The sequence below is a fragment of the Pseudophryne corroboree genome, unplaced genomic scaffold (genome assembly GCF_028390025.1).
Source record: "Pseudophryne corroboree isolate aPseCor3 unplaced genomic scaffold, aPseCor3.hap2 scaffold_526, whole genome shotgun sequence".
Taxonomy (NCBI): Eukaryota; Metazoa; Chordata; class Amphibia; order Anura; family Myobatrachidae; genus Pseudophryne; species Pseudophryne corroboree.
The window spans coordinates 307,315-451,493 of NW_026970128.1; the positions used below are offsets into that span (position 1 = coordinate 307,315).

At 41.2% G+C, this 144,179-nt stretch overlaps 25 non-coding genes and 4 pseudogenes across 25 annotated transcripts; 18 read left to right on the forward strand and 11 right to left on the reverse strand.

The window, feature by feature from the left end:
- Positions 1 to 10,532: 10,532 nt before the first annotated feature.
- Positions 10,533 to 10,695, forward strand: LOC135031750 (U1 spliceosomal RNA). The gene has a single exon (XR_010227395.1). It is a non-coding gene; the product is annotated as a U1 spliceosomal RNA (small nuclear RNA).
- Positions 10,696 to 13,947: 3,252 nt separating this feature from the next.
- On the reverse strand, positions 13,948 to 14,126 carry LOC135031693 (U1 spliceosomal RNA; annotated as a pseudogene).
- Positions 14,127 to 17,625: 3,499 nt separating this feature from the next.
- Positions 17,626 to 17,789, forward strand: LOC135031720 (U1 spliceosomal RNA). The gene has a single exon (XR_010227364.1). It is a non-coding gene; the product is annotated as a U1 spliceosomal RNA (small nuclear RNA).
- Positions 17,790 to 17,941: 152 nt separating this feature from the next.
- Positions 17,942 to 18,104, forward strand: LOC135031749 (U1 spliceosomal RNA). Its single transcript, XR_010227394.1, has one exon. It is a non-coding gene; the product is annotated as a U1 spliceosomal RNA (small nuclear RNA).
- Positions 18,105 to 38,318: 20,214 nt separating this feature from the next.
- LOC135031694 (U1 spliceosomal RNA) lies at positions 38,319 to 38,497 on the forward strand (annotated as a pseudogene).
- Positions 38,498 to 41,749: 3,252 nt separating this feature from the next.
- Positions 41,750 to 41,912, reverse strand: LOC135031751 (U1 spliceosomal RNA). The gene has a single exon (XR_010227396.1). It is a non-coding gene; the product is annotated as a U1 spliceosomal RNA (small nuclear RNA).
- Positions 41,913 to 66,895: 24,983 nt separating this feature from the next.
- LOC135031737 (U1 spliceosomal RNA) lies at positions 66,896 to 67,059 on the forward strand. The gene has a single exon (XR_010227383.1). It is a non-coding gene; the product is annotated as a U1 spliceosomal RNA (small nuclear RNA).
- A 152-nt stretch (positions 67,060 to 67,211) lies between these two features.
- LOC135031741 (U1 spliceosomal RNA) lies at positions 67,212 to 67,374 on the forward strand. The gene has a single exon (XR_010227387.1). It is a non-coding gene; the product is annotated as a U1 spliceosomal RNA (small nuclear RNA).
- Positions 67,375 to 68,029: 655 nt separating this feature from the next.
- Positions 68,030 to 68,193, forward strand: LOC135031729 (U1 spliceosomal RNA). Its single transcript, XR_010227372.1, has one exon. It is a non-coding gene; the product is annotated as a U1 spliceosomal RNA (small nuclear RNA).
- Positions 68,194 to 74,925: 6,732 nt separating this feature from the next.
- On the forward strand, positions 74,926 to 75,089 carry LOC135031732 (U1 spliceosomal RNA). Its single transcript, XR_010227377.1, has one exon. It is a non-coding gene; the product is annotated as a U1 spliceosomal RNA (small nuclear RNA).
- Positions 75,090 to 75,241: 152 nt separating this feature from the next.
- LOC135031761 (U1 spliceosomal RNA) lies at positions 75,242 to 75,376 on the forward strand (annotated as a pseudogene).
- A 702-nt stretch (positions 75,377 to 76,078) lies between these two features.
- Positions 76,079 to 76,242, forward strand: LOC135031718 (U1 spliceosomal RNA). The gene has a single exon (XR_010227362.1). It is a non-coding gene; the product is annotated as a U1 spliceosomal RNA (small nuclear RNA).
- A 152-nt stretch (positions 76,243 to 76,394) lies between these two features.
- Positions 76,395 to 76,557, forward strand: LOC135031748 (U1 spliceosomal RNA). The gene has a single exon (XR_010227393.1). It is a non-coding gene; the product is annotated as a U1 spliceosomal RNA (small nuclear RNA).
- A 671-nt stretch (positions 76,558 to 77,228) lies between these two features.
- Positions 77,229 to 77,392, forward strand: LOC135031724 (U1 spliceosomal RNA). The gene has a single exon (XR_010227368.1). It is a non-coding gene; the product is annotated as a U1 spliceosomal RNA (small nuclear RNA).
- A 152-nt stretch (positions 77,393 to 77,544) lies between these two features.
- LOC135031689 (U1 spliceosomal RNA) lies at positions 77,545 to 77,707 on the forward strand. Its single transcript, XR_010227337.1, has one exon. It is a non-coding gene; the product is annotated as a U1 spliceosomal RNA (small nuclear RNA).
- A 671-nt stretch (positions 77,708 to 78,378) lies between these two features.
- LOC135031745 (U1 spliceosomal RNA) lies at positions 78,379 to 78,542 on the forward strand. Its single transcript, XR_010227389.1, has one exon. It is a non-coding gene; the product is annotated as a U1 spliceosomal RNA (small nuclear RNA).
- A 6,634-nt stretch (positions 78,543 to 85,176) lies between these two features.
- LOC135031701 (U5 spliceosomal RNA) lies at positions 85,177 to 85,292 on the reverse strand. The gene has a single exon (XR_010227345.1). It is a non-coding gene; the product is annotated as a U5 spliceosomal RNA (small nuclear RNA).
- A 286-nt stretch (positions 85,293 to 85,578) lies between these two features.
- LOC135031709 (U5 spliceosomal RNA) lies at positions 85,579 to 85,695 on the reverse strand. The gene has a single exon (XR_010227353.1). It is a non-coding gene; the product is annotated as a U5 spliceosomal RNA (small nuclear RNA).
- Positions 85,696 to 85,965: 270 nt separating this feature from the next.
- LOC135031698 (U5 spliceosomal RNA) lies at positions 85,966 to 86,081 on the reverse strand. The gene has a single exon (XR_010227342.1). It is a non-coding gene; the product is annotated as a U5 spliceosomal RNA (small nuclear RNA).
- Positions 86,082 to 86,225: 144 nt separating this feature from the next.
- On the forward strand, positions 86,226 to 86,389 carry LOC135031703 (U1 spliceosomal RNA). Its single transcript, XR_010227347.1, has one exon. It is a non-coding gene; the product is annotated as a U1 spliceosomal RNA (small nuclear RNA).
- Positions 86,390 to 90,111: 3,722 nt separating this feature from the next.
- LOC135031712 (U5 spliceosomal RNA) lies at positions 90,112 to 90,224 on the reverse strand. Its single transcript, XR_010227356.1, has one exon. It is a non-coding gene; the product is annotated as a U5 spliceosomal RNA (small nuclear RNA).
- A 275-nt stretch (positions 90,225 to 90,499) lies between these two features.
- LOC135031706 (U5 spliceosomal RNA) lies at positions 90,500 to 90,615 on the reverse strand. The gene has a single exon (XR_010227350.1). It is a non-coding gene; the product is annotated as a U5 spliceosomal RNA (small nuclear RNA).
- Positions 90,616 to 90,890: 275 nt separating this feature from the next.
- Positions 90,891 to 91,006, reverse strand: LOC135031705 (U5 spliceosomal RNA). The gene has a single exon (XR_010227349.1). It is a non-coding gene; the product is annotated as a U5 spliceosomal RNA (small nuclear RNA).
- Positions 91,007 to 93,465: 2,459 nt separating this feature from the next.
- On the reverse strand, positions 93,466 to 93,581 carry LOC135031710 (U5 spliceosomal RNA). Its single transcript, XR_010227354.1, has one exon. It is a non-coding gene; the product is annotated as a U5 spliceosomal RNA (small nuclear RNA).
- Positions 93,582 to 93,851: 270 nt separating this feature from the next.
- Positions 93,852 to 93,967, reverse strand: LOC135031699 (U5 spliceosomal RNA). Its single transcript, XR_010227343.1, has one exon. It is a non-coding gene; the product is annotated as a U5 spliceosomal RNA (small nuclear RNA).
- A 144-nt stretch (positions 93,968 to 94,111) lies between these two features.
- On the forward strand, positions 94,112 to 94,275 carry LOC135031713 (U1 spliceosomal RNA). Its single transcript, XR_010227357.1, has one exon. It is a non-coding gene; the product is annotated as a U1 spliceosomal RNA (small nuclear RNA).
- A 23,624-nt stretch (positions 94,276 to 117,899) lies between these two features.
- Positions 117,900 to 118,062, forward strand: LOC135031743 (U1 spliceosomal RNA). Its single transcript, XR_010227388.1, has one exon. It is a non-coding gene; the product is annotated as a U1 spliceosomal RNA (small nuclear RNA).
- A 3,252-nt stretch (positions 118,063 to 121,314) lies between these two features.
- Positions 121,315 to 121,493, reverse strand: LOC135031691 (U1 spliceosomal RNA; annotated as a pseudogene).
- A 22,094-nt stretch (positions 121,494 to 143,587) lies between these two features.
- TRNAN-AUU (transfer RNA asparagine (anticodon AUU)) lies at positions 143,588 to 143,661 on the forward strand. The gene has a single exon. It is a non-coding gene; the product is annotated as a tRNA-Asn (tRNA).
- Positions 143,662 to 144,179: the final 518 nt, after the last annotated feature.

Below are 144,179 nucleotides of genomic sequence, written 5' to 3' on the forward strand. Positions count from 1 at the left end.
GTTAATCAGATACTTGGCTTTGTGGACACTTTTCAGAGAACAAATTTGTTATCATAAAAATAAAGCCAGAAAATGAAGAGCTGTTTAATCACTCAATTGGATTTTTCTGCCAGCATTTTTCTTTTTCTCTGCAACCCACTGCTAAATTGTGCTTCCTAGCTGTTTTTTTTATAAAATCACTTAATCAAATCTAACTCTGATTACATCAGAGAAGGCCAGGTACCCTACACCATAAGAGGGGTTTTGCAATTTTGACTTGTCTACTTAAATATTACCAAAATCTGATCACAATGTCAATTACGTCCCTGGGTGGGATTGAACCACCAACCTTCTGATTAATAGCTGAACACACTAACCGATTGCGCCACAGAGACACTTTGCAAAAAGTACATACTGACAAAGACTAATAAGCATTCATCTAGAACGTTTCCTAGAAAAACTTTAAAAAGTCAATAATCTGGAGAGTTTTTGTAAGATGTTTCTTCCAGCAACCAATGAAGAAACACATTGGTACTTTCGCATGATGAGTGAGTGCTTCAGGATCTCTTGCACTTACATGTGCAGCAGAGTACTGCACTGGAAGCATGCTGGGCCCATAACCCAGAGGTAGGCAGATTGAAACTATCCTTTGCTATATGCATTTTTTTTTTGTTCATTAAAGTAATCCAAAACTGGGATTGATATTTTAGCTTTTATTTTTACTTAAAGTACAATAACTTTTACCATTTTAATTTGTTTTAATAGTATATTGACAGTATTGTTTTCTTTCAAAAATCCAATTAATTTTCTTTACCCGATTTTTAAAATGGTAATTGACAAAAACAAACTACATTGTCACCAGAAGAGCAATACAAAATGTACAAGTGATATATTAAAATCATCTTTCCAGCTTGAATTTCAATGATGCATTGGGGCAACGATTTTGTGAGAAACATCTTCACCCTTAAATAAAGATTTTCTTAATTCCTTACCTGTGTGCTAATTAGATATCACCTTGTTTTCACATTAAACAGACTTCCACATGAGAAAACAGCAAAGATGCAGTGGCGTTAATGTTTCCTGGTGTCAACCTGTATTATTTCCGTAGATATTGAAATGAGGATGCATCTTGCTGCCTTTCCAATGAAGCAAGTTTAATTTAGTAATAGGTGAAAAACCATCCCTACAAAGATGTTAATCAGATACTTGGCTTTGTGGACACTTTTCAGAGAACAAATTTGTTATCATAAAAATAAAGCCAGAAAATGAAGAGCTGTTTAATCACTCAATTGGATTTTTCTGCCAGCATTTTTCTTTTTCTCTGCAACCCACTGCTAAATTGTGCTTCCTAGCTGTTTTTTTTATAAAATCACTTAATCAAATCTAACTCTGATTACATCAGAGAAGGCCAGGTACCCTACACCATAAGAGGGGGTTTGCAATTTTGACTTGTCTACTTAAATATCACCAAAATCTGATCACAAGGTCAATTACGTCCCTGGGTGGGATTGAACCACCAACCTTTTGATTAATAGCTGAACACACTAACCGATTGCGCCACAGAGACACTTTGCAAAAAGTATATACTGACAAAGACTAATAAGCATTCATCTAGAACGTTTCCTAGAAAAACTTTAAAAAGTCAATAATCTGGAGAGTGTTTGTAAGATGTTTCTTCCAGCAACCAATGAAGAAACACATTGGTACTTTCGCATGATGAGTGAGTGCTTCAGGATCTCTTGCACTTACATGTGCAGCAGAGTACTGCAATGGAAGCATGCTGGGTCCATAACCCAGAGGTAGGCAGATTGAAACTATCCTTTGCTATATGCATTTTTTTTTGTTCATTAAAGTAATCCAAAACTGGGATTGATATTTTAGCTTTTATTTTTACTTAAAGTACAATAACTTTTACCATTTTAATTTGTTTTAATAGTATATTGACAGTATTGTTTTCTTTCAAAAATCCACTTAATTTTCTTTACCCTATTATTAAAATGGTAATTGACAAAAACAAACTACATTGTCACCAGAAGAGCAATACAAAATGTACAAGTGATATATTAAAATCATCTTTCCAGCTTGAATTTCAATGATGCATTGGGGCAACGATTTTGTGAGAAACATCTTCACCCTTAAATAAAGATTTTCTTAATTCCTTACCTGTGTGCTAATTAGATATCACCTTGTTTTCACATTAAACAGACTTCCACATGAGAAAGCAGCAAGGATGCAGTGGCGTTAATGTTTCCTGGTGTCAACCTGTATTATTTCAGTAGATATTGAAATGAGGATGCATCTTGCTGCCTTTCCAATGAAGCAAGTTTAATTTAGTAATAGATGAAAAACCATCCCTACAAATATGTTAATCAGATACTTGGCTTTGTGGACACTTTTCAGAGAACAAATTAGTTAGCATAAAAATAAAGCCAGAAAATGAAGAGCTGTTTAATCACTCAATTGGATTTTTCTGCCAGCATATTTCTTTTTCTCTGCAACCCACTGCTAAATTGTGCTTCCTAGCTGTTTTTATAAAATCACTGAATCAAATCTAACTACATCAGAGAAGGCCAGGTAGCCTACACCATAACAGGGGGTTTGAAATTTTGACTTGTCTACTTAAAGATCACCAAAATCTGATAACAAGGTCAATTAAGTCCCTGGGTGGGATTGAACCACCAACCTTTTGGTTAATAGCCTTACACACTAACTGATTGCGCCACAGCGACACTTTGCAAAAGTACATACTGACAAAGGCTAATAAGCATTCATCTAGAACGATTCCTAGAAACATTTTAAAAAGTCAATAATGTGGAGAGTTTTTGTAAGATGTTTCTTCCATCAACCAATGAAGAAACACATTGGTACTTTCCCATGATGAGTGAGTGCTTCAGGATCTTCTGCACTTACATGTGCAGCAGAGTACTGTAATGGAAGCATGCTGGGTCCATAACCCAGAGGTAGGCAGATTGAAACTATCCTCTGCTATATGCATTTTTTTTTTGTTAATTAACGTAATCCAAAACTGGGATTGATATTTTTGCTCTTTTATTTTTACTTAAAGTACAATAACTTTTACCATTTTAATTTGTTTTAATAGTATATTGACAGTATTGTTTTCTTTCAAAAATCCACTTAATTTTCTTTACCCGATTATTAAAATGGTAATTGACAAAAACAAACTACATTGTCACCAGAAGAGCAATACAAAATGTACAAGTGATATATTAAAATCATCTTTCCAGCTTGAATTTCAATGATGCATTGGGGCAACGATTTTGTGAGAAACATCTTCACCCTTAAATAAAGATTTTCTTAATTCCTTACCTGTGTGCTAATTAGATATCACCTTGTTTTCACATTAAACAGACTTCCACATGAGAAAACAGTAAAGATGCAGTGGCGTTAATGTTTCCTGGTGTCAACCTGTATTATTTCCGTAGATATTGAAATGAGGATGCATCTTGCTGCCTTTCCAATGAAGCAAGTTTAATTTAGTAATAGGTGAAAAACCATCCCTACAAAGATGTTAATCAGATATTTGGCTTTGTGGACACTTTTCAGAGAACAAATTTGTTATCATAAAAATAAAGCCAGAATATGAAGAGCTGTTTAATCACTCAATTGGATTTTTCTGCCAGCATTATTCTTTTTCTCTGCAACCCACTGCTAAATTGTGCTTCCTAGCTGTTTTTTAATAAAATCACTTAATCAAATCTAACCCTGATTACATCAGAGAAGGCCAGGTACCCTACACCATAACAGGGGGTTTGCAATTTTGACTTGTCTACTTAAATATCACCAAAATCTGATCACAAGGTCAATTATGTCCCTGGGAGGGATTGAACCACCAACCTTTTGATTAATAGCTGAACACACTAACCGATTGCGCCACAGAGACACTTTGCAAAAAGTACATACTGACAAAGACTAATAAGCATTCATCTAGAACGTTTCCTAGAAAAACTTTAAAAAATCAATAATCTGGAGAGTTTTTGTAAGATGTTTCTTCCAGCAACCAATGAAGAAACACATTGGTACTTTCGCATGATGAGTGAGTGCTTCAGGATCTCTTGCACTTACATGTGCAGCAGAGTACTGCAATGAAAGCATGCTGGGCCCATAACCCAGAGGTAGGCAGATTGAAACTATCCTCTGCTATATGCATTTTTTATTGTTAATTAAAGTAATCCAAAACTGGGATTGATATTTTTGCTCTTTTATTTTTACTTAAAGTACAATAACTTTTACCATTTTAATTTGTTTTAATAGTATATTGACAGTATTGTTTTCTTTCAAAAATCCACTTAATTTTCTTTACCCTATTATTATAATGGTAATTGACAAAAACAAACTACATTGTCACCAGAAGAGCAATACAAAATGTACAAGTGATATATTAAAATCATCTTTCCAGCTTGAATTTCAATGATGCATTGGGGCAACGATTTTGTGAGAAACACCTTCACCCTTAAATAAAGATTTTCTTAATTCCTTACCTGTGTGCTAATTAGATATCACCTTGTTTTCACATTAAACAGACTTCCACATGCGAAAGCAGCAAGGATGCAGTGGCGTTAATGTTTCCTGGTGTCAACCTGTATTATTTCAGTAGACATTGAAATGAGGATGCATCTTGCTGCCTTTCCAATGAAGCAAGTTTAATTTAGTAATAGGTGAAAAACCATCCCTACAAAGATGTTAATCAGAGACTTGGCTTTGTGGACACTTTTCAGAGAACAAATTTGTTAGCATAAAAATAAAGCCAGAAAATGAAGAGCTGTTTAATCACTCAATTGGATTTTTTTGCCAGCATATTTCTTTTTCTCTGCAACTCACTGCTAAATTGTGCTTCCTAGCTGTTTTTATAAAATCACTAAATCAAATCTAACTCTGATTACATCAGAGAAGGCCAGGTACCCTACACCATAACAGGGGGTTTGAAATTTTGACTTGTCTACTTAAAGATCACCAAAATCTGATAACAAGGTCAATTAAGTCCCTGGGTGGGATTGAACCACCAACCTTTTGGTTAATAGCCTTACACACTAACTGATTGCGCCACAGCGACACTTTGCAAAAGTACATACTGACAAAGACTAATAAGCATTCATCTAGAACGATTCCTAGAAACATTTTAAAAAGTCAATAATGTGGAGAGTTTTTGTAAGATGTTTCTTCCATCAACCAATGAAGAAACACATTGGTACTTTCCCATGATGAGTGAGTGCTTCAGGATCTCTTGCACTTACATGTGCAGCAGAGTACTGTAATGGAAGCATGCTGGGTCCATAACCCAGAGGTAGGCAGATTGAAACTATCCTCTGCTATATGCATTTTTTTTGTTAATTAAAGTAATCCAAAACTGGGATTGATATTTTTGCTCTTTTATTTTTACTTAAAGTACAATAACTTTTACCATTTTAATTTGTTTTAATAGTATATTGACAGTATTGTTTTCTTTCAAAAATCCAATTAATTTTCTTTACCCGATTATTAAAATGGTAATTGACAAAAGCAAACTACATTGTCACCAGAAGAGCAATACAAAATGTACAAGTGATATATTAAAATCATCTTTCCAGCTTGAATTTCAATGATGCATTGGGGCAACGATTTTGTGAGAAAAATCTTCACCCTTAAATAAAGATTTTCTTAATTCCTTACCTGTGTGCTAATTAGATATCACCTTGTTTTCACATTAAACAGACTTCCACATGAGAAAGCAGCAAGGATGCAGTGGCGTTAATGTTTCCTGGTGTCAACCTGTATTATTTCAGTAGATATTGAAATGAGGATGCATCTTGCTGCCTTTCCAATGAAGCAAGTTTAATTTAGTAATAGGTGAAAAACCATCCCTACAAAGATGTTAATCAGATACTTGGCTTTGTGGACACTTTTCAGAGAACAAATTTGTTAGCATAAAAATAAAGCCAGAAAATGAAGAGCTGTTTAATCACTCAATTGGATTTTTTTGCCAGCATATTTCTTTTTCTCTGCAACCCACTGCTAAATTGTGCTTCCTAGCTGTTTTTATAAAATCACCGAATCAAATCTAACTCTGATTACATCAGAGAAGGCCAGGTACCCTACACCAGTGTTTCCCAACCACGGTCCTCAAGGCACACTAACAGTCCTGGTTTTAGTGAAATCCAGGCTTGAACACAGGTGACTTAATTAGTACCTCAGTTATTTTGATTTAACCATCTGTGCTGAAGCCTGGATATCACTAAAACCTGCACTGTTGGTGTGCCTTGAGGACCGCGGTTGGGAATGCCTGCCCTACACCATAACAGGGGTTTTCGAAATTTTGACTTGTCTACTTAAAGATCAACAAAATCTGATAACAAGGTCAATTACGTCCCTGGGTGAGGTTGAACCACCAACCTTTTGGTTAATAGCCATACACACTAACTGATTGCGCCACAGCGACACTTTGCAAAAGTACTTACTGACAAAGGCTAATAAGCATTCATCTAGAACGTTTCCTATAAAAACTTTAAATAGTCAATAATCTGGAGAGTTTTTGTAAGATGTTTCTTCCATCAACCAATGAAGAAACACATTGGTACTTTCCCATGATGAGTGAGTGCTTCAGGATCTCTTGCACTTACATGTGCAGCAGAGTACTGTAATGGAAGCATGCTGGGTCCATAACCCAGAGGTAGGCAGATTGAAACTATCCTCTGCTATATGCATTTTTTTTGTTAATTAAAGTAATCCAAAACTGGGATTGATATTTGTGCTCTTTTATTTTTACTTAAAGTACAATAACTTTTACCATTTTAATTTGTTTTAATAGTATATTGACAGTATTGTTTTCTTTCAAAAATCCAATTAATTTTCTTTACCCGATTATTAAAATGGTAATTGACAAAAACAAACTACATTGTCACCAGAAGAGCAATACAAAATGTACAAGTGATATATTAAAATCATCTTACCAGCTTGAATTTCAATGATGCATTGGGGCAACGATTTTGTGAGAAACATCTTCACCCTTAAATAAAGATTTTCTTAATTCCTTACCTGTGTGCTAATTAGATATCACCTTGTTTTCACATTAAACAGACTTCCACATGAGAAAACAGCAAAGATGCAGTGGCGTTAATGTTTCCTGGTGTCAACCTGTATTATTTCCGTAGATATTGAAATGAGGATGCATCTTGCTGCCTTTCCAATGAAGCAAGTTTAATTTAGTAATAGGTGAAAAACCATCCCTACAAAGATGTTAATCAGACACTTGGCTTTGTGGACACTTTTCAGAGAACAAATTAGTTAGCATAAAAATAAAGCCAGAAAATGAAGAGCAGTTTAATCACTCAATTGGATTTTTCTGCCAGCATATTTCTTTTTCTCTGCAACCCACTGCTAAATTGTGCTTCCTAGCTGTTTTTTTATAAAATCACTTAATCAAATCTAACTCTGATTACATCAGAGAAGGCCAGGTACCCTACACCATAAGAGGGGGTTTGAAATTTTGACTAGTCTACTTAAAGATCACCAAAATCTGATAATAAGGTCAATTACATCCCTGGGTGGGATTGAACCACCAACCCTTTGATTAATAACCAAACACACTAACCGATTGCGCCACAGAGACACTTTGCAAACTTTCATACTGACAAAGGCTAATAAGCATTCATCTAGAACGATTCCTAGAAAAACTTTAAAAAGTCAATAATCTGGAGAGTTTTTGTAAGATGTTTCTTCCATCAACCAACGAAGAAACACATTGGTACTTTCCCATGATGAGTGAGTGCTTCAGGATCTCTTGCACTTACATGTGCAGCAGAGTACTGCATTGGAAACATGCTGGGCCCATAACCCAGAGGTAGGCAGATTGAAACTATCCTCTGCTATATGCATTTTTTATTGTTAATTAAAGTAATCCAAAACTGGGATTGATATTTTTGCTCTTTTATTTTTACTTTAAAGTACAATAACTTTTACCATTTTAATTTGTTTTAATAGTATATTGACAGTATTGTTTTCTTTCAAAAATCCACTTAATTTTCTTTACCCTATTTTTATAATGGTAATTGACAAAAACAAACTACATTGTCACCAGAAGAGCAATACAAAATGTACAAGTGATATATTAAAATCATCTTTCCAGCTTGAATTTCAATGATGCATTGGGGCAACGATTTTGTGAGAAACATCTTCACCCTTAAATAAAGATTTTCTTAATTCCTTACCTGTGTGCTAATTAGATATCACCTTGTTTTCACATTAAACAGACTTCCACATGCGAAAGCAGCAAGGATGCAGTGGCGTTAATGTTTCCTGGTGTCAACCTGTATTATTTCAGTAGACATTGAAATGAGGATGCATCTTGCTGCCTTTCCAATGAAGCAAGTTTAATTTAGTAATAGGTGAAAAACCATCCCTACAAAGGTGTTAATCAGAGACTTGGCTTTGTGGACACTTTTCAGAGAACAAATTTGTTAGCATAAAAATAAAGCCAGAAAATGAAGAGCTGTTTAATCACTCAATTGGATTTTTTTGCCAGCATATTTCTTTTTCTCTGCAACTCACTGCTAAATTGTGCTTCCTAGCTGTTTTTATAAAATCACTGAATCAAATCTAACTCTGATTACATCAGAGAAGGCCAGGTACCCTACACCATAAAAGGGGGTTTGAAATTTTGACTTGTCTACTTAAAGATCACCAAAATCTGATAACAAGGTCAATTACGTCCCTGGGTGGGATTGAACCACCAACCTTTTAGTTAATAACCATACACACAGACTGATTGCGCCACAGCGACACTTTGCAAAAGTACATACTGACAAATGCTAATAAGCATTCATCTAGAACGTTTCCTAGAAACATTTTAAAAAGTCAATAATGTGGAGAGTTTTTGTAAGATGTTTCTTCCATCAACCAATAAAGAAACACATTGGAACTTTCCCATGATAAGTGAGTGCTTCAGGACCTCTTGCACTTACATGTGCAGCAGAGTACTGTAATGGAAGCATGCTGGGTCCATAACCCAGAGGTAGGCAGATTGAAACTATCCTCTGCTATATGCATTTTTTTTTGTTAATTAAAGTAATCCAAAACTGGGATTGATATTTTTGCTCTTTTATTTTTACTTAAAGTACAATAACTTTTACCATTTTAATTTGTTTTAATAGTATATTGACAGTATTGTTTTCTTTCAAAAATCCAATTAATTTTCTTTACCCGATTATTAAAATGGTAATTGACAAAAACAAACTACATTGTCACCAGAAGAGCAATACAAAATGTACAAGTGATATATTAAAATCATCTTTCCAGCTTGAATTTCAATGATGCATTGGGGCAACGATTTTGTGAGAAACATCTTCACCCTTTAATAAAGATTTTCTTAATTCCTTACCTGTGTGCTAATTAGATATCACCTTGTTTTCACATTAAACAGACTTCCACATGAGAAAGCAGCAAGGATGCAGTGGCGTTAATGTTTCCTGGTGTCAACCTGTATTATTTCAGTAGATATTGAAATGAGGATGCATCTTGCTGCCTTTCCAATGAAGCAAGTTTAATTTAGTAATAGGTGAAAAACCATCCAAGAGCTGTTTAATCACTCAATTGGATTTTTTTTGCCAGCATATTTCTTTTTCTTTGCAACCCACTGCTAAATTGTGCTTCCTAGCTGTTTTTATAAAATCACTGAATCAAATCTAACTCTGATTACATCAGAGAAGTCTAAATACCTAACACCATAACAGGGGGTTTGAAATTTTGACTTGTCTACTTAAAGATCACCAAAATCTGATAACAAAGTCAATTACATCCCTGGGTGGGATTGAACCACCAACCTTTTGGTTAATAGCCATACACACTAACTGATTGCGCCACAGCGACACTTTGCAAAATTACATACTGACAAAGGCTAATAAACAATCATCTAGAACGTTTCCTAGAAAAACTTTAAAAAGTCAATAATCTGGAGTGTTTTTGTAAGATGTTTCTGCCATCAACCAATGAAGAAACACATTGGTACTTTCCCATGATGAGTGAGTGCTTCAGGATCTCTTGCACTTACATGTGCAGCAGAGTACTGCAATGGAAGCATGCTGGGCCCATAACCCAGAGGTAGAAAGATTGAAACTATCCTCTGCTATATGCATTTTTTTTGTTAATTAAAGTAATCCAAAACTGGGATTGATATTTTTGCTCTTTTATTTTTACTTAAAGTACAATAACTTTTACCATTTTAATTTGTTTTAATAGTATATTGACAGTATTGTTTTCTTTCAAAAATTCACTTAATTTTCTTTTCTGTGTGCTAATTAGATATCACCTTGTTTTCACATTAAATAGACTTCCACATGAGAAAGCAGCAAGGATGCAGTGGCGTTAATGTTTCCTGGTGGTAGTGGGGTACTGTGTTTGTGCTTTCCTCTGGTCAGCTCTGGTAAAAGTCAGATTTCTTTGTCTCAGATCTTCCTCTAGCCTTGTTCTTCTTTCGAGAGTTCCCTTGTGCTGCCTCAGTTGGATCTCCTTCACTTGACAGGGGGGTACCCGAGCAGCGACCCTCCCCAGCACTAGCCCAACTCCTACTTACCTGCCAGGTGAGATACTATGATCAGGAAGGTGCTTCTCCCAGGGAAAGGCTCACCCATTGCAATCTGGGTGTGCTGCTCCTGCGATTTCCCCAAATGTGGGAAACTTGACTGCATAATTTGTGTTTCCCCTGGTCGGCTCTCGTATAATTCAGATCTCTTTGTCTCAGGTCTCTCTCCAGCCTAGTTTGCTGTCTGTTTCCACTTCTCTTTTCTTAAACCGCTCCCTTCTATGCCCTTGTGCACCTTAATTAAATCTAACTCTGATTACGTCAGAGAAGGCCAGGTACCCTACACCATAAGAGGGGGTTTGAAATTTTGACTTGTCTACTTAAAGATCACCAAAATCTGATCACAAGGTCAATTACATCACTGGGTGGGAACCTTTTGGTTAATAGCCCATGTAAGTGCAAGAGATCCTGAAGCACTCACTCATCATGGGAATGTACCAATGTGTTTCTTACAAAAATTCTCCAGATTATTGACTTTTTAAAGTTTTTCTAGGAAACGTTCTAGATGAATGCTTATTAGCCTTTGTCAGTATGTACTTTTGCGAAGTGTCGCTGTGGCGCAATCAGTTAGTGTGTATGGCTATTAACCTAAAGGTTGGTGATTCAATCCCACCCAGGGACGTAATAGACCTTGTTATCAGATTTTGGTGATCTTTAAGTAGACAAGTCAAAATTTCAAACCCCCTCTTATGGTGTAGGGTACCCGGCCTTCTCTGATGTAATCAGAATTAGATTTGATTAAGTGATTTTATAAAAAACAGCTAGGAAGCACAATTTAGCAGTGGGTTGCAGAGAAAAAAAATTATGCTGGCAGAAAAGTCCAATTGAGTGATTAAACAGCTCTTCATTTTCTGATTTTATGTTTATGCTAACAAATTTGCTCTCTGAAAAGTGTCCACAAAGCCAAGTCTCTGATTAACACCTTTGTAGGAATGGTTTTTCACCTATTACTGAATTAAACTTGCTTCATTGGAAAGGCAGCAAGATGCATCCTCATTTCAATGTCTACTGAAATAATACAGGTTGACACCAGGAAACATAAACGTCACTGCATCCTTGCTGCTTCCTCATGGGGAAGTCTGTTTAATGTGAAAACAAGGTGATATCTAATCAGCACACAGGTAAGGAATTAAGAAAATCTTTCTTTATGGGTGAAGATGTTTCTCACAAAATTGTTGCACCAAGGCATCATTGAAATTCAAGCTGGAAAGATGATTTTAATATATCACTTGTACATTTTGTACTGCTCTTCTGGTGACAATGTAGATTGTTTTTGTCAATTACCATTTTAATAATCGGGTAAAGAAAATTAATTGGATTTTTGAAAGAAAACAATACTGTCAATATACTATTAAAACAAATTAAAATGGTAAAAGTTATTGTACTTTAAGTAAAAATAAAAGAGCAAAAATATCAATCCCAGTTTTGGATTACTTTAATTAATAAAAACAATGCATATAGCAGAGGATAGTTTCAATCTGCCTACCTCTGGGTTATGGACCCAGCATGCTTCCATTACAGTACTCTGCTGCACATGTAAGTGCAAGAGATCCTGAAGCACTCACATATCATAGGAAAGTACCAATGTGTTTCTTCATTGGTTGATGGAAGAAACATCTTACAAAAACTCTCCACATTATTGACTTTTTAAAATGTTTCTAGGAAACGTTCTAGATGAATGCTTATTAGCCTTTGTCAGTATGTACTTTTGAAAAGTGTCGCTGTGGCGCAATCAGTTAGTGTATAAGGCTATTAACCAAAAGGTTGGTGGTTCAATCCCACCCAGGGACGTAATTGACCTTGTTATCAGATTTCGGTGATCTTTAAGTAGACAAGTCAAAATTTCAAACCCCCTCTTATGGTGTAGGGTACCTGGCCTTCTCTGATGTAATCAGAGTTAGATTTGATTAAGTGATTTTATAAAAAAAACAGCTAGGAAGCACAATTTAGCAGTGGGTTGCAGAGAAAAAGAAAAATGCTGGCAGAAAAATCCAATTGAGTGATTAAACAGCTCTTCATTTTCTGGCTTTATTTTTATGCTAACAAATTTGTTCTCTGAAAAGTGTCCACAAAGCCAAGTCTCTGATTAACACCTTTGTAGGGATGGTTTTTAACCTATTACTAAATTAAACTTGCTTCATTGGAAAGGCAGCAAGATGCATCCTCATTTCAATGTCTACTGAAATAATACAGGTTGACACCAGGAAACATTAACGCCACTGCATCCTTGCTGCTTTCTCATGTGAAAGTCTGTTTAATGTGAAAACAAGGTGATATCTAATTAGCACACAGGTAGGGAATTAAGAAAATCTTTATTTAAGGGTGAAGATGTTTCTCACAAAATCGTTACCTCAATGCATCATTGAAATTCAAGCTGAAAAGATGATTTTAATATATCACTTGTACATTTTGTATTGCTCTTCTGGTGACAATGTAGTTTGTTTTTGTCAATTACCATTTTAATAATAGGGTAAAGAAAATTAAGTGGATTTTTGAAAGAAAACAATACTGTCAATATATTATTAAAACAAATTAAAACAGTAAAAGTTATTGTACTTTAAGTAAAAATAAAAGAGCCAAAATATCAATCCCAGTTTTGGATTACTTTAATTAACAAAAAAAATGCATATAGCAGAGGACAGTTGCAATCTGCCTACCTCTGGGTTATAGGCCCAGCATGCTTCCATTGTAGTCCTTTGCTGCACATGTAAGTGCAAGAGATCCTGAAGCACTCACTCATCATGGGAAAGTACCAATGTGTTTCTTCATTGGTTGATGGAAGGAACATCTTACAAAAACTCTCCAGATTATTGACTTTTTAAAGTTTTTCTAGGAAACGTTCTAGATGAATGCTTATTAACCTTTGTCAGTATGTACTTTTGCAAAGTGTCTCTGAGGCGCAAACAGTTAGCGTGTTCAGTTGTTAACCAAAAGGTTGGTGGTTCAATCCCACCTAGGGACGTAATTGACCTCGTTATCAGATTTTGGTGATCTTTAAGTAGACAAGTAAAAATTTCAAACCACCTCTTATGGTGTAGGGTACCTGGCCTTCTCTGATGTAATCAGAGTTAGATTTGATTAAGTGATTTTATAAAAAAAACAGCCACGAAGCACAATTTAGCAGTGGGTTGCAGAGAAAAAGAAATATGCTGGCAGAAAAATCCAATTGAGTGATTAAACAGCTCTTCATTATCTGGCTTTATTTTTATGCTAACAAATTTGTGCTCTGAAAAGTGTCCACAAAGCCAAGTATCTGATTAACACCTTTGTAGGGATGGTTTTTCACCTATTATTAAATTAAACTTGCTTCATTGGAAAGGCAGCAAGTGATGTCATCCAAGCAGTGGGTCAAAGTTGGCTTCAAACCTCGTCTGCTTATGAAAAGAGAAAAGGGGTATGCAGGGCATGGCGGCCTTTTGCGGTGCTTGGATGACCCCTAGTTCGCATTAGATAATGCAGTCGAGTTTCCCACATTTGGGGAAATCACAGGGGTCAGCATACCCAGAATGCAATGAATGAACCGCACCCTGGGAGAACAGTCTTCATGACCATGGTATCTCCTATGCAAAATAAGTATGATTTGGGATAGGGCTGGGGAGGGCCGCTGCTCAGGCACATCTCTGTCAAGTAAAGGAGATTCAACTGAGGCAGCACAAGGGAACTCTCATCTGGGGACAACAACTGCAGGGAGAACACATATTTTCAGATGAACATGGGAGGGCAGAAGGCTGCCTAATACTGAAGCACCCCCAAACAACAAACCAAATGCAACAACTAGTGCAAGCATTCCTGGGGGAAGGCCTGCAGCAGATGGATTTGCATATGGCGATGTCATCCAAGCAGTGGGTCAAAGTTGGCTTCAACCCTCGTCTGCATATGAAAAGAGAAAAGGGGCGTGCAGGGCATGGCGGCCTTTTGCGGCACTTGGATGACCCCTAGTTTGCATTAAACACCTCCACCCTCCGTCGGTGTGGGGCTCATGTTGGCTATGCCCCAGCCCCTGAAGCATTCAAGCTGATTTCTTGCAGCAGCTGGGCACTGTAACAGCTCCAGAGCTGCTCTGTAAGGCAAGTAAAAGGGTGTGGGCCCTGCAGCACTACCTGTAGTTCGCATTGTGCGAGACCCCTAGTTCGCATTAAACACCCCCACCCTCCTTCGGTGTGGGGCTCATGTTGGCCATGCCCCAGCCCCTGAAGCATTCACGCTGATTTCTTGCAGCAGCTGGGCACTGTAACAGCTCAAGAGCTGCTCTGTAAGGCAAGTAAAAGGGTGTGGGCCCTGCAGCACTACCTGTAGTTTGCATTGTGCATTGGAAGGCACAAAGTAAGCAGACGGGAGGAGAAGTCAGGATAGTGCACAAGGGTATAGACGGGAGGGGCTCAAGAAAAAAGAAGTGGAAACAGACAGCAAACTAGGCTTCCAATGCACAATGCAAACTACAGGTAGTGCTGCAGGGCCCACACCCTTTTACTTGCCTTACAGAGCAGCTCTGGAGCTGTTTAATCACTCAATTGGATTTTTCTGCCAGCATAATTTTTCTCTTACGTCCTAGAGGATGCTGGGGACTCCGTAAGGACCATGGGGGATAGACGGGCTCCGCAGGAGACATGGGCACTTAAAGAAAGACTTTAGATCTGGGTGTGCACTGGCTCCTCCCTCTATGCCCCTCCTCCAGACCTCAGTTTACTACTGTGCCCAGAGGAGACTGGGTGCTTTTCAGGGAGCTCTCCTGAGTTTCCTGACAGAAAGTATATTTGTTAGATTTTTTTATTTTCAGGGAGCCTGCTGGCAACAGACTCCCTGCATCGAGGGGCGGAGGGGAGAGATGCACACCTACTTCTGTGAGTTGATAGGCTCTGCTTCTTAGGCTACTGTACAGCATTAGCTCCAGAGGGATCGGTACGCAGGTCTCACCCTCGCCGTCCGTCCCAGAGCCGCGCCGCCGTCCCCCTCGCAGAGCCGGAAGATAGAAGCCGGGTGAGTATGAGAAGAAAAGAAGACTTCAGAGGCGGCGGAAGACTTCATGATCTTCACTGAGGTAACGCACAGCAGTAAAGCTGTGCTCCATTGCTCCCATACACCTCACACACGGCAGTCAGTGTAAGGGTGAAGGGCTCAGGGGGGACGCCCTGGGCAGCAATATAGACCTCTCTTTGGCAAAATAAATATATATGCAGCTAGGCACTGTATATATATATATAAGAGCCCCCGCCATTTTTTTACTATATTTGAGCGGGACAGAAGCCCGTCGCTGAGGGGGTGGTGCTTCTCCCTCAGCACTCACCAGCACCATTTTCTCCACAGCACCGCTGAGGGGAAGCTCCACGGACTCTCCCCTGCTTATACCACGGTAGAAAGAGGGTCTTAAAGAAGAGGGGGGCACATAATTAGGCGCATATATATATGGAAATACAGCGCTACTGGGTAAACATAAAATTATTGTGTTTTTTTCCTGGGTCATATAGCGCTGGGGTGTGTGCTGGCATACTCTCTCTCTCTGTCTCTCCAAAGGGCCTTGTTGGGGAACTGTCCTCAGATAAGAGGATTCCCTGAGTGTATGGTGTGTCGGTACACGTGTGTCGACATGTCTGAGGTAGAAGGCTCTCCTAGAGAGGAGCAGGAGCAAATTAATGTGGTGTCTCCATCGACAACGCCGACACCTGACTGAATGGATATGTGAAATGTTTTAAGTGCTAATGTAAACTTATTACACAAGAGATTAGACAAAGCTGAAGCTAGGGAACAGTCAGGGAGTCAACCCATGCCTGTCCCTATGTCGCAGGGACCTTCGGGGTCTCAAAAGCGCCCACTATCCCAAATACTCTCAAACACTAAAAAATTGACAAAAATGGTCCCCTAAACAAATTGGTTAAATTTTGGGTTTAACCAATTTGTGTAATGACCATTTTTGACCACTTTTCTAGTGTTTGGGAGCAAATGGTTAATTGACATTTGCTCCTATACATTACCAGATTTTCATTCCATCCATCCAGACTGGATAGATAGCCTGACAGATAATTGTGTAGTGTACGCCCAGGATAACTGTTAGTCATGCTTTATTTTATGGCGGCACATAAATGGGTGGACAGATCCAGGGCAAGCACTGCCCACTCATGCATAGTTGTCAACTGATGTGAAGTTCCAGGGGGCAATCTCAGTTATAAAGAGAAGTATCTGGAAATTGTCCCTAGTTAAAAAAAAAATAATAATTTTTATCAACTCCATTTATTTAGTATGATATCCCAGGTGATAGGATGCCGGCAGTCAGAACAACATACTTTATTAAATAACACATCTCAAACTACCATACCCAGGATTCAAACCTATAACCTGTTGAATTCTAATCAAACACCCTACCTATTGAGCTATTTGATCCTGCATAAAAATTGTGAACATTATATGAAGCTATTGGTACTTTGCAAAAAAAAAGAATCAGCATTACAACGCAGCAGATCCATGCAGTTTGCAGCCACACACTACATGTATCTGCTCAGCCACAATGCTGATTATTTCTTCACAAAGTACAAGGTGAGCTCCAAACAGAATTCTCAAGCTTAGAATTATACCTTTCTTTGCCAAACCTTGAAGTCGGGCCCCCCACCCTGGGATCCCCCAGAGGGAGGCCTGCACCGTCATGCGGCAGGCTTGTCCGTTTTGGAAGCAGGCTGATGGGCAGCCCAGGATTGCTTCAGTCTGGGCTTGGCAGGTCTGGAAACATGAGCCTGCTTTGGGTATGCCTGACCTTGGGTACGCTTTACCTGGAGGATGAAAGGGCCAAGAAAAGTACTTTTAGCCTTCAGCGTGGTAGGAGTCATACTAGGTAGGCAAGCTGTTTTAGCAGTAGCCAGATCAGCTACAATCTTATTGAGGTCTTCTCCAAAAGGAGATTCAACTGAGGCAGCACAAGGGAACTCTCATCTGGGGACAACAACTGCAGGGAGAACACATATTTTCAGATGAACATGGTAGGGCAGAAGGCTGCCTAATACTGAAGCACCCCCAAACAACAAATCAAATGCAACTTACTTGACAGAGATGTGCCTGAGCAACGGCCCTCCCCAGCCCTATCCCAAATCATACTTATTTTGCATAGGAGATACCATGGTCATGAAGATTGTTCTCCCAGGGTTAGGTTCATTCATTGCATTCTGGGTATGCTGACCCCTGTGATTTCCCCAAATGTGGGAAACTCGACTGCATTATTTGTGGTAGTGGGGGACTGTGTTTGTGCTTTCCTCTGGTCAGCTCTGGTAAAAGTCAGATTTCTTTGTCTCAGATCTTCCTCTAGCCTTGTTCTTCTTTCGAGAGTTCCCTTGTGCTGCCTCAGTTGGATCTCCTTCACTTGACAGGGGGGTGCCCGAGCAGCGACCCTCCCCAGCTCTAGCCCAACTCCTACTTACCTGCCAGGTGAGATACTATGATCATGAAGTTGCTTCTCCCAGGGCAAGGCTCACCCATTGCACTCTGGGTGTGCTGCCCCTGCGATTTCCCCAAATGTGGGAAACTTGACTGCATAATTTGAGTTTTCCCTGGTCGGCTCTCATGTAATTCAGATCTCTTTGTCTCAGGTCTCTCTCCAGCCTAGTTTGCTGTCTGGTTCCACTTCTTTTTTCTTGAGCCCCTCCCTTCTATACCCTTGTGCACTATCCTGACTTCTCCTCCCGTCTGCTTACTTTGTGCCTCCCAATGCACAATGCAAACTACGGGTAGTGCTGCAGGGCCCACACCCTTTTACTTGCTTTACAGAGCAGCTCTGGAGCTGTTACAGTGCCCAGCTGCTGCAAGAAATCAGCTTGAATGCTTCAGGGGCTGGGGAATGGCCAACATGAGCCCCACACCGAAGGAGGGTGGGGGTGCTTAATGCGAACTAGGGGTCATCCAAGCACCACAAAAGGCTTCCATGCCCTGCACGCTCCTTTTCTCTTTTCATATGCAGACGAGGGTTGAAGCCAACTTTGACCCACTGCTTGGATGACATCACCATATTCAAATCCATCTGCTGCAGGCCATCCCCCAGGAATGCTTGCACTAGTTGTTGCATTTGGTTTGTTGTTTGGGGGTGCTTCAGTATTAGGCAGCCTTCTGCCACCCCATGTTCATCTGAAAATATGTGTTCTCCCTGCAGTTGTTGTCCCCAGATGAGAGTTCCCTTGTGCTGCCTCAGTTGAATCTCCTTTACTTGACAGAGATGTGCCTGAGCAGCGGCCCTCCCCAGCCCTATCCCAAATCATACTTATTTTGCATAGGAGATACTATTGTCATGAAGATTGTTCTCCCAGATTTTATTAAGTGATTTTATAAAAAACAGCTAGGAAGCACAATTTAGCAGTGGGTTGCAGAGAAAAAAATAACATTTTAAACCTACCGGTAAATTTTTTTTCTCGTAGTCCGTAGAGGATGATGGGGACTCCGTAAGGACCATGGGGGATAGACGGGCTCCGCAGCAGACATGGGCACTTTAAGAAAGACTTTAGATCTGGGTGTGCACTGGCTCCTCCCTCTATGCCCCTCCTCCATACCTCAGTTAGAGAAACTGTGCCCAGAGGAGACGGACAGTACGAGGAAAGGATTTTTGTTAATCCAAGGTCAAGATTCATACCAGCCACACCAATCACACCGTATAACTTGTGATATACTACCCAGTTAACAGTATGAAAACAACATAGCATCAGTCCAAGACCGATGAAAACTAACATATAACCCTTATGTAAGCAATAACTATATACAAGTCTTGCAGAAGTAGTCCGCACTTGGGACGGGCACCCAGCATCCTCTACGGACTACGAGAAAAAGATTTACCGGTAGGTTTAAAATCTTATTTTCTCTTACGTCCTAAAAGATGCTGGGGACTCCGTAAGGACCATGGGGATTATACCAAAGCTCCCAAACGGGCTCCTGCGGATGACTCTGCAGCACCGATTGAGCAAACAGGAGGTCCTCCTCAGCCAGGGTATCAAACTTATAGAACTTTGCAAAGGTGTTTGAACCCGACCAAGTAGCAGCTCGGCACAGCTGTAGTGCCGAGACCCCCGGGCAGCTGCCCAAGAAGAGCCCACCTTCCTAGTGGAATGGGCCTTGACTGAATTAGGCAACGGCAATCCCGCCATAGAATGCGCCTGCTGAATCGTGTTACAGATCCAGAGAGCAATAGTCTGATTTGAAGCAGGGGTGCCAATCTTGTTGGCTGCATACAGGACAAACAGTGCTTCTGTTTTTCTGACTCTAGCCGTTCTGGCCACGTAAATTTTCAAAGCCCTGACCACATCAAGGGACTCGGAATCCTCCAAGTCACGCGTAGCCACAGGCACCACAATAGGTTGGTTCATATGAAAGGATGAGTCCACTTTTAGCAGGAATTGAGGACGGGTCTGCAATTCCGCTCTATCCATATGGAAAACCAGATAGGGGATTTTATGTGATAAAGCTGCTAATTCCGACACTCGCCTAGCGGAAGCCAAGGCTAATAACATGACCACCTTCCAAGTGAGATATTTAAACTCCACCATTTTAAGTGGTTCAAACCATAACCTTAACACCACGTTAAGGTCCCAAGGGACCACCAGAGGTACAAAAGGAGGCTGAATATGCAGTACTCCCTTCACAAAAGTTTGTACTTACTTCAGGAAGATAGGCCAATTCCTTTTGAAAGAAAATGGATAAGGCCAAAATCTGAACCCTAATAGAGCCTAATTTTAGGCCCAAATTCACTCCAGTTTGTAGGAAGTGAAGGAAGTGGCCCAGGTGGAATTCTTACGTATGAGCATTCCTGGCCTCACACAAAGAAACATATTTTCGCCATATACAGTGATAATGTTTAGATGTCACGTCCTTCCTAGCCTTTATTAGCGTAGGAATGACCTCATCTGGAATACCCTTTTCCGCTAGGATCCGGCGTTCAACCGCCATGCCGTCAAACGCAGCCGCGGTAAGTCTTGGAACAGACAGGGCCCCTGTTGCAACAGGTCCTGTCTTAGAGGAAGTGGCCACGGATCTTCTGTGAGCATTTCCTGCAGATCTGGATACCAGGTCCTTCGCGGCCAATCTGGAACAATGAGAATTGTTCTTACTCCTCTTTTTCTTACTATTATCAACACCTTGGGTATGAGAGGTAAAGGAGGAAATACATAGACCGACCGGAACACCCACGGTGTCACTAGGGCGTCTACAGCTACTGCCCGAGGGTCTCTTGACCTGTTGCAATACCTCTGTAGCTTTTTGTTGAGGCGGGACGCCATCATGTCTATCTGGAACAGTCCCCACCGACTTGCAATCTGTGCGAAGACTTCCTGATGGAGTCCCCACTCTCCTGGATGTAGGTCGTGTCTGCTGAGGAAGTCTGCATCCCAGTTGTCCACTCCCGGAATGAACACTGCTGACAGTGCGCTTTGATAAAGCTAAATATTTATCTTATTTAAAACCCTTTGTGAGGTCTAAGAACACAGTACGCTATTTGCGTATGGAGTACCGTAAGGGTACGCTCGTTGCGTAACAATCGCTTAGCCGTGGTCGAGACGCTCAAGCGTCACGTTCGCTCACGGCCAAGAGATCACAGGCAGGCACGCTATTGGCTGCTGACTAACGTAATGGTTCGCTATAGCGTAACGGACGCTGTATCGGGAGCGGGCTGCTCGAGCGATACAGACGCTCACGAGAATACGCTGTTGGTATCGGGCACACTTATAGGTGAGCGACTACCGTAATGCTACGCTATCAGCGTAGCGGACGCTCGAGACCACGAGGAGATCACGAGCGGCGCCGACGCTCACAATGTTAAACCTTTATGTCTAAACCACAAACAATGTAATTTGCTGTAAAACCTTAGTGTAGAGATAGGGTGTAAATGCAACACTGTATAACCTTATTAACTCAAAAGCTGTTCGAGCGTCACCGACGCTCTGAGAATACTTAACACTATAAGAAATACACAAATACCGTGCTTAGGGTCCAACGCCTAATATATATATTATGAATGTTATACTTGCAAAAGAATTAATACAATACAAGTCATACACTACAATATAACATAGACTAACTAACCAGGTAACTACACAGTAAATACAATACAAGTACGTTTAAGAGAAAATGAGAGAAAGAGAAGAGAGAGAGAGAAAGATATGGCCCATAATAACAAGAAAAGACAATATGATTACGGAGAAAACTTACGCACAAAGGAAACGATCGCATGCGCCTCTGGACATCCAGCTCCCGATTTTCAGCAATGATAACCGATGAAGAGTGAGTGCTGGATGTGATCGGCCTGTCTATTTATGCCCCACACACAATACAATTCAATGGTCCCTACAATCTCATTGTTCATTGGACACAGGAATTTGTCTTCGCATTATAACAAAAGGTCATAGGTTGATTCATACAGGTGGGCTGTGACTATTTCCAACAGCTCAGGTGGGAGGGAAACTGGGTTTCCCGCCGCATGGATAAGTAAGTGCAAATACAGTAAATGTTCATAAACTTCTTATGTCCATAACTATTCGCACGAGCGATTGATCCGCTTCAAACCAACACCGGAATATTGCTAATTAAATACTCTTCCGATGGATACTAAACACCACTGTATTACTCCTGTCTGACCCTTCGTATCAAACAATGAGGGATCTCTCTGTCCAGGAACATACTACATTAACTAAACTTTCAGAATCTATCAAAGGGACCATAATCTACAAAATGCATTATATGGTGAAAATATGTAACGAAAGAGTCGCCCGCTAGACGCACACAATCTCTACCGTAAATGTGCATACCGTGCGCCTGCGGGTGCCCGCAACAGCGAGTATGCGCACGCACGGTAGAGCGCACGCATGCGCAGCAGGGACACATATGAGGTGCAAATATGGCAGTGTGCATCGTGATATTTTTCTGACTTTGACAGTCCACCCTTTGGCAGTCAACAATAACTGCCACTTCCTAAAACATTTCAAAAAGAGAAAAATATATGTCAGGGGTTAATACATTTACATGGTTGGGTAGGGGAGGAGAGGAGAAGGTAGGAAAAGGGTATGACCTAGTGAGATAGCAGAAGCATGTGTGTATGAATCCATGTTTGGGGGGTCATGTATCATCGTGCCGTACGTGTTTTAAATCAAGCTTTGAGGTATTGCGAAGTATACATTTGAATTCCTTCTTATCCCGTGGTACGGGTCTGTGGATGGGCTGTCAAACTTTACCGAGCTTTTTTCGGATTTTGGTTGTAACAAAAATGGGGAGCACATTTTAGTTGATGATACATGAATGGGGGAATATGTGATTGCTGATATCTGTGCCTGTATTCCCTATACTATGTGTGTAATTACCTGAAGGTTGTAGAGATGAAGAAAATACATAGTTACGGTAAATGCAGTGGTATTCTATGTCAGGTTAATGAACATTCGTCGATTGAGGTCTTGTTTGGTGTCTGTTGAATGCAGTCTTCTTTGTGCTTTTGCCCATAAGGTGCGAGCAAAAAGCTTTGTCAATGTCCATAGATTTACAAAAGTGTTGGGCTAGAGTAATTTTAAAATTTCTAGGGAAACTGGGGATCTATGGCATAGTTCATCAAAAATCTGTGTATAAGGTTGTCAAAACTTCTTCTTTAATCCATCTGTTGTCTGTATATCGGCTCATCAAATTCCTCGTCCAAGTGGGTCTTTTTACCTCAGAGGAAAACGGAAAAACAGGTGAAAGAAACGGACCGTAGAAATCGCATTACAATTTCCTCACTCCTTAAACTCATCACCCTGGTACTTCGTTTGCACTTCGTTAAAGCCTGACCGCATCTAAATATCAAGCCAATCGTTATGATAACACCTAAGATACATAGGAGAAACTTCCCTACATCCATTATAACTCCTTGAGCCCATTCTCCTAAACCGGAGAACCAATTTCGCGGGTTCAACCATGACACCCAACTAGTCAGCTCATTACTCACAGCAGCAAGGGTGAGATTGTGTCTCCTGCGAAATTCCCACTTCAATTGGAGAATATCGTCCATCTTTTGGTCTATGACCTCGACCGGGTCCTCGGTACTATTCGTTATATATGTGCAGCATTTCACGCCGTACTGCGTTGCCAGTGTGACACAATATCCACCTGTTACTGCTGTGAGATAATTGAGATTCATTCTATGCTGAACTAGTTCTGTTTTATAAGCTTGAAGTTCTCTTCCAGTATACCTAAACGTGTCATCATACATTTCTGTGATATTGTCTAACAAATTTGCGAGCGCAGATATGTATTTATAATTCAACACTCCTCTGGCGGTGCGAGTGAGGTCTAACGCAAGTAGAAACTGAATCCCGGTGGATTCATGGATCATGTCAGAGGCCGGGTGCTCTGTTCTTTCTATCAGGTGCCGTTTAACTACGTGCTCGTAATGGGTGTGAGTATAAGGAGTTTGGGCAACACGGTGTATGTCTTTCATTTTGGCATGTGATACAGTCATTACCTCAGGCAATACTTTTCCAATATAACACAATCCTTCAGAGTTTGGGGCAAGCCACTTATACGCCTTCCTCCCGCATATGAAATATGCATCATCGGGGAGAACATATGGGACGGAGTAGGACATAACCATATTACACATTTTCCATGTGAAATCTCCTAACCCTAATTCTCCCATCTGTCTAGTACACGTATCAGCTTGTACGATATGTGCACAGTATCCTGGTGATACCTCTCCAACTCTCGTAATCCTACTTCCTAGGGTATACCTATACCGGAAAGATTTTCCTCTACTGGCTATGTGGCGTATAAGCTCTGTATCTGTCGGCATTCTATCTGCTCTATATGAAAAGGTCATGGTTTGGTTACTCCATGACACTTCCCAATTTCCCGGCTTTCGGGGATTGGAAATGTTAAAACATATGAGGGATCTATCCACATGATATTGGTGGAGCTTCAAACTAGGAGGACTGGAGATATTAAACCTCCTGTCCACCGGTCTCCCACCACTTAGCTCAAGTACCTCCCCTATCGTTAAAGGAAATGGTACTAGTCCTGATTTGCTATGACCTTGAGGTACTTGAGAGCATACCCAACAATCTGTTTGATTTAACACGCTACCCACTAAGGAGTGATAGTCACTCAAGGGATGCCGGTCCATGTGGATATTAAAACTGGATTGGCATTTCTTAATGCACCCATCCTCGACTACGTTGTCACAGAGCCTACAGATACAGTTTTCTTCAGCTAACAATCCTTCACAATTCCTTCTATTGTCAATGCTATCGGATTGTTTTCTGATACTCGCCTTTGCTTGTTGATTATGTTGTTCTCGGAAAACTACGCCTCCATCTCTGTCATCAGAACCCATTCCAGAACCTCTCTCGACCTCCATGGTACTCTCGCCGGAACAGACTGCTCTGGTCAACATCATGGTCAACAGGAAAATCCGGATCACAGTCTCTTGGGGCAAGTCCATCTTATAGGAGGAAACGAAGAAGAATGAGAAGGGGGGGAAAATAATTTGAGGGAGAGGGGATGGGAAGTTGGAGAAAAAGAATAAAAGGGAACAGGGAATCGACAACTGCTTTTGATCTTGTGATTTTCAATGCTCAGGTGCCGCCTCAGTCCTCCTGGAACAGACACTCCAGTGATACAACGTCCTCTACCGTCTGTTCCTTATCACGGGACCTCTCTGGATCAGCAACCTTCTTACAATGGGACGAATGAACCCAAGTCTCTCTCTCGGCAACTTTCAATGCTGTAGTGCTAGTCAATAAGACTTGGTATGGTCCTTCCCATCTGTCAATAAGGCAACCTGAGCGTAGAAAATTTCGTATCATTACATACTCCCCAGGTTCAATGTCATGACAATTACTATCTGGTAAATCAGGAATCACCAACTTCAAATTATTATTTTGATTCCTTAGCTGTTTACTCATATTAACCAGGTACTTTACAGTCACTTCATTGTTACACTTCAAATCATCCTGAGGGTTAATCATAACATGCGGTTGTCGACCAAACAAGATTTCAAAAGGGGACAGATTAAGAGGGGACCTGGGAGTGGTTCTGATGCTGTACAGTACAATGGGTAAAGCTTCTGGCCATGTCAATCCTGTTTCTGCCATAACTTTGCTCAAATTATTTTTAATAGTGCTATTCACTCTTTCCACCTTCGCACTCGCCTGTGGACGGTATGGAGTGTGCAGCTTGCTATCAATTCCCATCAACTTACACATTCCTTGAAAGACATCACCTGTAAAATGGGTACCCCTATCACTTTCGATAATTCTAGGGATACCATATCTACATACAAATTCCTGCACAATTTTCTTAGCAGTAAACATAGCGGTATTTGTGGCCGCCGGGAATGCTTCAACCCAATTTGAGAACACATCTATACAAACAAGTACATATTTCAAATTTCGACAAGGGGGTAATTGAATGAAGTCAATCTGTATTGCCTGGAAAGGACCGCCTGCAGGTGGGATATGAGATGGTTCTGTTGGTATTGCCTTTCCGATATTCTTTCTCAAACAGGTAAGGCATGACATTGCTCTCTTACTTGCATGAGATGAAAATCCTGGGGCGCACCAATATGCTCTTACCAACTTGCACATTCCTTCCTTGCCCAGATGAGTCAGCCCGTGAGCTGCCTCAGCTAAACATGGAAGATATGCTCTGGGGGCCACCGGTTTACCTTGTCCATCCGTCCAGAGTCCTGAGGACTCCTGGCCATATCCCTTCGCCTTCCAGACTGCCTTTTCCTGTGTGGAACACAAATTTTGCATTTCACACAACTTCTGTGTGTTGATGGTATTAAATACCATCAGTTGTGTGGTGTCTGTCTGTCTGGGGGTACCAGCTGCTAACTTAGCTGCTTCGTCTGCTCGGCTGTTACCAAGTGATACTGGGTCCTGGCTATATGTGTGTGCTTTACACTTGATAACAGCCACTCTGTCGGGTTCCTGTATCGCTGTTAGAAGCCTTTTGATGTGAGCTGCATGCGCTACCGGTGTACCAGCTGCCGTCATGAAATTTCTGAGGCGCCATAGGGCTCCGAAATCATGGACTACCCCGAATGCGTATCTAGAGTCGGTGTAGATATTGGCTGATTTGCCCTTAGCCAATTCACATGCTCTGGTTAGGGCGACCAGTTCAGCAACCTGGGCTGAGTGAGGTGGGCCTAGCGGTTCCGCTTCTATGGTGCCTTGGTCATCTACGACTGCGTATCCAGTACACAAGTCTCCCGAGTCTGACTGTCTGTGACAACTACCGTCCGTGTAGAAAGTTAGATCTACATTTTCCAGCGGGTTGTCACTGATGTCAGGCCTTGCGGTAAAATTTTGGGTCAAATATTCCATACAATCATGTGTGTCCTCCTGTGTGTTAAATTCTCCTTCCCCACCACTCTCATCCTCCACCCTTTGTGCCTGTCCAGGCACACCTGGGAGATATGTTGCAGGATTTAATGCACTGCATCTCCTTATGGTGATGTTTACGGGGGCCATTAGTGCCAATTCCCATCTTGTAAACCGCGCTGATGAGACGTGCCTGGTTTGGGCAGAATTTAGCAAGGCTGACACTGCATGTGGTGTATGAATTGTGAGGTTGTGACCTAGCACTACATCTTCGCTTTTCGTTACTAGCAATGCTATCGCAGCGACGCTTCGCAAGCATGTGGGGAGGGATCGCGCTACCGTGTCTAGCTGAGCGCTGTAGTATGCTACTGGCCTGCTGGCATCACCGTGCTTTTGGGTTAAGACGCCTGCCGCGCAACCAGCACTTTCTGTTCCGTACAGCTCAAAGGGTTTCCCATAGTCTGGCATACCTAATGCTGGTGCCTGCGTTAGGCACTGTTTAAGTCTCTCAAATGCCATCTCGGACTCGTCTGTATGCGAAATCCGATCAGGTTTGTTTGAGGAGACCATCTCCTGCAGAGGTAACGCTAGAATGGAAAACCCTGGGATCCAGTTACGGCAATACCCACACATTCCTAAAAATGTTCTGATCTGTTGCTGGGTTTTTGGCAGAGTCATGTCTCTAATTGCTTGAATTCTATCAGTGGTCAGGTGTCTCAGTCCTTGTGTTAGACAGTGTCCCAAATATTTTACCTTAGTTTGGCATAATTGCAACTTGTCTTTGGAAACCTTGTGTCCTGTGTCTGAAAGATGAAACAGGAGCTGTTTCGTATCCTTCAGGGATGCTTCCAATGAATCAGAACACAGTAGTAGATCATCCACGTACTGTATTAATACTGATCCACTCTCTGGTTGGAAAGACTGTAAACAATCATGCAAAGCCTGGGAAAATATACTTGGACTGTCTATGAAACCTTGTGGTAATCGAGTCCATGTGTATTGGACTCCTCTGTATGTGAATGCAAACAAATATTGGCTGTCAGGGTGCAGAGGTACCGAAAAGAAAGCGGAGCAGAGGTCAATAACAGTGAAAAATTTCGCAGTGGGAGGGATTTGCATAAGGATGACAGCTGGATTTGGCACTACGGGGAACTGACTCTCAACTATTTTGTTGATCCCCCTTAGATCCTGCACTAGCCGGTAACCCCTCCCCCCACTCTTTTTCACAGGGAAGATGGGACTATTGGCAGTGCTGGACGTTCTTACCAGAATACCCTGTTGTAGCAAGCGCTCTATTACGGGATACACTCCTAACTCCACCTCTGGCTTCAGAGGGTACTGTGGGATTTTTGGAGCTATCCTACCATCTTTTACTTGTACAACTACAGGAGCTACGTTTGCCATTAATCCAGTGTCCTGTCCATCTTTAGTCCAAAGTGACTCTGGTATCTGGGATGTCATTTCTTCTACTTTGGATGGAGTCCTATTTGTCATAATGGTATGTGACATTAATTTTGATGGGGAGTCTAACATGTCTCGCACTTCCTGAGCGTGATTCTCAGGTATGTCCAAGAATACACCTTCAGGAGTACAATAAATGACGCACCCCATTTTACACAATAAGTCTCTTCCCAGGAGATTAGTCGGTGCCGATGCAGCCAGCAAAAAGGAATGCTTGGTATGTAAAGGCCCTACTGTAATCTCGGCTGGTTTGCTAACAGGGTAGTGCTGGACTACTCCCGTTACCCCTATGGCTGGAATTGTCTTACCAGTGGTTCTCATGCCCACTGTCGAATTTATCACTGATTTGGCCGCCCCTGTGTCTACAAGAAAGTTTAATGATTTACCAGCTACATTGATTGCAATTTCAGGTTCACTCCCAAGGCTTGCAATCAATTTTACTGGCTGCAGATTACAGGTATGGCTACACCCCTATTGGGTATGGTGACCTCCCTGAATCCCGCTGGCAGCAACTACTTGTGAAGGGGTTAAATGGGAACTGCCAGGAGTTTGCCAGTCTCTGTTCGGGGGGTATCTTTTTGTTTCTCCTGCATGTGGCTCATAACTCCGTCTCTGCGGACCTTGCTCCCAATGTCGTGTGTCGTGTCGTTGTCTAGGGGGTTGGTAAGATCTTTGCGAATTTTTCGCTCTACAGTCTCGTGCTATGTGTCCCTGTTTATGACAAAAATAACATGTTACCACATTTGACTTACCCACAGGGTTTGGTGATATAAACACAGGCTGTTTTGTGGTCAGGGCCTGTATACTTACTGACATTAACTTATCACCTTGCGACTCCCTGTGTCTGGTGATATTCCGGTCGTGATCAATAGCAGCCTCTCTCAAAGTAGCCACTGACAGACCTCGCCAACATGGTTGCGTGGTCTGTACCCTTGTCTTTAATGCTTCTTTTAAACCATCCATTAGCACAGATACTGCTACTTCTTGATGGTTTGCATTGGTCCTAATGTCCTCTATGCCAGTGTACTTTGCCATTTCTAATAATGCCCGGTGAAAATAATCAGCAGCTGTTTCTGTCTCTTTTTGTTTAATGGAAAAAATTCTATTCCATTTGGCTACAGCTGGGAAATACTCCTTTAACTGTAAATTTATTCTTTTTACGTTATCTTTGTTGTACACATCTGTAAGAGGTACATCCAGATCCAATCCACAGTCAGCTAAAAATTGAGCTGAGTCGACATTGGAGGGTAAACATGCCCTCAGCAATATCTGCCAGTCTTTGTTATTGGGCTCTAAAGTGTTTCCTAGGTCTCTGATGTATTTTTGGCTAGCAACTAAGTATTTTCTGGGGTCAGGGAATTCAGACACTATGGTCCTTAATTCCATTCTGGAAAATGGGATATACATGGCAATGTTCCTGATAGGAGTGACTCCTGATGTGTCAGTTTTCCCATTTGGAACAGCTATTACCCTAACAGGATTAAGTCTACTAACATCATTCTGTGTAGATTCTACAGCCTGTGGTGAAATGGTTTCAGCATAGTGTAAGGTGCCGTACTTACCCGTTGATACGACCTCACCTGTCCCTCCGCTAGGGGGCTTTGTTACTAATCTTATGGGTTGGGCCGTGCCTACTGTCGTTTCTGATATAGTGGCTGCTAGAGAGAGCGCCGATATTGTTGCCGATTCGTCCTCTTGATCACACTCCTGGGGAAAGTTCAAAACAGGGTACAACTTGCACGGGTTAATGCTTGCATTGGTTAACTTATTAACATTATCCTTAACATTTATACAGTTGCTAAGTGCCTGTTTGTTACCCCCTGATGCGTCATTCTCCGCAACCAATTTCTCTCCTGATATGTATGGTGGCGGCGGGGCCGTGGCTATCAGTTTCCTGATAGGGCCAGATCCCGCCGCCAGAGCCAATCCTCTCTGTATTTCACCCTCCTGTTGCCATAGCTGCAAATAATCATAATGTTGGATTCGTCTCTTTGTTGATTTAATGAGACATATCCTCCTCCTTAAATTCAGTAACACTTCTGGGCTGAAGCTACCTACTCTTGGGAATTTCTCCCCGTCATGTACTGTCATTCTCTCCCATTCATCACATAAAATTTCTGTATGTAAACCATATTTTTCACACATTACATACCTTGCCGACCCGACTGGTCGGTTTACTGAATCAACCCGAACCGAGGTTGATCGCCCCCTTCCTGAACAACTGGCCCCCATAATTTGCAGGTGTTGCTTGCTCTACCTCTGACCTTTATCTCAGGGTCTTCTGCGAACCCTTACAAAAAACCAAAATATTAAAAGATAGGTTGACGGTGAAGTTTACCGAGCACCTCACTCACTCGCCCACGCCGACCAATACGCCCACACACTGATATAGCGCTGGCGTACTCGACCCAGGGCCCCTATGAACCTCTATTTACTGGAACATGCGAGAGATATCCGAAGAACACTTACTCTTTCCAGTAACTATTGGTTGTTGGACAATTCCTGAGTGACCAGCGAACTTCCCTTCAGAAAATAAAAAATTACACAAATAACGTCAGAATGTACAAATAGTTTTATGACCGGGTTTGTACACAAATGGTACTGGTCAGACTAACTTAATGCACACAATTACGTGCGGTACAATCGTTCAGCACATAAGCAACTAATCTTATGTACGGAGCGACCAGTGGAATCGACATTCAGCAGCTGCGAATTCCTTCAGCCTGAGCTTTTTATGGCCTATATGGGTGTCGCACCAACCCTTCTTGGTGTTGTGCCTTGTCTCTATAGCGGACTTCCTTGTCTGCTGTACTTGGACCTCCTGGTCTGTTATGCGACCTCCTGGTCTGACCTCCTGGTCTGTTACAGTATGACCTCCTGGTCTGCTACACTCTAATGCTCAAATTTTATGTTTAACCAGAGATGCCTCCCTAGCCACCACGTATGTCACTTACACGTATGTACTTCACGAGAACTCGATGATTTCTGTGGTTCAATCCCCAAAATTGTAAAAACAAACACTCACTCACCACATACACACTTTTGTTTCTATTTCTATTTCTGCGCAGAAATTTTTCTTTAGACCAGATGTGTTGTAAATTTGGAGAAGGATCTGTTAATTTAAATTTCGGATTTAAAATAGATTTGCGCTATTTATCGCCTGTTGCGCTATTTATCGCTTGTTGCGCTATTTATCGCCTGTTGCGATATTTATCGCTTATTGCGCTATTTATCGCTTATTGTGCTATTTAAAAATCAACACTATCGTGTGATTTATGTTACGAGGGCGTACCCAGACGCTCCGTTGCATAATTTACGCTGCGTGCGTCGGCCTTTGCGTACGCGAGTCTCAGCCTTTTGTTAGAGACACGTGTATACAAAACCAATGTCCACCGTAACACAACTAACACGTTTTATCAATGTAGATGATCCTCAGTCGTCTACCGTGCAACACACCAATCTCTCCTTTTACCTTTAGGTAGAGCTGCGTGTGTGCTTTACACTTTATCCCTTAACGCATTACTTTTACACTTTAACTATGAAATAGCGACAAATCTCTCTTAGCACGTTTTATCAATTATAAAATGGCAAACAGGAGAGTGATATATGAAAATACATGAATGAAAAAGAAATGCAGATATGCGTGTGTGCGTACGCAAGATAGAAATAAACAGTTTTAAAAGACACTAGTGTGTTGTTCTTACCTCCGGTTCCCGGATTCCTTCAGCACCCTTTACTAAGCGAAACAGACGCTTATCCCGTCAGCACTGCGAAGAATATGATCTCCCGCCCTTTGCTGATGGATAATGTCTGCTGAAATTACCTAGCAGAGATATGTGAAGGACAGGACGAGCCGCCAATTGATAAAGCTAAATATTTATCTTATTTAAAACCCTTTGTGAGGTCTAAGAACACTGTACGCTATTTGCGTATGGAGTACCGTAAGGGTACGCTCGTTGCGTAACAATCGCTTAGCCGTGGTCGAGACGCTCAAGCGTCACGTTCGCTCACGGCCAAGAGATCACAGGCAGGCACGCTATTGGCTGCTGACTAACGTAATGGTTCGCTATAGCGTAACGGACGCTGTATCGGGAGCGGGCTGCTCAAGCGATACAGACGCTCACGAGAATACGCTGTTGGTATCGGGCACACTTATAGGTGAGCGACTACCGTAATGCTACGCTATCAGCGTAGCGGACGCTCGAGACCACGAGGAGATCACGAGCGGCGCCGACGCTCACAATGTTAAACCTTTATGTCTAAACCACAAACAATGTAATTTGCTGTAAAACCTTAGTGTAGAGATAGGGTGTAAATGCAACACTGTATAACCTTATTAACTCAAAAGCTGTTCGAGCGTCACCGACGCTCTGAGAATACTTAACACTATAAGAAATACACAAATACCGTGCTTAGGGTCCAACGCCTAATATATATATTATGAATGTTATACTTGCAAAAGAATTAATACAATACAAGTCATACACTACAATATAACATAGACTAACTAACCAGGTAACTACACAGTAAATACAATACAAGTACGTTTAAGAGAAAATGAGAGAAAGAGAAGAGAGAGAGAGAAAGATATGGCCCATAATAACAAGAAAAGACAATATGATTACGGAGAAAACTTACGCACAAAGGAAACGATCGCATGCGCCTCTGGACATCCAGCTCCCGATTTTCAGCAATGATAACCGATGAAGAGTGAGTGCTGGATGTGATCGGCCTGTCTATTTATGCCCCACACACAATACAATTCAATGGTCCCTACAATCTCATTGTTCATTGGACACAGGAATTCGTCTTCGCATTATAACAAAAGGTCATAGGTTGATTCATACAGGTGGGCTGTGACTATTTCCAACAGCTCAGGTGGGAGGGAAACTGGGTTTCCCGCCGCATGGATAAGTAAGTGCAAATACAGTAAATGTTCATAAACTTCTTATGTCCATAACTATTCGCACGAGCGATTGATCCGCTTCAAACCAACACCGGAATATTGCTAATTAAATACTCTTCCGATGGATACTAAACACCACTGTATTACTCCTGTCTGACCCTTCGTATCAAACAATGAGGGATCTCTCTGTCCAGGAACATACTACATTAACTAAACTTTCAGAATCTATCAAAGGGACCATAATCTACAAAATGCATTATATGGTGAAAATATGTAACGAAAGAGTCGCCCGCTAGACGCACACAATCTCTACCGTAAATGCGCATACCGTGCGCCTGCGGGTGCCCGCAACAGCGAGTATGCGCACGCACGGGAGAGCGCACGCATGCGCAGCAGGGACACATATGAGGTGCAAATATGGCAGTGTGCATCGTGATATTTTTCTGACTTTGACAGCTTACATGATTCTCCGCCCAGCGAAGAATTCTGGTGGCTTCCGCCATCGCCACTCTGCTCCTTGTGCCGCCTTGGCGGTTTACATGAACTAGTGCGGTGACGTTGTCTGACTGGATCAGAACTGGTTGGTCGCGAAGTAAGGTCTCCGCTTGACATAGGGCGTTGTATATGGCCCTTAGCTCCAGGATGTTGATGTGAAGACAAGTCTCCTGACTTGACCAAAGACCTTGGAAATTTCTTCCCTGTGTGGCTGCTCCCCAACCTCGGAGGCTCGCGTTCGTGGTCACCAGGATCCAGTCCTGAATGCCGAACCTGCGGCCCTCTAGAAGGTGAGCACTCTGCAGCCACCACAGGAGAGATACCCTGGCCCTGGGGGACAGGGTGATCAACTGATGAATCTGTAGATGTGACCCGGACCACTTGTCCAGTAGGTCCCATTGCAAGATCCTCGCATGGAACCTGCCGAAGGGAATGGCCTCGTATGATGCCACCATCATTCCCAGGACTCGAGTGCAGTGATGCACTGACACCTGTTTTGGTTTCAATAGGTTCCTGACCAGAGTCATGAGTTCCTGGGCCTCTTCTATCGGAAGATAAACCCTTTTCTGGTCCGTATCCAGAATAATGCCCAAGCAAAGTCAGACGAGTCGTAGGAACCAACTGCGACTTCGGGATATTGAGAATCCAGCCGTGTTGCTGTAACACCTTCAGTGAAAGTTATACGCTGTTCAGCAACTGCTCTCTTGATCTCGCTTTTATGAGGAGATCGTTCAAGTACGGGATAATTGTGACACCTTGCTTTCGCAGGAGCACCATAATTTCCGTCATTACCTTGGTGAAAATTCTCGGAGAAAATTCTGGAGAGACCAAACGGCAACGTCTGAAATTGGTAATGACAATACTGTACCGCAAATCTTAGGTACGCCTGATGAGGTGGATAAATGAGTACATGAAGGTATGCATCCTTTATGTCCAGAGATATCATAAAATCCCCCCCTTCTAGGCTGGCGATGACCGCTCTTAGCGATTCCATCTTGAACTTGAACCTTTTCAAGTATAGGTTCAGGGATTTTAAATTTAATATGGGTCTGACCAAACCGTCCGGTTTTGGGACTACAAACAGGGTCGAATAATTTCCATTTCCTTGTTGAAGCAGGGGAACCTTGACCACCACCTGTTGAAGATACAATTTGTGAATTGCATTTAACACTATCTCCCTTTCCTGGGGAGAAGATGGTAGGGCCGATTTGAAAAACCGGCGAGGAGGCACCTCTTCGAATTTCAGCTTGTAACCCTGAGAAACAATTTCTATTGCCTAGGGATCCACCTGCGAATGAACCCAGATGTGGCTGAAAACTCGAAGACGTGCCCCCAACTGGGCGGACTCCTTTAGCGGAGCCCCAGCGTCATGCGGTGGATTTTGTAGAGGCCGGGGAGGACTTCTGTTCCTGGGAACTAGCTGTGTTGTGCAGCTTCTTCCCTCTGCCCTTACCTCTGGCAAGAAAGGACACACCTCGTACTTTCTTGTTTCTCTGTGATCGAAAGGACTGCATTTGATAATGTGGTGCTTTCTTAGGCTGTGAGGGAATATAAGGCAAAAAATTTGATTTACCAGCTGTAGCTGTGGAGACTAGGTCCGAGAGACCTTCCCCAAACAATTCCTCACCCCTGTAAGGTAAAACCTCCATATACCTTTTTGAGTCGGCATCACCTGTCCATTGCCGGGTCCATAGGACTCGTCTAGCAGAAATTGACATAGCGTTTATTCTAGAACCCAGTAGACTAATGTCACTTTGAGCATCTCTTATATATAGGACAGCATCTTTTATATGCCCTATGGTCAATAACATAGCATCCTTATCTAGGGTCTCAATCTCTGCTGATAAGGTATCTGTCCATGCTGCCACCGCGCTACAACCCCGGCCGACGCAATTGCCGGTCTGAGTAAGGTACCAGAATGTGTGTAAATGGACTTTAGGGTAACCTCCTGCTTGCGGTCAGCATGGTCCCTGATGGTAGCCGTATCCTGGGATGGCAGCGCTACCTTTTTGGATAAGCGTGTCAATGCTTTATCCACTCTAGGGGAGGATTCCCACCGTATCCTGTCCATTGGCGGGAAAGGATACGCCATAAGAATCCTTTTGGGAATCTGCAGCTTTTTGTCTGGAGATTCCCAAGCTTTTTCACATAATTCGTTCAACTCATGTGAGGGGGGAAAGGTTATCTCAGGTTTCTTTCCCTTATAGATGTGTACCCTCGTGTCAGGGACAGGGGACTCTGTGATGTGCAAAACATCTTTTATTGCAATAATCATATATCGAATACATTTAGCCAATTTTGGCTGTAACTTTGCATCATCGTAGTCGACACTGGAGTCAGAATCCGTGTCGGTATCTGTGTCAACTATTTGGGATAGTGGGCGCTTTTGAGACCCCGAAGGTCCCTGCGACATAGGGACAGGCATGGGTTGACTCCCTGACTGTTCCCTAGCTTCAGCTTTGTCTAATCTCTTGTGTAATAAGTTTACATTAGCACTTAAAACATTTCACATATCCATTCAGTCAGGTGTCGGCGTTGTCGATGGAGACACCACATTAATTTGCTCCTGCTCCTCTCTAGGAGAGCCTTCTACCTCAGACATGTCGACACACGTGTACCGACACACCATACACTCAGGGAATCCTCTTATCTGAGGACAGTTCCCCAACAAGGCCCTTTGGAGAGACAGAGAGAGAGAGTATGCCAGCACACACCCCAGCGCTATATGACCCAGGAAAAAAACACAATAATTTTATGTTTACCCAGTAGCGCTGTATTTCCATATATATATGCGCCTAATTATGTGCCCCCCTCTTCTTTAAGACCCTCTTTCTACCGTGGTATAAGCAGGGGAGAGTCCGTGGAGCTTCCCCTCAGCGGTGCTGTGGAGAAAATGGTGCTGGTGAGTGCTGAGGGAGAAGCACCACCCCCTCAGCGACGGGCTTCTGTCCCGCTCAAATATAGTAAAAAAATGGCGGGGGCTCTTATATATATATATACAGTGCCTAGCTGCATATATATTTATTTTGCCAAAGAGAGGTCTATATTGCTGCCCAGGGCGTCCCCCCTGAGCCCTTCACCCTTACACTGACTGCCGTGTGTGAGGTGTATGGGAGCAATGGAGCACAGCTTTACTGCTGTGCGTTACCTCAGTGAAGATCATGAAGTCTTCCGCCGCCTCTGAAGTCTTCTTTTCTTCTCATACTCACCCGGCTTCTATCTTCCGGCTCTGCGAGGGGGACGGCGGCGCGGCTCTGGGACGGACGGCGAGGGTGAGACCTGCGTACCGATCCCTCTGGAGCTAATGCTGTACAGTAGCCTAAGAAGCAGAGCCTATCAACTCACAGAAGTAGGTGTGCATCTCTCCCCTCCGCCCCTCGATGCAGGGAGTCTGTTGCCAGCAGGCTCCCTGAAAATAAAAAAATCTAACAAATATACTTTCTGTCAGGAAACTCAGGAGAGCTCCCTGAAAAGCACCCAGTCTCCTCTGGGCACAGTAGTAAACTGAGGTCTGGAGGAGGGGCATAGAGGGAGGAGCCAGTGCACACCCAGATCTAAAGTCTTTCTTTAAGTGCCCATGTCTCCTGCGGAGCCCGTCTATCCCCCATGGTCCTTACGGAGTCCCCAGCATCCTCTAGGACGTAAGAGAAAAATTATGCTGGCAGAAAAATCCAATTGAGTGATTAAACAGCTCCAGAGCTGCTCTGTAAGGCAAGTAAAAGGGTGTGGGCCCTGCAGCACTACCTGTAGTTTGCATTGTGCATTGGAAGCCTAGTTTGCTGTCTGTTTCCACTTCTTTTTTCTTGAGCCCCTCCCGTCTATACCCTTGTGCACTATCCTGACTTCTCCTCCCGTCTGCTTACTTTGTGCCTTCCAATGCACAATGCAAACTACAGGTAGTGCTGCAGGGCCCACACCCTTTTACTTGCCTTACAGAGCAGCTCTTGAGCTGTTACAGTGCCCAGCTGCTGCAAGAAATCAGCGTGAATGCTTCAGGGGCTGGGGCATGGCCAACATGAGCCCCACACCGAAGGAGGGTGGGGGTGTTTAATGCGAACTAGGGGTCTCGCACAATGCGAACTACAGGTAGTGCTGCAGGGCCCACACCCTTTTACTTGCCTTACAGAGCAGCTCTGGAGCTGTTACAGTGCCCAGCTGCTGCAAGAAATCAGCTTGAATGCTTCAGGGGCTGGGGCATAGCCAACATGAGCCCCACACCGACGGAGGGTGGAGGTGTTTAATGCAAACTAGGGGTCATCCAAGTGCCGCAAAAGGCCGCCATGCCCTGCACGCCCCTTTTCTCTTTTCATATGCAGACGAGGGTTGAAGCCAACTTTGACCCACTGCTTGGATGACATCGCCATATGCAAATCCATCTGCTGCAGGCCTTCCCCCAGGAATGCTTGCACTAGTTGTTGCATTTGGTTTGTTGTTTGGGGGTGCTTCAGTATTAGGCAGCCTTCTGCCCTCCCATGTTCATCTGAAAATATGTGTTCTCCCTGCAGTTGTTGTCCCCAGATGAGAGTTCCCTTGTGCTGCCTCAGTTGAATCTCCTTTACTTGACAGAGATGTGCCTGAGCAGCGGCCCTCCCCAGCCCTATCCCAAATCATACTTATTTTGCATAGGAGATACCATGGTCATGAAGACTGTTCTCCCAGGGTGCGGTTCATTCATTGCATTCTGGGTATGCTGACCCCTGTGATTTCCCCAAATGTGGGAAACTCGACTGCATTATCTAATGCGAACTAGGGGTCATCCAAGCACCGCAAAAGGCCGCCATGCCCTGCATACCCCTTTTCTCTTTTCATAAGCAGACGAGGTTTGAAGCCAACTTTGACCCACTGCTTGGATGACATCACTTGCTGCCTTTCCAATGAAGCAAGTTTAATTTAATAATAGTTGAAAAACCATCCCTACAAAGGTGTTAATCAGATACTTGGCTTTGTGGACACTTTTCAGAGCACAAATTTGTTAGCATAAAAATAAAGCCAGATAATGAAGAGCTGTTTAATCACTCAATTGGATTTTTCTGCCAGCATATTTCTTTTTCTCTGCAACCCACTGCTAAATTGTGCTTCGTGGCTGTTTTTTTTATAAAATCACTTAATCAAATCTAACTCTGATTACATCAGAGAAGGCCAGGTACCCTACACCATAAGAGGTGGTTTGAAATTTTTACTTGTCTACTTAAAGATCACCAAAATCTGATAACGAGGTCAATTACGTCCCTAGGTGGGATTGAACCACCAACCTTTTGGTTAACAACTGAACACGCTAACTGTTTGCGCCTCAGAGACACTTTGCAAAAGTACATACTGACAAAGGTTAATAAGCATTCATCTAGAACGTTTCCTAGAAAAACTTTAAAAAGTCAATAATCTGGAGAGTTTTTGTAAGATGTTCCTTCCATCAACCAATGAAGAAACACATTGGTACTTTCCCATGATGAGTGAGTGCTTCAGGATCTCTTGCACTTACATGTGCAGCAAAGGACTACAATGGAAGCATGCTGGGCCTATAACCCAGAGGTAGGCAGATTGCAACTGTCCTCTGCTATATGCATTTTTTTTGTTAATTAAAGTAATCCAAAACTGGGATTGATATTTTGGCTCTTTTATTTTAACTTAAAGTACAATAACTTTTACTGTTTTAATTTGTTTTAATAATATATTGACAGTATTGTTTTCTTTCAAAAATCCACTTAATTTTCTTTACCCTATTATTAAAATGGTAATTGACAAAAACAAACTACATTGTCACCAGAAGAGCAATACAAAATGTACAAGTGATATATTAAAATCATCTTTTCAGCTTGAATTTCAATGATGCATTGAGGTAACGATTTTGTGAGAAACATCTTCACCCTTAAATAAAGATTTTCTTAATTCCCTACCTGTGTGCTAATTAGATATCACCTTGTTTTCACATTAAACAGACTTTCACATGAGAAAGCAGCAAGGATGCAGTGGCGTTAATGTTTCCTGGTGTCAACCTGTATTATTTCAGTAGACATTGAAATGAGGATGCATCTTGCTGCCTTTCCAATGAAGCAAGTTTAATTTAGTAATAGGTTAAAAACCATCCCTACAAAGGTGTTAATCAGAGACTTGGCTTTGTGGACACTTTTCAGAGAACAAATTTGTTAGCATAAAAATAAAGCCAGAAAATGAAGAGCTGTTTAATCACTCAATTGGATTTTTCTGCCAGCATTTTTCTTTTTCTCTGCAACCCACTGCTAAATTGTGCTTCCTAGCTGTTTTTTTTATAAAATCACTTAATCAAATCTAACTCTGATTACATCAGAGAAGGCCAGGTACCCTACACCATAAGAGGGGGTTTGAAATTTTGACTTGTCTACTTAAAGATCACCGAAATCTGATAACAAGGTCAATTACGTCCCTGGGTGGGATTGAACCACCAACCTTTTGGTTAATAGCCTTATACACTAACTGATTGCGCCACAGCGACACTTTTCAAAAGTACATACTGACAAAGGCTAATAAGCATTCATCTAGAACGTTTCCTAGAAACATTTTAAAAAGTCAATAATGTGGAGAGTTTTTGTAAGATGTTTCTTCCATCAACCAATGAAGAAACACATTGGTACTTTCCTATGATATGTGAGTGCTTCAGGATCTCTTGCACTTACATGTGCAGCAGAGTACTGTAATGGAAGCATGCTGGGTCCATAACCCAGAGGTAGGCAGATTGAAACTATCCTCTGCTATATGCATTGTTTTTATTAATTAAAGTAATCCAAAACTGGGATTGATATTTTTGCTCTTTTATTTTTACTTAAAGTACAATAACTTTTACCATTTTAATTTGTTTTAATAGTATATTGACAGTATTGTTTTCTTTCAAAAATCCAATTAATTTTCTTTACCCGATTATTAAAATGGTAATTGACAAAAACAATCTACATTGTCACCAGAAGAGCAGTACAAAATGTACAAGTGATATATTAAAATCATCTTTCCAGCTTGAATTTCAATGATGCCTTGGTGCAACAATTTTGTGAGAAACATCTTCACCCATAAAGAAAGATTTTCTTAATTCCTTACCTGTGTGCTGATTAGATATCACCTTGTTTTCACATTAAACAGACTTCCCCATGAGGAAGCAGCAAGGATGCAGTGACGTTTATGTTTCCTGGTGTCAACCTGTATTATTTCAGTAGACATTGAAATGAGGATGCATCTTGCTGCCTTTCCAATGAAGCAAGTTTAATTCAGTAATAGGTGAAAAACCATTCCTACAAAGGTGTTAATCAGAGACTTGGCTTTGTGGACACTTTTCAGAGAGCAAATTTGTTAGCATAAACATAAAATCAGAAAATGAAGAGCTGTTTAATCACTCAATTGGACTTTTCTGCCAGCATAATTTTTTTTCTCTGCAACCCACTGCTAAATTGTGCTTCCTAGCTGTTTTTTATAAAATCACTTAATCAAATCTAATTCTGATTACATCAGAGAAGGCCGGGTACCCTACACCATAAGAGGGGGTTTGAAATTTTGACTTGTCTACTTAAAGATCACCAAAATCTGATAACAAGGTCTATTACGTCCCTGGGTGGGATTGAATCACCAACCTTTAGGTTAATAGCCATACACACTAACTGATTGCGCCACAGCGACACTTCGCAAAAGTACATACTGACAAAGGCTAATAAGCATTCATCTAGAACGTTTCCTAGAAAAACTTTAAAAAGTCAATAATCTGGAGAATTTTTGTAAGAAACACATTGGTACATTCCCATGATGAGTGAGTGCTTCAGGATCTCTTGCACTTACATGGGCTATTAACCAAAAGGTTCCCACCCAGTGATGTAATTGACCTTGTGATCAGATTTTGGTGATCTTTAAGTAGACAAGTCAAAATTTCAAACCCCCTCTTATGGTGTAGGGTACCTGGCCTTCTCTGACGTAATCAGAGTTAGATTTAATTAAGGTGCACAAGGGCATAGAAGGGAGCGGTTTAAGAAAAGAGAAGTGGAAACAGACAGCAAACTAGGCTGGAGAGAGACCTGAGACAAAGAGATCTGAATTATACGAGAGCCGACCAGGGGAAACACAAATTATGCAGTCAAGTTTCCCACATTTGGGGAAATCGCAGGAGCAGCACACCCAGATTGCAATGGGTGAGCCTTTCCCTGGGAGAAGCACCTTCCTGATCATAGTATCTCACCTGGCAGGTAAGTAGGAGTTGGGCTAGTGCTGGGGAGGGTCGCTGCTCGGGTACCCCCCTGTCAAGTGAAGGAGATCCAACTGAGGCAGCACAAGGGAACTCTCGAAAGAAGAACAAGGCTAGAGGAAGATCTGAGACAAAGAAATCTGACTTTTACCAGAGCTGACCAGAGGAAAGCACAAACACAGTACCCCACTACCACCAGGAAACATTAACGCCACTGCATCCTTGCTGCTTTCTCATGTGGAAGTCTATTTAATGTGAAAACAAGGTGATATCTAATTAGCACACAGAAAAGAAAATTAAGTGAATTTTTGAAAGAAAACAATACTGTCAATATACTATTAAAACAAATTAAAATGGTAAAAGTTATTGTACTTTAAGTAAAAATAAAAGAGCAAAAATATCAATCCCAGTTTTGGATTACTTTAATTAACAAAAAAAATGCATATAGCAGAGGATAGTTTCAATCTTTCTACCTCTGGGTTATGGGCCCAGCATGCTTCCATTGCAGTACTCTGCTGCACATGTAAGTGCAAGAGATCCTGAAGCACTCACTCATCATGGGAAAGTACCAATGTGTTTCTTCATTGGTTGATGGCAGAAACATCTTACAAAAACACTCCAGATTATTGACTTTTTAAAGTTTTTCTAGGAAACGTTCTAGATGATTGTTTATTAGCCTTTGTCAGTATGTAATTTTGCAAAGTGTCGCTGTGGCGCAATCAGTTAGTGTGTATGGCTATTAACCAAAAGGTTGGTGGTTCAATCCCACCCAGGGATGTAATTGACTTTGTTATCAGATTTTGGTGATCTTTAAGTAGACAAGTCAAAATTTCAAACCCCCTGTTATGGTGTTAGGTATTTAGACTTCTCTGATGTAATCAGAGTTAGATTTGATTCAGTGATTTTATAAAAACAGCTAGGAAGCACAATTTAGCAGTGGGTTGCAAAGAAAAAGAAATATGCTGGCAAAAAAAATCCAATTGAGTGATTAAACAGCTCTTGGATGGTTTTTCACCTATTACTAAATTAAACTTGCTTCATTGGAAAGGCAGCAAGATGCATCCTCATTTCAATATCTACTGAAATAATACAGGTTGACACCAGGAAACATTAACGCCACTGCATCCTTGCTGCTTTCTCATGTGGAAGTCTGTTTAATGTGAAAACAAGGTGATATCTAATTAGCACACAGGTAAGGAATTAAGAAAATCTTTATTAAAGGGTGAAGATGTTTCTCACAAAATCGTTGCCCCAATGCATCATTGAAATTCAAGCTGGAAAGATGATTTTAATATATCACTTGTACATTTTGTATTGCTCTTCTGGTGACAATGTAGTTTGTTTTTGTCAATTACCATTTTAATAATCGGGTAAAGAAAATTAATTGGATTTTTGAAAGAAAACAATACTGTCAATATACTATTAAAACAAATTAAAATGGTAAAAGTTATTGTACTTTAAGTAAAAATAAAAGAGCAAAAATATCAATCCCAGTTTTGGATTACTTTAATTAACAAAAAAAAATGCATATAGCAGAGGATAGTTTCAATCTGCCTACCTCTGGGTTATGGACCCAGCATGCTTCCATTACAGTACTCTGCTGCACATGTAAGTGCAAGAGGTCCTGAAGCACTCACTTATCATGGGAAAGTTCCAATGTGTTTCTTTATTGGTTGATGGAAGAAACATCTTACAAAAACTCTCCACATTATTGACTTTTTAAAATGTTTCTAGGAAACGTTCTAGATGAATGCTTATTAGCATTTGTCAGTATGTACTTTTGCAAAGTGTCGCTGTGGCGCAATCAGTCTGTGTGTATGGTTATTAACTAAAAGGTTGGTGGTTCAATCCCACCCAGGGACGTAATTGACCTTGTTATCAGATTTTGGTGATCTTTAAGTAGACAAGTCAAAATTTCAAACCCCCTTTTATGGTGTAGGGTACCTGGCCTTCTCTGATGTAATCAGAGTTAGATTTGATTCAGTGATTTTATAAAAACAGCTAGGAAGCACAATTTAGCAGTGAGTTGCAGAGAAAAAGAAATATGCTGGCAAAAAAATCCAATTGAGTGATTAAACAGCTCTTCATTTTCTGGCTTTATTTTTATGCTAACAAATTTGTTCTCTGAAAAGTGTCCACAAAGCCAAGTCTCTGATTAACACCTTTGTAGGGATGGTTTTTCACCTATTACTAAATTAAACTTGCTTCATTGGAAAGGCAGCAAGATGCATCCTCATTTCAATATCTACTGAAATAATACAGGTTGACACCAGGAAACATTAACGCCACTGCATCCTTGCTGCTTTCTCATGTGGAAGTCTGTTTAATGTGAAAACAAGGTGATATCTAATTAGCACACAGGTAAGGAATTAAGAAAATCTTTATTAAAGGGTGAAGATGTTTCTCACAAAATCGTTGCCCCAATGCATCATTGAAATTCAAGCTGGAAAGATGATTTTAATATATCACTTGTACATTTTGTATTGCTCTTCTGGTGACAATGTAGTTTGTTTTTGTCAATTACCATTTTAATAATCGGGTAAAGAAAATTAATTGGATTTTTGAAAGAAAACAATACTGTCAATATACTATTAAAACAAATTAAAATGGTAAAAGTTATTGTACTTTAAGTAAAAATAAAAGAGCAAAAATATCAATCCCAGTTTTGGATTACTTTAATTAACAAAAAAAAATGCATATAGCAGAGGATAGTTTCAATCTGCCTACCTCTGGGTTATGGACCCAGCATGCTTCCATTACAGTACTCTGCTGCACATGTAAGTGCAAGAGGTCCTGAAGCACTCACTTATCATGGGAAAGTTCCAATGTGTTTCTTTATTGGTTGATGGAAGAAACATCTTACAAAAACTCTCCACATTATTGACTTTTTAAAATGTTTCTAGGAAACGTTCTAGATGAATGCTTATTAGCATTTGTCAGTATGTACTTTTGCAAAGTGTCGCTGTGGCGCAATCAGTCTGTGTGTATGGTTATTAACTAAAAGGTTGGTGGTTCAATCCCACCCAGGGACGTAATTGACCTTGTTATCAGATTTTGGTGATCTTTAAGTAGACAAGTCAAAATTTCAAACCCCCTTTTATGGTGTAGGGTACCTGGCCTTCTCTGATGTAATCAGAGTTAGATTTGATTCAGTGATTTTATAAAAACAGCTAGGAAGCACAATTTAGCAGTGAGTTGCAGAGAAAAAGAAATATGCTGGCAAAAAAATCCAATTGAGTGATTAAACAGCTCTTCATTTTCTGGCTTTATTTTTATGCTAACAAATTTGTTCTCTGAAAAGTGTCCACAAAGCCAAGTCTCTGATTAACACCTTTGTAGGGATGGTTTTTCACCTATTACTAAATTAAACTTGCTTCATTGGAAAGGCAGCAAGATGCATCCTCATTTCAATGTCTACTGAAATAATACAGGTTGACACCAGGAAACATTAACGCCACTGCATCCTTGCTGCTTTCGCATGTGGAAGTCTGTTTAATGTGAAAACAAGGTGATATCTAATTAGCACACAGGTAAGGAATTAAGAAAATCTTTATTTAAGGGTGAAGATGTTTCTCACAAAATCGTTGCCCCAATGCATCATTGAAATTCAAGCTGGAAAGATGATTTTAATATATCACTTGTACATTTTGTATTGCTCTTCTGGTGACAATGTAGTTTGTTTTTGTCAATTACCATTATAAAAATAGGGTAAAGAAAATTAAGTGGATTTTTGAAAGAAAACAATACTGTCAATATACTATTAAAACAAATTAAAATGGTAAAAGTTATTGTACTTTAAAGTAAAAATAAAAGAGCAAAAATATCAATCCCAGTTTTGGATTACTTTAATTAACAATAAAAAATGCATATAGCAGAGGATAGTTTCAATCTGCCTACCTCTGGGTTATGGGCCCAGCATGTTTCCAATGCAGTACTCTGCTGCACATGTAAGTGCAAGAGATCCTGAAGCACTCACTCATCATGGGAAAGTACCAATGTGTTTCTTCGTTGGTTGATGGAAGAAACATCTTACAAAAACTCTCCAGATTATTGACTTTTTAAAGTTTTTCTAGGAATCGTTCTAGATGAATGCTTATTAGCCTTTGTCAGTATGAAAGTTTGCAAAGTGTCTCTGTGGCGCAATCGGTTAGTGTGTTTGGTTATTAATCAAAGGGTTGGTGGTTCAATCCCACCCAGGGATGTAATTGACCTTATTATCAGATTTTGGTGATCTTTAAGTAGACTAGTCAAAATTTCAAACCCCCTCTTATGGTGTAGGGTACCTGGCCTTCTCTGATGTAATCAGAGTTAGATTTGATTAAGTGATTTTATAAAAAAACAGCTAGGAAGCACAATTTAGCAGTGGGTTGCAGAGAAAAAGAAATATGCTGGCAGAAAAATCCAATTGAGTGATTAAACTGCTCTTCATTTTCTGGCTTTATTTTTATGCTAACTAATTTGTTCTCTGAAAAGTGTCCACAAAGCCAAGTGTCTGATTAACATCTTTGTAGGGATGGTTTTTCACCTATTACTAAATTAAACTTGCTTCATTGGAAAGGCAGCAAGATGCATCCTCATTTCAATATCTACGGAAATAATACAGGTTGACACCAGGAAACATTAACGCCACTGCATCTTTGCTGTTTTCTCATGTGGAAGTCTGTTTAATGTGAAAACAAGGTGATATCTAATTAGCACACAGGTAAGGAATTAAGAAAATCTTTATTTAAGGGTGAAGATGTTTCTCACAAAATCGTTGCCCCAATGCATCATTGAAATTCAAGCTGGTAAGATGATTTTAATATATCACTTGTACATTTTGTATTGCTCTTCTGGTGACAATGTAGTTTGTTTTTGTCAATTACCATTTTAATAATCGGGTAAAGAAAATTAATTGGATTTTTGAAAGAAAACAATACTGTCAATATACTATTAAAACAAATTAAAATGGTAAAAGTTATTGTACTTTAAGTAAAAATAAAAGAGCACAAATATCAATCCCAGTTTTGGATTACTTTAATTAACAAAAAAAATGCATATAGCAGAGGATAGTTTCAATCTGCCTACCTCTGGGTTATGGACCCAGCATGCTTCCATTACAGTACTCTGCTGCACATGTAAGTGCAAGAGATCCTGAAGCACTCACTCATCATGGGAAAGTACCAATGTGTTTCTTCATTGGTTGATGGAAGAAACATCTTACAAAAACTCTCCAGATTATTGACTATTTAAAGTTTTTATAGGAAACGTTCTAGATGAATGCTTATTAGCCTTTGTCAGTAAGTACTTTTGCAAAGTGTCGCTGTGGCGCAATCAGTTAGTGTGTATGGCTATTAACCAAAAGGTTGGTGGTTCAACCCCACCCAGGGACGTAATTGACCTTGTTATCAGATTTTGTTGATCTTTAAGTAGACAAGTCAAAATTTCGAAAACCCCTGTTATGGTGTAGGGCAGGCATTCCCAACCGCGGTCCTCAAGGCACACCAACAGTGCAGGTTTTAGTGATATCCAGGCTTCAGCACAGATGGTTAAATCAAAATAACTGAGGTACTAATTAAGTCACCTGTGTTCAAGCCTGGATTTCACTAAAACCAGGACTGTTAGTGTGCCTTGAGGACCGTGGTTGGGAAACACTGGTGTAGGGTACCTGGCCTTCTCTGATGTAATCAGAGTTAGATTTGATTCGGTGATTTTATAAAAACAGCTAGGAAGCACAATTTAGCAGTGGGTTGCAGAGAAAAAGAAATATGCTGGCAAAAAAATCCAATTGAGTGATTAAACAGCTCTTCATTTTCTGGCTTTATTTTTATGCTAACAAATTTGTTCTCTGAAAAGTGTCCACAAAGCCAAGTATCTGATTAACATCTTTGTAGGGATGGTTTTTCACCTATTACTAAATTAAACTTGCTTCATTGGAAAGGCAGCAAGATGCATCCTCATTTCAATATCTACTGAAATAATACAGGTTGACACCAGGAAACATTAACGCCACTGCATCCTTGCTGCTTTCTCATGTGGAAGTCTGTTTAATGTGAAAACAAGGTGATATCTAATTAGCACACAGGTAAGGAATTAAGAAAATCTTTATTTAAGGGTGAAGATTTTTCTCACAAAATCGTTGCCCCAATGCATCATTGAAATTCAAGCTGGAAAGATGATTTTAATATATCACTTGTACATTTTGTATTGCTCTTCTGGTGACAATGTAGTTTGCTTTTGTCAATTACCATTTTAATAATCGGGTAAAGAAAATTAATTGGATTTTTGAAAGAAAACAATACTGTCAATATACTATTAAAACAAATTAAAATGGTAAAAGTTATTGTACTTTAAGTAAAAATAAAAGAGCAAAAATATCAATCCCAGTTTTGGATTACTTTAATTAACAAAAAAAATGCATATAGCAGAGGATAGTTTCAATCTGCCTACCTCTGGGTTATGGACCCAGCATGCTTCCATTACAGTACTCTGCTGCACATGTAAGTGCAAGAGATCCTGAAGCACTCACTCATCATGGGAAAGTACCAATGTGTTTCTTCATTGGTTGATGGAAGAAACATCTTACAAAAACTCTCCACATTATTGACTTTTTAAAATGTTTCTAGGAATCGTTCTAGATGAATGCTTATTAGTCTTTGTCAGTATGTACTTTTGCAAAGTGTCGCTGTGGCGCAATCAGTTAGTGTGTAAGGCTATTAACCAAAAGGTTGGTGGTTCAATCCCACCCAGGGACTTAATTGACCTTGTTATCAGATTTTGGTGATCTTTAAGTAGACAAGTCAAAATTTCAAACCCCCTGTTATGGTGTAGGGTACCTGGCCTTCTCTGATGTAATCAGAGTTAGATTTGATTTAGTGATTTTATAAAAACAGCTAGGAAGCACAATTTAGCAGTGAGTTGCAGAGAAAAAGAAATATGCTGGCAAAAAAATCCAATTGAGTGATTAAACAGCTCTTCATTTTCTGGCTTTATTTTTATGCTAACAAATTTGTTCTCTGAAAAGTGTCCACAAAGCCAAGTCTCTGATTAACATCTTTGTAGGGATGGTTTTTCACCTATTACTAAATTAAACTTGCTTCATTGGAAAGGCAGCAAGATGCATCCTCATTTCAATGTCTACTGAAATAATACAGGTTGACACCAGGAAACATTAACGCCACTGCATCCTTGCTGCTTTCGCATGTGGAAGTCTGTTTAATGTGAAAACAAGGTGATATCTAATTAGCACACAGGTAAGGAATTAAGAAAATCTTTATTTAAGGGTGAAGGTGTTTCTCACAAAATCGTTGCCCCAATGCATCATTGAAATTCAAGCTGGAAAGATGATTTTAATATATCACTTGTACATTTTGTATTGCTCTTCTGGTGACAATGTAGTTTGTTTTTGTCAATTACCATTATAATAATAGGGTAAAGAAAATTAAGTGGATTTTTGAAAGAAAACAATACTGTCAATATACTATTAAAACAAATTAAAATGGTAAAAGTTATTGTACTTTAAGTAAAAATAAAAGAGCAAAAATATCAATCCCAGTTTTGGATTACTTTAATTAACAATAAAAAATGCATATAGCAGAGGATAGTTTCAATCTGCCTACCTCTGGGTTATGGGCCCAGCATGCTTTCATTGCAGTACTCTGCTGCACATGTAAGTGCAAGAGATCCTGAAGCACTCACTCATCATGCGAAAGTACCAATGTGTTTCTTCATTGGTTGCTGGAAGAAACATCTTACAAAAACTCTCCAGATTATTGATTTTTTAAAGTTTTTCTAGGAAACGTTCTAGATGAATGCTTATTAGTCTTTGTCAGTATGTACTTTTTGCAAAGTGTCTCTGTGGCGCAATCGGTTAGTGTGTTCAGCTATTAATCAAAAGGTTGGTGGTTCAATCCCTCCCAGGGACATAATTGACCTTGTGATCAGATTTTGGTGATATTTAAGTAGACAAGTCAAAATTGCAAACCCCCTGTTATGGTGTAGGGTACCTGGCCTTCTCTGATGTAATCAGGGTTAGATTTGATTAAGTGATTTTATTAAAAAACAGCTAGGAAGCACAATTTAGCAGTGGGTTGCAGAGAAAAAGAATAATGCTGGCAGAAAAATCCAATTGAGTGATTAAACAGCTCTTCATATTCTGGCTTTATTTTTATGATAACAAATTTGTTCTCTGAAAAGTGTCCACAAAGCCAAATATCTGATTAACATCTTTGTAGGGATGGTTTTTCACCTATTACTAAATTAAACTTGCTTCATTGGAAAGGCAGCAAGATGCATCCTCATTTCAATATCTACGGAAATAATACAGGTTGACACCAGGAAACATTAACGCCACTGCATCTTTACTGTTTTCTCATGTGGAAGTCTGTTTAATGTGAAAACAAGGTGATATCTAATTAGCACACAGGTAAGGAATTAAGAAAATCTTTATTTAAGGGTGAAGATGTTTCTCACAAAATCGTTGCCCCAATGCATCATTGAAATTCAAGCTGGAAAGATGATTTTAATATATCACTTGTACATTTTGTATTGCTCTTCTGGTGACAATGTAGTTTGTTTTTGTCAATTACCATTTTAATAATCGGGTAAAGAAAATTAAGTGGATTTTTGAAAGAAAACAATACTGTCAATATACTATTAAAACAAATTAAAATGGTAAAAGTTATTGTACTTTAAGTAAAAATAAAAGAGCAAAAATATCAATCCCAGTTTTGGATTACGTTAATTAACAAAAAAAAAATGCATATAGCAGAGGATAGTTTCAATCTGCCTACCTCTGGGTTATGGACCCAGCATGCTTCCATTACAGTACTCTGCTGCACATGTAAGTGCAGAAGATCCTGAAGCACTCACTCATCATGGGAAAGTACCAATGTGTTTCTTCATTGGTTGATGGAAGAAACATCTTACAAAAACTCTCCACATTATTGACTTTTTAAAATGTTTCTAGGAATCGTTCTAGATGAATGCTTATTAGCCTTTGTCAGTATGTACTTTTGCAAAGTGTCGCTGTGGCGCAATCAGTTAGTGTGTAAGGCTATTAACCAAAAGGTTGGTGGTTCAATCCCACCCAGGGACTTAATTGACCTTGTTATCAGATTTTGGTGATCTTTAAGTAGACAAGTCAAAATTTCAAACCCCCTGTTATGGTGTAGGCTACCTGGCCTTCTCTGATGTAGTTAGATTTGATTCAGTGATTTTATAAAAACAGCTAGGAAGCACAATTTAGCAGTGGGTTGCAGAGAAAAAGAAATATGCTGGCAGAAAAATCCAATTGAGTGATTAAACAGCTCTTCATTTTCTGGCTTTATTTTTATGCTAACTAATTTGTTCTCTGAAAAGTGTCCACAAAGCCAAGTATCTGATTAACATATTTGTAGGGATGGTTTTTCATCTATTACTAAATTAAACTTGCTTCATTGGAAAGGCAGCAAGATGCATCCTCATTTCAATATCTACTGAAATAATACAGGTTGACACCAGGAAACATTAACGCCACTGCATCCTTGCTGCTTTCTCATGTGGAAGTCTGTTTAATGTGAAAACAAGGTGATATCTAATTAGCACACAGGTAAGGAATTAAGAAAATCTTTATTTAAGGGTGAAGATGTTTCTCACATAATCGTTGCCCCAATGCATCATTGAAATTCAAGCTGGAAAGATGATTTTAATGTATCACTTGTACATTTTGTATTGCTCTTCTGGTGACAATGTAGTTTGTTTTTGTCAATTACCATTTTAATAATAGGGTAAAGAAAATTAAGTGGATTTTTGAAAGAAAACAATACTGTCAATATACTATTAAAACAAATTAAAATGGTAAAAGTTATTGTACTTTAAGTAAAAATAAAAGCTAAAATATCAATCCCAGTTTTGGATTACTTTAATGAACAAAAAAAAATGCATATAGCAAAGGATAGTTTCAATCTGCCTACCTCTGGGTTATGGGCCCAGCATGCTTCCATTGCAGTACTCTGCTGCACATTTAAGTGCAAGAGATCCTGAAGCACTCACTCATCATGCGAAAGTACCAATGTGTTTCTTCATTGGTTGCTGGAAGAAACATCTTACAAAAACTCTCCAGATTATTGACTTTTTAAAGTTTTTCTAGGAAACGTTCTAGATGAATGCTTATTAGTCTTTGTCAGTATGGACTTTTTGCAAAGTGTCTCTGTGGCGCAATCTGTTAGTGTGTTCAGCTATTAATCAAAAGGTTGGTGGTTCAATCCCACCCAGGGACGTAATTGACCTTGTGATCAGATTTTGGTGATATTTAAGTAGACAAGTCAAAATTGCAAACCCTCTCTTATGGTGTAGGGTACCTGGCCTTCTCTGATGTAATCAGAGTTAGATTTGATTAAGTGATTTTATAAAAAAAACAGCTAGGAAGCACAATTTAGCAGTGGGTTGCAGAGAAAAAGAAAAATGCTGGCAGAAAAATCCAATTGAGTGATTAAACAGCTCTTCATTTTCTGGCTTTATTTTTATGATAACAAATTTGTTCTCTGAAAAGTGTCCACAAAGCCAAGTATCTGATTAACATCTTTGTAGGGATGGTTTTTCACCTATTACTAAATTAAACTTGCTTCATTGGAAAGGCAGCAAGATGCATCCTCATTTCAATATCTACGGAAATAATACAGGTTGACACCAGGAAACATTAACGCCACTGCATCTTTGCTGTTTTCTCATGTGGAAGTCTGTTTAATGTGAAAACAAGGTGATATCTAATTAGCACACAGGTAAGGAATTAAGAAAATCTTTATTTAAGGGTGAAGATGTTTCTCACAAAATCGTTGCCCCAATGCATCATTGAAATTCAAGCTGGAAAGATGATTTTAATATATCACTTGTACATTTTGTATTGCTCTTCTGGTGACAATGTAGTTTGTTTTTGTCAATTACCATTTTAAAAATCGGGTAAAGAAAATTAATTGGATTTTTGAAAGAAAACAATACTGTCAATATACTATTAAAACAAATTAAAATGGTAAAAGTTATTGTACTTTAAGTAAAAATAAAAGCTAAAATATCAATCCCAGTTTTGGATTACTTTAATGAACAAAAAAAAAATGCATATAGCAAAGGATAGTTTCAATCTGCCTACCTCTGGGTTATGGGCCCAGCATGCTTCCAGTGCAGTACTCTGCTGCACATGTAAGTGCAAGAGATCCTGAAGCACTCACTCATCATGCGAAAGTACCAATGTGTTTCTTCATTGGTTGCTGGAAGAAACATCTTACAAAAACTCTCCAGATTATTGACTTTTTAAAGTTTTTCTAGGAAACGTTCTAGATGAATGCTTATTAGTCTTTGTCAGTATGTACTTTTTGCAAAGTGTCTCTGTGGCGCAATCGGTTAGTGTGTTCAGCTATTAATCAGAAGGTTGGTGGTTCAATCCCACCCAGGGACGTAATTGACATTGTGATCAGATTTTGGTAATATTTAAGTAGACAAGTCAAAATTGCAAAACCCCTCTTATGGTGTAGGGTACCTGGCCTTCTCTGATGTAATCAGAGTTAGATTTGATTAAGTGATTTTATAAAAAAAACAGCTAGGAAGCACAATTTAGCAGTGGGTTGCAGAGAAAAAGAAAAATGCTGGCAGAAAAATCCAATTGAGTGATTAAACAGCTCTTCATTTTCTGGCTTTATTTTTATGATAACAAATTTGTTCTCTGAAAAGTGTCCACAAAGCCAAGTATCTGATTAACATCTTTGTAGGGATGGTTTTTCACCTATTACTAAATTAAACTTGCTTCATTGGAAAGGCAGCAAGATGCATCCTCATTTCAATATCTACGGAAATAATACAGGTTGACACCAGGAAACATTAACGCCACTGCATCTTTGCTGTTTTCTCATGTGGAAGTCTGTTTAATGTGAAAACAAAGTGATATCTAATTAGCACACAGGTAAGGAATTAAGAAAATCTTTATTTAAGGGTGAAGATGTTTCTCACAAAATCGTTGCCCCAATGCATCATTGAAATTCAAGCTGGAAAGATGATTTTAATATATCACTTGTACATTTTGTATTGCTCTTCTGGTGACAATGTAGTTTGTTTTTGTCAATTACCATTTTAATAATCGGGTAAAGAAAATTAATTGGATTTTTGAAAGAAAACAATACTGTCAATATACTATTAAAACAAATTAAAATGGTAAAAGTTATTGTACTTTAAGTAAAAATAAAAGAGCAAAAATATCAATCCCAGTTTTGGATTACTTTAATTAACAAAAAAAAAATGCATATAGCAGAGGATAGTTTCAATCTGCCTACCTCTGGGTTATGGACCCAGCATGCTTTCATAACAGTACTCTGCTGCACATGTAAATGCAAGAGATCCTGAAGCACTCACTCATCATGGGAAAGTACCAATGTGTTTCTTCATTGGTTGATGGAAGAAACATCTTACAAAAACTCTCCAGATTATTGACTATTTAAAGTTTTTATAGGAAACGTTCTAGATGAATGCTTATTAGCCTTTGTCAGTATGTACTTTTGCAAAGTGTCGCTGTGGCGCAATCAGTTAGTGTGTACAGCTATTAACCAAAAGGTTGGTGGTTCAATCCCACCCAGGGACATTATTGACCTTGTTATCAGATTTTGTTGATCTTTAAGTAGACAAGTCAAAATTTCGAAAACCCCTGTTATGGTGTAGGGTACCTGGCCTTCTCTGATGTAATCAGAGTTAGATTTGATTCAGTGATTTTATAAAAACAGCTAGGAAGCACAATTTAGCAGTGGGTTGCAGAGAAAAAGAAATATGCTATCAAAAAAATCCAATTGAGTGATTAAACAGCTCTTCATTTTCTGGCTTTATTTTTATGCTAACAAATTTGTTCTCTGAAAAGTGTCCACAAAGCCAAGTCTCTGATTAACACCTTTGTAGGGATGGTTTTTCACCTATTACTAAATTAAACTTGCTTCATTGGAAAGGCAGCAAGATGCATCCTCATTTCAATATCTACTGAAATAATACAGGTTGACACCAGGAAACATTAACGCCACTGCATCCTTGCTGCTTTCTCATGTGGAAGTCTGTTTAATGTGAAAACAAGGTGATATCTAATTAGCAAACAGGTAAGGAATTAAGAAAATCTTTATTTAAGGGTGAAGATGTTTCTCACAAAATCGTTGCCCCAATGCATCATTGAAATTCAAGCTGGAAAGATGATTTTAATATATCACTTGTACATTTTGTATTGCTCTTCTGGTGACAATGTAGTTTGTTTTTGTCAGTTACCATTTTAATAATCGGGTAAAGAAAATTAATTGGATTTTTGAAAGAAAACAATACTGTCAATATACTATTAAAACAAATTAAAATGGTAAAAGTTATTGTACTTTAAGTAAAAATAAAAGCTAAAATATCAATCCCAGTTTTGGATTACTTTAATGAACAAAAAAAATGCATATAGCAGAGGATAGTTTCAATCTGCCTACCTCTGGGTTATGGACCCAGCATGCTTCCATTACAGTACTCTGCTGCACATGTAAGTGCAAGAGATCCTGAAGCACTCACTCATCATGGGAAAGTACCAATGTGTTTCTTCATTGGTTGATGGAAGAAACATCTTACAAAAACTCTCCACATTATTGACTTTTTAAAATGTTTCTAGGAATCGTTCTAGATGAATGCTTATTAGCCTTTGTCAGTAAGTACTTTTGCAAAGTGTCGCTGTGGCGCAATCAGTTAGTGTGTAAGGCTATTAACCAAAAGGTTGGTGGTTCAATCCCACCCAGGGACTTAATTGACCTTGTTATCAGATTTTGGTGATCTTTAAGCAGACAAGTCAAAATTTCAAACCCCCTGTTATTGTGTAGGGTACCTGGCCTTCTCTGATGTAATCAGAGTTAGATTTGATTCAGTGATTTTATAAAAACAGCTAGGAAGCACAATTTAGCAGTGGGTTGCAGAGAAAAAGAAATATGCTGGCAGAAAAATCCAATTGAGTGATTAAACAGCTCTTCATTTTCTGGCTTTATTTTTATGCTAACTAATTTGTTCTCTGAAAAGTGTCCACAAAGCCAAGTATCTGATTAACATATTTGTAGGGATGGTTTTTCACCTATTACTAAATTAAACTTGCTTCATTGGAAAGGCAGCAAGATGCATCCTCATTTCAATATCTACTGAAATAATACAGGTTGACACCAGGAAACATTAACGCCACTGCATCCTTGCTGCTTTCTCATGTGGAAGTCTGTTTAATGTGAAAACAAGGTGATATCTAATTAGCACACAGGTAAGGAATTAAGAAAATCTTTATTTAAGGGTAAAGATGTTTCTCACAAAATCATTGCCCCAATGCATCATTGAAATTCAAGCTGGAAAGATGATTTTAATATATCACTTGTACATTTTGTATTGCTCTTCTGGTGACAATGTAGTTTGTTTTTGTCAATTACCATTTTAATAATAGGGTAAAGAAAATTAAGTGGATTTTTGAAAGAAAACAATACTGTCAATATACTATTAAAACAAATTAAAATGGTAAAAGTTATTGTACTTTAAGTAAAAATAAAAGCTAAAATATCAATCCCAGTTTTGGATTACTTTAATGAACAAAAAAAAAATGCATATAGCAAAGGATAGTTTCAATCTGCCTACCTCTGGGTTATGGGCCCAGCATGCTTCCATTGCAGTACTCTGCTGCACATGTAAGTGCAAGAGATCCTGAAGCACTCACTCATCATGCGAAAGTACCAATGTGTTTCTTCATTGGTTGCTGGAAGAAACATCTTACAAAAACTCTCCAGATTATTGACTTTTTAAAGTTTTTCTAGGAAACGTTCTAGATGAATGCTTATTAGTCTTTGTCAGTATATTCTTTTTGCAAAGTGTCTCTGTGGCGCAATCGGTTAGTGTGTTCAGCTATTAATCAAAAGGTTGGTGGTTCAATCCCACCCAGGGACGTAATTGACCTTGTGATCAGATTTTGGTGATATTTAAGTAGACAAGTCAAAATTGCAAACCCCCTCTTATGGTGTAGGGTACCTGGCCTTCTCTGATGTAATCAGAGTTAGATTTGATTAAGTGATTTTATAAAAAAACAGCTAGGAAGCACAATTTAGCAGTGGGTTGCAGAGAAAAAGAAAAATGCTGGCAGAAAAATACAATTGAGTGATTAAACAGCTCTTCATTTTCTGGCTTTATTTTTATGATAACAAATTTGTTCTCTGAAAAGTGTCCACAAAGCCAAGTCTCTGATTAACACCTTTGTAGGGATGGTTTTTCACCTATTACTAAATTAAACTTGCTTCATTGGAAAGGCAGCAAGATGCATCCTCATTTCAATATCTACTGAAATAATACAGGTTGACACCAGGAAACATTAACGCCACTGCATCCTTGCTGCTTTCTCATGTGGAAGTCTGTTTAATGTGAAAACAAGGTGATATCTAATTAGCACACAGGTAAGGAATTAAGAAAATCTTTATTTAAGGGTGAAGATGTTTCTCACAAAATCGTTGCCCCAATGCATCATTGAAATTCAAGCTGGAAAGATGATTTTAATATATCACTTGTACATTTTGTATTGCTCTTCTGGTGACAATGTAGTTTGTTTTTGTCAGTTACCATTTTAATAATCGGGTAAAGAAAATTAATTGGATTTTTGAAAGAAAACAATACTGTCAATATACTATTAAAACAAATTAAAATGGTAAAAGTTATTGTACTTTAAGTAAAAATAAAAGCTAAAATATCAATACCAGTTTTGGATTACTTTAATGAACAAAAAAAAAATGCATATAGCAGAGGATAGTTTCAATCTGCCTACCTCTGGGTTATGGACCCAGCATGCTTCCATTACAGTACTCTGCTGCACATGTAAGTGCAAGAGATCCTGAAGCACTCACTCATCATGGGAAAGTACCAATGTGTTTCTTCATTGGTTGATGGAAGAAACATCTTACAAAAACTCTCCACATTATTGACTTTTTAAAATGTTTCTAGGAATCGTTCTAGATGAATGCTTATTAGCCTTTGTCAGTAAGTACTTTTGCAAAGTGTCGCTGTGGCGCAATCAGTTAGTGTGTAAGGCTATTAACCAAAAGGTTGGTGGTTCAATCCCACCCAGGGACTTAATTGACCTTGTTATCAGATTTTGGTGATCTTTAAGCAGACAAGTCAAAATTTCAAACCCCCTGTTATGGTGTAGGGTACCTGGCCTTCTCTGATGTAATCAGAGTTAGATTTGATTCAGTGATTTTATAAAAACAGCTAGGAAGCACAATTTAGCAGTGGGTTGCAGAGAAAAAGAAATATGCTGGCAGAAAAATCCAATTGAGTGATTAAACAGCTCTTCATTTTCTGGCTTTATTTTTATGCTAACTAATTTGTTCTCTGAAAAGTGTCCACAAAGCCAAGTATCTGATTAACATATTTGTAGGGATGGTTTTTCACCTATTACTAAATTAAACTTGCTTCATTGGAATGGCAGCAAGATGCATCCTCATTTCAATATCTACTGAAATAATACAGGTTGACACCAGGAAACATTAACGCCACTGCATCCTTGCTGCTTTCTCATGTGGAAGTCTGTTTAATGTGAAAACAAGGTGATATCTAATTAGCACACAGGTAAGGAATTAAGAAAATCTTTATTTAAGGGTAAAGATGTTTCTCACAAAATCATTGCCCCAATGCATCATTGAAATTCAAGCTGGAAAGATGATTTTAATATATCACTTGTACATTTTGTATTGCTCTTCTGGTGACAATGTAGTTTGTTTTTGTCAATTACCATTTTAATAATAGGGTAAAGAAAATTAAGTGGATTTTTGAAAGAAAACAATACTGTCAATATACTATTAAAACAAATTAAAATGGTAAAAGTTATTGTACTTTAAGTAAAAATAAAAGCTAAAATATCAATCCCAGTTTTGGATTACTTTAATGAACAAAAAAAAAATGCATATAGCAAAGGATAGTTTCAATCTGCCTACCTCTGGGTTATGGGCCCAGCATGCTTCCATTGCAGTACTCTGCTGCACATGTAAGTGCAAGAGATCCTGAAGCACTCACTCATCATGCGAAAGTACCAATGTGTTTCTTCATTGGTTGCTGGAAGAAACATCTTACAAAAACTCTCCAGATTATTGACTTTTTAAAGTTTTTCTAGGAAACGTTCTAGATGAATGCTTATTAGTCTTTGTCAGTATATTCTTTTTGCAAAGTGTCTCTGTGGCGCAATCGGTTAGTGTGTTCAGCTATTAATCAAAAGGTTGGTGGTTCAATCCCACCCAGGGATGTAATTGACCTTGTGATCAGATTTTGGTGATATTTAAGTAGACAAGTCAAAATTGCAAACCCCCTCTTATGGTGTAGGGTACCTGGCCTTCTCTGATGTAATCAGAGTTAGATTTGATTAAGTGATTTTATAAAAAAACAGCTAGGAAGCACAATTTAGCAGTGGGTTGCAGAGAAAAAGAAAAATGCTGGCAGAAAAATACAATTGAGTGATTAAACAGCTCTTCATTTTCTGGCTTTATTTTTATGATAACAAATTTGTTCTCTGAAAAGTGTCCACAAAGCCAAGTATCTGATTAACATATTTGTAGGGATGGTTTTTCACCTATTACTAAATTAAACTTGCTTCATTGGAAAGGCAGCAAGATGCATCCTCATTTCAATATCTACTGAAATAATACAGGTTGACACCAGGAAACATTAACGCCACTGCATCCTTGCTGCTTTCTCATGTGGAAGTCTGTTTAATGTGAAAACAAGGTGATATCTAATTAGCACACAGGTAAGGAATTAAGAAAATCTTTATTTAAGGGTAAAGATGTTTCTCACAAAATCATTGCCCCAATGCATCATTGAAATTCAAGCTGGAAAGATGATTTTAATATATCACTTGTACATTTTGTATTGCTCTTCTGGTGACAATGTAGTTTATTTTTGTCAATTACCATTTTAATAATAGGGTAAAGAAAATTAAGTGGATTTTTGAAAGAAAACAATACTGTCAATATACTATTAAAACAAATTAAAATGGTAAAAGTTATTGTACTTTAAGTAAAAATAAAAGCTAAAATATCAATCCCAGTTTTGGATTACTTTAATGAACAAAAAAAAAATGCATATAGCAAAGGATAGTTTCAATCTGCCTACCTCTGGGTTATGGGCCCAGCATGCTTCCATTGCAGTACTCTGCTGCACATGTAAGTGCAAGAGATCCTGAAGCACTCACTCATCATGCGAAAGTACCAATGTGTTTCTTCATTGGTTGCTGGAAGAAACATCTTACAAAAACTCTCCAGATTATTGACTTTTTAAAGTTTTTCTAGGAAACGTTCTAGATGAATGCTTATTAGTCTTTGTCAGTATATTCTTTTTGCAAAGTGTCTCTGTGGCGCAATCGGTTAGTGTGTTCAGCTATTAATCAAAAGGTTGGTGGTTCAATCCCACCCAGGGATGTAATTGACCTTGTGATCAGATTTTGGTGATATTTAAGTAGACAAGTCAAAATTGCAAACCCCCTCTTATGGTGTAGGGTACCTGGCCTTCTCTGATGTAATCAGAGTTAGATTTGATTAAGTGATTTTATAAAAAAACAGCTAGGAAGCACAATTTAGCAGTGGGTTGCAGAGAAAAAGAAAAATGCTGGCAGAAAAATACAATTGAGTGATTAAACAGCTCTTCATTTTCTGGCTTTATTTTTATGATAACAAATTTGTTCTCTGAAAAGTGTCCACAAAGCCAAGTATCTGATTAACATATTTGTAGGGATGGTTTTTCACCTATTACTAAATTAAACTTGCTTCATTGGAAAGGCAGCAAGATGCATCCTCATTTCAATATCTACTGAAATAATACAGGTTGACACCAGGAAACATTAACGCCACTGCATCCTTGCTGCTTTCTCATGTGGAAGTCTGTTTAATGTGAAAACAAGGTGATATCTAATTAGCACACAGGTAAGGAATTAAGAAAATCTTTATTTAAGGGTAAAGATGTTTCTCACAAAATCATTGCCCCAATGCATCATTGAAATTCAAGCTGGAAAGATGATTTTAATATATCACTTGTACATTTTGTATTGCTCTTCTGGTGACAATGTAGTTTATTTTTGTCAATTACCATTTTAATAATAGGGTAAAGAAAATTAAGTGGATTTTTGAAAGAAAACAATACTGTCAATATACTATTAAAACAAATTAAAATGGTAAAAGTTATTGTACTTTAAGTAAAAATAAAAGCTAAAATATCAATCCCAGTTTTGGATTACTTTAATGAACAAAAAAAAAATGCATATAGCAAAGGATAGTTTCAATCTGCCTACCTCTGGGTTATGGGCCCAGCATGCTTCCATTGCAGTACTCTGCTGCACATGTAAGTGCAAGAGATCCTGAAGCACTCACTCATCATGCGAAAGTACCAATGTGTTTCTTCATTGGTTGCTGGAAGAAACATCTTACAAAAACTCTCCAGATTATTGACTTTTTAAAGTTTTTCTAGGAAACGTTCTAGATGAATGCTTATTAGTCTTTGTCAGTATATTCTTTTTGCAAAGTGTCTCTGTGGCGCAATCGGTTAGTGTGTTCAGCTATTAATCAAAAGGTTGGTGGTTCAATCCCACCCAGGGATGTAATTGACCTTGTGATCAGATTTTGGTGATATTTAAGTAGACAAGTCAAAATTGCAAACCCCCTCTTATGGTGTAGGGTACCTGGCCTTCTCTGATGTAATCAGAGTTAGATTTGATTAAGTGATTTTATAAAAAAACAGCTAGGAAGCACAATTTAGCAGTGGGTTGCAGAGAAAAAGAAAAATGCTGGCAGAAAAATACAATTGAGTGATTAAACAGCTCTTCATTTTCTGGCTTTATTTTTATGATAACAAATTTGTTCTCTGAAAAGTGTCCACAAAGCCAAGTATCTGATTAACATATTTGTAGGGATGGTTTTTCACCTATTACTAAATTAAACTTGCTTCATTGGAAAGGCAGCAAGATGCATCCTCATTTCAATATCTACTGAAATAATACAGGTTGACACCAGGAAACATTAACGCCACTGCATCCTTGCTGCTTTCTCATGTGGAAGTCTGTTTAATGTGAAAACAAGGTGATATCTAATTAGCACACAGGTAAGGAATTAAGAAAATCTTTATTTAAGGGTAAAGATGTTTCTCACAAAATCATTGCCCCAATGCATCATTGAAATTCAAGCTGGAAAGATGATTTTAATATATCACTTGTACATTTTGTATTGCTCTTCTGGTGACAATGTAGTTTATTTTTGTCAATTACCATTTTAATAATAGGGTAAAGAAAATTAAGTGGATTTTTGAAAGAAAACAATACTGTCAATATACTATTAAAACAAATTAAAATGGTAAAAGTTATTGTACTTTAAGTAAAAATAAAAGCTAAAATATCAATCCCAGTTTTGGATTACTTTAATGAACAAAAAAAAAATGCATATAGCAAAGGATAGTTTCAATCTGCCTACCTCTGGGTTATGGGCCCAGCATGCTTCCATTGCAGTACTCTGCTGCACATGTAAGTGCAAGAGATCCTGAAGCACTCACTCATCATGCGGAAGTACCAATGTGTTTCTTCATTGGTTGCTGGAAGAAACATCTTACAAAAACTCTCCAGATTATTGACTTTTTAAAGTTTTTCTAGGAAACGTTCTAGATGAATGCTTATTAGTCTTTGTCAGTATATTCTTTTTGCAAAGTGTCTCTGTGGCGCAATCGGTTAGTGTGTTCAGCTATTAATCAAAAGGTTGGTGGTTCAATCCCACCCAGGGACGTAATTGACCTTGTGATCAGATTTTGGTGATATTTAAGTAGACAAGTCAAAATTGCAAACCCCCTCTTATGGTGTAGGGTACCTGGCCTTCTCTGATGTAATCAGAGTTAGATTTGATTAAGTGATTTTATAAAAAAACAGCTAGGAAGCACAATTTAGCAGTGGGTTGCAGAGAAAAAGAAAAATGCTGGCAGAAAAATACAATTGAGTGATTAAACAGCTCTTCATTTTCTGGCTTTATTTTTATGATAACAAATTTGTTCTCTGAAAAGTGTCCACAAAGCCAAGTATCTGATTAACATCTTTGTAGGGATGGTTTTTCACCTATTACTAAATTAAACTTGCTTCATTGGAAAGGCAGCAAGATGCATCCTCATTTCAATATCTACGGAAATAATACAGGTTGACACCATGAAACATTAACGCCACTGCATCTTTGCTGTTTTCTCATGTGGAAGTCTGTTTAATGTGAAAACAAGGTGATATCTAATTAGCACACATGTAAGGAATTAAGAAAATCTTTATTTAAGGGTGAAGATGTTTCTCACAAAATCGTTGCCCCAATGCATCATTGAAATCCAAGCTGGAAAGATGATTTTAATATATCACTTGTACATTTTGTATTGCTCTTCTGGTGACAATGTAGTTTGTTTTTGTCAATTACCATTTTAATAATCGGGTAAAGAAAATTAAGTGGATTTTTGAAAGAAAACAATACTGTCAATATACTATTAAAACAAATTAAAATGGTAAAAGTTATTGTACTTTAAGTAAAAATAAAAGAGCAAAAATATCAATCCCAGTTTTGGTTTACTTTAATTAACAAAAAAAAATGCATATAGCAGAGGATAGTTTCAATCTGCCTACCTCTGGGTTATGGACCCAGCGAGCTTCCATTACAGTACTCTGCTGCACATGTAATTGCAAGAGATCCTGAAGCACTCACTCATCATGGGAAAGTACCAATGTGTTTCTTCATTGGTTGATGGAAGAAACATCTTACAAAAACTCTCCAGATTATTGACTATTTAAAGTTTTTCTAGGAAACGTTCTAGATGAATGCTTATTAGCCTTTGTCAGTATGTACTTTTGCAAAGTGTCGCTGTGGCGCAATCAGTTAGTGTGTACGGCTATTAACCAAAAGGTTGGTGGTTCAATCCCACCCAGGGACGTAATTGACCTTGTTATCAGATTTTGGTGATCTTTAAGTAGACAAGTAAAAATTTCAAAAACCCCTGTTATGGTGTAGGGTACCTGGCCTTCTCTGATGTAATCAGAGTTAGATTTGATTCAGTGATTTTATAAAAACAGCTAGGAAGCACAATTTAGCAGTGGTTTGCAGAGAAAAAGAAATATGCTGGCAAAAAAATCCAATTGAGTGATTAAACAGCTCTTCATTTTCTGGCTTTATTTTTATGCTAACAAATTTGTTCTCTGAAAAGTGTCCACAAAGCCAAGTATCTGATTAACATCTTTGTAGGGATGGTTTTTCACCTATTACTAAATTAAACTTGCTTCATTGGAAAGGCAGCAAGATGCATCCTCATTTCAATATCTACTGAAATAATACAGGTTGACACCAGGAAACATTAACGCCACTGCATCCTTGCTGCTTTCTCATGTGGAAGTCTGTTTAATGTGAAAACAAGGTGATATCTAATTAGCACACAGGTAAGGAATTAAGAAAATCTTTATTTAAGGGTGAAGATGTTTCTCACAAAATCGTTGCCCCAATGCATCATTGAAATTCAAGCTGGAAAGATGATTTTAATATATCACTTGTACATTTTGTATTGCTCTTCTGGTGACAATGTAGTTTGTTTTTGTCAATTACCATTTTAATAATAGGGTAAAGAAAATTAAGTGGATTTTTGAAAGAAAACAATACTGTCAATATACTATTAAAACAAATTAAAATGGTAAAAGTTATTGTACTTTAAGTAAAAATAAAAGAGCAAAAATATCAATCCCAGTTTTGGATTACTTTAATTAACAAAAAAAAATGCATATAGCAGAGGATAGTTTCAATCTGCCTACCTCTGGGTTATGGGCCCAGCATGCTTCCATTGCAGTACTCTGCTGCACATGTAAGTGCAAGAGATCCTGAAGCACTCACTCATCATGGGAAAGTACCAATGCGTTTCTTCATTGGTTGATGGAAGAAACATCTTACAAAATCTCTCCAGATTATTGACTTTTTAAAGTTTTCTAGGAAACGTTCTAGATGAATGCTTATTAGCCTTTGTCAGTATGTACTTTTGCAAAGTGTCTCTGTGGTGCAATCGGTTAGTGTGTTTGGTTATTAACCAAAGGGTTGGTGGTTCAATCCCACCCAGGGATGTTATTGACCTTGTCATCAGATTTTGGTGATCTTTAAGTAGACAAGTCAAAATTTCAAACCCCCTCTTATGGTGTAGGGTACCTGGCCTACTCTGATGTAATCAGAGTTAGATTTGATTAAGTGATTTTATCAAAAAACAGCTAGGAAGCACAATTTAGCAGTGGGTTGCAGAGAAAATGAAATATGCTGGCAGAAAAATCCAATTGAGTGATTAAACAGCTCTTCATTTTCTGGCTTTATTTTTATGCTAACAAATTTGTTCTCTGAAAAGTGTCCACAAAGCCAAGTATCGGATTAACATCTTTGTAGGGATGGTTTTTCACCTATTACTAAATTAAACTTGCTTCATTGGAAAGGCAGCAAGATGCATCCTCATTTCAATATCTACTGAAATAATACAGGTTGACACCAGGAAACATTAACGCCACTGCATCCTTGCTGCTTTCTCATGTGGAAGTCTGTTTAATGTGAAAACAAGGTGATATCTAATTAGCACACAGGTAAGGAATTAAGAAAATCTTTATTTAAGGGTGAAGATGTTTCTCACAAAATCGTTGCCCCAATGCATCATTGAAATTCAAGCTGGAAAGATGATTTTAATATATCACTTGTACATTTTGTATTGCTCTTCTGGTGACAATGTAGTTTGTTTTTGTCAATTACCATTTTAATAATCGGGTAAAGAAAATTAAGTGGATTTTTGAAAGAAAACAATACTGTCAATATACTATTAAAACATATTAAAATGGTAAAAGTTATTGTACTTTAAGTAAAAATAAAAGAGAAAAAATATCAATCCCAGTTTTGGATTACTTTAATTAACAAAAAAAAAATGCATATAGCAGAGGATAGTTTCAATCTGCCTACCTCTGGGTTATGAACCCAGCATGCTTTCATTACAGTACTCTGCTGCACATGTAAGTGCAAGAGATCTTGAAGCACTCACTCATCATGGGAAAGTAACAATGTGTTTCTTCGTTGGTTGATGGAAGAAACATCTTACAAAAACTCTCCAGATTATTGACTTTTTAAAGTTTTTCTAGGAAACGTTCTAGATGAATGCTTATTAGCCTTTGTCAGTATGGACTTTTGCAAAGTGTCTCTGTGGCGCAATTGGTTAGTGTGATTGGTTATTAACCAAAGGGTTGGTGGTTTAATCCCACCCAGGGATGTAATTGACCTTGTTATCAGATTTTGATGATCTTTAAGTAGACAAGTCAAAATTTCAAAAACCCCTGTTATGGTGTAGGGTACCTGGCCTTCTCTGATGTAATCAGAGTTAGATTTGATTCAGTGATTTTATAAAAACAGCTAGGAAGCACAATTTAGCAGTGGTTTGCAGAGAAAAAGAAATATGCTGGCAAAAAAATCCAATTGAGTGATTAAACAGCTCTTCATTTTCTGGCTTTATTTTTATGCTAACAAATTTGTTCTCTGAAAAGTGTCCACAAAGCCAAGTATCTGATTAACATCTTTGTAGGGATGGTTTTTCACCTATTACTAAATTAAACTTGCTTCATTGGAAAGGCAGCAAGATGCATCCTCATTTCAATATCTACTGAAATAATACAGGTTGACACCAGGAAACATTAACGCCACTGCATCCTTGCCGATGATAACCTCAAGTTGGGTCATTCGGTGCTGCAGAGTCGTACGCACTCTTCCACCCGTTCAAGAGCTTTGGTATAACCCCATGGTTCTTAATGTGACCCCAGCATCCTCTAGGTCGTATGAGAAAATAGGATTTTAATACCTACCGGTAAATCCTTTTCTCTTAGTCTGTAGAGGATGCTGGAGTTCCCTTGTGCTGCCTCAGTTGAATCTCCTTTACTTGACAGAGATGTGCCTGAGCAGCGGCCCTCCCCAGCCCTATCCCAAATCATACTTATTTTGCATAGGAGATACCATGGTCATGAAGATTATTCTCCCAGGGTGAGGTTCATTCATTGCATTCTGGGTATGCTGACCCCTGTGATTTCCCCAAATGTGGGTAACTCGACTGCATTATTTGTGGTAGTGGGGGACTGTGTTTGTGTTTTCCTCTGGTCAGCTCTGGTAAAAGTCAGATTTCTTTGTTTCAGATCTTCCTCTAGCCTTGTTCTTCTTTCGAGAGTTCCCTTGTGCTGCCTCAGTTGGATCTCCTTCACTTGACAGGGGGGTGCCCGAGCAGCGACCCTCCCCAGCTCAAGCCCAACTCCTACTTACCTGCCAGGTGAGATACTATGATCATGAAGGTGCTTCTCCCAGGGCAAGGCTCACCCATTGCACTCTGGGTGTGCTGCCCCTGCGATTTCCCCAAATGTGGGAAACTTGACTGCATAATTTGTGTTTCCCCTGGTCGGCTCTCGTATAATTCAGATCTCTTTGTCTCAGGTCTCTCTCCAGCCTAGTTTGCTGTCTGTTTCCACTTCTTTTTTCTTGAGCCCCTCCCTTTTATACCCTTGTGCACTATCCTGACTTCTCCTCCTGTCTGCTTACTTTGTGCCTTCCAATGCACAATGCAAACTACACACCCTTTTACTTGCCTTACAGAGCAGCTCTGGAGCTGTTACAGTGCCAAGCTGCTGTAAGAAATCAGCTTGAATGCTTCAGGGGCTGGGGCATTGTCAACATGAGCCCCACACCGAAGGAGGGTGGGGGTGTTTAATGCGAACTAAGGGTCATCCAAGCGCCGCAAAAGGCCGCCATGCCCTGCATACCCCTTTTCTCTTTTCATATGCAGATGAGGGTTCCAGCCAACTTTGGCCCACTGCTTGGATGACATCACCGTATGCAAATCCATCTTCTGCAGAACTTCCCCCAGGAATGCTTGTACTAGTTGTTGCATTTGGTTTGTTGTTTGGGGGTGCTTCAGTATTAGGCAGCCTTCTGCCCTCCCATGTTCATCTGAAAATATGTGTTTTCCCTGCAGTTGTTGTCTCCAGATGAGAGTTCCCTTGTGCTGCCTCAGTTGAATCTCCTTTACTTGACAGAGATGTGCCTGAGCAGCGGCCCTCCCCAGCCCTATCCCAAATCATACTTATTTTGCATAGGCGATACCATGGTCATGAAGATTGTTCTCCCAGGGTGAGGTTCATTCATTGCATTCTGGGTATGCTGACCCCTGTGATTTCCCCAAATGTGGGAAACTCGACTGCATTATTTGTGGTAGTGGGGGACTGTGTTTGTGCTTTCCTCTGGTCAGCTCTGGTAAAAGTCAGATTTCTTTGTCTCAGATCTTCCTCTAGCCTTGTTCTTCTTTCGAGAGTTCCCTTGTGCTGCCTCAGTTGGATCTCCTTCACTTGACAGGGGGTGCCCGAGCAGCAATCCTCCACAGCTCTGGCCCAACTCCTACTTACCTGCCAGGAGAGATACTATGATCTTCACTGTTAGGGCAATCAGGATGTGGAATTCCCTGCCAGGGAAGGTGGTAATGGCGGACTCTGTAATTGGATTTAAAAAAGGAATGGATACATTTCTGAATGAAAAAGCTATCCAAGGTTATAATACTTAAAATATCAACATGGTTAATCCGGGGGTAACATGAGTTGTAGTAGCTAACTAGTCATAAAACATTATTCAGCAAGTATGTAGAATCATCACAACTTAAAACAGGTTGAACACGATGGGCAATTTGCCTCTATTCAACCTCAAAAACTATGTTACTATATGTTACTATATTACTATGTTACTGTAGTATACAGAACACCACAATGCAATGAGCAGTGATAGTGAGCACTGATGAGGATACTAGAACTGACACTGAGCAGCAAGATGCAGCACTGGACTATTAGTAATGTACTGTAGTATGCTGAGCACAACAATGCAGCACAAGACAATGAGCAGTGATACTGAGCACTGATGAGGATACTACTGAGAACTGACACTGAGCAGGAGAGACACACTACTAGTATTACTGAGCAGCAATAAGTATCCACTGATACTGAGCACTGATATTGAGATTTCCACTGAGAGAACATAGCCACGTCCTCTCCGCTCTCTCTTCAATGCACGAGTAAAAATGGCGGCAACGCGCAGCTCTTTATATGGAATCCGAATCTCGCGAGAATCCGACAGCGGGATGATGACATTTTCCCTTGTTCAGGTTTTCCGAGTCAGGCGGGAACAACCGAGCCTGCCTCGTACCAGTGTAAACCACGTGGAGTTCGTGGGGAATTCGGTTCTCGGAGAACCGAACCCGCTCCTCTCTACCTTATACACATCAATTTTTTTTATTTTCAATCTAAGCCCCTGCAGTTTTCTGTAAGCATCTGCTTTGCTATGATGATCAACAAGTCACAAGGGCAAACACTCAGGGCTTGAGGCGTAGATCTTAGGACCAGCTGCTACAAGCATGGCAGAGGTGTCACTATCACTGGTGACACCCAGAGAGGTGGCGAGGGAGATTGTAATGCAGTGCGCGCAGATAAGCAGCGCAATGGTAAAAAGGAGGCATGGTTTCATAGGTAGGGGCGTGGCCTGGTGGCCTGAATCTACATTTTGTTGCTCCGGGTGTCCCGGGGGTTGGGGGCTGCACCGGGGACTAGTGTGTGAGCGGTGCTGGCTCCTGCACAGTGACATGGCATGGCCACTAGAGATGTGCACCGGAAATTTTTCGGGTTTTGTGTTTTGGTTTTGGGTTCGGTTCCGCGGCCGTGTTTTGGGTTCGAACGCGTTTTGGCTAAACCTCACCGAATTTTTTTTGTCGGATTCGGGTGTGTTTTGGATTCGGGTGTTTTTTTCAAAAAACCCTAAAAAACAGCTTAAATCATAGAATTTGGGAGTCATTTTGATCCCAAAGTATTATTAACCTCAATAACCATAATTTCCACTCATTTTCAGTCTATTCTTAACACCTCACACCTCACAATATTATTTTTAGTCCTAAAATTTGCACCGAGGTCGCTGGATGACTAAGCTCAGTGACCCAAGTGGCCGACACAAACACCTGGCCCATCTAGGAGTGGCACTGCAGTGTCACGCATGATGGCCCTTCCAAAAAACACTCCCCAAACAGCACATGACGCAAAGAAAAAAAGAGGCGCAATGAGGTAGCTGTGTGACTAAGCTCAGCGACCCAAGTGGCCGACACAAACACCTGGCCCATCTAGGAGTGGCACTGCAGTGTCACGCAGGATGGCCCTTCCAAAAAACACTCCCCAAACAGCACATGACGCAAAGAAAAAAAGAGGCGCAATGAGGTAGCTGTGTGACTAAGCTCAGCGACCCAAGTGGACGACACAAACACCTGGCCCATCTAGGAGTGTCACTGCAGTGTCACGCAGGATGGCCCTTCCAAAAAACACTCCCCAAACAGCACATGACGCAAAGAAAAAAAGAGGCGCAATGAGGTAGCTGTGTGACTAAGCTCAGCGACCCAAGTGGCCGACACAAACACCTGGCCCATCTAGGAGTGGCACTGCAGTGTCACGCAGGATGGCCCTTCCAAAAAACACTCCCCAAACAGCACATGACGCAAAGAAAAATAAAAGAAAAAAGAGGTGCAAGGTGGAATTGCCTTGGGCCCTCCCACCCACCCTTATGTTGTATAAACAGGACATGCACACTTTAACCAACCCATCATTTCAGTGACAGGGTCTGCCACACGACTGTGACTGAAATGACGGGTTGGTTTGGACCCCCACCAAAAAAGAAGCAATTAATCTCTCCTTGCACAAACTGGCTCTATAGAGGCAAGATGTCCACCTCATCATCCTCCGATTCATCACCGTGTACATCCCCCTCCTTACAGATTATCAATTCGTCCCCACTGGAATCCACCATCTCAGCTCCCTGTATACTTTGTGGAGGCAATTGCTGCTGGTCAATGTCTCCACGGAGAAATTGATTATAATTCATTTTAATGAACATCATCTTCTCCACATTTTCTGGAAGTAACCTCGTACGCCGATTGCTGACAAGGTGAGCGGCGGCACTAAACACTCTTTCGGAGTACACACTTGTGGGAGGGCAACTTAGGTAGAATAAAGCCAGTTTGTGCAAGGGCCTCCAAATTGCCTCTTTTTCCTGCCAGTATACGTACGGACTGTCTGACGTGCCTACTTGGATGCGGTCACTCATATAATCCTCCACCATTCTTTCAATGGTGAGAGAATCATATGCAGTGACAGTAGACGACATGTCCGTAATCGTTGGCAGGTCCTTCAGTCCGGACCAGATGTCAGCATCAGCAGTCGCTCCAGACTGCCCTGCATCACCGCCAGCGGGTGGGCTCGGAATTCTGAGCCTTTTCCTCGCACCCCCAATTGCGGGAGAATGTGAAGGAGGAGCTGTTGACCGATCAAGTTCCGCTTGACTTGATAATTTTCTCACCAGCAGGTCTTTGAACCCCTGCAGACTTGTGTCTGCCGGAAAGAGAGATACAACGTAGGTTTTAAATCTAGGATCGAGCACGGTGGCCAAAATGTAGTGCTCTGATTTCAACAGATTGACCACCCGTGAATCCTGGTTAAGCGAATGAAGGGCTCCATCCACAAGTCCCACATGCCTAGCGGAATCGCTCTGTCTTAGCTCCTCCTTCAATGTCTCCAGCTTCTTCTGCAAAAGCCTGATGACGGGAATGACCTGACTCAGGCTGGCAGTGTCTGAACTGACTTCACGTGTGGCAAGTTCAAAAGGTTGCAGAACCTTGCACAACGTTGAAATCATTCTCCACTGCGCTTGAGACAGGTGCATTCCACCTCCTATATCGTGGTCAGATGTATAGGCTTGAATGGCCTTTTGCTGCTCCTCCATCCTCTGAAGCATATAGAGGGTTGAATTCCACCTCGTTACCACTTCTTGCTTCAGATGATGGCAGGGCAGGTTCAGGCGTTTTTGGTGTTGCTCCAGTCTTCTGTACGTGGTGCCTGTACGCCGAAAGTGTCCCGCAATTCTTGTGGCCACCGACAGCATCTCTTGCACGCCCCTGTCGTTTTTTAAATAATTCTGCACCACCAAATTCAAGGTATGTGCAAAACATGGGACGTGCTGGAATTTGCCCAGATATAATGCACGCACAATATTGCTGGCGTTGTCCGATGCCACAAATCCACAGGAGAGTCCAATTGGGGTAAGCCATTCTGTGATGATCTTCCTTAGTTGCCGTAAGAGGTTTTCAGCTGTGTGCGTATTCTGGAAAGCGGTGATACAAAGCGTAGCCTGCCTAGGAAAGAGTTGGCGTTTGCGAGATGCTGCTACTGGTGCCGCCGCTGCTGTTCTTGCGGCGGGAGTCAATACATCTACCCAGTGGGCTGTCACAGTCATATAGTCCTGAGTCTGCCCTGCTCCACTTGTCCACATGTCCGTGGTTAAGTGGACATTGGGTACAACTGCATTTTTTAGGACACTGGTGAGTCTTTTTCTGAGGTCTGTGTACATTTTCGGTATCGCCTGCCTAGAGAAATGGAACCTAGATGGTATTTGGTACCGGGGACACAGTACCTCAATCAAGTCTATAGTTGGCTCTGAAGTAATGATGGATACCGGAACCACGTTTCTCACTGCCCAGGATGCCAAGGCCTCAGTTATCCGCTTTGCAGCAGGATGACTGCTGTGATATTTCATCTTCCTTGCAAAAGACTGTTGGACAGTCAATTGCTTGGTGGAAGTAGTAAAAGTGGTCTTACGACTTCCCCTCTGGGATGACCATCGACTCCCAGCAGCAACAACAGCAGCGCCAGCAGCAGTAGGCGTTACACTCAAGGATGCATCGGAGGAATCCCAGGCAGGAGAGAACTCGTCAGAATTGTCAGTGACATGGCCTGCAGGACTATTGGCATTCCTGGGGAAGGAGGAAATTGACACTGAGGGAGTTGGTGGGGTGGTTTGCGTGAGCTTGGTTACAAGAGGAAGGGATTTACTGGTCAGTGGACTGCTTCCGCTGTCGCCCAAAGTTTTTGAACTTGTCACTGACTTATGATGAATGCGCTGCAGGTGACGTATAAGGGAGGATGTTCCGAGGTGGTTAACGTCCTTACCCCTACTTATTACAGCTTGACAAAGGCAACACACGGCTTGACACATGTTGTCCGCATTTCTGTTGAAATACTTCCACACCGAAGAGCTGATTTTTTTGGTATTTTCACCAGGCATGTCAATGGCCATATTCCTCCCACGGACAACAGGTGTCTCGCCGGGTGCCTGACTTAAACAAACCACCTCACCATCAGAATCCTCCTTGTCAATTTCCTCCCCAGCGCCAGCAACACCCATATCCTCCTCATCCTGGTGTACTTCAACACTGACATCTTCAATCTGACTATCAGGAACTGGACTGCGGGTGCTCCTTCCAGCACTTGCAGGGGGCGTGCAAATGGTGGAAGGTGCATGCTCTTCACGTCCAGTGTTGGGAAGGTCAGGCATCGCAACCGACACAATTGGACTCTCCTTGTGGATTTGTGATTTTGAAGAACGCACAGTTCTTTGCTGTGCTTTTGCCAGCTTAAGTCTTTTCATTTTTCTAGCGAGAGGCTGAGTGCTTCCATCCTCATGTGAAGCTGAACCACTAGCCATGAACATAGGCCAGGGCCTCAGCCGTTCCTTGCCACTCCGTGTGGTAAATGGCATATTGGCAAGTTTACGCTTCTCCTCTGACGATTTTTATTTAGATTTTTGAGTCCTTTTTTTACTGATCTTTTGTGTTTTGGATTTTACATGCTCTGTACTATGACATTGGGCATCGGCCTTGGCAGACGACGTTGATGGAATTTCATCGTCTCGGCCATGACTAGTGGCAGCAGCTTCAGCACGAGGTGGAAGTGGATCTTGATCTTTCCCTATTTTTGGAACCTCAACATTTTTGTTCTCCATATTTTAATAGGCACAACTAAAAGGCACCTCAGGTAAACAATGGAGATGGATGGATACTAGTATACTTATGGATGACGAGTGACTGACGACACAGAGGTAGCTACAGCCGTGGACTACCGTACTGCGTCTGCTAGTATAGAGATGATAATTAATGATATAAAAAAAAAATATATATAACTACTGTAGGTATATATAATATAATGACGGACCTGGTGGACACTGTCAGCAGACTGCTAAACTACTAGTATGAAGAAGATAGAAAAAAACTTCCACCACAGGTAGGTAGGTATACAATTATGGACGAGCACTGACGACACAGAGATAGCCACAGCCGTGGACTACCGTACTGCGTCTGCTAGTATAGAGATGATAATTAATGATATAAAAAAAAATATATATAACTACTGTTGGTATATATAATATAATGACGGACCTGGTGTAATTCAGATCTCTTTGTCTCAGGTCTCTCTCCAGCCTAGTTTGCTGTCTGTTTCCACTTCTCTTTTCTTGAGCCGCTGCCTTCTATGCCCTTGTGCACTCTCCTGACTTCTCCTGTCTGCTTACTTTGTGCCTTCCAACGCACAATGCAAACTACAGGTAGTGCTGCAGGGCCCACACCCTTTTACCTTGCCTTACAGAGCAGCTCTGGAGCTGTTACAGTGCCCAGCTGCAGCAAGAAATCAGCTTGAATGCTTCAGGTGCTGGGGCATAGCCAACAAGAGCCCCACACCGACGGAGGGTGGAGGTGTTTAATGCAAACTAGGGGTCAGCCAAGCGCCGCAAAAGGCCGCCATGCCCTGCATGCCCCTTTTCTCTTTTCATATGCAGACGAGGGTTGAAGCCAACTTTGACCCACTGCTTGGATGACATCACCATATGCAAATCCATCTGCGGCAGGCCTTCCCCCAGGAATGCTTGCACTAGTTGTTGCATTTGGTTTGTTGTTTGGGGGTGCTTCAGTATTAGGCAGCCTTCTGCCCTCCCATGTTCATCTGAAAATATGTGTTCTCCCTGCAGTTGTTGTCCCCAGATGAGAGTTCCCTTGTGCTGCCTCAGTTGAATCTCCTTTACTTGACAGAGATGTGCTTGAGCAGCGGCCCTCCCCAGCCCTATCCCAAATCATACTTATTTTGCATAGGAGATAACATGGTCATGAAGATTGTTCTCCCAGGGTTAGGTTCATTCATTGCATTCTGGGTATGCTGACCTCTGTGATTTCCCCAAATGTGGGAAACTCAACTGCATTATTTGTGGTAGTGGGGGACTGTGTTTGTGCTTTCCTCTGGTCAGCTCTGGTAAAAGTCAGATTTCTTTGTCTCAGATCTTCCTCTAGCCTTGTTCTTCTTTCAAGAGTTCCCTTGTGCTGCCTCAGTTGGATCTCCTTCACTTGACAGGGGGGTGCCCGAGCAGCGACCCTCCCCAGCTCTAGCCCAACTCCTACTTACCTGCCAGGTTAGATACTATGATCATGAAGTTGCTTCTCCCAGGGCAAGGCTCACCCATTGCACTCTGGGTGTGCTGCCCCTGCGATTTCCCCAAATGTGGGAAACTTGACTGCATAATTTGTGTTTCCCCTAGTCGGCTCTCATATAATTCAGATCTCTTTGTCTCAGGTCTCTCTCCAGCCTAGTTTGCTGTCTGTTTCCACTTCTTTTTTCTTGAGCCCCTCCCTTCTACACCCTTGTGCACTATCCTGACTTCTCCTCCTGTCTGCTTACTTTGTGCCTTCCGATGCACAATGCAAACTACAGGTAGTGCTGCAGGGCCCACACCCTTTTACTTGCCTTACAGAGCAGCTCTGGAGCTGTTACAGTGCCAAGCTGCTGAAAGAAATCAGCTTGAATGCTTCAGGGGCTGGGGCATGGCCAACATGAGCCCCACACCGAAGGAGGGTGGGGGTGTTTAATGCGAACTAAGGGTCATCCAAGCGCCGCAAAAGGCCGCCCTGCCCTGCATACCCCTTTTCTCTTTTCATATGCAGATGAGGGTTCCAGCCAACTTTGGCCCACTGCTTGGATGACATCACTGTATGCAAATCCGTCTTCTGCAGACCTTCCCCCAGGAATGCTTAAACTAGTTGTTGCATTTGGTTTGTTGTTTGGGGGTGCTTCAGTATTAGGCAGCCTTCTGCCCTCCCATGTTCATCTGAAAATATGTGTTCTCCCGGCAGTTGTTGTCCCCAGATGAGAGTTCCTTTGTGCTGCCTCAGTTGAATCTCCTTTACTTGACAGAGATGTGCCTGAGCAGCGGCCCTCCCCAGCCCTTTCCCAAATCATACTTATTTTGCATAGGAGATACCATGGTCATAAAGATTGTTCTCCCAGGGTGAGGTTCATTCATTGCATTCTGGGTATGCTGACCCCTGTGATTTCCCCAAATGTGGGAAACTCAACTGCATTATTTGTGGTAGTGGGGGACTGTGTTTGTGTTTTCCTCTGGTCAGCTCTGGTAAAAGTCAGATTTCTTTGTCTCAGATCTTCCTCTAGCCTTGTTCTTCTTTCGAGAGTTCCATTGTGCTGCCTCAGTTTGATCTCCTTCACTTGACAGGGGGGTACCCAAGCAGCGACCCTCCCCAGCTCTAGCCCAACTCCTACATACCTGCCAGGTGAGATACTATGATCATGAAGGTGCTTCTCCCAGGGCAAGGCTCACCCATTGCACTCTGGGTGTGCTGCTCCTGCGATTTCCCCAAATGTGGGAAACTTGACTGCATAATTTGTGTTTCCCCTGGTCGGCTCTCGTATAATTCAGATCTCTTTGTCTCAGGTCTCTCTCCAGCCTAGTTTGCTGTCTGTTTCCACTTCTCTTTTCTTGAGCCGCTGCCTTCTATGCCCTTGTGCACTCTCCTGACTTCTCCTGTCTGCTTACTTTGTGCCTTCCAACGCACAATGCATACTACAGGTAGTGCTGCAGGGCCCACACCCTTTTACTTGCCTTTCAGAGCAGCTCTGGAGCTGTTACAGTGCCCAGCTGCTGCAAGAAATCAGCTTGAATGCTTCAGGGGCTGGGGCATAGCCAACATGAGCCCCACACCGACGGAGGGTGGAGGTGTTTAATGCGAACTAAGGGTCATCCAAGCGCCGCAAAAGGCCGCCATGCCCTGCATACCCCTTTTCTCTTTTCATATGCAGATGAGGGTTCCAGCCAACTTTGGCCCACTGCTTGGATGACATCACCGTATGCAAATCCGTCTTCTGCAGACCTTTTCCCAGGAATGCTTGTACTAGTTGTTGCATTTGGTTTGTTGTTTGGGGGTGCTTCAGTATTAGGCAGCCTTCTGCTCTCCCATGTTCATCTGAAAATATGTGTTCTCCCTGCAGTTGTTGTCCCCAGATGAGAGTTCCCTTGTGCTGCCTCAGTTGAATCTCCTTTACTTGACAGAGATGTGCCTGAGCAGCGGCCCTCCCCAGCCCTATCCCAAATCATACTTATTTTGCATAGGAGATACCATTGTCATGAAGATTGTTCTCCCAGGGTGAGGTTCATTCATTGCATTCTGGGTATGCTGACCCCTGTGATTTCCCCAAATGTGGGAAACTCGACTGCATTATTTGTGGTAGTGGGGGACTGTGTTTGTGCTTTCCTCTGGTCAGCTCTGGTAAAAGTCAGATTTCTTTGTCTCAGATCTTCCTCTAGCCTTGTTCTTTTTTCGAGAGTTTCCTTGTGCTGCCTCAGTTGGAGCTCCTTCACTTGACAGGGGGGTGCCCGAACAGCGACCCTCCCCAGCTCTAGCCCAACTCCTACTTACCTGCCAGGTGAGATACTATGATCAGGAAGGTGCTTCTCCCAGGGCAAGGCTCACCCAATGCACTCTGGGTGTGCTGCTCCTACGATTTCCCCAAATGTGGGACACTTGATTACATAATTTGTGTTTCCTCTGGTCGGCTCTCGTATAATTCAGATCTCTTTGTCTCAGGTCTCTCTCCAGCCTAGTTTGCTGTCTGTTTCCACTTCTCTTTTCTTGAGCCGCTCCCTTCTATGCCCTTGTGCACTATCCTGACTTCTCCCGTCTGCTTACTTTGTGCCTTCCAAAGCACAATGCAAACTACAGGTAGTGCTGCAGGGCCCACACCCTTTTACTTGCTTTACAGAGCAGCTCTGGAGCTGTTACAGTGCCCAGCTGCTGCAAGAAATCAGCTTGAATGCTTCAGGGGCTGGGGCATAGCCAACATGAGCCCCACACCGAAGGAAGGTGGAGGTGTTTAATGCGTACTAGGGGTCATCCAAGCGCCGCAAAAGGCCGCCATGCCCTGCACACCCCATTTTTATTTTCATATGCAGACGAGGGTTGAAGCCAACTTTGACCCACTGCTTGGATGACATCACCATATGCAAATCCATCTGCTGCAGGCCTTCCCCCAGGAATGCTTGCACTAGTAGTTGCATTTGGTTTGTTGTTTGGGGGTGCTTCAGTATTAGGCAGCCTTCTGCCCTCCCATGTTCATCTGAAAATATGTGTTCTCCCTGCAGTTGTTGTCCCCAGATGAGAGTTCCCTTGTGTTGCCTCAGTTGAATCTCCTTTACTTGACAGAGATGTGCCTGAGCAGCGGCCCTCCCCAGCCCTATTCCAAATCATACTTATTTTGCATAGGAGATACCATGGTCATGAAGATTGTTCTCCCAGGGTGAGGTTCATTCATTGCACTCTGGGTATGCTGACCCCTGTGATTTCCCCAAATGTGGGAAACTCGACTGCATTATTTGTGGTAGTGGGGGACTGTGTTTGTGCTTTCCTCTGGTCAGCTCTGGTAAAAGTCAGATTTCTTTGTCTCAGATCTTCCTCTAGCCTTGTTCTTCTTTCGAGAGTTCCCTTGTGCTGCCTCAGTTGGATCTCCTTCACTTGACAGGGGGTGCCCGAGCAGCAATCCTCCACAGCTCTAGCCCAACTCCTACTTACTTGCCAGGTGAGATACTATGATCTTCACTGTTAGGGCAATCAGGATGTGGAATTCCCTGCCAGGGAAGGTGGTAATGGCGGACTCTGTAATTGGATTTAAAAAAGGAATGGATACATTTCTGAATGAAAAAGCTATCCAAGGTTATAATACTTAAAATATCAACATGGTTATTCCGGGGGTAACATGAGTTATAGTAGTTAACTAGTCATAAAACATTATTCAGCAAGTATGTAGAATCATCACAACTTAAAACAGGTTGAACACGATGGGCAATTTGCCTCTATTCAACCTCAAAAACTATGTTACTATATGTTACTATATTACTATGTTACTGTAGTATACAGAACACCACAATGTAATGAGCAGTGATAGTGAGCACTGATGAGGATACTAGAACTGACACTGAGCAGCAAGATGCAGCACTGGACTATTAGTAATGTACTGTAGTATGCTGAGCACCACAATGCAGCACAAGACAATGAGCAGTGATACTGAGCACTGATGAGGATACTACTGAGAACTGACACTGAGCAGGAGAGACACACTACTAGTATTACTGAGCAGCAATAAGTAACCACTGATACTGAGCACTGATATTGAGATTTCCACTGAGAGAACATAGCCACGTCCTCTCCGCTCTCTCTTCAATGCACGAGTAAAAATGGCGGCAACGCGCAGCTCTTTATATGGAATCCGAATCTCGCGAGAATCCGACAGCGGGATGATGACATTTTCCCTTGTTCAGGTTTTCCGAGTCAGGCGGGAACAACCGAGCCTGCCTCGGACCAGTGTAAACCACGTGGAGTTCGTCGGGAATTCGGTTCTCGGAGAACCGAACCCGCTCCTCTCTACCTTATACCCATCAATTTTTTTATTTTCAATCTAAGCCCCTGCAGTTTTCTGTAAGCATCTGCTTCGCTATGATGATCAACAAGTCACAAGGGCAAACACTCAGGGCTTGAGGCGTAGATCTTAGGACCAGCTGCTACAAGCATGGCAGAGGTGTCACTATCACTGGTGACACCCAGAGAGGTGGCGAGGGAGATTGTAATGCAGTGCGCGCAGATAAGCAGTGCAATGGTAAAAAGGAGGCATGGTTTCATAGGTAGGGACGTGGCCTGGTGGCCTGAATCTACATTTTGTTGCTCCGGGTGTCCCGGGGGTTGGGGGCTGCACCCGGGGACTAGTGTGTGTGCGGTGCTGGCTCCTGCACAGTGACAGTGCATGGCCACCGAGCATGACGCCTCCATTCTTGACCATGCTGTAATTGCAGTCGCACTGCAGTTCAGCGTGATCATATAAAATGGTGTAGCCTCCTGCTGGTGCAGACTGTATGTGCGCGCAGGAAGCCGCCACCATTTTTGTGATCACAGCGGCTGAATGTGATGTCATACAGCCGCTGTGACCACGCCCCCTGTGTCTCCTCCGTTGCAGACCCCATTTTGAAGCCTTGCCCCCGCACCGCTCCATCCCTGACTTGGAAATGGAGTGTTGCTGACCCCCCTCTCCCCCCCCCCCCCCCGCCCCGATTGACAGGCAGAGGCGATCGCATTCTCTGCGGGGTGCCGCAGAAAATGTAGGCACATGCGTATGCTCTTAGCAATTTTTGCAGTTGGATCGCTTATTGTGATTGCAATCCAACCTGAATCAGGCCCTATTACCTATCACAATGCGCTGCGGGCAGTACAAAATTGGGTTAATATAGGAGTAAAACTCCCAGACCTGTGCTCCTTAACTGTACCTGGTGGCTAGTGGAGCGGCTGCCCAGTAATCAGTGTCCACGCCAGTGCGCACACGGTCCACCCCCTACGGCCACGCTCCCCTTCATCAGCGGCCTCGTGATCTGGAAGGGCGGTGTGTGTGTGACTGACCTTAGGAAGAAACTGGAGCCTCCGCTGCAGTGACCCAGCAACCAGGGCACGGGAGTATACAGCGCCGCTGGGAGTGATGAAGCTGCAGTAAAGATGTCTATTAGACCTAGCCTGCTGCAGCCCTTGTAGATTCTCATAAAACAAGTTCTTCTTTTCTTGTCAAAATTAATAGCTAAGAATAGGCTGCTTGAGGCAGGCCCCTGTTAAGAGGCCTGCTACTGAAGGCACCAACTACAAACTGAGCTCCCTGTTCATGGAAGCGGGGTTATAGAGGAGAATGCACTGAGCATCTTGGGAACAGTCAAAAGCTTTGAGCCGGTTGGTGCCTCAGATCAAGATCCTACTCTACACCCCAATGTGAATCCTTGTGGAGTCCAGTGTACCCCACAGAAGAAATTAATGTGTCACACCCATTGGCAGCAACCTTAGAATAGCCTCTGACGGGCACAATTGAGAAAGGAAGGGGGGGGGGGGGACATTTGAATCCAGCACATAGATGCAATTCAAATATGTAATTTGTACCTTCCTATTTTAAAATATAATGGATGAACCTCACCCTGTGAGAACAATCTTCATGATCAAGAGATCTCATATGCAAAATAAGTATGAGTTGGGATAGGGCTGGGGAGGGTGGCTGCTCGGGCAGCCCCTCCCCCGTCAAGTTAAGGAGATTCAACTGAGGACGCACAAGGGAACTCTCGTCTGGGGACAACAACTGCAGGGAGACCACATCTGTTCAGATGAACATGGGAGGGTGGAAGGCTGCCTAATATTGAAGCACCATCAAATATCAAACCATATGCAACAACTAGTACAAGCATTCCAGGGGGAAGGTCTGCAGAAGACGGATTTGCATACGGTGATGTCATCCAAGCAGTGGACCAAAGTTGGCTGGAACCCTCATCTGCATATGAAAAGAGAAAAGGGGCATGCAGGGCATGGCGGCCTTTTGCGGTGCTTGGATGACCCCTAGTTCGCATTAAACACCCCCACCCTCCTTTGGTGTGGGGCTCATGTTGGCCATGCCCCATCCCCTGAAGCATTCAAGCTGATTTCTTGCAGCAGCTGGGCACTGTAACAGCTCCAGAGCTGTTCTGTAAGGCAAGTAAAAGGGTGTGGGCCCTGCAGCACCACCTGTAGTTCGCATTGTGCGTTGGAAGGCACAAAGTAAGCAGACGGGAGGAGAAGTCAGGATAGTGCGCAAGGGCATCCTTTTCTCTTAGTCCGTAGAGGATGCTGGGGTCACATTAAGAACCATGGGGTATAGACGGGATCCGCAAGAGACATGGGCACTTTAAGACTTTCAAAGGGTGTGAACTGGCTCCTCCCTCTATGCCCCTCCTCCAGACTCCAGTTATAGGAACTGAGCCCAGGGAGACGGACATTTCGAGGAAAGGATTTATTGTTAAACTAAGGTGAGCATCTTACCAGCTCACACCTTAAGCATGCCGCAGAATGTGGCATTCAACAGAACACAAGCCAACGGCATGAACAATTGCAGCAAAAAGCTGACCAGAACCATAACACAACATGTGTATAACCACAAGTAATAACTGCAGACACAGTATGGACTGGGACGGGTGCCCAGCATCCTCTACGGACTAAGAGAAAAGGATTTACCGGTAGGTATTAAAATCCTATTTTCTCATACGACCTAGAGGATGCTGGGGTCACATTAAGAACCATGGGGTTATACCAAAGCTCTTGAACGGGTGGGAGAGTGCGTACGACTCTGCAGCACCGAATGACCCAACTTGAGGTTATCATCAGCCAAGGTATCAAACTTGTAAAACTTAGCAAAAGTGTTTACTAAATAGCTGCTCGGCAAAATTGCAATGCCGAGACTCCCCGACCAGCTGCCCAGGATGAACCCACCTTTCTAGTAGAATGGGTCTTCACCTATTTCAGTAACGGCAATCCTGCCGTGGAATGAGCATGCTGAATCTTACCACAGATCCAGCGCATAATGGTCTACATGGAAGCAGGACACCCAATCCTGTTGGGAGCATACAGGACAAACAGAGCCTCTGTTTTCCTAATCTGAACCGTTCTGGTGACATAAATTTTCAAAGTTCTGACCACAGCCAGAGACTTTGACTCAACGAAGGTGTCAGTGGCCAAAGGCACCATGTGGAAAGATGAACCACCTTCGGCAGAAATTGTTGACGTGTCCTCAATTCTGCTCTATCTTCATGAAAGATCAAATAAAGGATCTTGTGATACTGCATGGTTTGTACTGTTTTCCATGTGCTCCCAGATCTTTCAAGCAAGTAGCATGGTCAAGAAAGTTCTGTTTGAAAAGTAACAACATTTACTGTCATTGTTATAGAATTTGGGAGAAAAAACAAGAAGAAATCTGCACTGTTGACGCACTGGACAGAATGAATGAATCATAAAATATAACCTTTATTAAGTATGTATTAAAATTGGATAAATATTAATATTATTATCCCAAACTGCAGTGAAACATAAAGGTTAAAATCACAGAACTAACATACATGTGCATAAGAAGAATAAAGAGATGTGAAAAAAAGGTTTAAAAAGCGTGTCCGTGTGTGATTATTTTTGAAGGCACAACCCTGGCGGGGTTGTTTATATAGATATATATGTTGCTAATAATCACTTTCTAGCGTAATGTTATTAAATAGCTGTTAGTATCTATGTCGTCAGGTACCACTGGGTCGTATCCTATATACTCCCTTCACTCAATAGGGGTTACCTCCCGGGAAGCCATCCCCATTGGCGAATTTGTGGGGGTGATTGAGTATAACCGGTAAGCTAACCTCCAATTTGTGGGGTGCTTAGGTAGATGGGGATCACTTATTTCTCTGTGTCCCCTAAGACTATATTCCTAAATTCAATACCATAGGGGGATAGCTTTCTATATCGGATAAGGAATCACTTGATAGGGAAATCTCTATGCATCATGGAAAGATCATATTTATTAATATCCAAACTAAAAAAATGATGAATAGCTTTAATTTAGCTGTTTAGATATAGTTAATTGGCGAGATATACCAACAGGTGCGGTTGCCTTAAGGAATATGGCAATTCCAATATAAATAGCAGCCCTCCTTCATATAATCAGCCAGATCTTATTAAATCTGGTCCAGATATAGCCGTTCAGATATACTTAATTGACAACATATATCAATCGGTGGGGTTGCCTTAAGGAATATAGCAATTCCAATTCTCATATAAATAGCAACCTTCCTTCATATATTCAGCCAGATCTTATTTAATCTGATCTAGGCGTAGGCAATAATGCTTTCCTTAGAGGTATAGCCACCTCAATTCTTATTAGGAAGCAAAGTGTCTGTCATAATGGTTTATCCAATTCATCTAAGAAATAATATATTCCATGTGTCAGAGATTCATTACTCTCTATTTACACTGTTAAAGAGTTAATTCTTATTATGTTACAGTGTAATGAAATTATCATATAGGGAGATGTGGCAATTCCATGTGCTATATATATAATAACCCTTAGTGGTCCAGATTCCACAATGAGGAATTTTCTTATAAACCGCTGAAACACACAGCTGTTTGACTGACTTCCAAATATATCTATCTCACTTTGTAACAGTCTTATGATAGAGAAACTGTTACATATTCGGTCACTTAGTTATCTAAAGGTAAACAGACTCAGTGTGAGGGTAATATAATATATCAAATGCGCTGTCAATAATCGTGGTAACTGGTGTAATAATGTGGTATATTGAGTATGCTAGTAAGGCAAATAACTGCTCTCCAGCCTTTAAGTGTTACCAATCAATTTGTTACACTGTAAAGGATTTATGGTGTCCTGTTAGGACATGCAGCTGCTAGGCTGACTCAAAGATTTATCCATTTGTAACAATTATGTAACAGTTATATACATGTTACTGGTATTACATAGAAATAGTATGACACAGGCCAGCAGTCCCATGTGTCTAGATTCCACAATAGGAGATTTTCTTTGTCTTATAAACTGCTGGAACACACAGCTGCTAGACTGACTTCAAATATATATATTACTTTGTAACAGTCTTATAGTAAAGAGACTGTTACACACTGTCATTTAGTTATCTCAAGGTTAGCAGATTCTGTGTGAGGATAGTGTTCTGTTAGAACATGCAGCTGCTAGGCTGACTCATAGAAAATGTATCCATTTGTAACAAATGACACATACAGCATTAAATTAATATCTATAGCAGCCCATGTGACATCTCTACTCTTATCATAATTGTCTGGTTATTGCCAATCTGGACAGCAGGAGTGATATATATTCACTAGTCCCAATATCCCATCATATAAATATACCCACACTGATATACTTTCTTATCAAGAGTTATTAGTAGCTATCTGTATGCACTTTAGACATTGTAATTGCTAAGTGACATCATATCTAGTGTATTCCTTTCTTATAGCTCAGCTTCTATTCCCTATTAGTGGAGACTAACAGCTAACATCATAATCATATATTTTTGTTTTATAACATTTCACATGAGTCAAATACACGAGGACACGCCGTGCCCTACACGCGTGTTTCACTGCATCTATGGCAACTTACATTAAAGCTAACAAGAAAGCACACTCGTTCTGTCTTTAAACAGATAAAAGAAACCCCAATAATATGGGGCATGCAAAAATTTAGATAAAACTCAGTTTTGCTCCTCTCCACGGAAATCTTTAGTAAAAGGCGAAAGATTTGTTCGTTCTGAAGAGAAACCAGAGCATGACCAAGATTCCACCTGTCGCCTGAGTGCCATGCCAGCAGTCCTCATTCAGCTCAAAGTGAGCACCCAATATGAAAGAAAGAAAGCAGATTTCTCACCAGGCTTCCCCTTGCTATAAGCATGGTTTGTACTCTTTTCCATGTGCTCCCAGATCTTTCAAGCAATTAGTATGGTCAAGAAAGTTCTGCTTGAAAAGAAACAGACATTTACTGTCATTGTTATACAAATAAACTTACATTAAAGCCAACAAGAAAGCTCACTCGTTCTGTCTTTAAACTGATAAAAGAAACCCCAATAATATGGGGCATGCAAAAATTGAGATAAAACTCAGTTTTGCTCCTCTCCACGGATAATCTTTAATAAAAGGCGAAAGATTTGTTCATTCTGAAGAGAAACCAGAGCATGACCAAGATTCCACCTGTCGCCTGAGTGCCATGCCAGCAGTCCTCATTCAGATCAAAGTGAGCGCCCAATTTGAAAGAAAGCAGATTTCTCACCTGGCTTCTCCTTGCTATAAGCATGGTTTGTACTGTATTCCATGTGCTCCCAGATCTTTCAAGTAAGTAGCATGGTCAAGAAAGTTCTGTTTGAAAAGAAACAAACATTTACTGTAATTTCTATGCAAATGAGCTTTCATTAAAGCACACTCATTCTATCTTTAAACCGATAAAAGAAACCCCAAAAAGATGGGGCATGCAAAAATTGAGGTAAAACTCAGTTTTGCTCCTCTCCACGGAAATCTTTAGTAAAAGGCGAAAGATTTGTTCGTTCTGAAGAGAAACCAGAGCATGACCAAGATTTTCATCTGAAAATATGTGTTCTCCCTGCAGTTGTTGTCCCCAGATGAGAGTTCCCTTGTGCTGCCTCAGTTGAATCTCCTTTACTTGACAGAGATGTGCCTGAGCAGCGGCCCTCCCCAGCCCTATCCCAAATCATACTTATTTTGCATAGGAGATACCATGGTCATGAAGATTGTTCTCCCAGGGTGAGGTTCATTCATTGCATTCTGGGTATGCTGACCCCTGTGATTTCCCCAAATGTGGGAAACTCGACTGCATTATTTGTGGTAGTGGGGGACTGTGTTTGTGCTTTCCTCTGGTCAGCTCTGGTAAAAGTCAGATTTCTTTGTCTCAGATCTTCCTCTAGCCTTGTTCTTCTTTCGAGAGTTCCCTTGTGCTGCCTCAGTTGGATCTCCTTCACTTGACAGGGGGTGCCCGAGCAGCAATCCTCCACAGCTCTAGCCCAACTCCTACTTACCTGCCAGGTGAGATACTATGATCTTCACTGTTAGGGCAATCAGGATGTGGAATTCCCTGCCAGGGAAGGTGGTAATGGCGGACTCTGTAATTGGATTTAAAAAAGGAATGGATACATTTCTGAATGAAAAAGCTATCCAAGGTTATAATACTTAAAATATCAACATGGTTAATCCGGGGGTAACATGAGTTATAGTAGCTAACTAGTCATAAAACATTATTCAGCAAGTATGTAGAATCATCACAACTTAAAACAGGTTGAACACGATGGGCAATTTGCCTCTATTCAACCTCAAAAACTATGTTACTATATGTTACTATATTACTATGTTACTGTAGTATACAGAAAACCAAAATGCAATGAACAGTGATAGTGAGCACTGATGAGGATACTACTGAGAACTGACACTGAGCAGGAGAGACACACTACTAGTATTACTGAGCAGCAATAAGTAACCACTGATACTGAGCACTGCTATTGAGATTTCCACTGAGAGAACATAGCCACGTCCATTCCGCTCTCTCTTCAATGCACGAGTAAAAATGGCGGCAACGCGCAGCTCTTTATATGGAATCCGAATCTCGCGAGAATCCGACAGCGGGATGATGACATTTTCCCTTGTTCAGGTTTTCCGAGTCAGGCGGGAACAACCGAGCCTGCCTCGGACCAGTGTAAACCACGTGGAGTTCGTGGGGAATTCGGTTCTCGGAGAACCGAACCCGCTCCTCTCTACCTTATACCCATCAATTTTTTTATTTTCAATCTAAGCCCCTGCAGTTTTCTGTAAGCATCTGCTTCGCTATGATGATCAACAAGTCACAAGGGCAAACACTCAGGGCTTGAGGCGTAGATCTTAGGACCAGCTGCTACAAGCATGGCAGAGGTGTCACTATTACTGGTGACACCCAGAGAGGTGGCAAGGGAGATTGTAATGCAGTGCGCGCAGATAAGCAGCGCAATGGTAAAAAGGAGGCATGGTTTCATAGGTAGGGACGTGGCCTGGTGGCCTGAATCTACATTTTGTTGCTCCGGGTGTCCCGGGGGTTGGGGACTGCACCCGGGGACTAGTGTGTGAGCGGTGCTGGCTCCTGCACAGTGAAAAGGCATGGCCACCCAGCATGACGCCTCCCTTCTTGACCATGCTGTAATTGCAGTCGCACTGCAGTTCAGCGTGATCATAAAAAATGGTGTAGCCTCCTGCTGGTGCAGACTGTATGTGCGCGCAGGAAGCCGCCACCATTTTTGTGATCACAGCGGCTGAATGTGATGTCATACAGCCGCTGTGACCACGCCCCCTGTGTCTCCTCCATTGCAGACCCCATTTTGAAGCCTTGCACCCGCACCGCTCCATCCCTCACTTGGAAATGGAGTGTTGCTGACCCACCTATCCCCCCCCCCCCGCCCCGATTGACAGGCAGAGGCGATCGCATTCTCTGCGGGGTGCCGCAGAAAATGCAGGCACATGCGTATGCTCTTAGCAATTTTTGCAGTTGGATCGCTTATTGTGATTGCAATCCAACCTGAATCAGGCCCTATTACCTATCACAATGCGCTGCGGGCAGTACAAAATTGGGTTAATATAGGAGAAAAACCCCCAGACCTGTGCTCCTTAACTGTACCTGGTGGCTAGTGGAGCGGCTGCCCAGTAATCAGTGTCCACGCCAGTGCGCACACGGTCCACCCCCTACGGCCACGCTCCCCTTCAACAGCGGCCTCGTGATCCGGAAGGGTGGTGTGTGTGTGACTGACCTTAGGATGAAACCGGAGCCTCCGCTGCAGTGACCCAGCAACCAGGGCACGGGAGTATACAGCGTCGCTGGGAGTGATGAAGCTGCAGTAAAGATGTCTATTAGACCTAGCCTGCTGCAGCCCTTGTAGATTCTCATAAAACAAGTTCTTCTTTTCTTGTCAAAATTTATAGCTAAGAATAGGCTGCCTGAGGCAGGCCCCTGTTAAGTGGCCTGCTACTGAAGGCACCAACTACAAACTGAGCTCCCTGTTCATGGAAGCGGGGTTATAGAGGAGAATGCACTGAGCATCTTGGGAACAGTCAAAAGCTTTGAGCCGGTTGGTGCCTCAGATCAAGATCCTACTCTACACCCCAATGTGAATCCTTGTGGAGTCCAGTGTACCCCACAGAAGAAATTAATGTGTCACACCCATTGGCAGCAACCTTAGAATAGCTGCTGACGGGCACAATTGAGAATGGAAGGGGGGGGGGGGGACATTTGAATCCAGCACATAAATGCAATTCAAATATGTAATTTGTACCTTCCTATTTTAAAATATAATGGATGAACCTCACCCTGTGAGAACAATCTTCATGATCAAGAAATCTCATATGCAAAATAAGTATGAGTTGGGATAGGGCTGGGGAGGGTGTCTGCTCTGGCAGCCCCTCCCCCGTCAAGTTAAGGAGATTCAACTGAGGAAGCACAAGGGAACTCTCGTCTGGGGACAACAACTGCAGGGAGACCACATCTTTTCAGATGAACATGGGAGGGCGGAAGGCTGCCTAATACTGAAGCACCATCAAATATCAAACCATATGCAACATCTAGTACAAGCATTCCTGGGGGAAGGTCTGCAGCAGACGGATTTGCATACAGTGATGTTATCCAAGCAGTGGGCCAAAGTTGGCTGGAACCCTCATCTGCATATGAAAAGAGAAAAGGGGCGTGCAGGGCATGGCGGCCTTTTGCAGTGCTTGGATGACCCCTAGTTCTCATTAAACACCCCCACCCTCCTTTGGTGTGGGGCTCATGTTGGCCATGCCCCATCCCCTGAAGCATTCAAGCTGATTTCTTGCAGCAGCTGGGCACTGTAACAGCTCCAGAGCTGTTCTGTAAGGCAAGTAAAAGGGTGTGGGCCCTGCAGCACCACCTGTAGTTCGCATTGTGCGTTGGAAGGCACAAAGTAAGCAGACGGGAGGAGAAGTCAGGATAGTGCGCAAGGGCATCCTTTTCTCTTAGTCCGTAGAGGATGCTGGGGTCACATTAAGAACCATGGGGTATAGACGGGATCCGCAAGAGACATGGGCACTTTAAGACTATCAAAGGGTGTGAACTGGCTCCTCCCTCTATGCCCCTCCTCCAGACTCCAGTTATAGGAACTGTGCCCAGGGAGACGGACATTTCGAGGAAAGGATTTATTGTTAAACTAAGGTGAGCATCTTACCAGCTCACACCTTAAGCATGCCGCAGAACGTGGCATTCAACAGAACACAAGCCAACGGCATGAACAATTGCAGCGTGGCCTAAGTAAAAGGGGGTGTGACTTCGCGGGAGGACCCGCGATCGCGAGTCACGCCCCCGTTTTCGGCACTGAGGGGGCATGCCCAGCGCTCTGTGAGCCGCTGGCATGCCACCTCTCCCTCTGACTTCAGTGAATAGACGCTGTGCGCATGCGCACAGCGTCTATTCACCGCTGCTCTGCTAAGCAGGGCAGCGACAGACAGAGCCTCCCAACTGTCCTCCCCACCGCGGGACACTGCGGCCCGCAGGTGGGACAGCGGGACAGTCCCCAAAAAACGGGACTGTCCCGCGAAAATCGGGACAGTTGGGAGGTATGATATGGGGCATGCAAAAATTGAGATAAAACTCAGTTTTGCTCCTCTCCACGGAAATCTTTAATAAAAGGCGAAATATTTGTTAGTTCTGAAGAGAATCCAGAGCATGACCAAGATTCCACCTGTCGCCTGAGTGCCATGCCAGCAGTTCTCATTCAGCTGAAAGTGAGCACCCAATTTGAATGAAAGAAAGCAGATTTCTCACCAGGCTTACCCTTGCTATAAACATGGTTTGTACTCTTTTCCATGTGCTCCCAGATCTTTCAAGCAATTAGTGTGGTCAAGAAAGTTCTGTTTGAAAAGAAACAAACATTTACTGTAATTTCTATGCAAATGAGCTTACATTAAAGCACACTCGTTCTATCTTTAAACAGATAAAATAAAACCCCAATAAGATGGGGCAAGGAAAAAATGAGATAAAACTCAGTTTTGCTCCTCTCCACGGAAATCTTTAGTAAAAGGCGAAAGATTTGTTCATTCTAAAGAGAAACCAGAGCATGACCAAGATTCCACCTGTCGCCTGAGTGCCATGCCAGCAGTTCTTATTCAGCTCAAAGTGAGCACCCAATTTGAAAGAAAGAAAGCAGATTTCTCACCAGGCTTCCCCTAGCTATAAACATGGTTTGTATTTTTTTCCATGTGTTCCCAGATCTTTCAAGCAATTAGTATAGTCAAGAAAGTTCTGTTTGAAAAGAAACAAACATTTACTGTCATTTCTATGCAAATGAGCTTACATTAAAGCACACTCGTTCTATCTTTAAACCGATAAAATAAAACCCCAATAAGATGGGGCATGCAAAATTTGAGATAAAACTCAGTTTTGCTCCTCTCCATGGAAATCTTTAGTAAAAGGCGAAAGATTTGTTCGTTCTGAAGAGAAACCAGAGCATGACCAAGATTCCACCTGTCGCCTGAGTGCCATGCCAGCCAGGGCCGGCTCCAGGCCTACTAGCACCCTGAGCGAGAAAATGTAAAAGTGCCCCCCCCCCATGCGCGCGCCGAAGGCGCGCGCGCCCTTGGAAAAGTGGGTGTGGCCTCTTGAAAAAGTGGGCGTGGTCTCGTCCCCCAGCAGTGCCAGCTACACATGACATGCCCTCCAGCAGTGCCAGCTACACGTGCTAGTGTTCACTTTTTAGGGCAGGTTGCTGATCACAGGGAGGGCACATTTTTAAGTTAGGTGGGCAAAATGATGTACATACTGTAATGCTTGTTGTTCCCATTTCCACACGCTAAAGCATGGACAGTGCGCGCCGAAGGCGCGCAGCAAAAATTTAGGGGAGTTACTTCGTGGGGAAGGTGCGTAGCCACATTATAGTGGCAATTCACATTACACCACACAGTAGTGCAGCTAATACACATTGCACCAGGTAGAACCTCCTATAAGAGCACGTTAGACACATTGCGCCAGGTAGAGCACTGAGACACACTGCCCAGCCACAGACGCCTAGCGGGAACACTACATGATATGCCCCCCAGCAGTGCCAGCTACACATGACATGCCCCCCAGCAGTGCCAGCTACACGTGACATGCCCCCCAGCAGTGCCAGCTACATAAATGGCCACACAGTTCCAGATGGATAAATGCCCCCACAGCGCAGATATGCCCCCACAGTGCCACATACATTAATGCCCTCACAGTGCAAGATATGCCCCCACAGTGCAAGAAATGTCCCCACAGTGCAAGAAATGCCCCCACAGTGCAAGAAATGCCCCCACGGTGCCAGATACATAAATGCCCCCACGGTGCCAGATACATAAATGCCCCCACGGTGCCAGATACATAAATGCCCCCACGGTGCCTGATACATAAATACCCCCACGGTGCCAGATACATAAATGCCCCCACGGTGCCAGATACATAAATGCCCCCACGGTGCCAGATACATAAATGTCCCCACGGTGCCTGATACATAAATGCCCCCACGGTGCATGATACATAAATGCCCCCACGGTGCATGATACATAAATGCCCCCACGGTGCCTGATACATAAATGCCCCCACGGTGCCTGATACATAAATGCCCCCACAGAGCCAGATAAATGCCCCCACAGTGCCAGATATGTCCCCACAGTGCCAGATATGCCCCCACAGTGCCAGATATGCCCCCACGGTGCCAGAAATGCCCCCACAGTGCCAGATAAATGCCCCCAGTGCCAGATAAATGCCCCCACAGTGCCAGATAAATGCCCCCACAGAGCCAGATAAATGCCCCCACAGTGCCAGAAATGCCCCCACAGTGCCAGAAATGCCCCCACAGTGCCAGATATGCCCCCACAGTGCCAGATATGCCCCCACAGTGCCAGATATGCCCCCACAGTGCCTGATATGTCCCCACAGTGCCAGAAATGCCCCCACAGTGCCAGAAATTCCCCCACAGTGCCAGATAAATGCCCCCACAGAGCCAGATAAATGCCCCCACAGAGCCAGATAAATGCCCCCACAGAGCCAGATAAATGCCCCCACAGTGCCAGAAATGCCCCCACAGTGCCAGAAATGCCCACACAGTGCCAGAAATGCCCCCACAGTGCCAGAAATGTCCCCACAGTGCCTGATATGTCCCCACAGTGCCAAATATGCCCCCACAGAGCCAGATATGCAATGCCCCCACAGTGCCAGAAATGCCCCCACAGTGCCAGAAATGCCCCCCACAGAGCCAGAAATGCCCCCACAGTGCCAGAAATGCCCCCACATAACCAAAAATGCCCCCTGTGTGCCAGAAATGCCCCCACAGTGCGGATCTCCCCCCCCCCCAAAAAAAAAAATACCTGCGGCGCTGGGGAGGAGTACTGCTGTCCGCCTGTGTGGGAGCGCTGGCGGGCGGGCGGGAGGCCGGGCGAGTGAGCCTGAGCCTGGGTCCGGGCTGGCGGGCGGGTGGGCGGCCACTTGTGCAGGCGGGCTATGCGCGGCGCCGGCGTCTGACGTTAGATACCGGCGCCGCGCAGCGCGCATACACAGCGCGACCGCCAAATGCTGCAGCAGCACACACACAGGGCCGGCTCCAGCATCGAATATGGCGGCGCCAGCGCGTGGCGCCCATTAAGGGTGGCGCCCTGCGCGGCCGCTCTATTCGAACATGCCTAGAGCCGGCCCTGATGCCAGCAGTCCTCATTCAGCTCAAAGTGAGCACCCAATTTGAAAGAAAGAAAGCAGATTTCTCACCAGGCTTCCCCTTGCTATAAGCATGGTTTGTACTCTTTTCCATGTGCTCCCAGATCTTTCAAGCAATTAGTATGGTCAAGAAAGTTCTGCTTGAAAAGAAACAGACATTTACTGTCATTGTTATACAAATAAACTTACATTAAAGCTAACAAGAAAGCACACTCGTTCTGTCTTTAAACTGATAAAAGAAACCCCGATAATATGGGGCATGCAAAAATTGAGATAAAACTCAGTTTTGCTCCTCTCCACGGAAATCTTTAATAAAAGGCGAAATATTTGTTAGTTCTGAAGAGAAACCAGAGCATGACCAAGATTCCACCTGTCGCCTGAGTGCCATGCCAGCAGTCCTCATTCAGATCAAAGTGAGCGCCCAATTTGAAAGAAAGCAGATTTCTCACCTGGCTTCTCCTTGCTATAAGCATGGTTTGTACTGTATTCCATGTGCTCCCAGATCTTTCAAGCAAGTAGCATGGTCAAGAAAGTTCTGTTTGAAAAGAAACAAACATTTACTGTCATTTCTATGCAAATGAGCTTTCATTAAAGCACACTCATTCTATCTTTAAACCGATAAAAGAAACCCCAAAAAGATGGGGCATGCAAAAATTGAGGTAAAACTCAGTTTTGCTCCTCTCCACGGAAATCTTTAGTAAAAGGCGAAAGATTTGTTCGTTCTGAAGAGAAACCAGAGCATGACCAAGATTTTCATCTGAAAATATGTGTTCTCCCTGCAGTTGTTGTCCCCAGATGAGAGTTCCCTTGTGCTGCCTCAGTTGAATCTCCTTTACTTGACAGAGATGTGCCTGAGCAGCGGCCCTCCCCAGCCCTATCCCAAATCATACTTATTTTGCATAGGAGATACCATGGTCATGAAGATTGTTCTCCCAGGGTGAGGTTCATTCATTGCATTCTGGGTATGCTGACCCCTGTGATTTCCCCAAATGTGGGAAACTCGACTGCATTATTTGTGGTAGTGGGGGACTGTGTTTGTGCTTTCCTCTGGTCAGCTCTGGTAAAAGTCAGATTTCTTTGTCTCAGATCTTCCTCTAGCTTTGTTCTTCTTTCGAGAGTTCCCTTGTGCTGCCTCAGTTGGATCTCCTTCACTTGACAGGGGGTGCCCGAGCAGCAATCCTCCACAGCTCTAGCCCAACTCCTACTTACCTGCCAGGTGAGATACTATGATCTTCACTGTTAGGGCAATCAGGATGTGGAATTCCCTGCCAGGGAAGGTGGTAATGGTGGACTCTGTAATTGGATTTAAAAAAGGAATGGATACATTTCTGAATGAAAAAGCTATCCAAGGTTATAATACTTAAAATATCAACATGGTTAATCCGGGGGTAACATGAGTTATAGTAGCTAACTAGTCATAAAACATTATTCAGCAAGTATGTAGAATCATCACAACTTAAAACAGGTTGAACACGATGGGCAATTTGCCTCTATTCAACCTCAAAAACTATGTTACTATATGTTACTATATTACTATGTTACTGTAGTATACAGAAAACCAAAATGCAATGAACAGTGATAGTGAGCACTGATGAGGATACTAGAACTGACACTGAGCAGCAAGATGCAGCACTGGACTATTAGTAATGTACTGTAGTATGCTGAGCACCACAATGCAGCACAAGACAATGAGCAGTGATACTGAGCACTGATGAGGATACTACTGAGAACTGACACTGAGCAGGAGAGACACACTACTAGTATTACTGAGCAGCAATAAGTAACCACTGATACTGAGCACTGATATTGAGATTTCCACTGAGAGAACATAGCCACGTCCATTCCGCTCTATCTTCAATGCACGAGTAAAAATGGCGGCAACGCGCAGCTCTTTATATGGAATCCGAATCTCGCGAGAATCCGACAGCGGGATGATGACATTTTCCCTTTTTCAGGTTTTCCGAGTCAGGCGGGAACAACCGAGCCTGCCTCGGACCAGTGTAAACAACGTGGAGTTCGTGGGGAATTCGGTTCTCGGAGAACCGAACCCGCTCCTCTCTACCTTATACCTATCAATTTTTTTATTTTCAATCTAAGCCCCTGCAGTTTTCTGTAAGCATCTGCTTCGCTATGATGATCAACAAGTCACAAGGGCAAACACTCAGGGCTTGAGGCGTAGATCTTAGGACCAGCTGCTACAAGCATGGCAGAGGTGTCACTATCACTGGTGACACCCAGAGAGGTGGCGAGGGAGATTGTAATGCAGTGCGCGCAGATAAGCAGCGCAATGGTAAAAAGGAGGCATGGTTTCATAGGTAGGGGCGTGGCCTGGTGGCCTGAATCTACATTTTGTTGCTCCGGGTGTCCCGGGGGTTGGGGGCTGCACCCGGGGACTAGTGTGTGAGCGGTGCTGGCTCCTGCACAGTGAAAGGGCATGGCCACCCAGCATGACGCCTCCCTTCTTGTCCATGCTGTAATTGCAGTCGCACTGCAGTTCAGCGTGATCATAAAAAATGATGTAGCCTCCTGCTGGTGCAGACTGTATGTGCGCGCAGGAAGCCGCCACCATTTTTGTGATCACAGCGGCTGAATGTGATGTCATACAGCCGCTGTGACCACGCCCCCTGTGTCTCCTCCGTTGCAGACCCCATTTTGAAGCCTTGCCCCCGCACCGCTCCATCCCTGACTTGGAAATGGAGTGTTGCTGACCCACCTATCCCCCCCCCCCGCCCCGATTGACAGGCAGAGGCGATCGCATTCTCTGCGGGGTGCCACAGAAAATGCAGGCACATGCGTATGCTCTTAGCAATTTTTGCAGTTGGATCGCTTATTGTGATTGCAATCCAACCTGAATCAGGCCCTATTACCTATCACAATGCGCTGCGGGCAGTACAAAATTGGGTTAATATAGGAGAAAAACCCCCAGACCTGTGCTCCTTAACTGTACCTGGTGGCTAGTGGAGCGGCTGCCCAGTAATCAGTGTCCACGCCAGTGCGCACACGGTCCACCCCCTACGGCCACGCTCCCCTTCATCAGCGGCCTCGTGATCCGGAAGGGTGGTGTGTGTGTGACTGACCTTAGGATGAAACCGGAGCCTCCGCTGCAGTGACCCAGCAACCAGGGCATGGGAGTATACAGCGCCGCTGGGAGTGATGAAGCTGCAGTAAAGATGTCTATTAGACCTAGCCTGCTGCAGCCCTTGTAGATTCTCATAAAACAAGTTCTTCTTTTCTTGTCAAAATTTATAGCTAAGAATAGGCTGCCTGAGGCAGGCCCCTGTTAAGTGGCCTGCTACTGAAGGCACCAACTACAAACTGAGCTCCCTGTTCATGGAAGCGGGGTTATAGAGGAGAATGCACTGAGCATCTTGGGAACAGTCAAAAGCTTTGAGCCGGTTGGTGCCTCAGATCAAGATCCTACTCTACACCCCAATGTGAATCCTTGTGGAGTCCAGTGTACCCCACAGAAGAAATTAATGTGTCACACCCATTGGCAGCAACCTTAGAATAGCTGCTGACGGGCACAATTGAGAATGGAAGGGGGGGGGGACATTTGAATCAAGCACATAAATGCAATTCAAATATGTAATTTGTACCTTCCTATTTTAAAATATAATGGATGAACCTCACCCTGTGAGAACAATCTTCATGATCAAGAGATCTCATATGCAAAATAAGTATGAGTTGGGATAGGGCTGGGGAGGGTGGCTGCTCGGGCAGCCCCTCCCCCGTCAAGTTAAGGAGATTCAACTGAGGAAGCACAAGGGAACTCTCGTCTGGGGACAACAACTGCAGGGAGACCACATCTTTTCAGATGAACATGGGAGGGCGGAAGGCTGCCTAATACTGAAGCACCATCAAATATCAAACCATATGCAACATCAAGTACAAGCATTCCTGGGGGAAGGTCTGCAGCAGACGGATTTGCATACAGTGATGTTATCCAAGCAGTGGGCCAAAGTTGGCTGGAACCCTCATCTGCATATGAAAAGAGAAAAGGGGCGTGCAGGGCATGGCGGCCTTTTGCAGTGCTTGGATGACCCCTAGTTCTCATTAAACACCCACACCCTCCTTTGGTGTGGGGCTCATGTTGGCCATGCCCCATCCCCTGAAGCATTCAAGCTGATTTCTTGCAGCAGCTGGGCACTGTAACAGCTCCAGAGCTGTTCTGTAAGGCAAGTAAAAGGGTGTGGGCCCTGCAGCACCACCTGTAGTTCGCATTGTGCGTTGGAAGGCACAAAGTAAGCAGACGGGAGGAGAAGTCAGGATAGTGCGCAAGGGCATCCTTTTCTCTTAGTCCGTAGAGGATGCTGGGGTCACATTAAGAACCATGGGGTATAGACGGGATCCGCAAGAGACATGGGCACTTTAAGACTATCAAAGGGTGTGAACTGGCTCCTCCCTCTATGCCCCTCCTCCAGACTCCAGTTATAGGAACTGTGCCCAGGGAGACGGACATTTCGAGGAAAGGATTTATTGTTAAACTAAGGTGAGCATCTTACCAGCTCACACCTTAAGCATGCCGCAGAACGTGGCATTCAACAGAACACAAGCCAACGGCATGAACAATTGCAGCAAAAAGCTGACCAGAACCATAACACAACATGTGTATAACCACAAGTAATAACTGCAGACACAGTATGGACTGGGACGGGTGCCCAGCATCCTCTACAGACTAAGAGAAAAGGATTTACCGGTAGGTATTAAAATCCTATTTTCTCATACGACCTAGAGGATGCTGGGGTCACATTAAGAACCATGGGGTTATACCAAAGCTCTTGAACGGGTGGAAGAGTGCGTACGACTCTGCAGCACCGAATGACCCAACTTGAGGTTATCATCGGCAAGGATGCAGTGGCGTTAATGTTTCCTGGTGTCAACCTGTATTATTTCAGTAGATATTGAAATGAGGATGCATCTTGCTGCCTTTCCAATGAAGCAAGTTTAATTTAGTAATAGGTGAAAAACCATCCCTACAAAGATGTTAATCCGATACTTGGCTTTGTGGACACTTTTCAGAGAACAAATTTGTTAGCATAAAAATAAAGCCAGAAAATGAAGAGCTGTTTAATCACTCAATTGGATTTTTCTGCCAGCATATTTCATTTTCTCTGCAACCCACTGCTAAATTGTGCTTCCTAGCTGTTTTTTGATAAAATCACTTAATCAAATCTAACTCTGATTACATCAGAGTAGGCCAGGTACCCTACACCATAAGACGGGGTTTGAAATTTTGACTTGTCTACTTAAAGATCACCAAAATCTGATGACAAGGTCAATAACATCCCTGGGTGGGATTGAACCACCAACCCTTTGGTTAATAACCAAACACACTAACCGATTGCACCACAGAGACACTTTGCAAACGTACATACTGACAAAGGCTAATAAGCATTCATCTAGAACAATTCCTAGAAAACTTTAAAAAGTCAATAATCTGGAGAGATTTTGTAAGATGTTTCTTCCATCAACCAATGAAGAAACGCATTGGTACTTTCCCATGATGAGTGAGTGCTTCAGGATCTCTTGCACTTACATGTGCAGCAGAGTACTGCAATGGAAGCATGCTGGGCCCATAACCCAGAGGTAGGCAGATTGAAACTATCCTCTGCTATATGCATTTTTTTTTGTTAATTAAAGTAATCCAAAACTGGGATTGATATTTTTGCTCTTTTATTTTTACTTAAAGTACAATAACTTTTACCATTTTAATTTGTTTTAATAGTATATTGACAGTATTGTTTTCTTTCAAAAATCCACTTAATTTTCTTTACCCTATTATTAAAATGGTAATTGACAAAAACAAACTACATTGTCACCAGAAGAGCAATACAAAATGTACAAGTGATATATTAAAATCATCTTTCCAGCTTGAATTTCAATGATGCATTGGGGCAACGATTTTGTGAGAAACATCTTCACCCTTAAATAAAGATTTTCTTAATTCCTTACCTGTGTGCTAATTAGATATCACCTTGTTTTCACATTAAACAGACTTCCACATGAGAAAGCAGCAAGGATGCAGTGGCGTTAATGTTTCCTGGTGTCAACCTGTATTATTTCAGTAGATATTGAAATGAGGATGCATCTTGCTGCCTTTCCAATGAAGCAAGTTTAATTTAGTAATAGGTGAAAAACCATCCCTACAAAGATGTTAATCAGATACTTGGCTTTGTGGACACTTTTCAGAGAACAAATTTGTTAGCATAAAAATAAAGCCAGAAAATGAAGAGCTGTTTAATCACTCAATTGGATTTTTTTGCCAGCATATTTCTTTTTCTTTGCAAACCACTGCTAAATTGTGCTTCCTAGCTGTTTTTATAAAATCACTGAATCAAATCTAACTCTGATTACATCAGAGAAGGCCAGGTACCCTACACCATAACAGGGGTTTTTGAAATTTTGACTTGTCTACTTAAATATCACCAAAATCTGATCACAAGGTCAATTACGTCCCTGGGTGGGATTGAACCACCAACCTTTTGATTAATAGCTGAACACACTAACCGATTGCGCCACAGAGACACTTTGCAAAAAGAATATACTGACAAAGACTAATAAGCATTCATCTAGAACGTTTCCTAGAAAAACTTTAAAAAGTCAATAATCTGGAGAGTTTTTGTAAGATGTTTCTTCCAGCAACCAATGAAGAAACACATTGGTACTTTCGCATGATGAGTGAGTGCTTCAGGATCTCTTGCACTTACATGTGCAGCAGAGTACTGCAATGGAAGCATGCTGGGCCCATAACCCAGAGGTAGGCAGATTGAAACTATCCTTTGCTATATGCATTTTTTTTTGTTCATTAAAGTAATCCAAAACTGGGATTGATATTTTAGCTTTTATTTTTACTTAAAGTACAATAACTTTTACCATTTTAATTTGTTTTAATAGTATATTGACAGTATTGTTTTCTTTCAAAAATCCACTTAATTTTCTTTACCCTATTATTAAAATGGTAATTGACAAAAACAAACTACATTGTCACCAGAAGAGCAATACAAAATGTACAAGTGATATATTAAAATCATCTTTCCAGCTTGAATTTCAATGATGCATTGGGGCAATGATTTTGTGAGAAACATCTTTACCCTTAAATAAAGATTTTCTTAATTCCTTACCTGTGTGCTAATTAGATATCACCTTGTTTTCACATTAAACAGACTTCCACATGAGAAAGCAGCAAGGATGCAGTGGCGTTAATGTTTCCTGGTGTCAACCTGTATTATTTTAGTAGATATTGAAATGAGGATGCATCTTGCTGCCTTTCCAATGAAGCAAGTTTAATTTAGTAATAGGTGAAAAACCATCCCTACAAATATGTTAATCAGATACTTGGCTTTGTGGACACTTTTCAGAGAACAAATTTGTTATCATAAAAATAAAGCCAGAAAATGAAGAGCTGTTTAATCACTCAATTGTATTTTTCTGCCAGCATTTTTCTTTTTCTCTGCAACCCACTGCTAAATTGTGCTTCCTAGCTGTTTTTTTATAAAATCACTTAATCAAATCTAACTCTGATTACATCAGAGAAGGCCAGGTACCCTACACTATAAGAGGGGGTTTGCAATTTTGACTTGTCTACTTAAATATCACCAAAATCTGATCACAAGGTCAATTACGTCCCTGGGTGGGATTGAACCACCAACCTTTTGATTAATAGCTGAACACACTAACCGATTGCGCCACAGAGACACTTTGCAAAAAGAATCTACTGACAAAGACTAATAAGCTTTCATCTAGAACGTTTCCTAGAAAAACTTTAAAAAGTCAATAATCTGGAGAGTTTTTGTAAGATGTTTCTTCCAGCAACCAATGAAGAAACACATTGGTACTTTCGCATGATGAGTGAGTGCTTCAGGATCTCTTGCACTTACATGTGCAGCAGAGTACTGCAATGGAAGCATGCTGGGCCCATAACCCAGAGGTAGGCAGATTGAAACTATCCTTTGCTATATGCATTTTTTTTTTGTTCATTAAAGTAATCCAAAACTGGGATTGATATTTTAGCTTTTATTTTTACTTAAAGTACAATAACTTTTACCATTTTAATTTGTTTTAATAGTATATTGACAGTATTGTTTTCTTTCAAAAATCCACTTAATTTTCTTTACCCTATTATTAAAATGGTAATTGACAAAAACAAACTACATTGTCACCAGAAGAGCAATACAAAATGTACAAGTGATATATTAAAATCATCTTTCCAGCTTGAATTTCAATGATGCATTGGGGCAATGATTTTGTGAGAAACATCTTTACCCTTAAATAAAGATTTTCTTAATTCCTTACCTGTGTGCTAATTAGATATCACCTTGTTTTCACATTAAACAGACTTCCACATGAGAAAGCAGCAAGGATGCAGTGGCGTTAATGTTTCCTGGTGTCAACCTGTATTATTTCAGTAGATATTGAAATGAGGATGCATCTTGCTGCCTTTCCAATGAAGCAAGTTTAATTTAGTAATAGGTGAAAAACCATCCCTACAAATATGTTAATCAGATACTTGGCTTTGTGGACACTTTTCAGAGAACAAATTAGTTAGCATAAAAATAAAGCCAGAAAATGAAGAGCTGTTTAATCACTCAATTGGATTTTTCTGCCAGCATATTTCTTTTTCTCTGCAACCCACTGCTAAATTGTGCTTCCTAGCTGTTTTTATAAAATCACTGAATCAAATCTAACTCTGATTACATCAGAGAAGGCCAGGTACCCTACACCATAACAGGGGGTTTGAAATTTTGACTTGTCTGCTTAAAGATCACCAAAATCTGATAACAAGGTCAATTATGTCCCTGGGTGGGATTGAACCACCAACCTTTTGGTTAATAGCCTTACACACTAACTGATTGCGCCACAGCGACACTTTGCAAAAGTACTTACTGACAAAGGCTAATAAGCATTCATCTAGAACGATTCCTAGAAACATTTTAAAAAGTCAATAATGTGGAGAGTTTTTGTAAGATGTTTCTTCCATCAACCAATGAAGAAACACATTGGTACTTTCCCATGATGAGTGAGTGCTTCAGGATCTCTTGCACTTACATGTGCAGCAGAGTACTGTAATGGAAGCATGCTGGGTCCATAACCCAGAGGTAGGCAGATTGAAACTATCCTCTGCTATATGCATTTTTTTTTGTTCATTAAAGTAATCCAAAACTGGGATTGATATTTTAGCTTTTATTTTTACTTAAAGTACAATAACTTTTACCATTTTAATTTGTTTTAATAGTATATTGACAGTATTGTTTTCTTTCAAAAATCCAATTAATTTTCTTTACCCGATTATTAAAATGGTAACTGACAAAAACAAACTACATTGTCACCAGAAGAGCAATACAAAATGTACAAGTGATATATTAAAATCATCTTTCCAGCTTGAATTTCAATGATGCATTGGGGCAACAATTTTGTGAGAAACATCTTCACCCTTAAATAAAGATTTTCTTAATTCCTTACCTGTGTGCTAATTAGATATCACCTTGTTTTCACATTAAACAGACTTCCACATGAGAAAGCAGCAAGGATGCAGTGGCGTTAATGTTTCCTGGTGTCAACCTGTATTATTTCAGTAGATATTGAAATGAGGATGCATCTTGCTGCCTTTCCAATGAAGCAAGTTTAATTTAGTAATAGGTGAAAAACCATCCCTACAAAGGTGTTAATCAGAGACTTGGCTTTGTGGACACTTTTCAGAGAACAAATTTGTTATCATAAAAATAAAGCCAGAAAATGAAGAGCTGTTTAATCACTCAATTGTATTTTTCTGCCAGCATTTTTCTTTTTCTCTGCAACCCACTGCTAAATTGTGCTTCCTAGCTGTTTTTTTATAAAATCACTTAATCAAATCTAACTCTGATTACATCAGAGAAGGCCAGGTACCCTACACCATAAGAGGGGGTTTGCAATTTTGACTTGTCTACTTAAATATCACCAAAATCTGATCACAAGGTCAATTACGTCCCTGGGTGGGATTGAACCACCAACCTTTTGATTAATAGCTGAACACACTAACCGATTGCGCCACAGAGACACTTTGCAAAAAGAATATACTGACAAAGACTAATAAGCATTCATCTAGAACGTTTCCTAGAAAAACTTTAAAAAGTCAATAATCTGGAGAGTTTTTGTAAGATGTTTTTTCTAGCAACCAATGAAGAAACACATTGGTACTTTCGCATGATGAGTGAGGGCTTCAGGATCTCTTGCACTTACATGTGCAGCAGAGTACTGCAATGGAAGCATGCTGGGCCCATAACCCAGAGGTAGGCAGATTGAAACTATCCTTTGCTATATGCATTTTTTTTTTGTTCATTAAAGTAATCCAAAACTGGGATTGATATTTTAGCTTTTATTTTTACTTAAAGTACAATAACTTTTACCATTTTAATTTGTTTTAATAGTATATTGACAGTATTGTTTTCTTTCAAAAATCCACTTAATTTTCTTTACCCTATTATTAAAATGGTAATTGACAAAAACAAACTACATTGTCACCAGAAGAGCAATACAAAATGTACAAGTGATATATTAAAATCATCTTTCCAGCTTGAATTTCAATGATGCATTGGGGCAATGATTTTGTGAGAAACATCTTCACCCTTAAATAAAGATTTTCTTAATTCCTTACCTGTGTGCTAATTAGATATCACCTTGTTTTCACATTAAACAGACTTCCACATGAGAAAGCAGCAAGGATGCAGTGGCGTTAATGTTTCCTGGTGTCAACCTGTATTATTTCAGTAGATATTGAAATGAGGATGCATCTTGCTGCCTTTCCAATGAAGCAAGTTTAATTTAGTAATAGGTGAAAAACCATCCCTACAAATATGTTAATCAGATACTTGGCTTTGTGGACACTTTTCAGAGAACAAATTAGTTAGCATAAAAATAAAGCCAGAAAATGAAGAGCTGTTTAATCACTCAATTGGATTTTTCTGCCAGCATATTTCTTTTTCTCTGCAACCCACTGCTAAATTGTGCTTCCTAGCTGTTTTTATAAAATCACTGAATCAAATCTAACTCTGATTACATCAGAGAAGGCCAGGTACCCTACACCATAACAGGGGGTTTGAAATTTTGACTTGTCTGCTTAAAGATCACCAAAATCTGATAACAAGGTCAATTAAGTCCCTGGGTGGGATTGAACCACCAACCTTTTGGTTAATAGCCTTACACACTAACTGATTGCGCCACAGCGACACTTTGCAAAAGTACTTACTGACAAAGGCTAATAAGCATTCATCTAGAACGATTCCTAGAAACATTTTAAAAAGTCAATAATGTGGAGAGTTTTTGTAAGATGTTTCTTCCATCAACCAATGAAGAAACACATTGGTACTTTCCCATGATGAGTGAGTGCTTCAGGATCTCTTGCACTTACATGTGCAGCAGAGTACTGTAATGGAAGCATGCTGGGTCCATAACCCAGAGGTAGGCAGATTGAAACTATCCTCTGCTATATGCATTTTTTTTTGTTCATTAAAGTAATCCAAAACTGGGATTGATATTTTAGCTTTTATTTTTACTTAAAGTACAATAACTTTTACCATTTTAATTTGTTTTAATAGTATATTGACAGTATTGTTTTCTTTCAAAAATCCAATTAATTTTCTTTACCCGATTATTAAAATGGTAACTGACAAAAACAAACTACATTGTCACCAGAAGAGCAATACAAAATGTACAAGTGATATATTAAAATCATCTTTCCAGCTTGAATTTCAATGATGCATTGGGGCAACGATTTTGTGAGAAACATCTTCACCCTTAAATAAATATTTTCTTAATTCCTTACCTGTGTGCTAATTAGATATCACCTTGTTTTCACATTAAACAGACTTCCACATGAGAAAGCAGCAAGGATGCAGTGGCGTTAATGTTTCCTGGTGTCAACCTTTATTATTTCAGTAGATATTGAAATGAGGATGCATCTTGCTGCCTTTCCAATGAAGCAAGTTTAATTTAGTAATAGGTGAAAAACCATCCCTACAAAGGTGTTAATCAGAGACTTGGCTTTGTGGACACTTTTCAGAGAACAAATTTGTTAGCATAAAAATAAAGCCAGAAAATGAAGAGCTGTTTAATCACTCAATTGGATTTTTTTGATAGCATATTTCTTTTTCTCTGCAACCCACTGCTAAATTGTGCTTCCTAGCTGTTTTTATAAAATCACTGAATCAAATCTAACTCTGATTACATCAGAGAAGGCCAGGTACCCTACACCATAACAGGGGTTTTCGAAATTTTGACTTGTCTACTTAAAGATCAACAAAATCTGATAACAAGGTCAATTATGTCCCTGGGTGGGATTGAACCACCAACCTTTTGGTTAATAGCTGTACACACTAACTGATTGCGCCACAGCGACACTTTGCAAAAGTGCATACTGACAAAGGCTAATAAGCATTCATCTAGAACGTTTCCTATAAAAACTTTAAATAGTCAATAATCTGGAGAGTTTTTGTAAGATGTTTCTTCCATCAACCAATGAAGAAACACATTGGTACTTTCCCATGATGAGTGAGTGCTTCAGGATCTCTTGCACTTACATGTGCAGCAGAGTACTGTTATGAAAGCATGCTGGGTCCATAACCCAGAGGTAGGCAGATTGAAACTATCCTCTGCTATATGCATTTTTTTTTGTTAATTAAAGTAATCCAAAACTGGGATTGATATTTTTGCTCTTTTATTTTTACTTAAAGTACAATAACTTTTACCATTTTAATTTGTTTTAATAGTATATTGACAGTATTGTTTTCTTTCAAAAATCCAATTACTTTTCTTTACCCGATTATTAAAATGGTAATTGACAAAAACAAACTACATTGTCACCAGAAGAGCAATACAAAATGTACAAGTGATATATTAAAATCATCTTTCCAGCTTGAATTTCAATGATGCATTGGGGCAACGATTTTGTGAGAAACATCTTCACCCTTAAATAAAGATTTTCTTAATTCCTTACCTGTGTGCTAATTAGATATCACTTTGTTTTCACATTAAACAGACTTCCACATGAGAAAACAGCAAAGATGCAGTGGCGTTAATGTTTCCTGGTGTCAACCTGTATTATTTCCGTAGATATTGAAATGAGGATGCATCTTGCTGCCTTTCCAATGAAGCAAGTTTAATTTAGTAATAGGTGAAAAACCATCCCTACAAAGATGTTAATCAGATACTTGGCTTTGTGGACACTTTTCAGAGAACAAATTTGTTATCATAAAAATAAAGCCAGAAAATGAAGAGCTGTTTAATCACTCAATTGGATTTTTCTGCCAGCATTTTTCTTTTTCTCTGCAACCCACTGCTAAATTGTGCTTCCTAGCTGTTTTTTTTATAAAATCACTTAATCAAATCTAACTCTGATTACATCAGAGAAGGCCAGGTACCCTACACCATAAGAGGGGTTTTGCAATTTTGACTTGTCTACTTAAATATTACCAAAATCTGATCACAAGGTCAATTACGTCCCTGGGTGGGATTGAACCACCAACCTTCTGATTAATAGCTGAACACACTAACCGATTGCGCCACAGAGACACTTTGCAAAAAGTACATACTGACAAAGACTAATAAGCATTCATCTAGAACGTTTCCTAGAAAAACTTTAAAAAGTCAATAATCTGGAGAGTTTTTGTAAGATGTTTCTTCCAGCAACCAATGAAGAAACACATTGGTACTTTCGCATGATGAGTGAGTGCTTCAGGATCTCTTGCACTTACATGTGCAGCAGAGTACTGCACTGGAAGCATGCTGGGCCCATAACCCAGAGGTAGGCAGATTGAAACTATCCTTTGCTATATGCATTTTTTTTTTGTTCATTAAAGTAATCCAAAACTGGGATTGATATTTTAGCTTTTATTTTTACTTAAAGTACAATAACTTTTACCATTTTAATTTGTTTTAATAGTATATTGACAGTATTGTTTTCTTTCAAAAATCCAATTAATTTTCTTTACCCGATTTTTAAAATGGTAATTGACAAAAACAAACTACATTGTCACCAGAAGAGCAATACAAAATGTACAAGTGATATATTAAAATCATCTTTCCAGCTTGAATTTCAATGATGCATTGGGGCAACGATTTTGTGAGAAACATCTTCACCCTTAAATAAAGATTTTCTTAATTCCTTACCTGTGTGCTAATTAGATATCACCTTGTTTTCACATTAAACAGACTTCCACATGAGAAAACAGCAAAGATGCAGTGGCGTTAATGTTTCCTGGTGTCAACCTGTATTATTTCCGTAGATATTGAAATGAGGATGCATCTTGCTGCCTTTCCAATGAAGCAAGTTTAATTTAGTAATAGGTGAAAAACCATCCCTACAAAAATGTTAATCAGATACTTGGCTTTGTGGACACTTTTCAGAGAACAAATTTGTTATCATAAAAATAAAGCCAGAAAATGAAGAGCTGTTTAATCACTCAATTGGATTTTTCTGCCAGCATTTTTCTTTTTCTCTGCAACCCACTGCTAAATTGTGCTTCCTAGCTGTTTTTTTTATAAAATCACTTAATCAAATCTAACTCTGATTACATCAGAGAAGGCCAGGTACCCTACACCATAAGAGGGGGTTTGCAATTTTGACTTGTCTACTTAAATATCACCAAAATCTGATCACAAGGTCAATTATGTCCCTGGGTGGGATTGAACCACCAACTTTTTGATTAATAGCTGAACACACTAACCAATTGCGCCACAGAGACACTTTGCAAAAAGTACATACTGACAAAGACTAATAAGCATTCATCTAGAACGTTTCCTAAAAAAACTTTAAAAAGTCAATAATCTGGAGAGTTTTTGTAAGATGTTTCTTCCAGCAACCAACGAAGAAACACATTGGTACTTTCGCATGATGAGTGAGTGCTTCAGGATCTCTTGCACTTACATGTGCAGCAGAGTACTGCAATGGAAGCATGCTGGGCCCATAACCCAGAGGTAGGCAGATTGAAACTATCCTTTGCTATATGCATTTTTTTTGTTCATAAAAGTAATCCAAAACTGGGATTGATATTTTAGCTTTTATTTTTACTTAAAGTACAATAACTTTTACCATTTTAATTTGTTTTAATAGTATATTGACAGTATTGTTTTCTTTAAAAAATCCAATTAATTTTCTTTACCCGATTATTAAAATGGTAATTGACAAAAACAAACTACATTGTCACCAGAAGAGCAATACAAAATGTACAAGTGATACATTAAAATCATCTTTCCAGCTTGAATTTCAATGATGCATTGGGGCAACGATTATGTGAGAAACATCTTCACCCTTAAATAAAGATTTTCTTAATTCCTTACCTGTGTGCTAATTAGATATCACCTTGTTTTCACATTAAACAGACTTCCACATGAGAAAGCAGCAAGGATGCAGTGGCGTTAATGTTTCCTGGTGTCAACCTGTACTATTTCAGTAGATATTGAAATGAGGATGCATCTTGCTGCCTTTCCAATGAAGCAAGTTTAATTTAGTAATAGATGAAAAACCATCCCTACAAATATGTTAATCAGATACTTGGCTTTGTGGACACTTTTCAGAGAACAAATTAGTTAGCATAAAAATAAAGCCAGAAAATGAAGAGCTGTTTAATCACTCAATTGGATTTTTCTGCCAGCATATTTCTTTTTCTCTGCAACCCACTGCTAAATTGTGCTTCCTAGCTGTTTTTATAAAATCACTGAATCAAATCTAACTACATCAGAGAAGGCCAGGTACCCTACACCATAACAGGGGGTTTGAAATTTTGACTTGTCTACTTAAAGATCACCAAAATCTGATAACAAGGTCAATTAAGTCCCTGGGTGGGATTGAACCACCAACCTTTTGGTTAATAGCCTTACACACTAACTGATTGCGCCACAGTGACACTTTGCAAAAGTACTTACTGACAAAGGCTAATAAGCATTCATCTAGAACGCTTCCTAGAAACATTTTAAAAAGTCAATAATGTGGAGAGTTTTTGTAAGATGTTTCTTCCATCAACCAATGAAGAAACACATTGGTACTTTCCTATGATGAGTGAGTGCTTCAGGATCTCTTGCACTTACATGTGCAGCAGAGTACTGTAATGGAAGCATGCTGGGTCCATAACCCAGAGGTAGGCAGATTGAAACTATCCTCTGCTATATGCATTTTTTTTTGTTAATTAAAGTAATCCAAAACTGGGATTGATATTTTTGCTCTTTTATTTTTACTTAAAGTACATTAACTTTTACCATTTTAATTTGTTTTAATAGTATATTGACAGTATTGTTTTCTTTCAAAAATCCAATTAATTTTCTTTACCCGATTATTAAAATGGTAATTGACAAAAGCAAACTACATTGTCACCAGAAGAGCAATACAAAATGTACAAGTGATATATTAAAATCATCTTTCCAGCTTGAATTTCAATGATGCATTGGGGCAACGATTTTGTGAGAAACATCTTCACCCTTAAATAAAGATTTTCTTAATTCCTTACCTGTGTGCTAATTAGATATCACCTTGTTTTCACATTAAACAGACTTCCACATGAGAAAGCAGCAAGGATGCAGTGGCGTTAATGTTTCCTGGTGTCAACCTGTATTATTTCAGTAGATATTGAAATGAGGATGCATCTTGCTGCCTTTCCAATGAAGCAAGTTTAATTTAGTAATAGGTGAAAAACCATCCCTACAAAGATGTTAATTAGATACTTGGCTTTGTGGACACTTTTCAGAGAACAAATTTGTTAGCATAAAAATAAAGCCAGAAAATGAAGAGCTGTTTAATCACTCAATTGGATTTTTTTGCCAGCATATTTCTTTTTCTCTGCAACCCACTGCTAAATTGTGCTTCCTAGCTGTTTTTATAAAATCACTGAATCAAATCTAACTCTGATTACATCAGAGAAGGCCAGGTACCCTACACCATAACAGGGGTTTTCGAAATTTTGACTTGTCTACTTAAAGATCAACAAAATCTGATAACAAGGTCAATTACGTCCCTGGGTGGGATTGAACCACCAACCTTTTGGTTAATAGCCGTACACACTAACTGATTGCGCCACAGCGACACTTTGCAAAAGTACTTACTGACAAAGGCTAATAAGCATTCATCTAGAATGTTTCCTAGAAAAACTTTAAAAAGTCAATAATCTGGAGAGTTTTTGTAAGATGTTTCTTCCATCAACCAACGAAGAAACACATTGGTACTTTCCCATGATGAGTGAGTGCTTCAGGATCTCTTGCACTTACATGTGCAGCAGAGTACTGCATTGGAAACATGCTGGGCCCATAACCCAGAGGTAGGCAGAATGAAACTATCCTCTGCTATATGCATTTTTTATTGTTAATTAAAGTAATCCAAAACTGGGATTGATATTTTTGCTCTTTTATTTTTACTTAAAGTACAATAACTTTTACCATTTTAATTTGTTTTAATAGTATATTGACAGTATTGTTTTCTTTCAAAAATCCACTTAATTTTCTTTACCCTATTATTATAATGGTAATTGACAAAAACAAACTACATTGTCACCAGAAGAGCAATACAAAATGTACAAGTGATATATTAAAATCATCTTTCCAGCTTGAATTTCAATGATGCATTGGGGCAACGATTTTGTGAGAAACATCTTCACCCTTAAATAAAGATTTTCTTAATTCCTTACCTGTGTGCTAATTAGATATCACCTTGTTTTCACATTAAACAGACTTCCACATGAGAAAACAGCAAAGATGCAGTGGCGTTAATGTTTCCTGGTGTCAACCTGTATTATTTCCGTAGATATTGAAATGAGGATGCATCTTGCTGCCTTTCCAATGAAGCAAGTTTAATTTAGTAATAGGTGAAAAACCATCCCTACAAAGATGTTAATCAGACACTTGGCTTTGTGGACACTTTTCAGAGAACAAATTAGTTAGCATAAAAATAAAGCCAGAAAATGAAGAGCTGTTTAATCACTCAATTGGATTTTTCTGCCAGCATATTTCTTTTTCTCTGCAACCCACTGCTAAATTGTGCTTCCTAGCTGTTTTTTTATAAAATCACTTAATCAAATCTAACTCTGATTACATCAGAGAAGGCCAGGTACCCTACACCATAAGAGGGGGTTTGAAATTTTGACTTGTCTACTTAAAGATCACCAAAATCTGATAACAAGGTCAATTACATCCCTGGGTGGTATTGAACCACCAACCCTTTGATTAATAACCAAACACACTAACCGATTGCGCCACAGAGACACTTTGCAAACTTACATACTGACAAAGGCTAATAAGCATTCATCTAGAACGTTTCCTAGAAAAACTTTAAAAAGTCAATAATCTGGAGAGTTTTTGTAAGATGTTTCTTCCATCAACCAACGAAGAAACACATTGGTACTTTCCCATGATGAGTGAGTGCTTCAGGATCTCTTGCACTTACATGTTCAGCAGAGTACTGCGTTGGAAACATGCTGGGCCCATAACCCAGAGGTAGGCAGATTGAAACTATCCTCTGCTATATGCATTTTTTATTGTTAATTAAAGTAATCCAAAACTGGGATTGATATTTTTGCTCTTTTATTTTTACTTAAAGTACAATAACTTTTACCATTTTAATTTGTTTTAATAGTATATTGACAGTATTGTTTTCTTTCAAAAATCCACTTAATTTTCTTTACCCTATTATTATAATGGTAATTGACAAAAACAAACTACATTGTCACCAGAAGAGCAATACAAAATGTACAAGTGATATATTAAAATCATCTTTCCAGCTTGAATTTCAATGATGCATTGGGGCAACGATTTTGTGAGAAACACCTTCACCCTTAAATAAAGATTTTCTTAATTCCTTACCTGTGTGCTAATTAGATATCACCTTGTTTTCACATTAAACAGACTTCCACATGCGAAAGCAGCAAGGATGCAGTGGCGTTAATGTTTCCTGGTGTCAACCTGTATTATTTCAGTAGACATTGAAATGAGGATGCATCTTGCTGCCTTTCCAATGAAGCAAGTTTAATTTAGTAATAGGTGAAAAACCATCCCTACAAAGATGTTAATCAGAGACTTGGCTTTGTGGACACTTTTCAGAGAACAAATTTGTTAGCATAAAAATAAAGCCAGAAAATGAAGAGCTGTTTAATCACTCAATTGGATTTTTTTTGCCAGCATATTTCTTTTTCTCTGCAACTCACTGCTAAATTGTGCTTCCTAGCTGTTTTTATAAAATCACTAAATCAAATCTAACTCTGATTACATCAGAGAAGGCCAGGTACCCTACACCATAACAGGGGGTTTGAAATTTTGACTTGTCTACTTAAAGATCACCAAAATCTGATAACAAGGTCAATTAAGTCCCTGGGTGGGATTGAACCACCAACCTTTTGGTTAATAGCCTCACACACTAACTGATTGCGCCACAGCGACACTTTGCAAAAGTACTTACTGACAAAGACTAATACGCATTCATCTAGAACGATTTCTAGAAACATTTTAAAAAGTCAATAATGTGGAGAGTTTTTGTAAGATGTTTCTTCCATCAACCAATGAAGAAACACATTGGTACTTTCCCATGATGAGTGAGTGCTTCAGGATCTCTTGCACTTACATGTGCAGCAGAGTACTGTAATGGAAGCATGCTGGGTCCATAACCCAGAGGTAGGCAGATTGAAACTATCCTCTGCTATATGCATTTTTTTTGTTAATTAAAGTAATCCAAAACTGGGATTGATATTTTTGCTCTTTTATTTTTACTTAAAGTACAATAACTTTTACCATTTTAATTTGTTTTAATAGTATATTGACAGTATTGTTTTCTTTCAAAAATCCAATTAATTTTCTTTACCCGATTATTAAAATGGTAATTGACAAAAGCAAACTACATTGTCACCAGAAGAGCAATACAAAATGTACAAGTGATATATTAAAATCATCTTTCCAGCTTGAATTTCAATGATGCATTGGGGCAACGATTTTGTGAGAAAAATCTTCACCCTTAAATAAAGATTTTCTTAATTCCTTACCTGTGTGCTAATTAGATATCACCTTGTTTTCACATTAAACAGACTTCCACATGAGAAAGCAGCAAGGATGCAGTGGCGTTAATGTTTCCTGGTGTCAACCTGTATTATTTCAGTAGATATTGAAATGAGGATGCATCTTGCTGCCTTTCCAATGAAGCAAGTTTAATTTAGTAATAGGTGAAAAACCATCCCTACAAAGATGTTAATCAGATACTTGGCTTTGTGGACACTTTTCAGAGAACAAATTTGTTAGCATAAAAATAAAGCCAGAAAATGAAGAGCTGTTTAATCACTCAATTGGATTTTTTTGCCAGCATATTTCTTTTTCTCTGCAACCCACTGCTAAATTGTGCTTCCTAGCTGTTTTTATAAAATCACTGAATCAAATCTAACTCTGATTACATCAGAGAAGGCCAGGTACCCTACACCATAACAGGGGTTTTCGAAATTTTGACTTGTCTACTTAAAGATCAACAAAATCTGATAACAAGGTCAATTATGTCCCTGGGTGGGGTTGAACCACCAACCTTTTGGTTAATAGCCATACACACTAACTGATTGAGCCACAGCGACACTTTGCAAAAGTACTTACTGACAAAGGCTAATAAGCATTCATCTAGAACGTTTCCTATAAAAACTTTAAATAGTCAATAATCTGGAGAGTTTTTGTAAGATGTTTCTTCCATCAACCAATGAAGAAACACATTGGTACTTTCCCATGATGAGTGAGTGCTTCAGGATCTCTTGCACTTACATGTGCAGCAGAGTACTGTAATGGAAGCATGCTGGGTCCATAACCCAGAGGTAGGCAGATTGAAACTATCCTCTGCTATATGCATTTTTTTTGTTAATTAAAGTAATCCAAAACTGGGATTGATATTTGTGCTCTTTTATTTTTACTTAAAGTACAATAACTTTTACCATTTTAATTTGTTTTAATAGTATATTGACAGTATTGTTTTCTTTCAAAAATCCAATTAATTTTCTTTACCCGATTATTAAAATGGTAATTGACAAAAACAAACTACATTGTCACCAGAAGAGCAATACAAAATGTACAAGTGATATATTAAAATCATCTTTCCAGCTTGAATTTCAATGATGCATTGGGGCAACGATTTTGTGAGAAACATCTTCACCCTTAAATAAAGATTTTCTTAATTCCTTACCTGTGTGCTAATTAGATATCACCTTGTTTTCACATTAAACAGACTTCCACATGAGAAAACAGCAAAGATGCAGTGGCGTTAATGTTTCCTGGTGTCAACCTGTATTATTTCCGTAGATATTGAAATGAGGATGCATCTTGCTGCCTTTCCAATGAAGCAAGTTTAATTTAGTAATAGGTGAAAAACCATCCCTACAAAGATGTTAATCAGACACTTGGCTTTGTGGACACTTTTCAGAGAACAAATTAGTTAGCATAAAAATAAAGCCAGAAAATGAAGAGCAGTTTAATCACTCAATTGGATTTTTCTGCCAGCATATTTCTTTTTCTCTGCAACCCACTGCTAAATTGTGCTTCCTAGCTGTTTTTTTATAAAATCACTTAATCAAATCTAACTCTGATTACATCAGAGAAGGCCAGGTACCCTACACCATAAGAGGGGGTTTGAAATTTTGACTAGTCTACTTAAAGATCACCAAAATCTGATAACAAGGTCAATTACATCCCTGGGTGGGATTGAACCACCAACCCTTTGATTAATAACCAAACACACTAACCGATTGCGCCACAGAGACACTTTGCAAACTTACATACTGACAAAGGCTAATAAGCATTCATCTAGAACGTTTCCTAGAAAAACTTTAAAAAGTCAATAATCTGGAGAGTTTTTGTAAGATGTTTCTTCCATCAACCAACGAAGAAACACATTGGTACTTTCCCATGATGAGTGAGTGCTTCAGGATCTCTTGCACTTACATGTGCAGCAGAGTACTGCATTGGAAACATGCTGGGCCCATAACCCAGAGGTAGGCAGATTGAAACTATCCTCTGCTATATGCATTTTTTATTGTTAATTAAAGTAATCCAAAACTGGGATTGATATTTTTGCTCTTTTATTTTTACTTTAAAGTACAATAACTTTTACCATTTTAATTTGTTTTAATAGTATATTGACAGTATTGTTTTCTTTCAAAAATCCACTTAATTTTCTTTACCCTATTTTTATAATGGTAATTGACAAAAACAAACTACATTGTCACCAGAAGAGCAATACAAAATGTACAAGTGATATATTAAAATCATCTTTCCAGCTTGAATTTCAATGATGCATTGGGGCAACGATTTTGTGAGAAACATCTTCACCCTTAAATAAAGATTTTCTTAATTCCTTACCTGTGTGCTAATTAGATATCACCTTGTTTTCACATTAAACAGACTTCCACATGCGAAAGCAGCAAGGATGCAGTGGCGTTAATGTTTCCTGGTGTCAACCTGTATTATTTCAGTAGACATTGAAATGAGGATGCATCTTGCTGCCTTTCCAATGAAGCAAGTTTAATTTAGTAATAGGTGAAAAACCATCCCTACAAAGGTGTTAATCAGAGACTTGGCTTTGTGGACACTTTTCAGAGAACAAATTTGTTAGCATAAAAATAAAGCCAGAAAATGAAGAGCTGTTTAATCACTCAATTGGATTTTTTTGCCAGCATATTTCTTTTTCTCTGCAACTCACTGCTAAATTGTGCTTCCTAGCTGTTTTTATAAAATCACTGAATCAAATCTAACTCTGATTACATCAGAGAAGGCCAGGTACCCTACACCATAACAGGGGGTTTGAAATTTTGACTTGTCTACTTAAAGATCACCAAAATCTGATAACAAGGTCAATTACGTCCCTGGGTGGGATTGAACCACCAACCTTTTGGTTAATAACCATACACACAGACTGATTGCGCCACAGCGACACTTTGCAAAAGTACATACTGACAAATGCTAATAAGCATTCATCTAGAACGTTTCCTAGAAACATTTTAAAAAGTCAATAAAGTGGAGAGTTTTTGTAAGATGTTTCTTCCATCAACCAATGAAGAAACACATTGGAACTTTCCCATGATAAGTGAGTGCTTCAGGACCTCTTGCACTTACATGTGCAGCAGAGTACTGTAATGGAAGCATGCTGGGTCCATAACCCAGAGGTAGGCAGATTGAAACTATCCTCTGCTATATGCATTTTTTTTTGTTAATTAAAGTAATCCAAAACTGGGATTGATATTTTTGCTCTTTTATTTTTACTTAAAGTACAATAACTTTTACCATTTTAATTTGTTTTAATAGTATATTGACAGTATTGTTTTCTTTCAAAAATCCAATTAATTTTCTTTACCCGATTATTAAAATGGTAATTGACAAAAACAAACTACATTGTCACCAGAAGAGCAATACAAAATGTACAAGTGATATATTAAAATCATCTTTCCAGCTTGAATTTCAATGATGCATTGGGGCAACGATTTTGTGAGAAACATCTTCACCCTTTAATAAAGATTTTCTTAATTCCTTACCTGTGTGCTAATTAGATATCACCTTGTTTTCACATTAAACAGACTTCCACATGAGAAAGCAGCAAGGATGCAGTGGCGTTAATGTTTCCTGGTGTCAACCTGTATTATTTCAGTAGATATTGAAATGAGGATGCATCTTGCTGCCTTTCCAATGAAGCAAGTTTAATTTAGTAATAGGTGAAAAACCATCCAAGAGCTGTTTAATCACTCAATTGGATTTTTTTGCCAGCATATTTCTTTTTCTCTGCAACCCACTGCTAAATTGTGCTTCCTAGCTGTTTTTATAAAATCACTGAATCAAATCTAACTCTGATTACATCAGAGAAGTCTAAATACCTAACACCATAACAGGGGGTTTGAAATTTTGACTTGTCTACTTAAAGATCACCAAAATCTGATAACAAAGTCAATTACATCCCTGGGTGGGATTGAACCACCAACCTTTTGGTTAATAGCCATACACACTAACTGATTGCGCCACAGCGACACTTTGCAAAATTACATACTGACAAAGGCTAATAAACAATCATCTAGAACGTTTCCTAGAAAAACTTTAAAAAGTCAATAATCTGGAGTGTTTTTGTAAGATGTTTCTGCCATCAACCAATGAAGAAACACATTGGTACTTTCCCATGATGAGTGAGTGCTTCAGGATCTCTTGCACTTACATGTGCAGCAGAGTACTGCAATGGAAGCATGCTGGGCCCATAACCCAGAGGTAGAAAGATTGAAACTATCCTCTGCTATATGCATTTTTTTTGTTAATTAAAGTAATCCAAAACTGGGATTGATATTTTTGCTCTTTTATTTTTACTTAAAGTACAATAACTTTTACCATTTTAATTTGTTTTAATAGTATATTGACAGTATTGTTTTCTTTCAAAAATTCACTTAATTTTATTTTCTGTGTGCTAATTAGATATCACCTTGTTTTCACATTAAATAGACTTCCACATGAGAAAGCAGCAAGGATGCAGTGGCGTTAATGTTTCCTGGTGGTAGTGGGGTACTGTGTTTGTGCTTTCCTCTGGTCAGCTCTGGTAAAAGTCAGATTTCTTTGTCTCAGATCTTCCTCTAGCCTTGTTCTTCTTTCGAGAGTTCCCTTGTGCTGCCTCAGTTGGATCTCCTTCACTTGACAGGGGGGTACCCGAGCAGCGACCCTCCCCAGCACTAGCCCAACTCCTACTTACCTGCCAGGTGAGATACTATGATCAGGAAGGTGCTTCTCCCAGGGAAAGGCTCACCCATTGCACTCTGGGTGTGCTGCTCCTGCGATTTCCCCAAATGTGGGAAACTTGACTGCATAATTTGTGTTTCCCCTGGTCGGCTCTCGTATAATTCAGATCTCTTTGTCTCAGGTCTCTCTCCAGCCTAGTTTGCTGTCTGTTTCCACTTCTCTTTTCTTAAACCGCTCCCTTCTATTCCCTTGTGCACCTTAATTAAATCTAACTCTGATTACGTCAGAGAAGGCCAGGTACCCTACACCATAAGAGGGGGTTTGAAATTTTGACTTGTCTACTTAAAGATCACCAAAATCTGATCACAAGGTCAATTACATCACTGGGTGGGAACCTTTTGGTTAATAGCCCATGTAAGTGCAAGAGATCCTGAAGCACTCACTCATCATGGGAATGTACCAATGTGTTTCTTACAAAAATTCTCCAGATTATTGACTTTTTAAAGTTTTTCTAGGAAACGTTCTAGATGAATGCTTATTAGCCTTTGTCAGTATGTACTTTTGCAAAGTGTCGCTGTGGCGCAATCAGTTAGTGTGTATGGCTATTAACCTAAAGGTTGGTGATTCAATCCCACCCAGGGACGTAATAGACCTTGTTATCAGATTTTGGTGATCTTTAAGTAGACAAGTCAAAATTTCAAACCCCCTCTTATGGTGTAGGGTACCCGGCCTTCTCTGATGTAATCAGAATTAGATTTGATTAAGTGATTTTATAAAAAACAGCTAGGAAGCACAATTTAGCAGTGGGTTGCAGAGAAAAAAAATTATGCTGGCAGAAAAGTCCAATTGAGTGATTAAACAGCTCTTCATTTTCTGATTTTATGTTTATGCTAACAAATTTGCTCTCTGAAAAGTGTCCACAAAGCCAAGTCTCTGATTAACACCTTTGTAGGAATGGTTTTTCACCTATTACTGAATTAAACTTGCTTCATTGGAAAGGCAGCAAGATGCATCCTCATTTCAATGTCTACTGAAATAATACAGGTTGACACCAGGAAACATAAACGTCACTGCATCCTTGCTGCTTCCTCATGGGGAAGTCTGTTTAATGTGAAAACAAGGTGATATCTAATCAGCACACAGGTAAGGAATTAAGAAAATCTTTCTTTATGGGTGAAGATGTTTCTCACAAAATTGTTGCACCAAGGCATCATTGAAATTCAAGCTGGAAAGATGATTTTAATATATCACTTGTACATTTTGTACTGCTCTTCTGGTGACAATGTAGATTGTTTTTGTCAATTACCATTTTAATAATCGGGTAAAGAAAATTAATTGGATTTTTGAAAGAAAACAATACTGTCAATATACTATTAAAACAAATTAAAATGGTAAAAGTTATTGTACTTTAAGTAAAAATAAAAGAGCAAAAATATCAATCCCAGTTTTGGATTACTTTAATTAATAAAAACAATGCATATAGCAGAGGATAGTTTCAATCTGCCTACCTCTGGGTTATGGACCCAGCATGCTTCCATTACAGTACTCTGCTGCACATGTAAGTGCAAGAGATCCTGAAGCACTCACTCATCATAGGAAAGTACCAATGTGTTTCTTCATTGGTTGATGGAAGAAACATCTTACAAAAACTCTCCACATTATTGACTTTTTAAAATGTTTCTAGGAAACGTTCTAGATGAATGCTTATTAGCCTTTGTCAGTATGTACTTTTGAAAAGTGTCGCTGTGGCGCAATCAGTTAGTGTATAAGGCTATTAACCAAAAGGTTGGTGGTTCAATCCCACCCAGGGACGTAATTGACCTTGTTATCAGATTTCGGTGATCTTTAAGTAGACAAGTCAAAATTTCAAACCCCCTCTTATGGTGTAGGGTACCTGGCCTTCTCTGATGTAATCAGAGTTAGATTTGATTAAGTGATTTTATAAAAAAAACAGCTAGGAAGCACAATTTAGCAGTGGGTTGCAGAGAAAAAGAAAAATGCTGGCAGAAAAATCCAATTGAGTGATTAAACAGCTCTTCATTTTCTGGCTTTATTTTTATGCTAACAAATTTGTTCTCTGAAAAGTGTCCACAAAGCCAAGTCTCTGATTAACACCTTTGTAGGGATGGTTTTTAACCTATTACTAAATTAAACTTGCTTCATTGGAAAGGCAGCAAGATGCATCCTCATTTCAATGTCTACTGAAATAATACAGGTTGACACCAGGAAACATTAACGCCACTGCATCCTTGCTGCTTTCTCATGTGAAAGTCTGTTTAATGTGAAAACAAGGTGATATCTAATTAGCACACAGGTAGGGAATTAAGAAAATCTTTATTTAAGGGTGAAGATGTTTCTCACAAAATCGTTACCTCAATGCATCATTGAAATTCAAGCTGAAAAGATGATTTTAATATATCACTTGTACATTTTGTATTGCTCTTCTGGTGACAATGTAGTTTGTTTTTGTCAATTACCATTTTAATAATAGGGTAAAGAAAATTAAGTGGATTTTTGAAAGAAAACAATACTGTCAATATACTATTAAAACAAATTAAAACAGTAAAAGTTATTGTACTTTAAGTAAAAATAAAAGAGCCAAAATATCAATCCCAGTTTTGGATTACTTTAATTAACAAAAAAAATGCATATAGCAGAGGACAGTTGCAATCTGCCTACCTCTGGGTTATAGGCCCAGCATGCTTCCATTGTAGTCCTTTGCTGCACATGTAAGTGCAAGAGATCCTGAAGCACTCACTCATCATGGGAAAGTACCAATGTGTTTCTTCATTGGTTGATGGAAGGAACATCTTACAAAAACTCTCCAGATTATTGACTTTTTAAAGTTTTTCTAGGAAACGTTCTAGATGAATGCTTATTAACCTTTGTCAGTATGTACTTTTGCAAAGTGTCTCTGAGGCGCAAACAGTTAGCGTGTTCAGTTGTTAACCAAAAGGTTGGTGGTTCAATCCCACCTAGGGACGTAATTGACCTCGTTATCAGATTTTGGTGATCTTTAAGTAGACAAGTAAAAATTTCAAACCACCTCTTATGGTGTAGGGTACCTGGCCTTCTCTGATGTAATCAGAGTTAGATTTGATTAAGTGATTTTATAAAAAAAACAGCCACGAAGCACAATTTAGCAGTGGGTTGCAGAGAAAAAGAAATATGCTGGCAGAAAAATCCAATTGAGTGATTAAACAGCTCTTCATTTTCTGGCTTTATTTTTATGCTAACAAATTTGTGCTCTGAAAAGTGTCCACAAAGCCAAGTATCTGATTAACACCTTTGTAGGGATGGTTTTTCACCTATTATTAAATTAAACTTGCTTCATTGGAAAGGCAGCAAGTGATGTCATCCAAGCAGTGGGTCAAAGTTGGCTTCAAACCTCGTCTGCTTATGAAAAGAGAAAAGGGGTATGCAGGGCATGGCGGCCTTTTGCGGTGCTTGGATGACCCCTAGTTCGCATTAAATAATGCAGTCGAGTTTCCCACATTTGGGGAAATCACAGGGGTCAGCATACCCAGAATGCAATGAATGAACCGCACCCTGGGAGAACAGTCTTCATGACCATGGTATCTCCTATGCAAAATAAGTATGATTTGGGATAGGGCTGGGGAGGGCCGCTGCTCAGGCACATCTCTGTCAAGTAAAGGAGATTCAACTGAGGCAGCACAAGGGAACTCTCATCTGGGGACAACAACTGCAGGGAGAACACATATTTTCAGATGAACATGGGAGGGCAGAAGGCTGCCTAATACTGAAGCACCCCCAAACAACAAACCAAATGCAACAACTAGTGCAAGCATTCCTGGGGGAAGGCCTGCAGCAGATGGATTTGCATATGGCGATGTCATCCAAGCAGTGGGTCAAAGTTGGCTTCAACCCTCGTCTGCATATGAAAAGAGAAAAGGGGCGTGCAGGGCATGGCGGCCTTTTGCGGCACTTGGATGACCCCTAGTTTGCATTAAACACCTCCACCCTCCGTCGGTGTGGGGCTCATGTTGGCTATGCCCCAGCCCCTGAAGCATTCAAGCTGATTTCTTGCAGCAGCTGGGCACTGTAACAGCTCCAGAGCTGCTCTGTAAGGCAAGTAAAAGGGTGTGGGCCCTGCAGCACTACCTGTAGTTCGCATTGTGCGAGACCCCTAGTTCGCATTAAACACCCCCACCCTCCTTCGGTGTGGGGCTCATGTTGGCCATGCCCCAGCCCCTGAAGCATTCACGCTGATTTCTTGCAGCAGCTGGGCACTGTAACAGCTCAAGAGCTGCTCTGTAAGGCAAGTAAAAGGGTGTGGGCCCTGCAGCACTACCTGTAGTTTGCATTGTGCATTGGAAGGCACAAAGTAAGCAGACGGGAGGAGAAGTCAGGATAGTGCACAAGGGTATAGACGGGAGGGGCTCAAGAAAAAAGAAGTGGAAACAGACAGCAAACTAGGCTTCCAATGCACAATGCAAACTACAGGTAGTGCTGCAGGGCCCACACCCTTTTACTTGCCTTACAGAGCAGCTCTGGAGCTGTTTAATCACTCAATTGGATTTTTCTGCCAGCATAATTTTTCTCTTACGTCCTAGAGGATGCTGGGGACTCCGTAAGGACCATGGGGGATAGACGGGCTCCGCAGGAGACATGGGCACTTAAAGAAAGACTTTAGATCTGGGTGTGCACTGGCTCCTCCCTCTATGCCCCTCCTCCAGACCTCAGTTTACTACTGTGCCCAGAGGAGACTGGGTGCTTTTCAGGGAGCTCTCCTGAGTTTCCTGACAGAAAGTATATTTGTTAGATTTTTTTATTTTCAGGGAGCCTGCTGGCAACAGACTCCCTGCATCGAGGGGCGGAGGGGAGAGATGCACACCTACTTCTGTGAGTTGATAGGCTCTGCTTCTTAGGCTACTGTACAGCATTAGCTCCAGAGGGATCGGTACGCAGGTCTCACCCTCGCCGTCCGTCCCAGAGCCGCGCCGCCGTCCCCCTCGCAGAGCCGGAAGATAGAAGCCGGGTGAGTATGAGAAGAAAAGAAGACTTCAGAGGCGGCGGAAGACTTCATGATCTTCACTGAGGTAACGCACAGCAGTAAAGCTGTGCTCCATTGCTCCCATACACCTCACACACGGCAGTCAGTGTAAGGGTGAAGGGCTCAGGGGGGACGCCCTGGGCAGCAATATAGACCTCTCTTTGGCAAAATAAATATATATGCAGCTAGGCACTGTATATATATATATAAGAGCCCCCGCCATTTTTTTACTATATTTGAGCGGGACAGAAGCCCGTCGCTGAGGGGGTGGGGCTTCTCCCTCAGCACTCACCAGCACCATTTTCTCCACAGCACCGCTGAGGGGAAGCTCCACGGACTCTCCCCTGCTTATACCACGGTAGAAAGAGGGTCTTAAAGAAGAGGGGGGCACATAATTAGGCGCATATATATATGGAAATACAGCGCTACTGGGTAAACATAAAATTATTGTGTTTTTTTCCTGGGTCATATAGCGCTGGGGTGTGTGCTGGCATACTCTCTCTCTCTGTCTCTCCAAAGGGCCTTGTTGGGGAACTGTCCTCAGATAAGAGGATTCCCTGAGTGTATGGTGTGTCGGTACACGTGTGTCGACATGTCTGAGGTAGAAGGCTCTCCTAGAGAGGAGCAGGAGCAAATTAATGTGGTGTCTCCATCGACAACGCCGACACCTGACTGAATGGATATGTGAAATGTTTTAAGTGCTAATGTAAACTTATTACACAAGAGATTAGACAAAGCTGAAGCTAGGGAACAGTCAGGGAGTCAACCCATGCCTGTCCCTATGTCGCAGGGACCTTCGGGGTCTCAAAAGCGCCCACTATCCCAAATAGTTGACACAGATACCGACACGGATTCTGACTCCAGTGTCGACTACGATGATGCAAAGTTACAGCCAAAATTGGCTAAATGTATTCGATATATGATTATTGCAATAAAAGATGTTTTGCACATCACAGAGTCCCCTGTCCCTGACACGAGGGTACACATCTATAAGGGAAAGAAACCTGAGATAACCTTTCCCCCCTCACATGAGTTGAACGAATTATGTGAAAAAGCTTGGGAATCTCCAGACAAAAAGCTGCAGATTCCCAAAAGGATTCTTATGGCGTATCCTTTCCCGCCAATGGACAGGATACGGTGGGAATCCTCCCCTAGGGTGGATAAAGCATTGACACGCTTATCCAAAAAGGTAGCGCTGCCATCCCAGGATACGGCTGCCATCAGGGACCATGCTGACCGCAAGCAGGAGGTTACCCTAAAGTCCATTTACACACATTCTGGTACCTTACTCAGACCGGCAATTGCGTCGGCCGGGGTTGTAGCGCGGTGGCAGCATGGACAGATACCTTATCAGCAGAGATTGAGACCCTAGATAAGGATGCTATGTTATTGACCATAGGGCATATAAAAGATGCTGTCCTATATATAAGAGATGCTCAAAGTGACATTAGTCTACTGGGTTCTAGAATAAACGCTATGTCAATTTCTGCTAGACGAGTCCTATGGACCCGGCAATGGACAGGTGATGCCGACTCAAAAAGGTATATGGAGGTTTTACCTTACAGGGGTGAGGAATTGTTTGGGGAAGGTCACTCGGACCTAGTCTCCACAGCTACAGCTGGTAAATCAAATTTTTTGCCTTATATTCCCTCACAGCCTAAGAAAGCACCACATTATCAAATGCAGTCCTTTCGATCACAGAGAAACAAGAAAGTACGAGGTGTGTCCTTTCTTGCCAGAGGTAAGGGCAGAGGGAAGAAGCTGCACAACACAGCTAGTTCCCAGGAACAGAAGTCCTCCCCGGCCTCTACAAAATCCACCGCATGACGCTGGGGCTCCGCTAAAGGAGTCCGCCCAGTTGGGGGCACGTCTTCGAGTTTTCAGCCACATCTGGGTTCATTCGCAGGTGGATCCCTAGGCAATAGAAATTGTTTCTCAGGGTTACAAGCTGAAATTCGAAGAGGTGCCTCCTCGCCGGTTTTTCAAATCGGCCCTACCATCTTCTCCCCAGGAAAGGGAGATAGTGTTAAATGCAATTCACAAATTGTATCTTCAACAGGTGGTGGTCAAGGTTCCCCTGCTTCAACAAGGAAATGGAAATTATTCGACCCTGTTTGTAGTCCCAAAACCGGACGGTTTGGTCAGACCCATATTAAATTTAAAATCCCTGAACCTATACTTGAAAAGGTTCAAGTTCAAGATGGAATCGCTAAGAGCGGTCATCGCCAGCCTAGAAGGGGGGGATTTTATGATATCTCTGGACATAAAGGATGCATACCTTCATGTACTCATTTATCCACCTCATCAGGCGTACCTAAGATTTGCGGTACAGTATTGTCATTACCAATTTCAGACGTTGCCGTTTGGTCTCTCCAGAATTTTCTCCGAGAATTTTCACCAAGGTAATGACGGAAATTATGGTGCTCCTGCGAAAGCAAGGTGTCACAATTATCCCGTACTTGAACGATCTCCTCATAAAAGCGAGATCAAGAGAGCAGTTGCTGAACAGCGTATAACTTTCACTGAAGGTGTTACAGCAACACGGCTGGATTCTCAATATCCCGAAGTCGCAGTTGGTTCCTACGACTCGTCTGACTTTGCTTGGGCATTATTCTGGATACGGACCAGAAAAGGGTTTATCTTCCGATATAAAAGGCCCAGGAACTCATGACTCTGGTCAGGAACCTATTGAAACCAAAACAGGTGTCAGTGCATCACTGCACTCGAGTCCTGGGAATGATGGTGGCATCATACGAGGCCATTCCCTTCGGCAGGTTCCATGCGAGGATCTTGCAATGGGACCTACTGGACAAGTGGTCCGGGTCACATCTACAGATTCATCAGTTGATCACCCTGTCCCCCAGGGCCAGGGTATCTCTCCTGTGGTGGCTGCAGAGTGCTCACCTTCTAGAGGGCCGCAGGTTCGGCATTCAGGACTGGATCCTGGTGACCACGAACGCGAGCCTCCGAGGTTGGGGAGCAGCCACACAGGGAAGAAATTTCCAAGGTCTTTGGTCAAGTCAGGAGACTTGTCTTCACATCAACATCCTGGAGCTAAGGGCCATATACAACGCCCTATGTCAAGCGGAGACCTTACTTCGCGACCAACCAGTTCTGATCCAGTCAGACAACGTCACCGCACTAGTTCATGTAAACCGCCAAGGCGGCACAAGGAGCAGAGTGGCGATGGCGGAAGCCACCAGAATTCTTCGCTGGGCGGAGAATCATGTAAGCTGTCAAAGTCAGAAAAATATCACGATGCACACTGCCATATTTGCACCTCATATGTGTCCCTGCTGCGCATGCGTGCGCTCTCCCGTGCGTGCGCATACTCGCTGTTGCGGGCACCCGCAGGCGCACGGTATGCGCATTTACGGTAGAGATTGTGTGCGTCTAGCGGGCAACTCTTTCGTTACATTTTTTCACCATATAATGCATTTTGTAGATTATGGTCCCTTTGATAGAGTCTGAAAGTTTAGTTAATGTAGTATGTTCCTGGACAGAGAGATCCCTCATTGTTTGATACGAAGGGTCAGACAGGAGTAATACAGTGGTGTTTAGTATCCATCGGAAGAGTATTTAATTAGCAATATTCCGGTGTTGGTTTGAAGCGGATCAATCGCTCGTGCGAATAGTTATGGACATAAGAAGTTTATGAACATTTACTGTATTTGCATTTACTTATCCATGCGGCGGGAAACCCAGTTTCCCTCCCACCTGAGCTGTTGGAAATAGTCACAGCCCACCTGTATGAATCAACCTATGACCTTTTGTTATAATGCGAAGACGAATTCCTGTGTCCAATGAACAATGAGATTGTAGGGACCATTGAATTGTATTGTGTGTGGGGCATAAATAGACAGGCCGATCACATCCAGCACTCACTCTTCATCGGTTATCATTGCTGAAAATCGGGAGCTGGATGTCCAGAGGCGCATGCGATCGTTTCCTTTGTGCGTAAGTTTTCTCCGTAATCATATTGTCTTTTCTTGTTATTATGGGCCATATCTTTCTCTCTCTCTCTTCTCTTTCTCTCATTTTCTCTTAAACGTACTTGTATTGTATTTACTGTGTAGTTACCTGGTTAGTTAGTCTATGTTATATTGTAGTGTATGACTTGTATTGTATTAATTCTTTTGCAAGTATAACATTCATAATATATATATTAGGCGTTGGACCCTAAGCACGGTATTTGTGTATTTCTTATAGTGTTAAGTATTCTCAGAGCGTCGGTGACGCTCGAACAGCTTTTGAGTTAATAAGGTTATACAGTGTTGCATTTACACCCTATCTCTACACTAAGGTTTTACAGCAAATTACATTGTTTGTGGTTTAGACATAAAGGTTTAACATTGTGAGCGTCAGCGCCGCTCGTGATCTCCTCGTGGTCTCGAGCGTCCGCTACGCTGATAGCGTAGCATTACGGTAGTCGCTCACCTATAAGTGTGCCCGATACCAACAGCGTATTCTCGTGAGCGTCTGTATCGCTTGAGCAGCCCGCTCCCGATACAGCGTCCGTTACGCTATAGCGAACCATTACGTTAGTCAGCAGCCAATAGCGTGCCTGCCTGTGATCTCTTGGCCGTGAGCGAACGTGACGCTTGAGCGTCTCGACCACGGCTAAGCGATTGTTACGCAACGAGCGTACCCTTACGGTACTCCATACGCAAATAGCGTACAGTGTTCTTAGACCTCACAAAGGGTTTTAAATAAGATAAATATTTAGCTTTATCAATTGGCGGCTCGTCCTGTCCTTCACATATCTCTGCTAGGTAATTTCAGCAGACATTATCCATCAGCAAAGGGCGGGAGATCATATTCTTCGCAGTGCTGACGGGATAAGCGTCTGTTTCGCTTAGTAAAGGGTGCTGAAGGAATCCGGGAACCGGAGGTAAGAACAACACACTAGTGTCTTTTAAAACTGTTTATTTCTATCTTGCGTACGCACACACGCATATCTGCATTTCTTTTTCATTCGTGTATTTTCATATATCACTCTCCTGTTTGCCATTTTATAATTGATAAAACGTGCTAAGAGAGATTTGTCGCTATTTCATAGTTAAAGTGTAAAAGTAATGCGTTAAGGGATAAAGTGTAAAGCACACACGCAGCTCTACCTAAAGGTAAAAGGAGAGATTGGTGTGTTGCACGGTAGACGACTGAGGATCATCTACATTGATAAAACGTGTTAGTTGTGTTACGGTGGACATTGGTTTTGTATACACGTGTCTCTAACAAAAGGCTGAGACTCGCGTACGCAAAGGCCGACGCACGCAGCGTAAATTATGCAACGGAGCGTCTGGGTACGCCCACGTAACTCAAATCACACGATAGTGTTGATTTTTAAATAGCACAATAAGCGATAAATAGCGCAATAAGCGATAAATATCGCAACAGGCGATAAATAGCGCAACAAGCGATAAATAGCGCAACAGGCGATAAATAGCGCAAATCTATTTTAAATCCGAAATTTAAATTAACAGATCCTTCTCCAAATTTACAACACATCTGGTCTAAAGAAAAATTTCTGCGCAGAAATAGAAATAGAAACAAAAGTGTGTATGTGGTGAGTGAGTGTTTGTTTTTACAATTTTGGGGATTGAACCACAGAAATCATCGAGTTCTCGTGAAGTACATACGTGTAAGTGACATACGTGGTGGCTAGGGAGGCATCTCTGGTTAAACATAAAATTTGAGCATTAGAGTGTAGCAGACCAGGAGGTCATACTGTAACAGACCAGGAGGTCAGACCAGGAGGTCGCATAACAGACCAGGAGGTCCAAGTACAGCAGACAAGGAAGTCCGCTATAGAGACAAGGCACAACACCAAGAAGGGTTGGTGCGACACCCATATAGGCCATAAAAAGCTCAGGCTGAAGGAATTCGCAGCTGCTGAATGTCGATTCCACTGGTCGCTCCGTACATAAGATTAGTTGCTTATGTGCTGAACGATTGTACCGCACGTAATTGTGTGCATTAAGTTAGTCTGACCAGTACCATTTGTGTACAAACCCGGTCATAAAACTATTTGTACATTCTGACGTTATTTGTGTAATTTTTTATTTTCTGAAGGGAAGTTCGCTGGTCACTCAGGAATTGTCCAACAACCAATAGTTACTGGAAAGAGTAAGTGTTCTTCGGATATCTCTCGCATGTTCCAGTAAATAGAGGTTCATAGGGGCCCTGGGTCGAGTACGCCAGCGCTATATCAGTGTGTGGGCGTATTGGTCGGCGTGGGCGAGTGAGTGAGGTGCTCGGTAAACTTCACCGTCAACCTATCTTTTAATATTTTGGTTTTTTGTAAGGGTTCGCTGAAGACCCTGAGATAAAGGTCAGAGGTAGAGCAAGCAACACCTGCAAATTATGGGGGCCAGTTGTTCAGGAAGGGGGCGATCAACCTCGGTTCGGGTTGATTCAGTAAACCGACCAGTCGGGTCGGCAAGGTATGTAATGTGTGAAAAATATGGTTTACATACAGAAATTTTATGTGATGAATGGGAGAGAATGACAGTACATGACGGGGAGAAATTCCCAAGAGTAGGTAGCTTCAGCCCAGAAGTGTTAATGAATTTAAGGAGGAGGATATGTCTCATTAAATCAACAAAGAGACGAATCCAACATTATGATTATTTGCAGCTATGGCAACAGGAGGGTGAAATACAGAGAGGATTGGCTCTGGCGGCGGGATCTGGCCCTATCAGGAAACTGATAGCCACGGCCCCGCCGCCACCATACATATCAGGAGAGAAATTGGTTGCGGAGAATGACGCATCAGGGGGTAACAAACAGGCACTTAGCAACTGTATAAATGTTAAGGATAATGTTAATAAGTTAACCAATGCAAGCATTAACCCGTGCAAGTTGTACCCTGTTTTGAACTTTCCCCAGGAGTGTGATCAAGAGGACGAATCGGCAACAATATCGGCGCTCTCTCTAGCAGCCACTATATCAGAAACGACAGTAGGCACGGCCCAACCCATAAGATTAGTAACAAAGCCCCCTAGCGGAGGGACAGGTGAGGTCGTATCAACGGGTAAGTACGGCACCTTACACTATGCTGAAACCATTTCACCACAGGCTGTAGAATCTACACAGAATGATGTTAGTAGACTTAATCCTGTTAGGGTAATAGCTGTTCCAAATGGGAAAACTGACACATCAGGAGTCACTCCTATCAGGAACATTGCCATGTATATCCCATTTTCCAGAATGGAATTAAGGACCATAGTGTCTGAATTCCCTGACCCCAGAAAAGACTTAGTTGCTAGCCAAAAATACATCAGAGACCTAGGAAACACTTTAGAGCCCAATAACAAAGACTGGCAGATATTGCTGAGGGCATGTTTACCCTCCAATGTCGACTCAGCTCAATTTTTAGCTGACTGTGGATTGGATCTGGATGTACCTCTTACAGATGTGTACAACAAAGATAACGTAAAAAGAATAAATTTACAGTTAAAGGAGTATTTCCCAGCTGTAGCCAAATGGAATAGAATTTTTTCCATTAAACAAAAAGAGACAGAAACAGCTGCTGATTATTTTCACCGGGCATTATTAGAAATGGCAAAGTACACTGGCATAGAGGACATTAGGACCAATGCAAACCATCAAGAAGTAGCAGTATCTGTGCTAATGGATGGTTTAAAAGAAGCATTAAAGACAAGGGTACAGACCACGCAACCATGTTGGCGAGGTCTGTCAGTGGCTACTTTGAGAGAGGCTGCTATTGATCACGACCGGAATATCACCAGACACAGGGAGTCGCAAGGTGATAAGTTAATGTCAGTAAGTATACAGGCCCTGACCACAAAACAGCCTGTGTTTATATCACCAAACCCTGTGGGTAAGTCAAATGTGGTAACATGTTATTTTTGTCATAAACAGGGACACATAGCACGAGACTGTAGAGCGAAAAATTCGCAAAGATCTTACCAACCCCCTAGACAACGACACGACACACGACATTGGGAGCAAGGTCCGCAGAGACGGAGTTATGAGCCACATGCAGGAGAAACAAAAAGATACCCCCCGAACAGAGACTGGCAAACTCCTGGCAGTTCCCATTTAACCCCTTCACAAGTAGTTGCTGCCAGCGGGATTCAGGGAGGTCACCATACCCAATAGGGGTGTAGCCATACCTGTAATCTGCAGCCAGTAAAATTGATTGCAAGCCTTGGGAGTGAACCTGAAATTGCAATCAATGTAGCTGGTAAATCATTAAACTTTCTTGTAGACACAGGGGCGGCCAAATCAGTGATAAATTCGACAGTGGGCATGAGAACCACTGGTAAGACAATTCCAGCCATAGGGGTAACGGGAGTAGTCCAGCACTACCCTGTTAGCAAACCAGCCGAGATTACAGTAGGGCCTTTACATACCAAGCATTCCTTTTTGCTGGCTGCATCGGCACCGACTAATCTCCTGGGAAGAGACTTATTGTGTAAAATGGGGTGCGTCATTTATTGTACTCCTGAAGGTGTATTCTTGGACATACCTGAGAATCACGCTCAGGAAGTGCGAGACATGTTAGACTCCCCATCAAAATTAATGTCACATACCATTATGACAAATAGGACTCCATCCAAAGTAGAAGAAATGACATCCCAGATACCAGAGTCACTTTGGACTAAAGATGGACAGGACACTGGATTAATGGCAAACGTAGCTCCAGTAGTTGTACAAGTAAAAGATGGTAGGATAGCTCCAAAAATCCCACAGTACCCTCTGAAGCCAGAGGTGGAGTTAGGAGTGTATCCCGTAATAGAGCGCTTGCTACAACAGGGTATTCTGGTAAGAACGTCCAGCACTGCCAATAGTCCCATCTTCCCTGTGAAAAAGAGTGGGGGGAGGGGTTACCGGCTAGTGCAGGATCTAAGGGGGATCAACAAAATAGTTGAGAGTCAGTTCCCCGTAGTGCCAAATCCAGCTGTCATCCTTATGCAAATCCCTCCCACTGCGAAATTTTTCACTGTTATTGACCTCTGCTCCGCTTTCTTTTCGGTACCTCTGCACCCTGACAGCCAATATTTGTTTGCATTCACATACAGAGGAGTCCAATACACATGGACTCGATTACCACAAGGTTTCATAGACAGTCCAAGTATATTTTCCCAGGCTTTGCATGATTGTTTACAGTCTTTCCAACCAGAGAGTGGATCAGTATTAATACAGTACGTGGATGATCTACTACTGTGTTCTGATTCATTGGAAGCATCCCTGAAGGATACGAAACAGCTCCTGTTTCATCTTTCAGACACAGGACACAAGGTTTCCAAAGACAAGTTGCAATTATGCCAAACTAAGGTAAAATATTTGGGACACTGTCTAACACAAGGACTGAGACACCTGACCACTGATAGAATTCAAGCAATTAGAGACATGACTCTGCCAAAAACCCAGCAACAGATCAGAACATTTTTAGGAATGTGTGGGTATTGCCGTAACTGGATCCCAGGGTTTTCCATTCTAGCGTTACCTCTGCAGGAGATGGTCTCCTCAAACAAACCTGATCGGATTTCGCATACAGACGAGTCCGAGATGGCATTTGAGAGACTTAAACAGTGCCTAACGCAGGCACCAGCATTAGGTATGCCAGACTATGGGAAACCCTTTGAGCTGTACGGAACAGAAAGTGCTGGTTGCGCGGCAGGCGTCTTAACCCAAAAGCATGGTGATGCCAGCAGGCCAGTAGCATACTACAGCGCTCAGCTAGACACGGTAGCGCGATCCCTCCCCACATGCTTGCGAAGCGTCGCTGCGATAGCATTGCTAGTAACGAAAAGCGAAGATGTAGTGCTAGGTCACAACCTCACAATTCATACACCACATGCAGTGTCAGCCTTGCTAAATTCTGCCCAAACCAGGCACGTCTCATCAGCGCGGTTTACAAGATGGGAATTGGCACTAATGGCCCCCGTAAACATCACCATAAGGAGATGCAGTGCATTAAATCCTGCAACATATCTCCCAGGTGTGCCTGGACAGGCACAAAGGGTGGAGGATGAGAGTGGTGGGGAAGGAGAATTTAACACACAGGAGGACACACATGATTGTATGGAATATTTGACCCAAAATTTTACCGCAAGGCCTGACATCAGTGACAACCCGCTGGAAAATGTAGATCTAACTTTCTACACGGACGGTAGTTGTCACAGACAGTCAGACTCGGGAGACTTGTGTACTGGATACGCAGTCGTAGATGACCAAGGCACCATAGAAGCGGAACCGCTAGGCCCACCTCACTCAGCCCAGGTTGCTGAACTGGTCGCCCTAACCAGAGCATGTGAATTGGCTAAGGGCAAATCAGCCAATATCTACACCGACTCTAGATACGCATTCGGGGTAGTCCATGATTTCGGAGCCCTATGGCGCCTCAGAAATTTCATGACGGCAGCTGGTACACCGGTAGCGCATGCAGCTCACATCAAAAGGCTTCTAACAGCGATACAGGAACCCGACAGAGTGGCTGTTATCAAGTGTAAAGCACACACATATAGCCAGGACCCAGTATCACTTGGTAACAGCCAAGCAGACGAAGCAGCTAAGTTAGCAGCTGGTACCCCCAGACAGACAGACACCACACAACTGATGGTATTTAATACCATCAACACACAGAAGTTGTGTGAAATGCAAAATTTGTGTTCCACACAGGAAAAGGCAGTCTGGAAGGCGAAGGGATATGGCCAGGAGTCCTCAGGACTCTGGACGGATGGACAAGGTAAACCGGTGGCCCCCAGAGCATATCTTCCATGTTTAGCTGAGGCAGCTCACGGGCTGACTCATCTGGGCAAGGAAGGAATGTGCAAGTTGGTAAGAGCATATTGGTGCGCCCCAGGATTTTCATCTCATGCAAGTAAGAGAGCAATGTCATGCCTTACCTGTTTGAGAAAGAATATCGGAAAGGCAATACCAACAGAACCATCTCATATCCCACCTGCAGGCGGTCCTTTCCAGGCAATACAGATTGACTTCATTCAATTACCCCCTTGTCGAAATTTGAAATATGTACTTGTTTGTATAGATGTGTTCTCAAATTGGGTTGAAGCATTCCCGGCGGCCACAAATACCGCTATGTTTACTGCTAAGAAAATTGTGCAGGAATTTGTATGTAGATATGGTATCCCTAGAATTATCGAAAGTGATAGGGGTACCCATTTTACAGGTGATGTCTTTCAAGGAATGTGTAAGTTGATGGGAATTGATAGCAAGCTGCACACTCCATACCGTCCACAGGCGAGTGCGAAGGTGGAAAGAGTGAATAGCACTATTAAAAATAATTTGAGCAAAGTTATGGCAGAAACAGGATTGACATGGCCAGAAGCTTTACCCATTGTACTGTACAGCATCAGAACCACTCCCAGGTCCCCTCTTAATCTGTCCCCTTTTGAAATCTTGTTTGGTCGACAACCGCATGTTATGATTAACCCTCAGGATGATTTGAAGTGTAACAATGAAGTGACTGTAAAGTACCTGGTTAATATGAGTAAACAGCTAAGGAATCAAAATAATAATTTGAAGTTGGTGATTCCTGATTTACCAGATAGTAATTGTCATGACATTGAACCTGGGGAGTATGTAATGATACAAAATTTTCTACGCTCAGGTTGCCTTATTGACAGATGGGAAGGACCATACCAAGTCTTATTGACTAGCACTACAGCATTGAAAGTTGCCGAGAGAGAGACTTGGGTTCATTCGTCCCATTGTAAGAAGGTTGCTGATCCAGAGAGGTCCCGTGATAAGGAACAGACGGTAGAGGACATTGTATCACTGGAGTGTCTGTTCCAGGAGGACTGAGGCGGCACCTGAGCATTGAAAATCACAAGATCAAAAGCAGTTGTCGATTCCCTGTTCCCTTTTATTGTTTTTCTCCAACTTCCCATCCCCTCTCCCTCAAATTATTTCCCCCCCCTTCTCATTCTTCTTCGTTTCCTCCTATAAGATGGACTTGCCCCAAGAGACTGTGATCCGGATTTTCCTGTTGACCATGATGTTGACCAGAGCAGTCTGTTCCGGCGAGAGTACCATGGAGGTCGAGAGAGGTTCTGGAATGGGTTCTGATGACAGAGATGGAGGCGTAGTTTTCCGAGAACAACATAATCAACAAGCAAAGGCGAGTATCAGAAAACGATCCGATAGCATTGACAATAGAAGGAATTGTGAAGGATTGTTAGCTGAAGAAAACTGTATCTGTAGGCTCTGTGACAACGTAGTCGAGGATGGGTGCATTAAGAAATGCCAATCCAGTTTTAATATCCACATGGACCGGCATCCCTTGAGTGACTATCACTCCTTAGTGGGTAGCGTGTTAAATCAAACAGATTGTTGGGTATGCTCTCAAGTACCTCAAGGTCATAGCAAATCAGGACTAGTACCATTTCCTTTAACGATAGGGGAGGTACTTGAGCTAAGTGGTGGGAGACCGGTGGACAGGAGGTTTAATATCTCCAGTCCTCCTAGTTTGAAGCTCCACCAATATCATGTGGATAGATCCCTCATATGTTTTAACATTTCCAATCCCCGAAAGCCGGGAAATTGGGAAGTGTCATGGAGTAACCAAACCATGACCTTTTCATATAGAGCAGATAGAATGCCGACAGATACAGAGCTTATACGCCACATAGCCAGTAGAGGAAAATCTTTCCGGTATAGGTATACCCTAGGAAGTAGGATTACGAGAGTTGGAGAGGTATCACCAGGATACTGTGCACATATCGTACAAGCTGATACGTGTACTAGACAGATGGGAGAATTAGGGTTAGGAGATTTCACATGGAAAATGTGTAATATGGTTATGTCCTACTCCGTCCCATATGTTCTCCCCGATGATGCATATTTCATATGCGGGAGGAAGGCGTATAAGTGGCTTGCCCCAAACTCTGAAGGATTGTGTTATATTGGAAAAGTATTGCCTGAGGTAATGACTGTATCACATGCCAAAATGAAAGACATACACCGTGTTGCCCAAACTCCTTATACTCACACCCATTACGAGCACGTAGTTAAACGGCATCTGATAGAAAGAACAGAGCACCCGGCCTCTGACATGATCCATGAATCCACCGGGATTCAGTTTCTACTTGCGTTAGACCTCACTCGCACCGCCAGAGGAGTGTTGAATTATAAATACATATCTGCGCTCGCAAATTTGTTAGACAATATCACAGAAATGTATGATGACACGTTTAGGTATACTGGAAGAGAACTTCAAGCTTATAAAACAGAACTAGTTCAGCATAGAATGATTCTCAATTATCTCACAGCAGTAACAGGTGGATATTGTGTCACACTGGCAACGCAGTACGGCGTGAAATGCTGCACATATATAACGAATAGTACCGAGGACCCGGTCGAGGTCATAGACCAAAAGATGGACGATATTCTCCAATTGAAGTGGGAATTTCGCAGGAGACACAATCTCACCCTTGCTGCTGTGAGTAATGAGCTGACTAGTTGGGTGTCATGGTTGAACCCGCGAAATTGGTTCTCCGGTTTAGGAGAATGGGCTCAAGGAGTTATAATGGATGTAGGGAAGTTTCTCCTATGTATCTTAGGTGTTATCATAACGATTGGCTTGATATTTAGATGCGGTCAGGCTTTAACGAAGTGCAAACGAAGTACCAGGGTGATGAGTTTAAGGAGTGAGGAAATTGTAATGCGATTTCTACGGTCCGTTTCTTTCACCTGTTTTTCCGTTTTCCTCTGAGGTAAAAAGACCCACTTGGACGAGGAATTTGATGAGCCGATATACAGACAACAGATGGATTAAAGAAGAAGTTTTGACAACCTTATACACAGATTTTTGATGAACTATGCCATAGATCCCCAGTTTCCCTAGAAATTTTAAAATTACTCTAGCCCAACACTTTTGTAAATCTATGGACATTGACAAAGCTTTTTGCTCGCACCTTATGGGCAAAAGCACAAAGAAGACTGCATTCAACAGACACCAAACAAGACCTCAATCGACGAATGTTCATTAACCTGACATAGAATACCACTGCATTTACCGTAACTATGTATTTTCTTCATCTCTACAACCTTCAGGTAATTACACACATAGTATAGGGAATACAGGCACAGATATCAGCAATCACATATTCCCCCATTCATGTATCATCAACTAAAATGTGCTCCCCATTTTTGTTACAACCAAAATCCGAAAAAAGCTCGGTAAAGTTTGACAGCCCATCCACAGACCCGTACCACGGGATAAGAAGGAATTCAAATGTATACTTCGCAATACCTCAAAGCTTGATTTAAAACACGTACGGCACGATGATACATGACCCCCCAAACATGGATTCATACACACATGCTTCTGCTATCTCACTAGGTCATACCCTTTTCCTACCTTCTCCTCTCCTCCCCTACCCAACCATGTAAATGTATTAACCCCTGACATATATTTTTCTCTTTTTGAAATGTTTTAGGAAGTGGCAGTTATTGTTGACTGCCAAAGGGTGGACTGTCAAAGTCAGAAAAATATCACGATGCACACTGCCATATTTGCACCTCATATGTGTCCCTGCTGCGCATGCGTGCGCTCTACCGTGCGTGCGCATACTCGCTGTTGCGGGCACCCGCAGGCGCACGGTATGCACATTTACGGTAGAGATTGTGTGCGTCTAGCGGGCGACTCTTTCGTTACATATTTTCACCATATAATGCATTTTGTAGATTATGGTCCCTTTGATAGATTCTGAAAGTTTAGTTAATGTAGTATGTTCCTGGACAGAGAGATCCCTCATTGTTTGATACGAAGGGTCAGACAGGAGTAATACAGTGGTGTTTAGTATCCATCGGAAGAGTATTTAATTAGCAATATTCCGGTGTTGGTTTGAAGCGGATCAATCGCTCGTGCGAATAGTTATGGACATAAGAAGTTTATGAACATTTACTGTATTTGCACTTACTTATCCATGCGGCGGGAAACCCAGTTTCCCTCCCACCTGAGCTGTTGGAAATAGTCACAGCCCACCTGTATGAATCAACCTATGACCTTTTGTTATAATGCGAAGACGAATTCCTGTGTCCAATGAACAATGAGATTGTAGGGACCATTGAATTGTATTGTGTGTGGGGCATAAATAGACAGGCCGATCACATCCAGCACTCACTCTTCATCGGTTATCATTGCTGAAAATCGGGAGCTGGATGTCCAGAGGCGCATGCGATCGTTTCCTTTGTGCGTAAGTTTTCTCCGTAATCATATTGTCTTTTCTTGTTATTATGGGCCATATCTTTCTCTCTCTCTCTTCTCTTTCTCTCATTTTCTCTTAAACGTACTTGTATTGTATTTACTGTGTAGTTACCTGGTTAGTTAGTCTATGTTATATTGTAGTGTATGACTTGTATTGTATTAATTCTTTTGCAAGTATAACATTCATAATATATATATTAGGCGTTGGACCCTAAGCACGGTATTTGTGTATTTCTTATAGTGTTAAGTATTCTCAGAGCGTCGGTGACGCTCGAACAGCTTTTGAGTTAATAAGGTTATACAGTGTTGCATTTACACCCTATCTCTACACTAAGGTTTTACAGCAAATTACATTGTTTGTGGTTTAGACATAAAGGTTTAACATTGTGAGCGTCGGCGCCGCTCGTGATCTCCTCGTGGTCTCGAGCGTCCGCTACGCTGATAGCGTAGCATTACGGTAGTCGCTCACCTATAAGTGTGCCCGATACCAACAGCGTATTCTCGTGAGCGTCTGTATCGCTCGAGCAGCCCGCTCCCGATACAGCGTCCGTTACGCTATAGCGAACCATTACGTTAGTCAGCAGCCAATAGCGTGCCTGCCTGTGATCTCTTGGCCGTGAGCGAACGTGACGCTTGAGCGTCTCGACCACGGCTAAGCGATTGTTACGCAACGAGCGTACCCTTACGGTACTCCATACGCAAATAGCGTACAGTGTTCTTAGACCTCACAAAGGGTTTTAAATAAGATAAATATTTAGCTTTATCAAAGCGCACTGTCAGCAGTGTTCATTCCGGGAGTGGACAACTGGGATGCAGACTTCCTCAGCAGACACGACCTACATCCAGGAGAGTGGGGACTCCATCAGGAAGTCTTCGCACAGATTGCAAGTCGGTGGGGACTGTTCCAGATAGACATGATGGCGTCCCGCCTCAACAAAAAGCTACAGAGGTATTGCAACAGGTCAAGAGACCCTCGGGCAGTAGCTGTAGACGCCCTAGTGACACCGTGGGTGTTCCGGTCGGTCTATGTATTTCCTCCTCTACCTCTCATACCCAAGGTGTTGATAATAGTAAGAAAAAGAGGAGTAAGAACAATTCTCATTGTTCCAGATTGGCCGCGAAGGACCTGGTATCCAGATCTGCAGGAAATGCTCACAGAAGATCCGTGGCCACTTCCTCTAAGACAGGACCTGTTGCAACAGGGGCCCTGTCTGTTCCAAGACTTACCGCGGCTGCGTTTGACGGCATGGCGGTTGAACGCCGGATCCTAGCGGAAAAGGGTATTCCAGATGAGGTCATTCCTACGCTAATAAAGGCTAGGAAGGACGTGACATCTAAACATTATCACTGTATATGGCGAAAATATGTTTCTTTGTGTGAGGCCAGGAATGCTCATACGTAAGAATTCCACCTGGGCCACTTCCTTCACTTCCTACAAACTGGAGTGAATTTGGGCCTAAAATTAGGCTCTATTAAGGTTCAGATTTTGGCCTTATCCATTTTCTTTCAAAAGGAATTGGCCTCTCTTCCTGAAGTAAGTACAAACTTTTGTGAAGGGAGTACTGCATATTCAGCCTCCTTTTGTACCTCCGGTGGTCCCTTGGGACCTTAACGTGGTGTTAAGGTTATGGTTTGAACCACTTAAAATGGTGGAGTTTAAATATCTCACTTGGAAGGTGGTCATGTTATTAGCCTTTGCTTCCGCTAGGCGAGTGTCGGAATTAGCAGCTTTATCACATAAAATCCCCTATCTGGTTTTCCATATGGATAGAGCGGAATTGCAGACCCGTCCTCAATTCCTGCTAAAAGTGGACTCATCCTTTCATATGAACCAACCTATTGTGGTGCCTGTGGCTACGCGTGACTTGGAGGATTCCGAGTCCCTTGATGTGGTCAGGGCTTTGAAAATTTACGTGGCCAGAACGGCTAGAGTCAGAAAAACAGAAGCACTGTTTGTCCTGTATGTAGCCAACAAGATTGGCACCCCTGCTTCAAATCAGACTATTGCTCTCTGGATCTGTAACACGATTCAGCAGGCGCATTCTATGGCGGGATTGCCGTTGCCTAATTCAGTCAAGGCCCATTCCACTAGGAAGGTGGGCTCTTCTTGGGCAGCTGCCCGGGGGTCTCGGCACTACAGCTGTGCCGAGCTGCTACTTGGTCGGGTTCAAACACCTTTGCAAAGTTCTATAAGTTTGATACCCTGGCTGAGGAGGACCTCCTGTTTGCTCAATCGGTGCTGCAGAGTCATCCGCAGGAGCCCGTTTGGGAGCTTTGGTATAATCCCCATGGTCCTTACGGAGTCCCCAGCATCTTTTAGGACGTAAGAGAAAATAAGATTTTAAACCTACCGGTAAATCTTTTTCTCGTAGTCCGTAGAGGATGCTGGGTGCCCGTCCCAAGTGCGGACTACTTCTGCAAGACTTGTATATAGTTATTGCTTACATAAGGGTTATATGTTAGTTTTCATCGGTCTTGGACTGATGCTATGTTGTTTTCATACTGTTAACTGGGTAGTATATCACAAGTTATACGGTGTGATTGGTGTGGCTGGTATGAATCTTGACCTTGGATTAACAAAAATCCTTTCCTCGTACTGTCCGTCTCCTCTGGGCACAGTTTCTCTAACTGAGGTATGGAGGAGGGGCATAGAGGGAGGAGCCAGTGCACACCCAGATCTAAAGTCTTTCTTAAAGTGCCCATGTCTGCTGCGGAGCCCGTCTATCCCCCATGGTCCTTACGGAGTCCCCATCATCCTCTACGGACTACGAGAAAAAAAATTTACCGGTAGGTTTAAAATGTTATTTTTTTCTCTGCAACCCACTGCTAAATTGTGCTTCCTAGCTGTTTTTTATAAAATCACTTAATTAAATCTAACTCTGATTACGTCAGAGAAGGCCAGGTACCCTACACCATAAGAGGGGGTTTGACATTTTGACTTGTCTACTTAAAGATCACCAAAATCTGATCACAAGGTCAATTACATCCCTGGGTGGGATTGAACCACCAACCTTTTGGTTAATAGCCCATGTAAGTGAAAGAGATCCTGAAGCACTCACTCATCATGGGAAAGTACCAATGTGTTTCTTACAAAAATTCTCCAGATTATTGACTTTTTAAAGTTTTTCTAGGAAACGTTCTAGATAAATGCTTATTAGCCTTTGTCAGTATCTACTTTTGCAAGGTGTCTATGTGGCGCAATCGGTTAGCATGTTTGGCTATTAACCAAAAGGTTGGTGGTTCAATCCCACCCAGGGATGTAAATAACCTTGTAATCAGATTTTGGTGATCTTTAAATAGACAAGTCAAAATTTCAAACCCCCTCTTATGGTGTAGGGTACCTGGCCTTCTCTGATGTAATCAGAGTTAGATTTGATTAAGTGATTTTATAAAAAAACAGCTAGGAAGCACAATTTAGCAGTGGGTTGCAGAGAAAAAAAATTATGCTGGCAGAAAAGTCCAATTTAGTGACGAAACAGCTCTTCATTTTCTGATTTTATGTTTATGCTAACAAATTTGCTCTCTGAAAAGTGTCCACAAAGCCAAGTCTCTGATTAACACCTTTGTAGGGATGGTTTTTCACCTATTACTGAATTAAACTTGCTTCATTGGAAAGGCAGCAAGATGCATCCTCATTTCAATGTCTACTGAAATAATACAGGTTGACACCAGGAAACATAAACGTCACTGCATCCTTGCTGCTTCCTCATGGGGAAGTCTGTTTAATGTGAAAACAAGGTGATATCTAATCAGCACACAGGTAAGGAATTAAGAAAATCTTTCTTTATGGGTGAAGATGTTTCTCACAAAATTGTTGCACCAAAGCATCATTGAAATTCAAGCTGGAAAGATGATTTTAATATATCACTTGTACATTTTGTACTGCTCTTCTGGTGACAATGTAGTTTGTTTTTGTCAATTACCATTTTAATAATAGGGTAAAGAAAATTAAGTGGATTTTTGAAAGAAAACAATACTGTCAATATACTATTAAAACAAATTAAAATGGTAAAAGTTATTGTACTTTAAGTAAAAATAAAAGAGCCAAAATATCAATCCCAGTTTTGGATTACTTTAATTAACAAAAAACAATGCATATAGCAGAGGATAGTTTCAATCTGCCTACCTCTGGGTTATAGGCCCAGCATGCTTCCGTTGCAGTACTCTGCTGCTCATGTAAGTGCAAGAGATCCTGAAGCACTCACTCATCATGGGAAAGTACCAATGTGTTTCTTACAAAAACTCTCCAGATTATTGACTTTTTAAAGTTTTTCTAGGAAACGTTCTAGATGAATGCTTATTAGCCTTTGTCAGTATATACTTTTACGAGGTGTCTCTGTGGTGCAATCGGTTAGCATGTTTGGCTATTAACCAAAAGGTTGGTGGTTCAATCCCACCCATGGATGTAATTGACCTTGTGATTAGATTTTGGTAATCTTTAAGTAGACAAGTCAAAATGTCAAACTCCCTCTTATGGTGTAGGGTACCTGGCCTTCTCTGATGTAATCAGAGTTAGATTTGATTAAGTGATTTTATAAAAAACAGCTAGGAAGCACAATTTAGCAGTGGGTTGCAGAGAAAAAAAACTATGCTGGCAGAAAAGTCCAATTGAGTGATTAAACAGCTCTTCATTTTCTGATTTTATGTTTATGCTAACAAATTTGCTCTCTGAAAAGTGTCCACAAAGTAAAGTCTCTGATTAACACCTTTGTAGGAATGGTTTTTCACCTATTACTGAATTAAACTTGCTTCATTGGAAAGGCAGCAAGATGCATCCTCATTTCAATGTCTACTGAAATAATACAGGTTGACACCAGGAAACATAAACGTCACTGCATCCTTGCTGCTTCCTCATGGGGAAGTCTGTTTAATGTGAAAACAAGGTGATATCTAATCAGCACACAGGTAAGGAATTAAGAAAATCTTTCTTTATGGGTGAAGATGTTTCTCACAAAATTGTTGCACCAAAGCATCATTGAAATTCAAGCTGGAATGATGATTTTAATATATCACTTGTACATTTTATACTGCTCTTCTGGTGACAATGTAGTTTGTTTTTGTCAATTACCATTTTAATAATAGGGTAAAGAAAATTAAGTGGATTTTTGAAAGAAAACAATACTGTCAATTTACTATTAAAACAAATTAAAATGGTAAAAGTTATTGTACTTTAAGTAAAAATAAAAGAGCCAAAATATCAATCCCAGTTTTGGATTACTTTAATTAACAAAAAACAATGCATATAGCAGAAGATAGTTTCAATCTGCCTACATCTGGGTTATGGGCCCAGCATGCTTCCGTTGCAGTACTCTGCTGCTCATGTAAGTGCAAGAGATCCTGAAGCACTCACTCATCATGGGAAAGTAGCAATGTGTTTCTTACAAAAACTCTCCAGATTATTGACTTTTTAAAGTTTTTCTAGGAAACGTTCTAGATGAATGCTTATTAGCCTTTGTCAGAATGGACTTTTACGAGGTGTCTCTGTGGTGCAATCGGTTAGCATGTTTGGCTATTAACCAAAAGGTTGGTGGTTCAATCCCACCCAGGGATGTAATTGACCTTGTGATCAGATTTTGGTGATCTTTAAGTAGACAAGTCAAAATTTCAAACCCCCTCTTATGGTGTAGGGTACCTGGCCTTCTCTGATGTAATCAGAGTTAGATTTGATTAAGTGATTTTATAAAAAACAGCTAGGAAGCACAATTTAGCAGTGGGTTGCAGAGAAAAAAAAATTATGCTGGCAGAAAAGTCCAATTGAGTGATTAAACAGCTCTTCATTTTCTGACTTTATTTTTATGCTAACAAATTTGCTCTCTGAAAAGTGTCCACAAAGCCAAGTCTCTGATTAACACCTTTGTAGGAATGTTTTTTCACCTATTACTGAATTAAACTTGCTACATTGGAAAGGCAGCAAGATGCATCCTCATTTCAATGTCTACTGAAATAATACAGGTTGACACCAGGAAACATAAACGTTACTGCATCCTTGCTGCTTTCTCATGTGGAAGTCTGTTTAATGTGAAAACAAGGTAATATCTAATCAGCACACAGATAAGGAATTAAGAAAAT